The sequence below is a fragment of the Meles meles genome, chromosome 5 (genome assembly GCF_922984935.1).
Source record: "Meles meles chromosome 5, mMelMel3.1 paternal haplotype, whole genome shotgun sequence".
NCBI lineage: Eukaryota > Metazoa > Chordata > Mammalia > Carnivora > Mustelidae > Meles > Meles meles.
In genome coordinates, this window is record NC_060070.1 from 119960728 (window position 1) to 120085253 (window position 124526).

The 124526-nt window shown below is 50.4% G+C and overlaps 3 protein-coding genes across 10 annotated transcripts; all 3 read right to left on the reverse strand.

Annotated features, from left to right (window-relative positions):
• Positions 1-5400: 5400 nt before the first annotated feature.
• On the reverse strand, positions 5401-27382 carry DEF6 (DEF6 guanine nucleotide exchange factor). Its single transcript, XM_046006890.1, has 11 exons — positions 27010-27382; positions 16109-16249; positions 15299-15484; positions 13234-13470; positions 12991-13137; positions 9975-10083; positions 9477-9775; positions 8253-8419; positions 7936-8134; positions 6521-6611; positions 5401-6321 (listed from the first exon to the last, which is right to left on the reverse strand). Exons 1-11 carry the CDS (start codon positions 27103-27105, stop codon positions 6098-6100), a joined length of 1896 nt encoding a protein of 631 aa, XP_045862846.1. The 5' UTR covers positions 27106-27382; the 3' UTR covers positions 5401-6097.
• A 1518-nt stretch (positions 27383-28900) lies between these two features.
• Positions 28901-61737, reverse strand: ZNF76 (zinc finger protein 76). Of its 6 annotated transcripts, XM_046006612.1 has the most exons (15): positions 61457-61736; positions 53642-53728; positions 42914-43082; positions 38738-38818; positions 38549-38626; positions 37223-37422; positions 34246-34362; positions 33848-33923; positions 33180-33305; positions 32898-33077; positions 31926-32159; positions 31668-31831; positions 30797-30961; positions 30176-30289; positions 28901-29761 (listed from the first exon to the last, which is right to left on the reverse strand). In XM_046006612.1, the coding sequence occupies exons 3-15, from the start codon at positions 42984-42986 to the stop codon at positions 29657-29659; spliced, it is 1713 nt and encodes a 570-aa protein (XP_045862568.1). In that variant the 5' UTR covers positions 42987-43082; positions 53642-53728; positions 61457-61736; the 3' UTR covers positions 28901-29656. The 6 variants fall into 6 exon arrangements, with proteins under 6 accessions (XP_045862568.1, XP_045862569.1, XP_045862570.1 ...); XM_046006613.1 differs by lacking the exon at positions 53642-53728 and having other exon boundaries at positions 61571-61736; XM_046006614.1 differs by lacking the exon at positions 53642-53728 and having other exon boundaries at positions 30827-30961.
• A 4583-nt stretch (positions 61738-66320) lies between these two features.
• SCUBE3 (signal peptide, CUB domain and EGF like domain containing 3) lies at positions 66321-103627 on the reverse strand. 3 transcript variants are annotated; one of them, XM_046006728.1, is made up of 23 exons: positions 103522-103627; positions 90279-90401; positions 88989-89114; positions 86439-86573; positions 84887-85012; positions 84593-84709; positions 82590-82637; positions 80121-80237; positions 78332-78454; positions 77748-77864; positions 77132-77257; positions 76724-76840; positions 76500-76604; positions 76096-76212; positions 75627-75785; positions 75171-75386; positions 74623-74784; positions 74250-74417; positions 73564-73725; positions 72946-73080; positions 72325-72477; positions 72122-72201; positions 66321-70464 (listed from the first exon to the last, which is right to left on the reverse strand). In XM_046006728.1, the coding sequence occupies exons 1-23, from the start codon at positions 103604-103606 to the stop codon at positions 70315-70317; spliced, it is 2967 nt and encodes a 988-aa protein (XP_045862684.1). In that variant the 5' UTR covers positions 103607-103627; the 3' UTR covers positions 66321-70314. The 3 variants fall into 3 exon arrangements, with proteins under 3 accessions (XP_045862684.1, XP_045862681.1, XP_045862683.1); XM_046006725.1 differs by having other exon boundaries at positions 72946-73143; XM_046006727.1 differs by lacking the exon at positions 82590-82637 and having other exon boundaries at positions 72946-73143.
• Between the last annotated feature and the right edge of the window lie 20899 nt (positions 103628-124526).

Sequence of the window (124526 nt, forward strand, 5' to 3'; positions counted from 1 at the left end):
CCCTCCCCCTGTGGTCTATCTTCCCGTCACTTCGGATTCACTTCTCCGTGAGTCGTACCTTCCTGAAAGTGGTTGCTTTTCTGTTCCTAGAATTGCTACTCTCCTCTTCTCTCTCCTGTTGAGTTTGTAGGTGTTGAGAATGGTTTGATAAGTATCTAGCTGAATTCCTGGGGCCAGATGAAATTTAGGTCTCCCACTCCACTGCCATCTTGCTTCCTCCCCATTGTGTGTGTGTGTGTGTGTGTGTGTGTGTGTGTGTGTGTGTGTGTGTGTTTAAAGAACGAAAAGGAAACATCTTTCTTATATTGAGCAGAAATTTATATCCTCTAGTGTGCCTATCCAGTAGTGTCAGTCCTCTTCCTTGGAGGTAAACTAAGTCAGATTGTTTTCCATAGACGAGACCTTCTGATGCTGGTCCCATTCCCCTGTATCCTTCCTTCTTCAAGCTACAACATCCCTAGTACCTCATATAAAACGATGATGGCTCCCTTTGCCACAGGACGGCTAGTCTCAGAATGTGCCATTTTGTGTATATCCATCCTCTTCAAGGCTTCTTGGTTTTTCTGCCACCTCACTTCTGAATCACTTTCCTATATTTGGGTAATCTCCCACTGTAGACTCTTCCTCCACTGTGGAAGCTCCATAATGCCAGGCATTTACTTCTGGCCCCCTTTTCAGCTAGGACATCGCCATACAAAAGGCTCCACCAGAAGCCGGGGAAAGGAAAACCTGGGAAGCACACGGAATCCACTTGGGTAAGTGGTAGAGCTGCAGGTCTACCCAATCTCTAGCCGTAAGAAGCAGCAGTTGTAAGTGTAGCATGATATCAGCCATGGAATCAGCGGAATCTATACCCGGATGAAGCAGCTGGGGTGTCTTCATAAGGACTGTTGAGTGCCATCTTTTGAGGTATCCTTCCTGACCAGACAGGCTCTCAACTGTCTTTCGCTCATCCTCCCAATTACTTAAGGAACGCTTCTACATGCTATTAATAAAATCTTTTTTTTTTTTTTTTTTTACTTAAACCAGTCAGTTTCTGTTTCTTGAATCTTCATTTTTTTAAGTTTTTTTTTTGTTTTCTTTTGTTTTATTTGAGAGAGAGTGAGAGTGAAAGAGATCACAGAGGGAGACGGAGAAGCAGACTGAGCAGGGAGCCTAATGCACACTGTCCTGGAGGAGGAAGCTTCTTATGGATCCTGGCCACAATCTGCAACCAGGCTGTTGCCCTCCAACTAACTGCGCTACCTCCCCACTCTTCCTCACACAGAAGCCCTATAGGGATGACTTGGGCCCGCTGTGGCTGTGCTGTCTACGTGGTCTCCAGAGCTTATGAGGAAATCTGAGAGCGTCTGAGATTGGTTATATTCTCCTTTTTCTGGGATGTTGGAAAGGGCAGAGGACTTACTTTCTAATCCTGCAATTAAAGACTGGAAAATAACTTGTCCTGCCCCCCGCCCCGTTCCATCCCTCAAGATTGAGAGCCTTTTGTGCCAGTTCCAATGTGGATGGTATTCAGGCATCAGGCTGACCTGCTTTTCAGTATCTCATACCTCAACCATCAACACCTCCCTGTGGCCAGTCATAGAATATTCAAAAGTCTGGAATGGACTCCATTGACCCTGAAGCTTAAGGGTTGGCTTGCCACTTCAAGTCTAAACTCTACCTAGTTTCCAAGAATGTCTATAACCAGGCCTCATTCTACCTTCCTAGTCCTTTCTACCTTCATGGAAGTAGTCTTCAAATTTTTTTGCCTCTCTATTTCTAAAAGAATATAAAACTATGATGCTCCTTGCACATTTTTAAGGTGACATCTGATATTTTTCACCATTAGTTGAAAAACTTAAAACATAGAGAATGGATGTCATTTCTACTCTTCTGTAAATATTGACATTTTCACATAAAACTGCATTACTACCCTTTTAAATGTATTGAATAAGACCCAGGGGCACCTGGGTGGCTCGGTGGGTTAAAGCCTCTGCCTTCGGCTCGGGTCGTGGTCTCAGGGTCCTGGGATCGAGCCCCGCGTACGGCTCTCTGCTCGGTGGGGAGCCTGCTTCCCTTCCTCTCTCTCTGCCTGCCTCTCTGCCTACTTGTGATCTCTGTCTGTCAAATAAATAAATAAATAAAATCTTAAAAAAAAGAAAGACCCAAATCCCATAGAGATGTGACGCTTGCCATCACCCATCTTAAAAATACATGAAGAAGCTCTTCTTTATCAATAGAAAATATTACATTGTCTCTTTCTCTCCTTCTACTTGCATTTCCATTCCACTTTCCCCTCAAAAATCTGATCAATGTAACATATTTTTTGCTTAAGTGTTTTATTATCATATCGTATATCTCTGCAACCAAAATATGTCTATACATTGAAATTTTTTAAAAAATAGATTTTATTTATTTTAGAGAAAGAGCATGAGTGGGAGGGCAGAGAGAGAGGGAGAAGCAGGCTCCCCACTAAGCAAGGAGCCCAACCCTGGGGGCTCATTCAGTGGGGGGGGGGGCCCTCAATCCCTGGACCCAGAGATCATGATCTGAGCCTAAGGTAGACATTCAACAGACTGAGCTACCCAGGTGACCATTACGAAATTGGTAACACACAATTGATCAAACAACATAAATGCTCTGATTTTTATAAGTATTATGCAGAAACACAAACAATACAAAGGAAATGTATTTTTTAAGGATTTATTTATTTATTTTGAGAGAGAGGGAGCATGAGCAGGGGGGCTGAGGGAGAGAGAATCCCAAGCAGACTCCACCAACTGTGTCACCCAGGTGCCCTGGGAATGTAGTTTTTTTCTTTTCTTTTTTTTTACATTAAAATTTTTAAAAAAAATTTTAATTATTTTTTTCCTTTTATTAACATATATTTTTTGTTTCAGGGGTATTGGTCTGTGAATCATCAGTCTTACACAATTAAGATTTTATTTATTTATTTGATAGAGCATGAGAGCACAAGCAACAGGAACAGCAGAGGGAAGAGAAGCAGGCTCTTCACTGAGCAGGGAGCCCAGTGTGGGGCTTCATCCCAGGACCCTGAGATCATGACCGGAGCCAAAGGCAGACACTTAACCGACTGAGCCACCCAGGCACCCTTAGAAATGTATTTCTTAATGAATGGATGGGCTGCTTTTTTCCCCAGGTAGTTCCTATGTTCATAGTTGAATATAAGTTAGTGCTGGAATGAGACTGCATTCAGCATGAATTCCAGGCCCGTGTTTTCATTTATGCTTCATTTTCATTTCACATCATTAAGTAGATGGGAATTGAGAATTTTGATACAGCAGTGGCATCTAAATCCCAGTTGCTTACCAAAAAAAAAAAAAAAAAAAAAAAACCAAAATCACAAAGATCTATTATGAAAAGATATTGTTAATGATTTTTCAGCTGACAGTGCAATTAAGTCCTTCTAGGTTTTGAAGCAAAGATTTAGAAACCTGACTTGAAAACAAAAAGAATTTGTTGTCCAGCTTTTAAGCCATTCATTTTCTTAGCACCCACAGCCAGCACCAGCATTGCAAATTGCTGCTTTGTTTAGTGTTCCAGGGCATCCCCTCACCCCGCCACAGTCCACCATTGAAAGATAGTGGGTGAAGGAGCGGTGAACCTTGTTACAGAAAGTAGGGAAGGCAACAGTGTGAAAGAGGACAGCAGTTTTGGGTGCCTCAGTGGTGCATTCACTTAAGCGTCCAACTCTTGGTTTCAGCTCAGGTCATGATCTCTGGATCACGGGATTGAGTCCCCCCGCCCCCCGGTCAGGCTCCTGGTTCAGTGCAGAGTCTGCTTGAGATTCTCTCTGTCTCTCTCTCCCAAATAAATAAATCTTTTTAAAAAATTAAAAAAAGAACAGTTGTGGCAAAGAGCACATTTGGAAGTTGAGGATCTACAAATTTTCTTAAAATCTTAAAATCTTACAAGTTTTCTTAAAACTTCTTGTACCCTAGAGATACCCCACTTCCAATTAGAGGAACATGGACCTTCCCACCAGAGGAGGGATTCCCATCCAGAACCCACATTTCTTGTGCTCATAGATATGTTATGCTTCTTTCTACTTAATGTTGTTTCCATGTTTTCCAACTCTTCTTTCTTACACAAATTTTAAGGGCCACTGTGAATCCCAGCTCCTACCAAATGCTTCCTTCCATTTCTTCTGAATTCCTACCACGCTTAGAGTTTGAACCTCACTTCCCATCCACAATATGCACTGTGTTATACTGGTAATTTTGTTTCATGACACTTTAAATACACTGGAATGAAGTTCCTCGCAATAGATCTTGGTGTCCTTGCAAGAGAAATGAACTTCGGTTTTTGTTTTGGGGGGGGGGGTTTGTTTTGTTTTTGTTTTTAAGATTTTACTTATGTATTTGAGAGAGAGAGAGTGAGAGAGAGAGAGAGAGCATGAGAGGAGGAAGGGTCAGAGGAAGAAGCAGATTCTCTGCTGAGCAGGGAGCCCGATGTGGGACTCAGTCCTGGCAATCCAGGATCATGACCTGAGCCAAAGGCAGTCACTCAACCAACTGAGACACCCAAGCACTACTGAGAAAGGAATTTTGATATCAGCTAGCACATAAGCTCCAGGAGGGCAAGGAGTCCTTCTCTTTTGTTCTGTCCCGTGTAAACAGCACCCAGCCCAACACCTGGTATAAGTGCTTAATAAATAATTCACTGAGTAAATGAATGGACTTGAGTTTGAATCTTAGCTCCTTCATCACTTTTAAGCTGCATGACACCCACTCATTCTTTTTAGAATGGAATCATTCAACAAACACCTGTTGCATGCCTGCTAAGAGCCAAGCGTTGTGCTAGGCACTGGGGATGTAAGTTGGAAGATACATCCATGCCATCAAGGAACTCATGTGTCTAGTTATGGAGGCTGTTACCTGAAGTAAGGTGGGAAGGACAGCCAGTGTGCCGGCCCAGAGGAAGGAGAAGGAGGGGAGCCATTAGCAAATCTATAAAGCAGAGGCATAGGAGGCTCTCCTGGGCTAGGGCATCACAAACCTCATGTGCCACGTGTGGGAACATGAACTTGACCTGACTGATTACATATGGGGCAAGATGGAGAAGGAATCAAAGTTGAGCATGCAGGAGGAGGCTATGAAGGCCTTAGTTGTGGCAGCGGCCATGGCCATGGCCATAGAGAGGGAGGGATAACTATGAGAGAGTGAAGGAGGGTCTACCGGATTTCATGATGGGCTGTGTACCACGAGGGGGGTGGGGGGGAAGGAGCACCCTAGATTTCAGATCTCTGTCTTAGGTGACAAAGCCAGTGAGTCAAATAATATAGGAAAAGAAGCAAGTTTGGAAGGCTTTGGGCAAGTTACCTGAATAATACCTGGTATTATTATTCTCATGTTTCTCCACATGGAACATGAGAATAATAATACCTCTCAGGGTTGCCAGGAGAATGAAATATCCAGGGGAAAGGCAGGGCATATAGACTAGATGCTCCATAACCACACCTAGGTGCTACTAATAGTAGTGCTTTCTCGTGGACCAAGCACTTAATCCGCACAACAACCCTATGAGGCAGGTACCGTTAGTATCCATATTTTACCACCATGGGAACTGAAGTGCAATCAGGTGAGCAGACTTGACCAAAGTCACCTAGGTAGTAAGTGGCAGCATGTACGTGACTCACCCCGCCCTCCACTTTATTTTCAGGGACCTACAACTAGACTTGAGGCTGAAAGAGCAGACATGGCGGGAGAGAGGGACGGCAGACCCGATCGAGGGTTCATTCCAAGAGCAGTTTTTATTTGGAAATGCACCTCCACAACCTGGTGGCAGTCTGAGGGCACGTGCCGTTGGCTTGCTGGTTTGCTCTCTTTTCCAGCCCAGGGCACGGGGTCCTGGGTTAAGGCACAAGGTCCAGTTCTCAAAGATCAACATCCCAGACAGCCTCAGCGGTCAGGGGCTTGGGGCTGGTGCCAAAACTGAACTAGGCTCCATTCTGGACTGTGTCATGGTTGGAGGGCCAGAGCTCCTGGCACCAGGACCTTAGCTCCCTCTTCTGCGGGGGCTGGCATCACCCACAGGCCAGCTGTGGCCGGGTTCTGATGGGTATGAGTTTGGGGGGAAGAGGGGATAGCAGAGGCTAATTTTCTGGTGCTGGGTCCAGTTTATCTTCCTGAGGGGTGGAAGCTGAGATGGGCGCCTCGTCCCCACCGTTGAGGGACTTCTGCCGCTCACCGCTGCTGGGCGAGGGGGTCCGGGTGCCCTGGGATCCCCAGCGGGTCAAGCGCTTTAGGGAGGAGTCACGGCGGGCAAGTAGATGCGGCTGGAAGCCTGTGAAGGAGCTACTGGTGGTGGGACGCTTATCTGGCAAAGAAAAGGCAACCGTGAGTAAGGAGAAAGGCAACCTAAAGAGAGAAGTTGAGGGGCCTTGTCTCAGCCCTTGGGAGAGAGGAGAACCTCCTGAACTTCAATCCCGTGGCCTCTCTGGATCTAGAGGTATCCTTTTCTCCCTCCCTTCCCCTGCCCCACTCCAGAGAAAGTTCCAGGCTTTCCCCCTTCTCACCTCCAGGCTCAATTGGATGCATGAGCCGGTTCATCTGAACATTCCAGTGTTTCACGTTGGTGCTGGCCTGCCGCAACTTCCGCTGGGCAGCCTGTGGGGTCAGGGCCAGCGGACAGCCTGTCAGAGACACCATCCTCCACGGGGTGTCTTGACCTTTTCGGGTCTGCAGACCCCTTAGAATCTGACGAAGGCTATTGATCATCTCCCCAGAAAAACTCACATATTTCATAAAGAGTTATATAGATGAACTTCCAATTTCAGGGGTCTTGTGGACTCCCGAAAGGGTCAAAAATTGTCATCATTATAGTTCCATTTGTTAAGCAGCTAAGAGGTGCTAAATATATTTACCATTTTAGTTAATCTCCAGAGCAGATGCTAACAACAAACCAGTGCAAAAGAAGTTAAATGATGGGGCGCCTGGGAGGCTCAGTCAGTTAGGCATCTGCCTTCGGCTTGGACCATGATCCTAGGATCCTGGGAGCCCCGCATCTGGCTCTCTGCTCAGTGGGGAGTCTGCTTCTCCCTCTCCCTCTGCTCCTCCCCCTGCTTGTGCTCTCTCTCCCTCTCTCTCTCTGTTGAGTGAATGAATGAATAAATAAATAAAATATTTTTTTAAAAAAATTTTAAGTGACTTGCCCGGGGACATATGTTGAGCTATAAACCACCACACCACACCACCTCTCCAGGACCAAAAGCAAAACCTCTGCTCCACCGGTCCCCTAACCCTTAGCAGTGGTTGTCAGGTGAGGGAATCACAGAGGAACTTCCCCTTTCTATGTTACGTGTTTCTGTGTCTGGATTTTTTACAATGACCAAGTCAAAATAAAATTATATTTATAGAACATAAACAGTCTGGGGTGCCTGAGTGGCTCAGTTGGTTAAGCGCCTGCCTTCGGCACAGTCATGATCCCAGGGTCCTGGGATGGAGCCTGCATCCGGTTCCCTGCTCAGTGGGGAGTATGTTTCATTCTTTCCCTCTACCCCTGCCCCCAGCTTGTACTCTCTTTCTCTCTCGAATAAATAAAATCTTTAAAAAATAAAAATAAAAAAAGTAATAAAACAACAACAACCAAAAAACCCCTCTTCTATGGAGATGAGAGCCAAAGTACAGGGATAGCAAGGTAGGAGCTTGGAAGAGGATGAGGAAAAAATTTTGACCAGATTGATAATAATGATAAAAATAGCAGCTAGTGTTTCTTCCACACTTGCTACATACTAAATATCACACCCACCAGCTCCTTTAGTCTTCAGACCATGATTATTACAGGCCAGATGAGGGACTGGAAACTCAGAGAGGTTAGGCAATCTGCCTGAGGTCACACAGAGGGGAGACGCAGACTGGCGGTTTGAGGGAAGGCTCCAGGTCCTGTGCGTGAGGGGCTCACCCCGTCGCCCACCACCACCCCAGACCTCACCTCGACGTCCTCGTCAGCCCTCTGCCGGTTCTGCCGCACCTCCTCCAGCTGCTGCTGGGCTTGCTGCAGGGAGCGGCTCTGCAGCGCCATCTCCTGCTGCAGCTCTTGCTTCTCCTGCTGCGCCCGCTCGATGTAGCGCTCCTGCTCCTCCTTCAGCTGCAGCAGCTGCTTCAGTTTCTCCTCCTCCTCCTCTAGCAGTCTGCCGAGGGGGGGCGTGCACTGGGTCGTCTCCAGAGCCAAGGCACCTAGCAGGTGCTCAACAAGGAGGACGCCGGGGAAGTAGGAGAGGGGAACCAGAAGGGGGCCCTCAGTCGTACCTGGTCTGGGCAAGGCGCACGGCCTCCTCGTCCCGCCGAGCTTTCACCTCCAGGTGCAAGGCCTCCTCGAGTCTCTGCTGCATCTCCTCCAGCTCCTGGATCCGCTGCCGCTGCCGGGCAGCCTCCTCCTTCTTCAGTTCCATTTCAGCCTGCATGGAGGCCCGGGCCTGTGCGGGGGCGCGGAGCCATGTCACCGGGGGCACCCCGTGGGGGTAGAGGAGCCTGCAGGTGCGCTGCCCTTTCCCCAGGACTCCTCTAGGCTGGTCCACATAGGTCTCTGTCCCAGTGAGGGTCTGGGGAGTTCCTTCATGTCAGCATTCCTTCCTGATCTGCTCTCTTTCTGGGAGACTTACTAGGTCTGATAACAGATGAACAGATAACAGGTGAACAGATGCTACAAGGGGGGGGGGGTAAAGTCACCCCCTGCCTAGCACCAGCCTTAATAATTATCATTACGTGTTATAATATTAGGTATTATGACTATAATTAGGGCTAGTGCCAGGCAGGGAGAGACTATAATTATAATAATTGTTATAACAACTAAAGGTGTTTCCTAATTTGATCCTCATCATACCTCTAGGAGCACAGTTAGCATCAACATGTCATTGATAAGTGATTGAGCCACAGAGAAGCTAAGTAACTTGCCTGAGATCACAAGGCTCCTAAGTAGGCAGAGCGGCGATCGGATCCAGGTGTCTCTAACTCCAGCTCTAGATCTCTTAAATCCTATATCTGATTGCCTCTACATGTCTAGTCCGCCTCCACATTCGTCCCTCCTTCCTCCCATCCTGCATTCCCCAAACTGGTTTCACTGTACACTTAGATCAAGTCTAGTCCGATCTAGTCTAGCGTTGGTCCAAACTCATTCCCGACTATGGGAGTCTTTAGCAGCATCTCTCTCCAAGCCCTGCCCCCAGCCCAGGTCTCCTCTACCACCTATAGTACTCAGCTCCGGCCCCGCCCCATCTTTCGTCTCAAGCCGTCCCACGGCCAGGTTCCTGTATCTCCATTCCCTCCTCACGCCACCCCTGGCACAGGGCCCGTCCCAGATGCAGGTTTCAAGTGCCGGGCTCTGTCCCAAGTCCCTCATCCCAAGCCCCGCCTCCACGCAACTCCTTCCCGGGCCCGCGGGCTCCGCCTCCGGCCACGCCCCCAGCCCTCGGCTCCGCTGGCCAGATCTCTCCGCACCCCCACCTCCCTGCCCCCGCCGGGAGCCGGCCCCACCTGCTCCGCCTCGCGCAGTTGGCCCTCCAGCGCCTGCTGCAGCTCCCGGTGCTGGCTGCGGCGTCGCTCCTCCTCCTCCTGCAGCAGGCGCTCGGCCTGCCTCTGCGCCTCCTGTAGCAGCTCCAGCTCCTGCAACTTCCGCTCTTTCTCCTCCTGCAGCTGCTGCAGGCGCAGCAGCTCCTCCTCCTTGGCCGCCCGGCGTCGCTCCCGCTGCTCCCGCTGCTCGCGCCTCTTCTGCTTCAGGTCCTTGTGCAACGACGTCTTCCCCTCGGCCTGTAGCCGGATCGCGGTCTGGATGGCTGCGGAGGGACAGAGAAGGGGTCAGCAGGGCGCCAGCCCGGAGCAGCGGGGTCCTCGAGGTGGCCCATCTCCAGAAAGAGGCCTTCGAGGCGGCTCGAGGCAGTCTCCAGCCTTCCGCTGGGCAGTGTCATCACCCCCCTTTTCACAGAGGAGGCGACTGAGGTCCAGCCAGACCCAGACCACCCAGCGAGCACTCACCAGCTGTCCATTCCTGGCGCTGGCGCGTGTCTGAGGCGCTCATCTCGTAAGTGCGGGTGGCTGTCTTCACACAGAACATGCAACGCTTCCCCTCTCGGTCTGGCAGCACCTGGAAGAGGGCAGGTGGGCCCAGACAGGCTGGCTTCACTGGGGTCGGGTGCCGCAGGGGTGCTCCAGCTCCATCCCCTACCCCTTCCTCCTGACCTCCTTCCGGGGGCACTGCTCCCAATCTGCCGGGAGCCTGTTTGGCCTAGCAAAGAGGTTAGTTCTGGGTGTGCTCGCGTCCCCACAAATCTTGTAGCCTCTGCTCTTTGGAGGTAGGGTAGGGAAGTTTTCATCTTGGTGTCTCTCCATGGGGCCTGGCACCTAGTCCATTACTGAGTGTGGGTGCAGATCATTCTTGAACACCTTCCATGACAGGGTCCTCACTACCCAATTCATTCATTTTCACATAGCCCTGCCTGTTGGGTAAGTTCTCCATTCATTCATTCCACAGATATCTTGGAGTGTCTCCTGAGTGATACTCATTGTTCTAGGCATTTAGGATACTGAACTAGGACTAACAGACCAAATCCCTGCCTTCCTTAAGCTTATATTTTACTGGAAAATACAGCTACCACTTTGAGATTCTTCTTTCTTCTTTTTTATTTTTTTAAGATTTTGTTTTTAAGCAGTCTTTACACCCAACATGGGACTTGAAAACTGACCGCCTCGAGATCAAGAGACACATTCCATTGACTGAGCCAGCTGGATGTCCCATTTATTGAACTTCTTGTGCTCTCGAGGCTGAACTAGTGTTTAGATGCATCATTTTATTCACAACGCCAAGACAACCTTGCGAAGCAGGCATTATTAGCTCCACTTTACAGAAAAAGAAACTGAGGCTTTACTAGGTCCAGGAACATGCCCAGTTCACACTGCCTGTTGGTGGTGGAGCTGGGCTTTCTGCCTAAGATCTATGCTCCGCCCTCAGTGACACCTGTTTCCTTACGTGGCAAAAATGGAGAGAACCTAGGATGGCTCTAATAATTTTTTTAAAGATTTTATTTATTTATTAGAGAGAGAGAGAACAAGTGGGGTGAGGGACAGAGGGAGAAGCTGACTGCCCCATAAGCAAGGAGCCTGACGCAGGACTCGATCCCAGGCCCCGGGGATCATGACCTAAGCCAAAGGTAGATGCTTCGCTGACTGGGGCATCCAGGTGCCCTATAAGGATAATTTTTTAAAAATGTAAAATAACACATGTTAACAAGGATATGGACAAAGTGGAACTCTCATACACTGCTGGTGAGAATGTGAGATGGTACAGCTGGTTTGGAAAACAATTTGGCTATTCCTTAAAAAGTTAAACATACAATTACCATATGATCTAGCAATTCTACTCAGTATATACCCAGAGACATGAAAACATATGCTTACCCAGAAACTTCTGCATGGATGGCCAAACCAGCATTATTCACAATGGCCAAAGGATGGGAATGACCCATTGTCCATCAGTCCATGAGTGGATAAACAAAATGTGGTCTACCTATGTGATGGGATATTATTCAGTCATAAAAAGGACTGAAGTCCTGACCCGTGCCACAACATGGATGGACTTTGGAACTTTACGCTGAAGAAAAGCCAGTAACAGAGGGACAAAATATTAGGTGATTCCATTCCATTCTAGGTACCCAGAATAGGCAAATTCGTGGAGACAGAAAGTAGAATAGAGGATACCAGGGACTGGGGAGAAAGAAGGGATGAGTTATTTCTTAATAGGTAGAGAATTTCTCTTTGCGATGATGAAAAAGTTTTAGAAATAGATAGTGGTAAGGGTTACACAACACTTGAACGTACTTAATGCTAAGAATTGTACACTTAAAATGGTTAAAATGGCAAATTTCATGTTAGGGGTGTGTGTGTGTAGGTGTATATATACATTTTTTTAAAAACTACAATTTAAAATAATTGTTTTAGGTCTCCTAAAATAATAACAGACACAGCCAAGGGTGGGGAGGAGGGAGGGGAAGCACTGGAGGAGAGGATGTGGAGAAAGACTAGGGATGAATAGAATTGCCAAAGTGAATGGAATTTGGGTGAAGGAAAAAAACTTTTTAAGGGGATTTTTGGAAAGTTTTGCTGCAGGGGTATTGAGTTGGCTCAGTCGGTTAAGTCTCCAACTCTTGATTTTTGGTTCAGGTCGTGATGTCAGGGTCATAAGATGAAGCCCTGCAGTGGGCTCCTCGCTGAGCATGGAGGCTGCTTAAGATTCTCTTTCAGGGCACGTGGGTGGCTCAGTCAGTTAAGCAGCTGACTCTTGATTTTGGCTCAGGTCATGATCTCCGGTTCCTGGGATTCTCCTTCTCCCTCTGCCCCTCCCCTACCCCATGCCCGCCCCTCTCTCTCTCAATAAGTAAATAAATGTTTTTTTTTTTAAAGGATTCTCTTGGGACACCTGGGTGGCTCAGTGGGTTAAGCCTCTGCCTTAGGCTCAGGTCATGATCTCAGGATCCTGGGATTGAGCCGGGCTCTCTACTCAGTGGGGGATTGGTTGCCCCCTCTCTCTCTGCCCGCCTCTCTGCCTACTTGTGATCTCTCTGTCAAATAGATACTTAAACTAAAAAAAAAAAAAAAAAAAGGATTCTCTCTCCCCTGCCCTCTGCCCCCCCTCCATACCCCTCTGCCACCCACTCTCTTTCTCCCCCCCCCAAAAAAAGTTTGCTGCGTAGCGTGAGACGGTGAGACGTAAGCCATCTCCTCTAAAATCCTTAGCAAAATCCACATTACTAACCAGTGGCTTTAGTATTAGATTTATTGCAGTTTGGGTTTTTGCTTTTTTTTTTTTTTAAGTGCTGGCATGCATGAGAATGGCCTTGAGGCACCCGGGTATATTTGGGTTACGGTCATCTAAGCAGACATTTGCCACTGTCGCTTTTCTCCATCCACTCTCCTCCCGAGCCTCTTGCTTTTATAACACACTGGAGGGTCTCTGGGCCCTGAATTGCGCTCCACCCCCTTCGCTGGTCCCCCTCACCTCCACGCAGCATTGTGCATCCAGCGGGATGGTACCCCTCTTCTCCTTGCACTCTTCACTCCCGAAATAGCAGAGGGAGCTGGGCTGCAGCTGGAACCAGCGTTCTGCCCAGTTCCTCCGCAGGTGCCCTCGCTTCCACAGGTAACCCTGTCATAGCCAGAGCCAAGTCAGAGGCGTCACTGTGCCCCCCCACCCCCTCTTCACCCTGTCTTGGGTCCTCCCCGAGTTCCCACTTGGCCTGACCTGCTTCAGGACATCTTGGATGAGCTCCTGGTAGACTTCGTGGATGGCCATGCTGAGGGTATCCCGCCCCACACCTCGAAGACAGCGCCCTGAGTTGAAGAGCTCTAGGAACTGCCAGACGCTGAGCCCTCCGGTAGTCTGAGCGGCCTGGGCTTCCTGGGCCAGCAGTTCCTCCAGCTCACCCAAGCCCACTTCCAAGCTCATGCTGCTGAGCACCTTCTTCAGCAAATATTCCACCTGGAGGAGGGGGGGAGCCTGGTGACTATAGCAGACAGTTTTGACTATGACAATATCGGGATGGGGGGGCCCTCTCTGGCTCCCAGAGCCTGGGCAGAGGTGACCAGGGACAAGGGGTAGGGAAGCCAGACGACTAAATGTTGGTGGAAATCAGGGTGGAGTGGTGCCCAGGTGGCTCAGTCGTTAAGCGTCTGCCTTCGGCTCAGGTCATGATCCCGGGGTCCTGGGATTGAGCCCTGCATCAGGCTCCCTGCTCAGTGGAAATCCTGCTTCTCCCTCTCCCACTCCCCCTGCTTATGCTCCCTCTCTTGCTGTCTGTCTGTCAAATAAATAAATGAAATCTTTAAAAAAAAAAAAAAAAGAAATCGGGGTGGATTGGAGGGGGGAATCCTGGAGCCCCAACCCCAATTTGGTTATTCCCTTCCCCTCCCAAACTTTCAGTCCCACGTCCCATTCCTTCATGCTTTAAATCAAGGGCAGGGTGAAGGCTGAGGGCTGGGGGCCAGGCAGAGGCAGCAATTCATATAACACGTCAGGGGACACAAAGGCCCTCTCATCCAATACCCTTGCTTGGCCAATAACCAAACTGAGGCCCAGAGGGGGAAGTGACTCGTTCTAAATCATACAGCAAGTTGGCGGCAGCTAGAACTGGAGTCATATCCCATCTGAGTCCTTATTCCAAACCCAAGCCCCAACCCCGAGGATCCTTCCCTTCCAGGAGGGCAAGGGGATTGGGGGTGGGTGTAAGCAGGGCAGGGACAGGAAACCTGCTACAGAGGAACAGGAAGTGGCGGTTGGGGTTCATCCTGCTGCAGTTTGTACATACAACGTGTTGATCACGGCAGTGAGCAGCCGTCTGGCCTACGAGGGGCCCCCTTCCCCTGACAGGCGGGGGTCTGACAAGGGTGCCTAGCCAGGAGCCTGTGCAGATGGACACGTGTCCCCTTCCTGCCCAGCAGCTGCTTGGGACACTCTCTGTAGGACTTTCCCTCTGGAGGTTACTGGTCCAGCTGGGAGTGGGGTGGGTGTACCAGTTCAGTGATTAGGCATCTCCCCTCACCCTTCCAGGAGGTAAGTCTGAGTGAGGTTAGATACGTTAGGACTTCTCGTGAACACAGAGGACCCCTCCCCACCATACCTAGGACCTAAATTCGCCCTGGCTTCTTCACAGCCACCAAAAGGGCAAAAAGTTCAGGAGAAGACTAAATTCATGGGGGAGAGGTGAAGTTGGGGGGGGGGGCAGTGCCCTGGCTTCGTCCATAAGTTGAGGAGGTAGGGGAACACAATCCAGGCCTCTACCCCCAGATGCTCTCTGGAGCCCGGAGCTGGGTATGCCCTGGCTGTCCTCTATATTATAGAAGACAGGGAGGGAAAAATCTAGAACTAGGGCCAGATTTGGTTGCCCATCCAGCCCTGGAGTAATGGGCCAGACATCCCTGGAAATTCTCCCTACCCCTCATCTAGTAACCTTCTCAGATTGCCACAGTGCCTAGAATCCTGCCATTCTATCTTAAATGTTTTCATTTTTAAATGGCCCATAAGGTATCAGGCATTTATACTGTCATGTAAATAGAATCTGCGGGCATTTTCTTCCTTTGAGGGCTAAGAGAGCACTGAAGGAAGTGTAGTTTTGGTTCTCCTGGGCACAATGACTCTGATACAGGCAATTCTACGCATCTGGAGACAGCTGGGGGCAGAGAGGTACCAGCTTGGGGAGACCAAGAAGCAAGGGGATGTGGGAAAGTTACAGAGGCGATTTGGCCTCCTTCAAGGTTTTGCTGAGGCCTGGCTCCAGGGATTCAGTCCCTGGGACTTCCATTGCCCTCACCTCATCAGGAACCATGATCAGAGGGTACTTGTCCTCGGACAGGAAGTTGAAGAGGCACCAGAGGCGGAAGGCATCCTCATTGGAGAGCATGCTGTTCCCGTTGCTGTCCACCCGATAGTTCTTCTTGGCCGTCAGGGTCCAGCAGAGCTCATCAAAGTGTTCCTTAACGAAAGCCCCCTCCTCCACCTGCCACCAGGCCAGCAAGTCAGCCAAAACGGCCAACCCATCCCAGCTCTCCCACCAGACAAGGCTCTAGCTGCTTTCTTGGGGTCTCTTCCCTGCTCCCCACCCTGCCAAGCTGGGGCTCTCTAACTTGAGGAGTCCCTGAACTGCTTATCAGGTAACTAGCTGATTCCTACCACCTGCCCCCTCCACACCCACCCGAGTCCCCTGCTGCTGATAGAGAAACCTGTCCTTCAGCCCAGGGGAGAAAGGAAGGGAGGCCAAGGGTGGTGGGATGGACAACCAGGAAGAACCCGAAAGGAGAGTGACAACTGGGAAGAGCAGGAGGCACAGCCCTGGGGGAAGCCCGGGAGCCCTTTGTAAGCCCTTTGTTATGGCTGGAAACGGCAGGTGAGCCGCAGCAGGCATGGGGTGGAAGGGTGGAGGCTAGGATAGAGGTGAGAGAGACGGAGGAGGGAGTGAAGGGGGGCAGGGAGGGAGCGAGTGGCTGGAATGTGAAGGATGGAGATGGGAGGGCAGGGATGGGCAGTGGGCCGTTTATGGGTGGGAGGAGTTGGGGTGGCAATGTATTGGGGCGCTGGGCAGACTGGGAAGTGGGGAGAGATGCCCCCTCAAGCGAGGCCCCACCTTGTCCAGGATGTACTTGTTGAGGTAAGGCATGTATCCCTGGCTGGACACTGGGCCGTCGTCATCATCCCGGAAGTGCTCCTCCAGAGCCACGGGGTCGTGCGGGATATGAAGGACCGTGTACAGGTTGTGGGACAGCACCTGAGACAGAGTGGCAGTTTGCCTTCCTGTGTCCCAGCCGGAACCGGGCAGAGGGGTGCTGCCACCTCCCGGCTTGTCCCCATTCCCATCCCAGCTAAGTCCTCTGCATGCATTATTCGATTCAATCATAGCTAAAACATAGGCATCTGAATGCGGGGGAATATGATTAACCATACAAAAGAAAGACATCTTGGGGCGCCTGGGTGGCTCAGTGGATTAAGCCGCTGCCTTCGGCTCAGGTCATGATCTCAGGGTCCTGGGATCGAGCCCCGCATCAGGCTCTCTGCTCCGCGGGGACCCTGCTTCCTCCTCTCTCTCTCTGCCTGCCTCTCTGCCTACTTGTGATCTCTCTCTGTCAAATAAATAAATAAAATCTTTAAAAAAAAAAAAAAAAAGAAAGACATCTTGCCATTTGTGACAACATGGGTGGACCCTGAGGGCATTACACTAAGTGAAACAAGTCAGAGAAAAATATATACCATATGATCTCACTTGTATGTGGAATCTAAAAAACAAATTAACCCCTCATCCCCCTACTGTAAGCTCAGAGACAGAAAACAGATTGGTGGTTGCCAGGGGCAGGGGGTAGGGTGGCGGGTATACTGGGTGAAGGGGATCAAAAGATACAACTTTCAGTTATAAAATAAGTCATGAGGAGGTATCCTACAACATGGAGACTGTAGTCTGGCCTATCTGAAAGTTGCTAAGACTAGATTTTTTAAAATTCTCATCCCAAGAAAAAAAATTTTTTTAAAGATTTTATTTATTTATTTGACAGAGACGGAGAAATCACAAGTAGGCAGAGAGGCAGGTAGAGAGAAAGGGGGAAGCAGGCACCCCGCTGAGCAGAGAGCCCGATGCGGGCCTTGATCCCAGGACCCTGAGATCATGACCTGAGCTGAAGGCAGAGGCTTTAACCCACTGAGCCACCCAGGGGCCCCCCAAGAGAAAAGTTTTGTAACTATGTATGGTGATGGATATTAACTGGACATTGCGGTGATCATTTCACAATATTTACAAATACCGTGTCATCAATTTGTACACCTGAAACTAATATAATGTTATATGACAATTATACCTCAATAAAAACAAAACAAAACAAAAAAACTCTAAACCATACACACCTTACTGTGCACCAAGCCCTGAGCTAAGCACGTTATATATGATTCACTTAACCGCCAACACCACCGTTAATATCCCCGCTTTACAGATGACGTAAAAGAGCTGGGATTCAAACCCAAGCAGCCATGTTCTCAGCCACTTCATTGGGTAGGGATGTCTTTCTGCAGACAAGGAGACTGAGGGCCAAGAGATCCAGGGACTCGTCTCAGGATCCACAGTGAGCAAGAGTCTGGATTCAAACCCAGCTCCGCAGATCCCAAAACTCAGGGGCTTCCTAGAATGCTGGGATGTCAACAGGGAGGTAGGTGGCTGTCGCCCCAGGGCAGGAGCCCCGAATTTCCCATCATTCCCATCAAAGCCTCGGGGTTCAGGCTGCAGTGTGTCTGCTCCAGTAAAGGCAAGTGCAGCTCTCCCAGTCACTGTCCTTCAAAGATGGAAGGGCGCTGGGGAGGGCTCAGAGAAGGCTTGTGCAAGATGGTGTGTGACATGAGGAGGAAAAGGCCTGGAAGGGATGGTGGCGGGGATGGCGCGGAGGGGAAACACGAGTTGGATAACAAACCATGAAAGAGATTGAAGTTTGAACAAGATCAGGAAAAAATAAAATTGCCTTGGGGGTAATTCTGTTGTAGTACGGATCACAGAGGGAATGGTTCAAGTACTCATTACTGGGTCACCTGGGTGGCTCAGTCGGTTGAGTGTCTGACTCCTGATTTCTGCTCTGGTCCTGATCATGGGGTCATGAGATCGAGCCCCACATTGGGTTTGTACCAAGCCAGCAGTCTGCTTGGTATTCTCTCTCTCCCTCTTCTTCTGCCCTCTGCTCCCACTCGCACACACACTCTCTCTAAAAAAATAATAAAATAATAAAGTTCAGAGTAGGGGCGTCTGGGTGGCTCAGTGGGTTAAAGCTTCTGCCTTCGGCTCAGGTCATGATCCCAGGGTCCTGGGATCGAGCCCCCCCGCATTGGCATCGGGCTCTCTGCTCTGCAGGGAGCCTGCTTCCTCCTCTCTCTCTGCCTAGTTGTGATTGCTCTCTGTCAAATAAATAAAATAATTTAAAAAAAAAAGTTCAGAGTAAACAGCCGAGCTGAGCTTGAAAGCAGGTGTGCCTAGCTCTGAAGGCTGCCTCACTGTTTCAGTGCTGACCCTGAGCTCTTTCTGCAGGCAGATTGTGAACTCTGGAGACAACCTCTCTGTTCCTATGTCCCACGGCCCCTGTGTCCTCTTCTGCACATGAAAGGCAGTCAATGAATGCTGCGTAGAAGGGCTGTTCCCACCGGCAGCACTTAAGCTTAGAATCAGCTCCTGAGGCAGGAGCTGGTAACATCCCAGAGGTGGCCCTTCTTTATTCTCTGGTGAGAGGCGAGGGGGTACTGGACGACACACAGGACAAAGGATTGAGAATTTCCCCCAGTATTCCGCTGAGCCTCAGGCTCCACTGCAGCAAAGCTGGAAGTTGGAAGTCCCAGCCAGAGGGAGCTTCTCTTTCCCCCTCACTCCCCTCTGGGCAGCCATCTTTGACCCCCACCTCCATCACTACCCTCGCCCCCACGCTCTTCAGATCATCTCCTGCGCCAGGTTTTTTTTGTTTTTTGGGTTTTTAAAATTTTTATTTGTTTGACAGAGAGAGATCACAAGTAGGCCGAGAAGCAGGCATAGAGAGGAGGAAGCAGGCTCCCCGCTGAGCAGAAAGCGGGATGCGATGCAATGCAGGGCTCCATCCCAGGATCCTGGGATCATGACCTGAGCCCAAAGCAGAGGATTTTTTTTTTTTTTTTAAAGATTTTATTTATTTGACAGACAGAAATCACAAGTAGGCAGAGAGGCAGGCACAGAGAGAGGGGGAGGCAGGCTCCCGGCCGAGCAGAGAGCCCGATGCGGGGCTCGATCCCAGGACCCTGGGATCATGACCTGAGCCGAAGGCAGAGGCTTTAACCCACTGAGCCACCCAGGCGCCCCCAAAGCAGAGGATTTAACCCACTGAGCCACCCAGGCACCCGTCCTGTGCCAGGTTTGGTTCTACTTCTCTTGTTCTAAAAGACAGGCAGTTCCTTCCTGATGAACTCTGTCCTTTCCACCCATATTTGGTAATGGAGCCTCGCTTTTTTTTTTTTTGGAGAAGCATCTCTTCCCCATTCACTAATATCTGTGTTAGGGACTCTGCACCCCTGGCCCACCGGGCTGTGGAGGTGGGCACATCGGAGTCATGGTGATTGGCTCAAGTTAGGACACATGACCAATAGTGGGCCAATGAGAATCAGCCCTACGATTTTTTGCTTTTTGCTTCCTCTAGTGGGAAGAGGTATACTCTTCCACCGAATTGTTAAACTGTTGGATAGGAGATAAACACCTTCACCCTCTGCGCCTTGGTTTCATTGTCAGCAAAACAGTGGGAAAATACCTGTTCCGTGTGAGGATAGAGTGAGAGGACATATGGAGACAGCCAGAGTTAAATCTGCACGGAGCAATGTTACATCCCTTCCTGTATAGAAAGTGAGATTTTTTTTTTTTTAACCTAACAAATTGACATAGATCAGAAGACTGATAACATCAGGTACTTAAGAGGTTGTGGAAAAATAGGGCCATTCTAGAATGTCCTACTGTTGAGGTGTGAATTGATAATCTTCCTGGAGGGCAAGAATGTATCAAACTTAAAATTGGGAATGACCCCAGCACTTTTTTTTTTCTTGTTAAGATTTATTTATTTCAGAGAGAGAGAGAGTGTAAGTGTGCATGTGTAAGCTGGGGGAGGGGCAGAAGGAGAGGGGAAGCAGACTCCCCGCTCAGCGGGGAGGGCTTGATCTCTCAACCCAGAGGTCATGACCTGAGCCAAAACAAGAGTTGGTTGTCAAACCTACTGCAACTGCGCCACCCAGACGCCCTGCCCCTCACATTTCTAATCATCTAACCTGGAGATGTTCGAGGGAACAGAGCTACACATACAAGAATCTTCACTGAGGCATTGTTTATAAAACGAGCAATTGGAGACAGCTTGAGGCTCCTTCAGTAGGGACAGCTACGTTGCGTCTCGGACCTATGTGTGGTTGGAAAGATTTTCCATCTGCCACTTGCAAGCTTATGGGCAAGTGGTTTAACTTCTCTAAGACCTTGGTCTCTGTGAAGATAGAAAGTTGGCCTACTCCAAAGGGTTTTTTAGAATGAAGAGCTTAGCACAGCACTGGTGCCTTGCTCATTGTTTAATGAAATTTGTGTGTTGCTTTTATTATGTTTTTATGAACAGACACGGAAAGATAGGCATACTATACTGGCTGGTGAAAAAAGCAGCTATAGAATGAAATGTTTGTAAAATGAATGTGTGCAAAGATTAGGTTGAACCATAGCAAATTTTAATAGCTGTTTTAATAGGCTGAAACAATAAAATGTCAGCAATTTCGTATGGTTCAACCTAATCTCTGTACACATGTTTATGTGTATGTAGGAAAAATCTAGAGGACTCAGCAAACTGTTAACAGCTATCACCCCACCATCCTTCCCCAGGGAGGGGAGGAACTTTCATTATCTGTAACATTACATTTGTCTTTGAATTTTAACTACTATCATGTAGTCTTCTTTAAAATTATATTCTTCTGCACTCTGATTTTTTTTTTCAAACAGGAGCATATATTGTTTTTATGACAAAAACTTTAAAACTATAGAGATAAAAAGCAAAGAGTGCCATTAACCACTGTTATTAATGTACCCTATTATTAAGTTGCTCTATAATAACATTCCTCTGCTATGCCCTTTTTGTGTGAGCATTTCTGGGTGCTCTACATTCCTTAAGGGCAGAAAGGACTCTAAGTTCAGGCCTGATTCCAGAGCTCAGTACCATGTCCCACATATGATAAATGTTTTGACTGACTTCTCAAGTCTAACTTAAATGGTCCAATGGTTTCCTGTTGTTCTCGGAGTAAAATTCCAAGTCCTTCCAGAGGCCTTGGGCCCCCTAGAACCTGGCCCGCCACACCTTCTCTGGCTTCATCCCTTTTGCTCTCTTCTCTGCAGCTACTCTGGCCCTCTTGACATTCCTCAGATGGGCCAGCCACACACTTGCCTCAGGGCCTTTGCCCTCGCTATGCCTTCAGCCTGGAACATTCTTCTCCCAGGTCCAGGCATGGCACACACCCTCTTCTCTTTCCTGTGTTTACTTAGATGTCACCTTCTCAAGGAGGACTTCTCCAGACCACCTTATTTAAATCTATAACCCCATCCCCTGTACCCCCCCATCTCTATCCCCGTTTCCGCTTTATTTACTTCCATGTCATATAACATTTTCCATCACATGATACATTCTTAGTTTGTTTTTCATCTGTATTCTCTAACTAGAATGTCAGCCCCTCAAGGGTGGGGATTTTTGTCCCTTTTATTCACCTCTGTATTCAAGGTTATATCACGGGGTCTGGCATATTATGGATATGCAATGACTATCTGTTGAATGAACTGAAATGCATATGGGAAGAAGTGGGAAAAATACTGGGGCACCTGGGTGGCTCAGTGGGTTAAGGCCTCTGCCTTCGGCTCAGGTCATGATCCCAGGGTCCTGGATCGAGCCCCGAATTGGGCTCTCTGCTCGGCAGGGAGCCTGCTTCTCCCCCTCCCCTCTCTTTGCCTGCCTCTCTGCCTACTTGTGATCTCTGTCTGTCAAATAAATAAATACAATCTTAAAAAAAAAAAAAGAAGTAGGAAAAACACAAAAGTCAGACGGACACAGACTGAATCTCTCTGCGCAAATGAACCTCACTGGGACTCGGTGTTCATAGGTCTAAAAACAGGGTTCAAAGAGATGACATACAAAATCCCTGCCGCCCTAGGATAGAAGGGGCCACACAACCGCAGCTATCTTAGCTGTTGCTTGCCTTGGTTCCCTCGTCCACACTGTCCTCTAAGACCTGCCTTCCTCACCTGTACCTTTTGCCAGTGGCATCTGAGGGGTCCAGGACAGAGGCTCCAATCTCTGTGAGCCGTCAGGTATCAGGACAAGAAGGAATAAAAGCACCAGACACCGGGGCCTCAGGGCCTCTCCCCAGAGAGCTCGGCAGACCTCAGACTGCCAGGCTTCCTGTGCCTGAGAGCGGGTTGGGGCTAGAGGTGGGGAGAGAGCGTGACCGGAGGAGGGTCACGCTGGAAAGGAAATGGCAGGGGTAGAGGCCAGAAAGTGCGGGAGCGCACTGGCTGATTTCAGTCAATCCTCAGCCCTGGAGGCAGGGCCTCTCATTATCCTCCCTTTACCGATCAAGGCACAGAGAGATGAAGTGTCTTTCTGGATGTCTACCTCTAAAGGCCTGCTCTTGATCTCTCCACCACTGTGAGCTCTGGCTGAGCCTCAGAATCACCTGGGGAGCTGGTGAAACCGACATGCACTGTGGCCCCGCCCCTCCCAACTGACTCAGAGTTTCCAGGGGTGGGGTCCAGGTGTTTTGCAGCTTTCACAAGCTGCCCATCCGGGGCCCTCAGCGAGGACTCCCACAGTCTCACGGCCCAGCCAAGCAGCCCCTGACCTCGGAGTAGGCAGCCATTGACCTTTGAGAGGCTTCATTTACGCACTGTTTCCTCTGAAGGCGTGTGGGGAAGTGGTTCTCCTGGAGGGGCTTGTGAGTTCCCTAAAAACTCGAGTGTGGGGATGGGGCAGGTGCCGCACCCATGGTCCTGCGGTTCCCAGCCTTCATTGGTGCACATAGGACGGGTTTGGGAACTCATGCACAGCATCAAGTAATGGCTGCAGAGAGAATGAATGATCTCTCTCTTGCCTATAGTTTTTTTTTTTTTAATGCATCTAGGTACCACGTGATTCTTTTATAATATACAGACCCATTTAAGAGTTGCTGAATGTATTTTTCTCAGCCAGCGCGTTCTAGAACATAACTATTATCCCAAGGGAGGAACACCGGGAATTTTAAAAGGTGGGAATCTCTGGATGAGCTGTGTGCCTCCTGACAGCAAGAAAGGGCTTGAAGGGGGGCGGGGGAGGGGGGACGCCTGGGTGGCTCAGTCGGTGAAGCATCTGCCTTGACTCAGGTCATGATCTTGGGGTCCTGGGATCCACCCCGAGTCGGCTCCCTGCTGAGCAGGGAGTCCGCTTCTTTTTTTCTCTCTGTCTACCCTACCCACTGTTCATGTTCTCTTGCTCTCTCTCAAATAAATAAATAAATAAATAAAAATTTTTTAAAATAAAAGAAAAAGAAAGAGCTAGAAGGGGTTGAGGGTGGGCACCAAAGACAAGACAGGCTGGGAAAAGGGAAAGGAGAGGCTGCATCCAGGGTCGATTTCATTTACTTCATGTACTTTGTTAAAATTTCTTTTAGTAGGCTAACTGGTGATCCCCCGTTCAACCCTCTGCCTTTATAGGTGAGAAACTAGAGGTTCAGAGACAGTGCACACTTGCCTAAGGTCATCAAGCTGGGGAGCATGCCTGTGTGGCTCTGAGTCACACACTCTGCACGTCACTAAATCATCCCCGTCACTCCCTGCCATCCCAGCCTGGAGACCAGTGGCAGGGAGGGGTCAGAACAAAGCTGAAGATCTGGCGCCTGGGAGGCTCAGTCGGTTTAGCATCTGCTTTTGGCTCAGGTCATGATCCCAGGGTCCTGGGATCTAGCCCCCCATTAGGCTCCCTGCTCAGGGGGGAGTCTGCTTCTCTCTCTCCCACTGCCTGCCATTCTGCCTACTTGTGTGATCCCTCCCCGTCTATCAAATAAATAAATAAAATCTTAAGAAAAAAAAATAGTTAAAAAAATAAAATAAAATAAGTGGTTAAGTAAAGATAGTGTGTTTTTGTTTAAAAAAAAAAAAAAAAGGCTGAAGATCCCAGCCAGCAGATTCCTGGACTGGAATTGCTCTTAACTTTCTCGCCACCAAAGTGAGGGTTGTTGTCCCCCTCCAGACACAGAGCCTGAAACTCAGGAGCCTGGAAGACCTGAAAAAGCCAAGTCGGGAAGGCCCCAGTTTACCCTCCCTGCCCATCCCGGCTCCTGCCAGTCAAGGGGAAGGGGCAGGCCTGCTTCCTCCTAAGAGCTCACTAAGCTGGAGACACACTGCTCCATCCACCTACTTAATTCCAGGGCCCTCACCCCAATTCTCAGCTGATTCCCCTCTAGGCCTAGTACCAAGTCTGCTCCCCAGGGAAGAGAGGAAATCCATCATTGCCAAGGCTTTCCTCCTTGCAGCGGTCGGGCAGGACTCTTACTCCCTCCAGAGTTCTTTAGATAAGGAGGTTCTGGGGATCCTGGGAAAACTCAGGCAGTCCTCAACTCCTGGGAAATTCGGTGCTCCGCCTAAATCCTTCCTGTGAAGAAGTGTCATGCCTATTGGTCTAACTGTACTTTTCCCAAAGCATTTGGACAAAGGCCATTGTATCCACAACAAGAATTCAAACAGAGGAAAACCCATCTCCTCTCTCCCCCAAGCTTTTTCTTCTCCAGAGAGGAGCCTGACTCCTCCGGCTACTTCTCAGAGGCCTGGCTGCTCTTCCTCCTCCCTCAACGTGGCTTTGCCCACGACAGCCAGTGACAGCCCAACACATCAGGGAAGTGGTGACTGTCACAGAAAGACACTGCTTGCTGGGCTGGTGCATGTCTCCCTGCCTGGTCCCAATCCAGGGCCCTAAGTCCAGGGACAGTGTTAGTGAGGACAGACTAACCCCAAGGTCTTTCCCCTTCTCCCCCATGTCTTTTCAGGGGTGGGGTTGGTCCCCCCGGTATCTCTGTCATCTGCTTCTTCCTCTGACTTCTGACCACTTCTCTATTGCTCCTTTGTCTTTCCGGCATCCCTGCCCCCAACACTATCACTACTTCCTCCTGTTCCAGTATCTCCCACTATGGTCTCAGGGAAGAGCTGCCTTCCCTATCCTTCTCTCGCATGACATGGGCCCCACTGTGTCTGCCTCACCCACCACCCGGCCCGAGACTCCCACTGCTAGCAGTGGACACATTTTCTGTTGAGTGGGGGAGAAAACTTCTTTGCTCTTCTGTGACCAAAGGCTGCCGGTGGAGGGCTCAGTGTGAGCAGTGATGTGGTGCAGATGGTGTATGTTCAAGTATGTGAGCTCCTAACAGAATCTTCCCTGCAGATACTTAATGTGTGGGGGTGAGGAGTGGGCATCAATCCAGGTGGAGGCCGAGAAAAGAGGGATAAGGCAGGAAGCCTTACTGGCTGAGGGTACCAGGAAAAGGGGTAGCCACTTTCTATGCGAGGGGCAGGCATAGAGAGCCTGGAGCGGATACAGGGGCTACAGGTAGTGGAGACAGAAGGACACAGAAGACAGTACCTTGGAGACAACAAACTATGGAGGTTGGGAACTGTTCCTATCCTGAAGCCCCCACTAGATGACATGATCTGCAATAAAAGGATTTAAGTAAAATGTAAGGAAGAGCCTGCCTATTGAGGAATCCTCCTCAAAGATCAAAGGTAGTAGTGGCCTATCTTTCCTGGGGGAGTCAAGAATCATTTTTTTGAATGCTCATAATTCTAGCTAAAGGACAGATTATGGGACAGGACCAGTTTGGGACATCCAAGTTTACTGTGTTCTAGTTCAGCAAAAGAGGGGGTTGGTATGGGGGTGGGGCAAAACGCCTACCCTGCCCTTTTCATCTCTCCCAGATTTGCAGGCACCTCCTATCTTGGTCATTAAAAATGGAGGCTTCCTTGAGGCTGCAGGCATCCTTGGGGGTGCTCAGAATACACACCAGAAATCTAGGGCCTAGCTTCACGCCAGGCACATAGTCACTTGGTCAACATGTGAACTGAATGAATGATCATCAGTAAGGCAGGTCACTGAGGGCTGAGGCTTACCCTGCTTCTGTCTCCCAGGGTCCCCTGGTTCCAGTGGCCTGGGGCCTTGCTTCTTCCCCACTGACCAGGGTGGAGAAGGCAGCCCTAAGCCAGGACTGGAGAAAGGAAGGAGAGAAACTTGCTGGTCTCCCAGGAATTGTCTAGGACTGAGCACTGAACTGTAGGGCAATCACTGATGGGGCTCTTCCTGGGCTCAGATTCAACCCCTTCCCTGCCTGAGGTCCCAAGGCCAAAGAGAACAGTTTCCCAACCTGGGAGGAGTGGGCAGTGGGCTGGGCAGCTGCAGAGCAGGGCCTCCGTCCTTGCCCCTTCCCAGCGCTGTTACATCTGAGACAGGGCTCAGAGGAGCTGTTCTCTGGCAAAGGCGACCCAGTCAGCCTGGTTTGGAACTGGGAGAGGCTCCTTAAGCCTCTCACTCAGCTCCGGGAGGAAGTGACTGACAAGTACTAGCTAACTGTCTGTCTTCAAAGCCAGGAGGAAGCAGCGGGAGGGAGTAGGGTGCGTGCCCTGCTGCTTCACTCTGGGGAGATGTGTGCTCATCACACGGAGTGTAGGATGTAGCCCGGCCCGTTGGCCTTCAAAAGCTTATGATGTCACCTCCACCCTCCAGAGAGTTGGGGTGGGCAGGTCTAGGGGCAAAGGCTCTGCATGTTACCTCCCTGGGGCCCCAGAGCACCGGCAGCAGCATCCACCCGGTGGCGACGGCCGGTTACCCGGTCCCGGCTCCCCTCCCCAGGCCTGGGCCTCTGCATGGCTGAGTCCCATCTGCACAGCGTCCCCGCCCGGCTCCTGGGCGCCAGGGGCCGAGGCGGCGCTCCCGCCGGCCACCCCAGGCTCGGGAGGCCCCTCACCTTGAGCTGGGACTTGGAGACCTTGCCGCTCTTCTCCACGTCCAGGGCGGTGAAGGCGTACCAGATGGACTTGAGCAGCTCCTTGCGCAGGGCCATGGCTGAGGTGCCCGCCCGGCCCGGGGGCGGCTCTGACACCCAGATCCGGTTTCAGGAAATGCGAACGGCTGCGGAGACCGCAGAGGGGCCATGGCGCGGAGCAAGAGCTCCACCTGCCTGCTCGCGCGGGCTCCCCGTGCTGCCGGGGGCTGCCACTCTCACCGCGCTCCAGGCCCACTCTCTGCGCACCGCCTGGGAGCCCAGCCCGGGAGAGCCCGAGGCCAGCTGCTGTCCAGTGTGGCTCCCGGGACCTGGGGCCCTTTACAAGTCTCCCCACCCCAGAAACTTCTGGGGCTTCCTGAGTTCCCAGAGGCAGCTTGCTGAGAGGATGAAGGAAAAACAAAACAAAAAACAAAACAACAAAAAAACCAAAGCAAGCCTCCCCCACCCCTGACTTTGGGAGGGTGGTGTTAGAGGGTGTCCTGCCTCACTTGCACACTTCCCAGGCAGGAGGCCTTGCTCGAGCTACTAACCTCCTTGAGCAGTTCCCTCAGGGGAGAGCGGGAAGAACACCCACCTCACCCAGTTGTAAGGTCTGGGCATGGGTGTGAGGCAGAGCAGGGATGGGACAAAGCATGCCTTTTAGGGCCGTCTAACATCACTGTGGTGGCGGGGCTCCTCCCAAGCGGAAGAAAACAAAGGCGAGGACACACAGTTGGCAGAGGAACTGGGCCGGGGCACCTCTCCAGGTCAGGCGGGCTTTGGCCCAGAACTTGTTGCCTCCCCATCCTCTGGGCTCTGGCTCTAGAAGGCCTGCCCTCTCTGAGGCCTGTTGGCCCTGAGAATGGGAGCCTGTTTCTGAATCACAGGGCGGTAGGGTAGGGGGGAGGGTGAACCTTGTGCAGGGGGGGAGGGTGAACCTTGTGCAGGGGGTGAGGGCAGCTCCTGGTGTGCCGACGGCAGGAGGCCTGGCACTCAGGGTCCTCCACAGCTGTGCTTCCCTTTCTTCAGATCCACTGTCTGTGAGGGCCGGGACATGCCCACCCAGAACAGTGGTCATGGGTATTAGAAGAGCCTGCTTGGGTACCCGAGACACCCCTCTTCCTAGGGGCATGTCCCAGCCCCCTCTGCTTCCAAGGAGCTGCTGGCATGAGTAAACGGAAGACAGAGTACCTGGGCTTGGGGGAGGGTTCCATTCCCAGGTGGCAGGAAGGGACTGGGCACATCCATCACCTTGGAGACAGGAAAAGATGCCCCTCCAGTTCCTGCAATGCTCCCATGCCAGAGGAGGCAAACCCAAAGAGTTCTTCCCATCATGTCCCCTCCCCCACATCCCTCCCTTCCCACCAGGGCTGGTCAGCCCTCCCACACTTTTCACTAAGGTCCAGTGGTAGCTTTGGGGTTCCACAGCATGGTCCCAGTGGGTATCCCCAGAGCTGGGACTTCAGCACCAGAGCAGCAGTCACCAGAGATCCTCGCTACCTTGGCAAAGGCACCTCCTACCCCCGCTCCATGCTGGGGCTTTGCCCACTTGGAGACACTGACTATGCGTAGAGTGGGGGCTGGGCATGGAAGGGCTTGATCTCACATAAGGTAAGGTAGGAAAAAACACAGTTCCTCTGAGCCAACCATCCCGATGCCTGAGATCCAACCAGAGCCTGGAAACAGTGGTCACCCTGGGCCCGTCCGCCACCCTGGAGCCCACCTGCTCGGGTACGGGCAGGAAGCCACCTTACACCCGCAGTGAGGCCCGGTGGGGTTGGTCCGGGGAACCAGGGCTAGGAGCCTGATTCGACCAGCCCTGGTATCAGGGCCCAAAGTTGAAAGGAGAGAGGCAGGGGCCCAGATGGAAACTTGGAACTTTTATTAAATACTCATTCACCCATCTGCCACCACCAACCAGAGCAGGAAAAAAAATTATCAAAATGGAATTAAAAAAAAAAAACAAACCAAAACAAATTAAACCCAATCCCTAGTATGTACAAGGCCACTCCCTACCTCTCCGTCAGAGAGGAGAGGGGCGGCTGGGGGTGAGTGGGGCTGGGCACCTTTTCTCCAGCCACAGGCCCCTGAGTGGTTCTGTGGTGGCAGGAAATCCTGCTGCCAAGTGGCCAGGCACCTTGGCAGGCTTCCAGGGAGGTGGTTATTGCTGGGAGGAGCGGGCCTGGGTCTGGTCTGCTCCTGCTGGGCCGAGAGCTGGTGGCCCCTTCCCCTGGTGGGCGGTGACCAGTCAGAACAGAGGACCAGTCCCCACAGCAGTCCCAGGCGCCATCTGAGAAGGGGAGTGGACTGAGAGGTTGGAAGGGTATTCTCTGGAGGAAGGAGAGTGGGCACCCGCTGATTCTGAGGAGGGGATGCCCCAGTGCAGCCTGGTGATCAGCTTGTCCTCTTTAGCTCCTGACACCCTCCTCTGATTCCAGCTGTGCAGCCCTCCCCTGGAGCAGGGCCCCCGGCGTCCCCTTCATTTAGGCTGTTTTCCTGCTGCCGTCTCTCCCCGGAGACCTCTGTGGCCACCGTCCAAGTGTCGGCCACAGCCCGGGCCCTTGGAGCAGGGATGCCTGTGCGGCATGGGGCCTCCTCCAACTCGCTGTGGAATCCAGCCCCCTGGGACTCAGCAGCCATTCTCTGACTCTGTGGCCTCCAGGGTCACGGCCCCTTGCTGCATGGCAGCAGTGGCCACGCTGATGGCCTCTTCTAAGGTCTGCTGCTCCTCCAGCTGTGGAGAAAGGGGGAGAGAAGCAAGGAGAGAGTCAGCCACTCCCCACCAGACTCTAGTGCTGGTGAGCATGTGGCCTGCTTTGCTGAATCCCCTCCATCCACCCGGTGCCACATACTGAACACTCAGTGGGGCCCCCGTGAATGGCACGTTCGCTGATAAGAGTCCCAATGGTCCAAGGTCAGAGAAAGGGGCCTGTTCACAGAAGGGGATGACTGGCTGGAGGGGGACCTCAGTAATCATCTACTTGAGCCCACTTATTTTCCTGATGAAGAAAGGGAGGCACAAAGAGACAAAGGGTTTAGACCACCTGGCATTCTTTTTCGGGCCGAATGCCCTTCTCTTCAAGATCTCTGTCTCCTTCCTCTCCCCTCCTTATTCCCTCCTTTCTCAGGCGCTGGGACCTCAACCCACCTGTACAGCAATGTGCGTTCCGTTGGCTGTGGCCAACAGTGCCACCTGTTGGTGATGGAGGGATCCTACACTTGAGTCGTCGGCAACCACAGCCCCAGAGGTAATGATTGTAACCTGAAATGTAAAAGAATGAGATTTTTCCAAGCCACCTATGTTACTCTCCCTCCCCCCAAGCCAAATAAAAATCCTTTCAAGCAAGGTGGCAGGGAACAAGCCAGAAGGGGACCATTACGGGTCAGATTAATTAATTAGCACGGGGCTCAGAGCTTGAGTGAGGTGGCATTTTTTTCTCTGACTGAATTTAGGGATTTGGATTCATAGAAGGTCAGAGCGGCAAAAGACCTAGTGGTAATTTAATCTCATTTGAAAATGGACTGAAGCCCGTGGAAAAGTGACCTGCCTGTGGTGGCAAACTGAGTTAGAGGTAGATCAAGATTTAGACACTGTCTCTTGACCCCCAGTGAAACGCTTTTCCAGAGAACTGATGACGCAGAGGAGCTGTGGGGGGAAATCTTGGTCCCCATAAGAAGGCTGGACGAGGTTGGCCGGCACGTTAATGCCCACCCCACGAAAAGGAAGGACAAGAGAACAAGAAACCCCAAGCAAACCGCCTGGTCATACGGGCTGCGTCTGCGTGCCATCAGCGCTGACCATGGTGACCGTATGTGTGCCAGCTGTGTCTAGGTCATCGTCCTCACTGGGTATGGTGAGGGTGGTGCTGCTGTGCTGGGTCACCATGCTGATAGCACTCCCCAGGGCCTGAAGGTCTTCCGGGGACAGGCTGACCTGGCGACAGGAAGGAAGATGAGCTGGGAGTGCAGTGGTGAGCTGTCTGAGAGCCCCTGGGTACGGGGACCTGCGCTCGCAGACAAGGTTAGCTTCTTGAGAAGCTGGAAGACTCGCTTCATGTCACAGAGCAGGAGGCGGACAGGGACAGGCAAGGAAAATGGGTCTTCATCTGCCAAAAGGAGATACTAGAAGAATTCTGTTGACCACTCCTATTTACCACCACTTTGCCTTGGGGCTCGTTTCTATTCAGTCTGGGGTCTCCACCCCAATTTCATCCTCATGTCAACTCCAAAAGACAGAGGTGTGCTTGTCAGCGAGGGTGCTGACAAGGGTCTAATCATACCGCTGGCTAGAAACCCCAGCCTCCAGACCCCACACCATGCTCTGGTCCCCACATCAACACGCCTCTCGAGAAATGTCTCAGTCCGACGATCAGGACCTGTCAGCCTCCACATAAACAGGGAAGCTACTAATTGCTCTCGAAGTTCCAGAGGCTGAGGTGGAAGCGTGAGGAGAAGGGGCTGGCTGACAAGACTTGGATCCCTGAGCCTCAGCTCTCTGAGCTCCACGAGGCGAAAAAGAGAACCTGGGCAGGGGGGGGCTGTCAGAACTTCGGCAGTCCCCGGAGAGAGAAAGGGGACCAGCCAGAGTGGCTCACCCTTCCCCACCCCCTTCGCCGCACCCCACTCCCAGGGGTCTGTACCTGCTGGGCGCCGTCCTGAGTGATCAGAGCCACCTGGGGGGCCCCGTCCTCCTCAGTCACCATGGCCACCTGGGCTGGCAGGTCATCGCCCTCTTCCTTCACCTCCGAGAGGTAGGCAACGCGGGAGCGTCTGGGCGGTGGGCTCTCCTCGGCGGCGCAGGCGGCTGCGAGAGGAGAGCCCAAGCTGACACCTGCCACCGATGGGCCCCGGGGAGGCCTGGCCCGTCCCCGCTCTCACCTCCTGCCCGGAGCCCTCACCGTCGAGCTGCTGCTGCTCGTACAGGGCCTGCTCACTCTCCTCCGTGGCCTCGAGCTCGCCGTGGGCGCTGCGCTTGTGCATGGCCAGCGTGGAGGTCTGCCGGTAGGTCTTGCCACACGCGCTGCATGTGTATGGCTTGCAGTGCGTGTGTACCACGTGGTGTTTGTACAGGCTCGAGTACTCGGTGAAGCGCTTCCCGCAGCCTGGCACCGTGCACACGTATGGCTTCTCCCCTGGGGACACTGGGCTGTGAGGGGGCGGGAACTGGGGCTGGCAAGGGGAAAGCTAAGGGGCCAGGGTGGGGGCGGGCAGAGCAGGGGAGGAGAGGGATTGAGACCTGGGACTCTCAACAGACACGGCTGGGGGTGACGGCCAGCAGAACAGAGGGGACAGGAGTGTGGACCCGCTGAGCCCAGAGCAAAGGCTGGGGCTCGTGAAGGGACTGGTGGGGGGACGAGGCAGGGCTCGTGAAGGTGGAGGTTGTGAACAGGAGAGGCAAGAGATAGAGAGGGAAGACTGATATAGCAGGGGTGATGGGGGAGGGAGGGGACACGTATGCCAAGAGATGACACAGAAGCCTGGACAAGCAATGTAACACTGGGGAGAGCGAGCATATGCAGGAGTCATATGGACAGTGGAGGAGAGGAGGAGCTAAGGGTGACATTTCAGTTTGCTTTTCCCCCATCACACCTGACCCTGGCCTTTTCCTGGAAGCTCAGTCGGAAGGGGAGAGCTCAGGGTGGGTGCAGGGAGGTGGCAGGGAGCTGGAGAGGGCCAGTGGGACCTGTTGGACGGGACTGGACTGGAAAGGGAAGAACCCACTGAGTCCCCTCTCCCCGCCCATAGGCCAGCCTGTAGCAGCCAGCAGGAGGGCTTGGGGCTTGGAGTCGAGAACACGTCTCAGGCCAGAAGCCCAGAGGTGAGAGGGCCGGGGCCTCAGAAGGGTCGTTCTCGCATGCCAGCTGGCCCACCTGTGTGGATGCGCACGTGGTTCTTGTAGTTGGTGGCGCTGGTGAAGCCGCGGCCACAGTGCGGCTCCGGGCAGGTGTAGGGCCGCTCGCCTGTGTGGGTGCGCACATGTACCTTGCGGATGTTCGATGTGGTGAAGGAGCGGCCGCAGCCCTCGAAGGGGCACCGGAATGGGCGTTCACCTGCGAATATGGGGTGCGTGGGGTGGGCTGGCTCAGGCAGGGGGGCTGCGCTGGAGTCAGGAGCTCCAGGTCCCAGTGCGAACAGGGCAAGGCCCGGCCTACCGGTGTGGGTCCGGACGTGCTTCTGCAGGTCTCCTGAGGTCTTGAAGGCCTTGCTGCACAGCTCCTCTGGGCACTTATATGGCTTTTCACCAGTATGGGTGCGCACATGGCTCTTCAGCCCATATCCTGTCCGTGGGTGGGAGGGAGGGATGAGAAGAATGCTCCAGGGAGCCTCAGCCCCCATGGCCTCATTATCCTAACTCAGAGGCTCTCCACCTTCAGGTGGGCTCTGTGTGGCTCCACAGCTCCTCAAGCACAAGAAGCCTGTGTTGGCCTCTATCCCTACCCAACCCCGGGCAGCTCAGAGGGGCTGGGAAAGCCCACGCTGCTCTCCTCCCCTCTTCCGGGCAACCGATGCCATTCTGGAATGTGCATCTGAGAGCCATGGCTAGAGGTTTCCAAGGGGAAATGAAGTCCAGAGAGACACATGGCCCAAATACTCCACAGCCGATGGAGGAGGCGGGGTCTCTCTATCAAGCCCCGCTGATCCCTTTGCCGGCCTGGATTATGTTGCCCCCAATAACAGGGTTTCTACCAGATGGGCCCTGCAAGTCAGAGCGCTTGGGCAGCAGTTGCTCTAGGAAGGCAGGAAATTCCCAAAGTGAATCTAGAACTTTCCACCCTCAGGTGGAAGCAGTCCACCTTTAGTCTTCTTCCACGTAGGTTACCTGTGGCAAAGGCCTTTCCACAGCTGGGGAAATCACACCTGTATGGACGGTCACCCGTATGAGCTCTTTCGTGCACCTGTGAGGATAAGCAACCATGGGACCATGGGTACTGGGGTATGCAGGGGCTCTTCAGTTGTCTTTAGGGCTCTGAGTATCAATAATGGCCACCTCCTTTATTCTGTCTCTTTAGCTGAGAGGCCACCTTCTCCAGGGCGCCCTCCCTGATTCTCTTCCTTCCTGCACTCTTCATGCCTGTCACCGGCCCCTGGGCTGACATTTCGGTACACTCATCTCTTCCTTTCAGTAGGGCAGGGACCGGTTCTAGTCAAAGCGGGAAGGTATAATTACAGCCTGGTGGGGAAAATTGTAAAGATGAAAGGTGTGCGTGACAGCCTTACCTTTAAGTGATGAGCAGTGGTGTAGAGACGCCCACAGCCTTTGTAGCCACAGCGGAATGCTCTGTCCCCGACCTGCTGTCCTTTGCCGTTATGGGGAACCTGGCTGTCATGCAGGACCTGAGGAAAAAAAATCTTGAGGTTCCTATCTGTATCCTCCTCAATGACGAGAGAGAAGAGGTGAGATATAGGCCCTAGCTGGCAGCTTATGACCCAACATGTGGGGCTAAGCCTACCAGGGGAGAAGGGCAATGGGGGGAGACAGACCGAGACAGACAGGAAACAGGCACCAAGGCACTCTGCAGAGGAAACAGGGCTGACATGTGGAGTCCCCACCCACCTGTCAAGGATAGAGGGAGGACTCAATGTCACAGAGCTGTGACAGCTATGGAAGACAGGCCATCTCCCAGACAGCTAGGTAAGGTGGCCATTCAGGCCACCCCCAAGTTAGGCTTTCAAAAAAAAATATTTTTAAAACATTTGTTTATTGGGGCGCCTGGGTGGCTCAGTGGGTTGAAGCCTCTGCCTTCGGCTCAGGTCATGATCTCAGGGCCCTGGGATCGAGCCCCACATCGGGCTCTCTGCACAGCAGGGAGCCTGCTTCCCCCTCTCTCTCTGCCTGCCTCTCTGCCTACTTGTGATCTCTCTCTCTGTTACATAAAGAAATAAAAAAAAAACTTTAAAAAAACAAACAAACATTTGTTTATTTATGAAGGGGGCGGAGCATGCAAGGAGCATGGCCCGGGAGGGGCAGGGGGAAAGAGAATCTCAAGCAGACTCTGTGCTGAGTGTGGAGCTGGACACGGGGCTCAATCTCAGGACACTGAGATCATGACCTGAGCTGAAACCAAGAGTCAGGCACTCAACCAACTGTGCCACCCAGGTACTCCTCAAGATTTTATTTTTAAAAAAGATTTTATTTATTTATTCATGAGAGACACAGAAAGAGAGGCAGAGGGCGAAGCAGGCTCCTCAAGAAGCACGGAGCCCAATGTGGGACTCAATCCCAGGACCCCGGAATCATGACCTGAGCCGAAGGTAGATGCTTAACCATTTGAGCCACCCAGGTGCTCCTTAAGATTTTATTTTATTTTATTTATTTATTTTTTTAATATTTTATTTATTTGACAGAAATCACAGCTAGGCAGAGAGGCAGGCAGAGAGAGAGGAGGAAGCAGGCTCCCCGCGGAGCAGAGAGCCCGATGTGGGGCTCGATCCCAGGACCCTGGGATCATGACCTGAACCGAAGGCAGAGGCTTCAACCCACTGAGCCACCCAGGCGCCCCAAGATTTTATTTTTTAAGTAATCTCTACACCCAGTATGGGACTTGAACCCACAACCCCAAGAGCAGAAGTCCCACACTCCACTGACTGAGCCAGCCAAGTGCCCCAGCAACCCCCACTCTTGACCACAAGCACCTAGGAGGCGGCAGCTCCAGGCACTGTTATCCTCTGATGTGAAGAGACCCCTCCCTCCCTGTGGGAAGCCCGTGCTCAGCAGGAACATCAAGGGGGCCTGCTGTGGGGATACGCTCGCCTGGGTTCACCAGGGTGAGGTACAAGCAGCAAACTGCAGAAGCACCTGGGACAGGGGCCTGCAGGTCCTCACCAGGAGTTTCAGCTCTAACCACAGCATCCAGCTGACTGGGAGCACCACGTCCTCCCTTGTCATCTCTCTCGGGGACACTGCTGGAGCCACCCACTTCACACCTGCCCCAGGGTTTTAGAGAGCCTTTACTGCTCTTCCGCTTTCCTGAGCAGGGTCCTGTTGGGACTGTTCCTTAGTCTTCATTTCCAGGACACTTTGGCCTGCCCAGGAGCTCCGGAAATGGAACTCTGGAAGGGATGGGAAGTAGGAGACGAATTGGTGAGGCCAAATTCATGGCAAGGTCTGTCAGCTCCAGGTCAGGGGGTCAAGTAGCTGACAAAATTTCACAGACACTTAAACAGCTGGGGAATTGGAGGGGGACAGTGTCACAGGTGGCCGGGCCTGCTTGGCAGGCTAACCCACTCAGGTGTTCAAATTTCATTCCCATGCCTCACTGGTTCTCGGGGAATCAAGAACTTCAGGGTTGCACGTGACCTCTGAGGTCATCCAGTCCTGTGTCATCCTCTCAGAGGCGCGAGCTAAGGCCTGGGAGCAGAATGACTCACTCAAGGTCAGAATAGATAGTAGCAGCTCTCAGGGCTTTTGATTCAAAGCCCAGTTGTCTTTCTAAAAGCAGCAAGTCTCAAAGAGCCCAAAGCAGTCTGCTATCGAGTTTTGTACTTCATGTTGGAAAGACACGAGAGTTTCTCTTCTCCTCTGATACTGCGGCATAGTCTTATTATAAAAACAATTGCCCCCCCCCCCCCAAATCTTCAGGTAACGTTTGTGGTCCGGGGAGCCCTGCTGTTTTCACCCCAGGGAGGGTGCCCCTGGTCTGGCATGCTCACAGATCTCATTGCCCCCAGCCCCCGTGGGCGGGACCACCACTCCGGCAGAGACAGTGCTGATTGGCCCCGGGAGAGCCCAGCTCTTCCTCCCTCACAGCTGAGCTAGCTGAGCTACGGTATGGGCCCCGCGGTCCGTGAATCCCAGCTGCTCTGCCACATCTGCCCCCGCCACTGCCTACTGAGGTTACGTCCCCAAACGACTACACGAGTTGCCAAGAACAAATAAATCCGAGACCAGCTGACCTCGGTGGCCCAGAAAACTAATAAAAGTCGCTGGCTCTAAGTCGCCACCGTACAGCCGTCACGGTCCCTTGCGGCCACCTTCCCTTGGCAGAGAGGGCATACACTAGAGGGAGCGTCAACAGCGGTCGGTGGCCCCAGTCATGCTGTCATGTGCACTGTGGACGGTGGTATGAGAGACACGTCGGGGGAGCCAGTGTGAAGGGGCAAGAAGGGGAGTCATAGGAGAGCTCTTGTCCCCTACAGTGGTGGTGGTCAGGTGGCCAAGAGAGTGGACAGGCCACGTCAGGCTTGGCGAGCTCACCTTGCTGGCATACTGCTCCAGGGCCACCACCGTGTCTGCAGTGAAGCCCTCATCATCCTCCGTGGCCAGGTCCTCCAAGCCCACCTCCGTCTGCACGGCCAGGATGGCGCTGTCTGCTGGCACAGCCACGGGGTGGTGAATGTAGGCAGTGGAGCCGTCTTCCAGCTGGACGGCTTCCAGGGCGCTGGGGTCATAGCCCTCTGCAGGGAACATGGGTTAGTCCCGAGGCCGCACAAGGGCAAGGCATACAGCAGGCACCCTGGCTTGAAGGTAACAAAAAGCACATGTGCCAAGGAAGCCTTCAGCATCTCCTGGTCCCCCCCTTGGTGAATCACTCTGGCTGGCCCTTCTTCGGGGGCTGACTCTCCCAAGGAAAAGGTCTCCTATGCAGCTCTGGGAACTCACAAGGTCCCTGAGGACCCGAGGGACCATCATCATCTTCACCTTCATGACCACAAGAACCTCCTAACTGATGGCCCTCCAATTATCTACAAGCCACACAGCATCCAGAGAGATCTTTGCAGGACACAGAGGAGATCATGTTACCCGATGGTTCTACCACTTCCCACCAGTCTCAGGATAAAGACCAACAACCAAACCCTTATCTTGACATCCTGGGCTCTGCCTCTCTTGTCTTACCTACCTCACTCCCTCCGCCACCCTGGCTCCTAGCATGGAATGAAACATGCCATTCTTCCTCCTCCCATCTCTGAGCCTCACAAGCTGTTCCTTCTGTTCCCTGCTATCCCTCTTCCTCCAACTAAGTCTACCCTTCAGCTCTCAGCCTGAGTGTCACGTTCGCAGAGAAGCCCTCCCTGCGCTGATCTCTGCTTATGATGATCAGTTCTTTGGTGACCGTTCGTCTCACTTCTGTTTCCCCCACTAGCCTCTAGGAGAGCGGGGACAGTGCCCGCCTTTGTCCTCACTTGTACACACCACACCTAGAGGAAGGCCTGGCATGCAGCCGTTGCTCAAGAAACTACTGGTAGAAGGAATTAAACATTATTCCTCAGTACTTAGAGACTTCAATCTTAAATGTTACTAAGTTTTTACTGCTGGCCTTGGATGACATCCTTGGGTCCTGTTTAAAGCCCCAAGACTTTGCAGCTGTGTTACAGACAAAGCCACCATTGAGGCCCAAGCTAGTGAGCCCAGGGGTTCAGTTTCCTGGAGGTGGAAATTGCTGCTCCAAGGGTGGGCTCCAGGGAAGGTAGGTGAGCCTGCTAATCCCAGCGAGCTTGGGCACTGCAGCTCCCATGGCCTGTCCCAACCTCAGCCGATTCTGCCTCCCTTCTGTCCTACCAATCGTGATGACTGTGACCCCACCTTTGGGTGTGCGGTGTATGTAGGCCATGCTGCCATCTTCCAGCTGCACAGGCTGTCCATCCTCGAAGGAGAGAGCTTCTGTAAGGAGAGCAATCCTTGCCTTTCTCTGGAGCTCAATGCCATCCCAGCCCTCCCTTGGTGGGCGCTGCCTGGCCTCCAGGAGGCTGGGGTGTCTTGGGGTGCCCTCACCTTTCTGCACTGTCACTTGGTGAATGTATGCGGTGGTCCCGTCCTCGAGCTGGATCACTTGTCCTTCCAGCAGCTTCTCTCCTGTGAAGGTGGAAACATAGAGAAGCAGTTCAGGCCCTGAGGAGGGTCAAGGGACACCTGCCTGCTTCTCGAAGAGGTCTGTTTGAGGCACACTTTGCATGTCTAAGCATGGGGGACATGCCCTACGTCCCCTGCTCCTTGCCTCCCTAGGCCTGGGCCTCAGATGTACCAGGGGTGAAGATATCCCACCATGAGGAACCCTAGAACCCCCAACAGATTCCCTTCCTCTACTCAAGGAGGAGCGCCTTCATTTATTATTCCATCCATGCCCGGTGACGTGGGGACTTCCAGCCTAACGGTGAGCTGCCGAGAATGATCTAAATAGAGAACAAAAAAGGCCCTGAAACCTGGAAAGACCTCAGTGGGTTGAAATTCGGCACTCTAACTGAACTAACAGAATGAAATACATTCCTTGTCTCCCACTGTGCAGTATGCCTGGAACTAGACGGTCTAATAAGGCAGTATAGCTTGTGGTTAAAAGCAAGTGGTTCTGGAACTGTCCAGGGGTCCTGGGTTTGAGCTTCAGCTCTACCTCTGCCTAGCTGTGTTTTCTACGACAGTTTATGTAACTATTCTGTGCCTCAGTTTCCCCCTCTTGAAAAGAGGATTAAAAACTGTGTTTCGGTCACTGGGTTGCTGTGAGGGTTAAATGGATTAAGGAAGGTAAAACAATGCCAGGAGCGTGGGTGGTCAGCCCTCAGTAAGCCTTTTTTTTTTTTTAAAGATTTATTTATTTGATAGAGGGCAAGTGGCAGGGGAGGGGCAGAAAGGGGAGAGAGAGAACTTTAGCAGACTTCCATGCTGAGCGTGGAGCCCATCGTGGGGCTCGATCCTGCGACCCTGAGATCACGACCTGAGTCCGCTCAGGTCCGAAAGTCGGATGCCCAACCGACTGCGTCCCCCAGGAGCCCCAAGCCTTAGCTTTTATCATCAGAAACCGAATCTCCTTCTAGAAGAAACAGAAAATAAAGCAAGGGGAGCCAATGTGGATGGAACTGCCGTGCTATGGTGTGTTCTCTAGGCCTGTTCCACTGCCACCGTGGGGAACATCTCCTTCGCTCATCTGATGTTTTCATTTCATTCTTCTAATTAAAAGATGACTCACCTAAGACAACGAGCAGTATAAAACGTAACAAGACTCCAGAGTTCCAGAGATATTACTCTTCCTTTACCTCAGATCTTTACTGGGAAGCACTTTTTTTTTTCTTTTTAAAGATTTCATTCATTTTTAGAGAAGGTGGGGGTTAAGGGGGAAGCTTACTGGGAAGCACTTACAAGAGCAACAGGCTCTTTGGTTTAGAATTAGGATTAGACAGGGACGCCTGGGTGGCTGAGTCAGTTAATTGTCTGCCTTCCACTCAGGTTATGATCCCAGGGTCCTGGGATCGAGTCCCACATCGGGCCCCTTATTCAGCAGGGAGCCTGCTTCTCCCTCGGCCTGCTGTTCCCCCTGCTTGTGCGCGTTCTCTCTCTGACAAATAATAGAGGATTAGACAGGCCTCTCCTGATATCCAGTGAGTTTCCCAGGGGATGAGGGGGAAAGAAGCAAGAAAGGTAAGAAGGGAGAGGGAAGAGTTCGTGACACGTGGTTTGCTTACTCCATTCTTCCCAAGTTTCAGGTTTAGCAATCTGAGCTCTGATGATGTGGGGAAAAGACCAGGCAGCTGCTTCTGGCCTAACTCTGCTATCTCTCCCTCAGAAAAATCCCCAAACTTGCCTCCACACTGTCTTCTTGGGTCAGTAACCCACAGTTTTACAACTCAGCCAAAGACTGGTGAGGCAGAGACAAAGGTAAGGAGGAGGAGAAAGGCAGTTAGCCGAGGGAGTGGGAGCCCCTCACCTCCGCCCATCAGCGAGCCATGGGCTTCCCTGCATTTGACGCCTTCTCTGTCACGGCCAGGGCACTGCACTCGGGGTTCTGAGAGCAGGACCAGAGTTTCTGCTGGCACAGCCACTGCTGCTTCAAGGCACGAGACCAAAGGTTAAGAAGAGTTACTTGAGACAAGATTTCAACCTCGAATCCCCTCTCACAGCAGAGACGACAGTGCGAAGGGCCAGGCAGGAAGGACAGCTGGCTGACCCGACCTTCATGTCCCTTGATGGAGAGGCGGCTGTGTGTTCCCGTTGGCCCCAGTGCATTTGGGTTCACATGGCCACTCTCCCACTCTCAAAAATGTTGGGCTTGAATAACACACTTTATGCTCACCCTGATGACCAACAAATCTCATAAACTTTTAGAGCTGCCTAAGCTGGCCCCAAAGAGAGAGGGCTGCTGATGAGGACCGTGCCCTGGTCACGAGCTTCAGAGGAGCTCACTGAGGGGGAGAGATGCCGTCTAGGACAGTGTGGTCCTGGTTCCTGAAGGCCGGCACCCCCTCAGGAGTGTGAATTCGATTGTGAGTCTGTGTGCACACACGCTGTGGTGCCACGAAGCAGCCAGAGAACAGAGAGGAGAGAGAGAGAAACAGGATGGGGGGTGGGGGTGTGGGGATGCAAGGAGACCCACACATGAAAGGGAAAGACCTAGGAAAACAGGGTGGCTTTCTCAGGCCAAGTGTGGCCACTTGACCATTAATTCACACACAGTCATTTCCATGCTTCCTAAGTTCTTCTGTCTCATCCTGCTGCGCCTGCCACAGAGGGGCAAGACCCGTGATAGGGAGTCTGCAAAGAGTTTCAAGCTTCCAAAGTGTTCTAGAGAAGTGCCACTCTCAAGTGGACGGACGAAGCCAACCAGGCCCACACATCATGGACAGCTCTTGACAAAAAACCTTTCCAGAAGGCAACCCTCCCCACCCCAACACTGTCCTAGGGAAAGAGCTTACTGATGAGATTAAGGGAACTCTCGGACGTCATCAGGAAGCAGACAATTTAAAATAAAATCAACAGACAATTTCTCTTGGGAACTGACATACACTTGCACAATGTGTTGAAACGAAGGCGGGCAATGTTGCAATGACAGCGCATTCAGGAGGACGGTGGTGCTCAGAGTCCGGAAGAGGCAAAATAAAGCGCAGGAGCGAGGCGATGTTGGCCTTGGCCCAGTGCTGTCCGAGGAGGACAGGCAGGCCATCTGGCATGCCTGAGAATGCTGGTGAGAAAGGAGGCTGTCAGAGCAGTGAGCGTCCCGGCCCCGAAGGCCCTGTCCTTCAGTGACACTCAGTTCTGACTTTACAACACACCTTGATTTTAAGTTTCAGAGAGAATGGAATTTCATGTGATTCCAAATTTCAGATAAACAGCCAATTCTTTTTCAGTACTTAGTGTTATTATTTTATTACGTTTGTTTATTTTTTTTTTTAAGATTTCACTTATTTATTTGAGAGAGAAAGAGAGAGAGCACACAAGCAGGGGCAGAGGGAAAGGTAGAAGCAAACTCCTCACTGAGCAGGAAGCCCAACATGGGGTTTGATCCCAGAAACCCTGGATCACAACCTGAACCTAAGGCAGACACTTAACCAACTGAGTCACCCAGGTGCCCCATTATTTTACTAGTTTTAGTGCTTAATCCCATGTTTATACATATCTATCCCATGCAGTATTTGGGATATACTTGTACTACAAAATTATTCATTGTCTATCTGCAATGCAGTTTTTGTTTTTTTTTTTCCAATTCAAATTTAAGTGTATACCCTTGTATTTTTATTCTGTGAACCTTACTAGGACCTAAGGCATGAGATCTATGCTTGGGTGTCCCCCTCTGTACATGGCTTAACTTACTTTTGAAAGTTTCTAGAGAGCACCCAGAAACTGGACAGGGAATTTATTTGAAAAGCAGGAAGTCATATAACCAACACGGTGTTCATTCATTTCCAGAAATATTTATGAACTACTTACTGCACATAAGAAATTCTGCCTTTCAGAGGTCTTGGTTCCTCCAGCTGGGCTAGTCAGATTTTCTAGGCTGGCCTGCCTCAATGGCATTTTCTTTTAAAAGGGTTTCCTTTTTGTCAATGACCTCATGAAATTCTCCTGCTGAGTAAGTTGTGGCATGCAAGCAGGAGGGCACAGTGGTGGTGAGACTCTGAGAATGGGACATTCCTCTCCAGAGGCTGGGGGACAGGATGAGATTCTGGGGTACCTGGAAATACTCACCTTTGACAGCTTGCTGGACATAGGCTGTCGTCCCATCACTGAGGGTCACCGTTTGCAGCCCCAAGCTCTCCATGGCAAGCTGCTACTCGTGCACTCAGACATGAAGTTGGCTTCTGGCCAGCCCCAAGAGCCACAGCTGAGGTCAGAGATTTCCTTCTGGGTCACAAGTCTGAGAAAATGGACAGTGTCACATTAGGAGCTGCACAGCTTCCTCCTGCTACAAGGATACATAAAGAAAGAGTGAATGAGGCCAGCTAAGAAGAAAGGGAGATCAATTCTTCGAAGTGTAGAACTATGTTTGCTTTTGTGAAGCAGGTTCAAGATAGAAATATTAAAGAATTTCTCAAAGTTGAGCATACAACAGAAGCACGCCAGCCAAACTGGTTGTAAAGTAAGATTCATTGATCAAAACCCATTTCTAAACTCACTCTCCTGGGGCACCTGGGTGGCTCAGTCCGTTAAGCACCTGCCTTCGGCTCAGGTCATAATCTCAAGGTATTGGGATCAAGCCCCACGACAGGCTCCCTGCTCAGTGGGGAGTCTGCTTCTCACTCTCCCTCTCCCCCTCCCCCTGCTCCTGCTTGCTCTCTCTGTTTCTCTCAAATAAATAAAATCTTTAAACTAACTCTCCTTAGGAGGAAGCCCCATTAAAGGCAGGCTGCCAGTCCCAGTGCTGCTGGTTCTGGGGAGCACAGATCACATCTCTACACATTCCAACAGCTCAGCTCAATCTAACCACTGGCCTTGTTGACCATCGTCAGTGAACATCCCACAGGCATCACAAACAGAACGAGTCCCAACAGACTCACGATGTGCTCCCTGGAACTGTTCCTCTTCCAGTATCCCCTATCCCTGGGCTGGCATTTCCAGCCACCCAGAATCGGTGGGGTTATCCTTGATTCCTCCTTTTCCCTCAAAAGTCTAGATACACCACTACCCAACACCATACACAAAAATTAACACAAAAGGGATTAAACATTTGAATGTAAGACTTGAAACTATAGAACTTCTAGGAAAAAAACATAGATGGTAAGCTCCCTGACATGGTCTTGGCCATAATTTTTTGGATTTGACACCGAAAGCAAAGGAAACAAAAGCAAAAATAAGCAAGTGGGACTACATCAAACTAAAAAAGTTCCTGCACGGTGAAGGAAACCACCAACAAAATGAAAAGGCAACCTACAGAAAGGGAGAAAATCACATATCTGATAAGGGGTTAATATCCAGGAGATATGAACAGCTCATACAACTTAATAGCAAAAACCCCAAACAATTCAATTAAAAACCCGGCAGAGGATCTGAATTGATATTTTCCAAAGAAGACATCCAAATGGCCAACAGGTACATGAAAATATGCTCGACATCCCTAATCATGAGAGAAATGCAAATCAAAGCCACAATGAGATACCACCTGTTAGAATGCCTATTATCAAAAAGACACAAAATATGGGGCGCCTGGGTGGCTCAGTGGATTAAGCCGCTGCCTTCGGCTCGGGTCATGATCTCAGGGTCCTGTTATCGAGCCCCGCATCGGGCTCTCTGCTCTGCAGGGAGCCTGCTTCCTCCTCTCTCTCTGCCTGCCTCTCTGCCTACTTGTGTTCTCTCTCTCTGTCAAATAAATAAATAAAATCTTAAAAAAAAAGACACAAAATAGCAAGTTTTGGGGAGGAAGTGGAGAAAAGGGAACCCTTGTGCACTGTTGGCGGGAATGGAAATTGGTGTAAATTGGAAAACGGTATGGAGGTTCCTCAAAAACTTAAAAATAAAACTACCATTTGATCCAGCAGTTCCACTTCTGGGTATCTGCCCAAAGAAAATAAAAACATTGACTCAAAAAAACACACACACATTCAGCATTATTTATAATAGCCAAGGCCTGGAAACAACTCCAGGGTCCACGGATGGATGAATGGATAAAGAAACTGTAGAGCATATATACAACAGGATACTATTTAGTCACACAAAAAAGGGGAATCTTGCCATCTGCGACAACATGGGTGGACCTAGATGGTATTATGCATGAAATAAGTCAAAGACAAATACCATGTGATCTCACTCATGGAATATTAAAAAAAAAACAAAAAACACCCAAACTCATAGGTACAGAGAACAGATTGGTGGTTGCCAGAGGCAGGGGTTAGGGACAGGCGAAATGGATCAAGAGAGTCAAAAGGTACAAACTTCCAATTACAAAATATAAGTCGTGCAGATGTAAGGTATAGCATGATAGCATGGGGACCATAGTTAATAATACTGAATTACATATCTGACTGCTGCTAGAATAAATCTTGAAAATTCCCAACTCAAGAAAACAATCTGTAATTACATAGGGCGATGGATATTAACCAAACTAACTGTGGTGATCATTTCGGAATACACGCAAATATTAAGTCATTATGTTACATATCTAAAACTTACATATAATGTTGTACATCGATTATACCTCAATTAAAAACAATTTTAAAAAGCTTAAGAAGTCTATGTACTTCCTTCAGATGAGTATTCCCTCTCACATCTCAACTACTCTGAGAGTCTCCTAATGTATGTCCCTCAAATAAACCCTTGCCTGTTTCCTAGGCATTTTGTAATAGTGTCAGAGTGACTAAAAAAAAAAAAAAAAAGCACAGGGGCACCTGAGTGGCTCAGTGAATTAAGCATCTGCCTTCAGCTCAGGTTGTGATCTCGGGGTCCTGGGATTGAGCCCCATGCCAGGTTCCCTGGTCAGCAGGGAATCTGCTTCTCCCTCTCCTTACCCCCTCCCCCACTCATGCTCTAATAAATACAATCTTTGGGGGGGGGGGAAGTACAAACCTAAATCCACTACTTCCGTGATCAGGACTCCTCGGCACTACCTCTTCCTAGCACTCACACTCCTACAGTCATCTCCTCCAGTATTCATCACTGCCTCTTTCACATCTGTTGCCCATACAGGACTTTGGGCTCCAGCCTGGTTTCTGGTTCACTGTGGGCGCTCTGCAAACCCTTGTGCAGTGACTCACCGGGTCCTTGTGTGCAAGGAGGGGGCTGCTGGGGCATCCTCCTGGCAGGACTTCCTTTGCCTTGGCATTCACCCTACTTGGGCCAGAGCCCACAGTTGTGAAGCCTTGTTCAAGGTTTAGCACTTAAGATTCCCACTGCCACCCGACCACAGAATTCCCCTGGACTTGGGATCTGGACTGTCTACTTGGTACTCACTATCTGCGGACTGATCTTCTCAGTCAGTGCTGCCCAGACTGTTTTCATGTCGGGGCAGCCAGAGAGAAGGATGTTTGTATGTGGCAGATGCTGCTGCTTGAAGCCAGGAGCAACCAGCTGGGGCTCTGGCAGTCCCAAGGGCTGAACTGGTCAGTATCTTTACATAACTATAGCCCACTTTTGACACACTGGTTGGGATGTTCTACTTTAGACTTAGCATCCCCGCTAGAATTATTCATTCATTCTGCCCACAAACATTTACTGAATGGCTACGCTACTACAACAGTGCTGTAAAGGAACAGTGTACTGGGTGTTTTATACATAGTAACTCATTTAATCCTCACAATGATCCAGTAATTAAATACCGTGATTATCCTCATTTTATATTTGAGGGAACTGAAGCCTGAGACACTAAGTAACTTGGCTCAAGGTTGCACAGCTAGTAAGTGCAAGAGGATGATTTTGAATCCAGGCCATCTGCCTCCAGAGTATGTTCTTAAATACTTTTTATTATTATTATTATTATTATTATTATTATTGTGTGGCCTGGTACATTTTTAGCTAAAGCCACCTGAAAACACTATTTTGGTGTGCAAGCTTATGCATTTTTCTGACAAGAAGGGAGTTTAAAGATTGCATGAGCGTCTTACAGGGATTAAAGGTAAAGGACCACTGCTCTAGATGGGAATTCTGGCAAGTGACCCATCTTATCCTGTCTACTAGGATCCTGGCAGTGACCCCAACCTTGCTGAGAGCCCTGATAACCACAAGTTCTGGTCCTCGTCTCTCTTGGTCTGCTCCATGACCCTCAACTTTCAGAGTCTTAAGCAGGGAGAGAAATTCTTTTGGTAACATGTTTCTGTTAACAGCATTGTCAGAGTAAGGACACAAACGAGACCCAGGTCTGAAAACAAAGCCAGCTATAGGTTGAAACGGGATTACAAAATGGCCTCAAATCTTTACAGCTGGCTCCTGTAGCAACGGCTGGTTTAATTGAGCACATCTGTACTCTACTGGGACTTTCTGAGGAAAATCCGTGGCACGCTTACCAACATGGGTTCTGGAGTCAGACAGCCTGGCTCTATCCCAGGCTCTACCTCTCTGAAGCTGTGTACCCTTGGGCAAGTCACTGAACCTCTCTGAGCTTCAGATGCCACTTGTTTAAAAAAAAAAAATGGGGCTACTAACAGCACCTTCTCCACAGGTTGCTGAAAGGGTTAAATAAGGTCACATATGTCAGCGTTTAGCAGTGCTGGCACATAAGAAGTGCCCTAGAAAAACTGGCTCTGAGGAGGAGGGATGCAAGAGGTACGGAAAGGGAAGTGCTTTCCAAGTGACAGGCTTTCTAAAAAGTAGCTAAAGAGTGGCAAGGCCATAGACTAGAAGTCTGCAGAAAAGGCTTCTAATCTCAATTCTATCTCCTGCAACCGCCTTCTGAGCCGTAAGGTGAAGTGCTGCCCTGGAAGTCCCTAAAATCCTTCCACTGCTTGTGCTAATTATATTTACCACACAGACAGCCCTGAAGAGCGCCAGCCACTGCTCAAAGTGCTTTACCTACATTAACTCTTTTAATCTTAGAAATAGCCCTATGAAGAAATTAGATCCATTATTCCCACTTTACGGATGAGGTGACTGAAGCTTAGAGGCAGAGTCATTTATTCCAAGGTCCCACAGCCAGGGAAGGGCGGAAGCCAGGATTCCAAGCCAGGTTGGCTGGCCCGGGCCCGTCCCTCTCAATACACAGTGCATTTCTTCCTTCTGCCAATCCAGGCTGACACAAAACACTTGACTACTGATTGTTTAACTTTGCTGTCATCCACCGTAACTGAAACCCAGTCCTCCTGGACCTGACCACAATGGAAAGAAGGAAGAGCTGGAAGCCACATTTCCCAAAATAAGGCTTCTTACACTCAAAGAAAACAAATCTCCACTCCCTTTCCATGTCCTCATGTCCAGGCTAAATGTTCCATTTTCCTCCCTAAGCCCATAATATAAGCCTTTATAAGTGGTCCACTGTGGCTCTCCAGCCCTTCCTGATCTCTGGTGCTGCCTTCCACCAGACAATGACCACGGGTGGGGAGAAGGTGCTCCGCGGCTGCTAGGCGTGTACACGTGTCTGATGGCCATGTTTCTCCCTTTCCTTTGTGGAACAATGCTTTCCTCGGAATCCTTCTGTGCTGCTACTAAACTAGCAACAGTGATACTGGCAGAGCCAAAGAGAGGCCTGTCATTGCCTCAGGACAGCTGTGACTGTGCATTTCCTGCCCCGACTTGACATTTCAGATTCATAAGTCCGGTGGCCTTCTGAGCAAGGACAGAGAGGGAGCAGGGGCAGCTGCTCTGTTTCTCCTTGTAGGGCAAAAGATTTGTCAGCTCCCCAGTGACCTAAGCTGGGTATAAGGGAGAGACAGACTGGGGATGGTGGGGGGGATGGGAGAGAAGAGCCACGACAATGGGTAGGGATGAATAGGGAGTACTCTGGACTCTTCCAGAACTTGCAGCCAGCTTCTCTGTTCGTTGCATTTTAAAATGAACTTAACCTATTGTTGGCTCTGATGCAGGGAAGAGCCCTATGGCTTCATAATACATATATGTCTCCTAATGTAAAAACGTAAATTATCATTTATCGGGGGGAGAGAGAACATTTAGAAAAGCTTTTTGGATACTCTGGATCTTTAGGTCTTTCTATGAAACAAGATGTGCTTCAATTGTCTCCTCAAAGCAGAAAGGTAAGGGTCACAAAAGACAGAAAAGTAGATGGCAGCCATAGAGGAGTGTTTCTTCACTTTGGCACGGTTCAGATCTCATCCGACCCACACCAGAGCTGGGCTGCCTTGCCTGCAGGCACCTGTTCATTCTTCCATCATTTTCTGCTAGTCTGAACTCCTCAGACATCTGGAATAAGGCTTTCTGTGTCCTGCTTCAGCCAGCCCAGAGGATAATGTATTCAGAAGCAAAAAGAAAAGAGAAAAGAAAAGAAAGGGAGGGAGAGAGAAAGGAATGAAGGAAGAAAGGAAGGAATAAAAAGAAAAATAAATCAAAACATTTGCTTGGAAAGAGAAGAATGTTCAGCTTTGGTTGCGGGGGGCGCGGGGAGACAAGGAAGACTTAATTTTTACTCAGAAAACTTGTCATTTGGAAATAAACAAAATTGCTCAGAGAGGACAAAACGACATTAGGTTGGGAGAGACAGAGGCTGAGCAAGTCAAGTGGCAAACAAATTGAGAGCCAGATTTGGAAGAGCTGTAGTAAAATGATTCAGTATTTGTTATTATAGAAAAAGACTTCAATGCACACACAAACCCCTACTGAAACAGGCTTGGTTCTGTGGGTTTCCAAACAGTAAAGAGAAAACAGGAAATTAGTAACAGAAACTTGCATTAACATAAGGCACGTTTAAAACATCAGCTAAACATCTCTTTGCAAAAAACGCACACTGATTTTAAAAGCCCAGATCACTTTTTAGTATGATTCCTATTGGCTACTACAATTTTTTAGACTTGAATTAGTCACAGAAAAGAGAGTAAGTAGGCAAAGTGGATTATTTTTAGTTCCATAAGGGCAATGAAAATGTAGACCCTTTTACTGAAGAACAGAATTCATTTAAACTAAAATAGGTAACTTAAAAACCTAATTTTTAACCCTAAGTCTAGGGTGAGTTTTAACACCTTAGTTTATAAACCACCAAACATAGAATCATGGCTGAGTTTCAAACCCACCTTTAGTCCATGGAAAGAAAAATCTAGAATAAAGTCTTTTTGGAAAGGTGAACCTAAGGGTGTGCTCGACTGCAATATAAAAATTAATACAGAGACTATCAAGTTACATCTGACTTGTTTCTGGGGTCACTGCTGGCTTGGGAAGGGCTATTTTCTTTTTAAAGATGTTATTATTTCTTTGACAGAGAGAGGGAGAGTGCACAAACAGGCGGAGTGGCACGCAGAGGGAGAGGGAGAAGCAGGCTCCCTGCTGAGCAGAAATCCCAGGACCCAAGACAGACACTGAACTGACTGAGCCACCCAGGCACCCATGCAAGGGCTACTTGAAAAGGAAACATGCCATCAGCCATCAGGAGGGACTGGATCATCATACTCGTTTAGAAGCATCACATTACTTAAAAACATCACCTCGGGACTAAAAGGTTAAATTTATTCCATCAATTCATCAAAATGGAACAATATCCAAATCTCAGCTAGGAAGAAGAGATAGTTTTTGCTTTTGAAGCAAATGAAAATCAAGTCAAAAGAAGAGTTAGGTTTAAAAAAAGTCAGTATTGGGCGCCTGGGTGGCTCAGTGGGTTAAGCCGCTGCCTTCGGCTCAGGTCATGATCTCAGGGTCCTGGGATCGAGTCCCACATCGGGCTCTCTGCTCTGCGGGGAGCCTGCTTCCCTCTCTCTCTCTCTGCCTGCCTCTCTGCCTACTTGTGATCTCCTGTCTCTCTCTGTCAAATAAATAAATAAATTAAAAAAAAAAAATCTTTTAAAAAAAAAAATAAATAAATAAAAAAAGTCAGTATTAAGGGAAAATATTAAAGAAAATGTAAGACATGATATTAAAAACATGCAACTTAAATGTACACTTAAAAATGGTTAAGACGGTCAATTTTATGTTACATACATTTTGCCACAATAAAAAAAATTGGGTGGAAAAAAACCACACACAGACACATAAAAACTTCCAAGAACAGTATCAAAGTCCCACTGGAATAAGATTAGAGTATGAAGGGGCACCTGGGTGGCTCAGTGGGTTAAGCTACTGCCTTTGGCTCAGGTCATGATCTCAGGATCCTGGGATCGAGCCCAGCATGCATCGGGCTCTCTGCTCAGCAGGAAGCCTGCCTCCCCCCGCTCTCTGCCTGCCTCTCTGTCTACTTGTGATCTCCCTGTCAAATAAATAAATAAAATCTAAAAAAAAAAAAAAAAAGAGAGTATGAATTCATACTGGGAAAAATACTATTAGTAAATAAATAATACAAAAAAGGTGTACTCTCCTTAATATTTAAAGTACAAGAAAGAATAATTATGGTGGTATTATACTTATCCCACTACCATAAATCAAAGGAAAAGTATTAGCATCCAACAGACAATGAGATACCACCACACACCTATCATAATAGCCCAGATCCAAAACAGTGGTAACACTAAATGCTGGCAAGGATGTGGAGGAACAGGAACTTTCATTCATTACTGGTGGGGATGCAAAATGGTACTGCGGAAGGCAGTTTGGCAGGTCCCTACAAAATCAAACAGTCTTACCAAACAATCCAGCGTTCCTACTTTTAAATGGGTTGAAAACTTACGCCCACAGAAAACCTGCACATGGATGTCTATAGCAGTTTATTCATCATTGCCAAAAGCTAGAAGCAACAGAGATGTTCTTGAATAAAAAAACTGGGGTACACCCACACAATGTAATATTTTCCGGTGATAAAAAAGAAATGAGCTATTAAGTCACGAAAAGACAAAGAGGAAACTTACATGCATTTTGCTAAGTGGAAGAAGGCCATCTGAAAAGGCTACACACAATATGGTTCCAACTATATGACTTTGGGAAAAGGCAAAACTAGAGAGATACGAATAGTATCAGTGGTTGCCATGGGGTGTGGGGGGTGGGAGAGGAAGGATATGCAGATGGCGTGCAGGGCATTTTTACGTCAGTGGAGCGGTTCTGTAGTGGTGGACACACACCTGACATCATGTATTTGTCAAAACCCATAGAATAGACGGCACAAAGAGTGAACCATAATGTAAACTATGAACTTTGATTACTAATAATGCATCAATATTAGTTCATCAATTGTAGCAAATATACCACACCAATGGAAGATGTTATTGATAGGGAAAACCGGGAACTGGGGCATAAAGGAGGATAAATAAGAACTCTCTGAATATTTTTTTCTTTTCCTTTTTTAAAAAAAGATTTTATTTATTTATTTATCAGTCAGAGAGAGAAAGAAAGAGTGCACAAACAGGGGGAACAGCAGGCAGAGGGAGAAGCAGGGTCTCCGCTGAGCAAGGAGTCTGATGTGGGACTTCATCCCAGGACCCTGGGATCATGACCTGAGCTGAAGGCAGATGCCTAACTGACTGAGCCACCCTGGCGCCTCTCTCTCTCTTTTTTTTAAAAGATTTTACTTGAGAAAAAAATGAGCCAGAGCATGAGCTGGGGGAGGGGCAGAGAGAGAGGAAGAGGGAGAAGCAAACTGTCCACTGAGCAGGGAGCCCAAAGCAGAGTTTGATCCCAGGATCCCGACCAAAGGCAGACATTTAACCTGTGCCACCCAGGCGCTCCAGGAACTCTCTGCATTTTCTACTCAATTTTTCTATAAGCCTACAAATGCTCTAAGAAATAAAGTCTGTTAATTAAAAAAAAAAATCCAACCATCAATGTTAGTGAAGCCAGGAGGCAGGCACGAATGGGCATTGCAGACGGCACTAGAGACGGCTCCAGGCTCTCCAGAGGACAGACATGAATGCTTAACCCCACCGGGGAAGGGTCAGGATCTGAGATCTAAGAACCTTGTCTTCTTAATTCATTCTACAAAAAGAATACACAGAAAACAGAGCTACTTGCACAGGGTACTTGTTTAAGCCTTTCGGACAAGAACCATGAAGCCCATCTGGATGAATGGAGGAAAGTGAACAAACAAACATTAAATGAAACAAGACATAAGGTTCAACACTCATCCAGTTTCAAACTGCAGACTCCTTAACTCCAAGTGAGGTTAAGAGCGAGAGAGTCCAAAAAGAGAAGAGCAGGTGCGCTAAAAGGAAGAGGTATAACCTTTAAAAAAGATAAAGTCGCTGAAATGAAAAGAAACCAGCATGGAGCTGAGAGGTACTTCTCCAGTGGACACTAAATGCATTTGCCTGGTTATCAGCTCCTCCCTCTCGGGGTCTCCCTTTATTCCCTCCGCAGCCCTCCCATAACTAGCTGCATCTCGTCCCTGCCAAGTCCTGCAGAAAAAGACATCTATTTCTCCTTTAATTCACGCTAGACTAAGGGCTGAGGTAGGGAACTCCTTCCTCTAGGATTTTCCTATCTTCTAACCACCGGAGGTCTGGCAGTTATCTTTTCACACGTGGTATTCATCAAACTGGGCTGTGTTTGGCTTTGCATGTCTTGTGGAATAAAATGTCAAAGTGGAACATCATTCAGCATGCTATGCCGATCTGTAGGTGATCTGTATATATTTTTTAAGATTTTATTTATTTATTTGACAGAAAGCGAGAGAGCATAAGCAGGAGAGCAGCAGAGGGAGAGGGAGAAAAAGAAGCAGGCTTCCCACTGAGCAGGGAGCCCAATGCAGGGCTCGATCCGAGGACCATGGGATCATGACCTGAGCCAAGGCAGATGCTTAACCGACTGAGCCACACAGGCACCCTGGTGATCTGTTTCTTTTTAACTCAGAGCAATGTCTATGAGACTGTGGGGGAAACACACAGAGTCTTCCACTGCTGGGGGAGTATAGAGTGGTATGAGCTCTCATGAGGGCAATTTAGCAGTATGGATCAAAAGCATAAATGTACCTACCATCTGATGCAGCAATTTCATGTCTAGTCTGCAGGAAGACATACATATGTGGAAAATGGCACGGGTCTAAGGTGAGTCATGGAACCCCTGTACGTAGTAATAGCAAAAACATTAAAAGCAGCATAAGGGTCTGTCGGTATGGAACTTCTATACAATGCAAACATAGGTAAATGAGGAAGGTCCTCACATATTGACATGCAAAGATCTCTAAAACATATTACAGAAAAAAATGGGAAGGTATAAAACAGTGCCTTCTGTAAGAAGTCTGTGGCAAGACGGTGGAGAAATGACTGTCTAGGGTTGCCCGCAGCAGGGTAACTGAGTGATGGGGGAATAGCAATGCAAGGCTGACTTTTCACAGAACTTGGGCCTCGGGAATGTATTATCTATGTTAAAGAAACAAATACAAATACATGAAAAAAAGAGGAAATTCTGAGAGCATGCCTTGCACTTCTTTTGTTGGCTATAACAATGTCTGATTCTCCATTGATGAGGCATGGCTACTCCAATGCTGACAGCATGGATTTGAGGTTATAGGTTTGTAGCAAGACCACATCTGAAAACTGAGCTTGACAATTTGTGGACAATATGGAAAGGTGATCAAGCTGAGCAGGAGGCAACAGCAAACCTGCTGGGACCTGAGAACTTGCTGGCTCTAGGTCACAAGGGTGGAGGGGGAGGTCGGGCTGAGTGATGGCCAAGCAGAGGCTGCCATTCTCCCTCCCTGTTTCTGCGGCTTCAGACAGGACTTCCTAGGTTGAGAGGATGATATTCTCAGACAGAGAGAACTCTGATCTCAGGGACACCCTCCACATCTAAGCCTTAGGTCAGTTCTACAATCTCACGGAGTCCCCATTTCCTTGGTTCTTATAGTAACTGCATGGGTGTCATGCTTCACCAACTATCCCACGGCAGCGGGGACATCGATAAATGCAGTGAGAAACGGTACAAAGCTAGCAGGTTGTATCTGGGCTTCTCAGAGATGAACCATTTATTGAGGGCAAGCTTGGGGTGACCAGAAGTGCTCAGACTTCCAGCTGGGGCCAGTCTACTGTGCTGTGAGCTTTGAATATCACATCCAACAAACCAGATCTTTTTGATTCTGAGCTCTAAGTGAGGAGCCACAAGAGGCTGTGTGCTTCGTACCAGCAAAACAGGGATAACAGCAAAGGATCCGTGAGACCCTCACATCTACACCCATTTCTCGACCTTGACTGGGAGCTGCCAGGGCAAGAGGCAGCTGAGGTTTTGTCAGTAGCTTAAGGCCGCTGGTTAAAGACAACTTAAAGACAACGGCTTTAGCTGAACTTGGATTTCACCTCAGTGGTTTTGTTTCACTGACCAGGACAAAATTTCCCCATTCCATTAAATGTAAGATGATGATTACATATCTACTCTAAACAAATTCTGTGGGTGACCTGTCAACAAAGATGGGCTGTATCCTGCACTCTTGTTGAGATGGTCAGAGACCCTCCTTACAATATAAACACTGAGATCTAAATGACACAAGGATAAAGATGGCACAGCGACTGTTTCCAGATGCAGTGAGGGAGTCACTCTGAAACAGTATGTGACTTAAATACTGTATTTAATTATTAAGTATTAAGCATTAATACTTAAATACAGTATTTAAGTATTATGAGTCCTTAAATCGGATTCTGCTGGGGGAAAAAATAACACACTCCTTCCTACATTCTGTTAAACTGCTTACAACTTACATTGTGGGAGAACATGCGTTTTGGCATAATCAGCACCTAACAAAGAATGTGTCCCTAGACGCTAAATGAATAATACCATTAGATCACATAGCTAACTGAGCTCTTTAGCTCAAATCTAAATCCTCAATCAGCTCTCCTTAACTGTGATGAGCTCTAATGGCAACTCCTGAGGCCAGATTTGAAACCATCTACTACAGAATGAGGAGCTCCCGAAGATCCTAGCAGGGGAGTAAATGCTGAAAGAACAAAGGAGGGAAGAAACGGAGTCCCACCACCCTGGCTCTTCCCCAATCCCAGCGAGGAGGACCACGTTTCCTCACTTAGGATAGCATCTTGCCTCATCTCTGACATCCACGTTCACTTTTCTCCCAGACCCCGATCAAGCACAGGCTTTCCCTCGCCAATGTCACACCAGACCACTAGACTCTGGCCTGTTTCCTTGGCATTCAGCAGCAAAGCTGCACCGAGAAGCTAGCCTGTGGTGTTCCACGAGGGCTGGATGCATCTCTGTCTGTACCCTCTGTGTCCACTCACTGCGTGTTACTTCAGTGAAGGTAGGAATCTTAACGCCAACACTGCTACCCCGTGGAGGGCTCAGCAATTTGCAAAATGCTCTCAGATATACAGATACGTTATCTAGTTGACTCTGAGCACTAATCCATTGCCTCTCACAATGGGTGTGGGCTGAGAAAAGGACTGTTTCCAGTCCAACGCAGTCCTTTTGCAGATGAAGATCTGGAGGCCAGAGCTGTGGGACGGAGTTCCAAAGGATCACCCAGCTGGCTGGCGGCACAGCCGGGCCTCTCATCTGAACTGCCAGTGTTCTGCCACTGTACTGCCCTGTCTCTTGCGCAGGAATAGCGTTCTTTCAGCTCAGGAGAGCAGAAATGTACGCATGTCTCATAGACTTGTCTATCCCACCGCTTATGCAACATCTCTGTGTCCCCAAACAGCTGAAACTTGACACATTTGCAAGTGAACTCCTTATCCATCCCTTCTCACACCCTACCCCCTCCTCTAGGCCCCTTCTTTCAGTAAATGGTAACTCCATCCTTCAGTCGCTCAGGCCAAAAATGAAGGAACCAGTCTCGACTTCTCTATTTTTCACATGCCATATCCAACCCATCAGCAGATCCTGCTGGCTCCTCTTTCAAAATAGAACCAGAATTCAACCACTTCTCACTCTTCCACTGCTTTAACTTTGGGTCCAAGCCATCAGCAACCCTTGCCTGGACTCTTACCATAGCCTCCTAAGCAGCTTCCCTCCTCCGACTCTTGCCTTCTACAAGGTTATTCTCACCAAAGCAGCCAGAATGATCCTAAATGTCAGATCACGTCACTTACCTATTTAGAGCCCTCCAATGGCTCCTCTCATGCTGCACAATAAATTCCTGACATGACCTGCCACCAACCCACTCCCACCCCTGCATCTCTTGCTCTGTTTCCCCTGTCTTACTCTACTGCAGCCAGACTGGCTGGCATCTTCGTGTTCCTCAAATATAGAATATATGAGGCAGACTCCTCCTCTGGGGCCTTTGCACTTGCTGTTCCCTCTAACTGGAATATATTTCCCCCAGATATATGCTTGACTCACCACTTAACTTCTTACAGGTTTTCTACTCCAGTGTTACCTGTTCAATGAGAACTTCCTTAACCAGCCTATTTAAAATTTAACACCCTGACTCCTGGTACTCTCTCCCTTCTCTGCTTAATTTTCCCAACATAGATTTTACTTGTTTATTTGTTTAGTGTATGTCTCACCCCCATGGTGAGCTCCTTAAGTCCTGGAACTTTGTCTTATTCACTGCTCTATCTCCGGGTACTAGTAGATAGCCAACAAACATTTGTGGAAGGAATGAATGAAAGAGGGAAACGAATGAACACTCACCTCTTTAAGATCTCCCAGTAATCTGAAGGCCTTAGGCCAGAAGGAGAAGACCCTAGCTGAGCTCTGGTCTCTCCTTCACCTCCCACCCTCCATACGGCCATACCTTCTCAGGTTCTGGGCAATGGGTGCTTGCTGCCAGCATGTTCCAATTTCTGGGTCACTGGAACAAAATTCTGCTGGGTGCTAATTTTTGTATTTAGCATCCTGCTATCTCACCAACACAAGAGGTCAGGGATAGGTTAGACTAAATATACTACTTAACCTAGATAATAGTACTGACTCAGTAACATTTGTGTTGAGGTGTTTTCCAAGGAACATTGCTAAGTTTGCACTTGTTCATCTACATTTTTTTTTTATACTTCTATTATGGATTTCAAACACATGCAAAACTAGAAAGAATAGTGTAATGCGTCCCATGAACCCATTATCCAACTTCGACAACTGCCAACATTTTGCCAATCTGATTTCCCCTAGTCCCTGCTTGTCTTTGCAACCCCCAGTAAATATCTCACCTGGCTATTTTCTTGAGAACTGGTCTGTATATAACAGACCCTGGTCTTACCATTGTGTCCTAGCAACTAGGGCAACCAATCCCTCTAGTCTTACCAGATATACAGTGAAAATGAGCACTCACGCCCATTCCCCCAGCTGACCAATGACTGAAAAAGGAAGTGTCTAAATTCCAGACTGTTTAAATCAAGGGACTTGCCCATTACTCCTCTGCAGTGTTCTGGGGATAGGGGGTTGTTGTGGCTACAAGAAGGACACAGATGCAAACTGTTTCTGTTTGTACCCGATGCAGAATTTCTGAGTGAGTTCATTAAACTCAGTCAGTATTTATGTCTGCCTCATAATATAAGGGACCAGATTAAGATGCCAGAAGATAAAGAAACCCCAGCCTCTCCTCTCAAGGAGATCGCTGTGGGGCTGGGGAATGAGTGGGAAGTACACAAATAACTAAAATCCATGGCAGAATATGCTCTGTGCCCTAAGACAGATTAAGCAAGCCCAAGGCAAAATCTTCTTTCAATAATCAATTTGTAACTACCAGGGCTTACCTATTCCTTACTCTGAGGTCTGTCCTCTGCTATTATTTATTGCTATACAGCCAACAAGAACATTACTGGACACCTGGGAATTTGGTGACCCACAGAAGACTTTGGGATGCAGATCTTTAATCTCACATTCTGCTATTCACCATCCAGTGTACCGGTGGGAGGGAATGGAAAGTCCTCCCAGAGTCTGGAAAACAATGGGGCTAATTCAATGCTGGCAGAAGCTAACACCCAAAGCATTCGACCCTGAGGGCATATACACCAAGCAGCTTCAGAAATGAAAAGGATCCTGGGAGTGTGTCAAGGAGACCAGGCTAGATCAATTGGGAAGGATTTCTAAGATCTCTCTCCTTGCTACCTAAAGGATGGTGATCTTGGTGATCTATCGTCAGAAGTTCCCAGAGGAGAGTGTAGTTCCTTGGACAAACCACAGAGGCCAATGAGGTTTGGCCCAACAGTGCTGTGTATAAAGATAGGAGAACTGAGTGGCAGGGTCATTCACTGGAGGCCTGTAGTTATGTGCACAGAAGAGTGGGAAAAAGGACAGAGTTGGGATGAGAGGGGCATTTATTTGTATCATAATCGATGTTACCAAAATTGGTGAGGTGAGGATGGCCAGGAGAAAAGTAAGAGGAAGGGCTGGAAAAGCCACTATGAGAAGGGGCAGAGATGCAGGGAGAGGAAAAAGGGGGAAGATAATTCTGGTTTGAAAAGGTGCTCACTGATGACAAGGAGGAGGATGCCACAAGATCTGGGAATATGGGAGGCAGGATCCTTTAGGATACTATGCAGAACATGAAGAGGACGGATCTTAGAATGGGAGGGAGTACAGGTATGAAAGATGGGTTCACATTGGGATGGAAGGGGCTCATTTCATTGAAGCTGGGGGAAGGAAGTCACTAGATAAAGGCCTAATTAGATGAAGGTTCTAGGTAACAGAACTTGGCTGAGGATGGTAGAAGGGAGGCAGCTAGATCACTGAGAAGAGACTGAAAATAGGAAATCATACGAGGAAAGACTACTGGGCCAGAGGGTTTAGAGTATCTGAACTCCTGGCAGGGAAGGGACTTAGCAGGATAAGTGGGTTTGGGATAAAGTGCCAGTGAGGTAGCAGCACCCTTAGGGTAAGTGAGATCATGGAGTGAAGGCTGTGAGAGGATATGTGGACAAAAAATGAAGAGAGGTATTAAGGTGCGGGGATCTAAGGGCACGGGGGTGAAAAGTCATGAACATTGGGTTAAGGAATTCACTAAGCCATGGGGCAAAGGGTAACAGAAACCCTGGGCATCATGGAATGAGCTGATGTTGTGCTTAGGAATCATTAGAAAATAAGGAACAAGGGGCTCAGGGTGACCTGGAAAACTCTGCAGGTTTAGGGCAAGAGGTAGTGGAGCAAGTGGGTTTTAAAGACTGTGGGCTCAAATACTCAATCTGCTACGTATCTGTTTCAGGTTCTTTATTTATTTGAAGCCAAACCAAACCTACAGAAATGCGAAATGGTGGCAGATATAGTAATAACCATCTCTTGGAGTTGTCGAAAGGTAAATTTAATTTATACATATAAAGCATGGCACATAGTAAGTGCTCAGCCAATCATAATTAAAGAGGGACGAGATAAACCATCAGAGGAGGCCGCAGCAAAGATAAGAGGATGGGTATTCCAAGATCTCAGGGGTAGAAAAGTAATGTAACGCGTGGGCCCGGTCTTGTCTGTTGAATCCCTCGTACCCAGGACAGAGTAAGACCCACAGATGCTCCTCAGTTTGTATTTAAGGGTTCCCATGGCCCAGGCATGGTGCCAAATGCACCATCTCAGGCAAGATTATTACCCTCCCTTAGCAGAGGTGGAGGCTGAGGGTTCAGACAGGCCTAAATGGTATGCCTGCGGTGACACAGCTGAAGAGCCACAGTGAGACCAGAACCAGGTCCCTGATCACATCAATGCCCCTGGCTGAAGCGCTCTGCTATCCTGTTAACTGATAGGGCCTGGTCAAGGGAAAAAGGTACAGGCTATTAAGAGTGTAGGGGGTCATGGGAGTGAGGGAATATGGTTCATGAAGCAAGTGAACCCTGAGGTGAGGTAACTAGAGTAAACTTCTAGCGAGGGTATAAAAATGATTGTAAACAACAAATATTATCTTGACTGAGAACTGCAGAATTTCACAGTTGGAAGGAAACTCTGAGATCGCTTAACCCAGCCTTATCACACACAGCACAGATGACAAGCTGAGGCCCAGTGAGGAAGGGACCTGTCCCAGGTTTCCAAAGCACCATGGTGGCAGAGCTGGGACTTGAGTCTGGAATCACACACTCAATCCAGAACTCTCTGATGCCTCCAACTACTGCTGCTACTTCATATTCATCCTATATCTTCCTGGGCACCAGTGAGGTGCTAGGGGACTTCTAAATCATGTGCTGATTGACACTTAGGGGCTGAGGATGCGGAGAGGGATGTCGGAAAGGGATGTCGGTGAGGGTGATTTTAGGATGAAGGAGGGAGCATGGAATGAGGATCATGAGGTTACAGGGCAAAGAAGGGATTATTAGATACTGAGGGTTATGTAGATGACTCGGTGGTAAACTATTGGAGTAGGGCTTAAAGAGTTACCAGGAAAGGTTTGAAGGGAGTCGCCAAGTTTGTGGGCGAACACAGGATAGAACAGGGGGAGTCACCAGACCAATGGGGTCATTGAGAAGGTTGGGGGGTCACCTAGGAGGGGAGTGGGGGTCTCGGGTCTTGAGTCACTGGACTAGAGCTGAGGGAGTCACTGGGTCGGTGGGTCCCTGGGCAGAGCTGGGGAAATTCCTGGGTTGGCAGAGTCAATGAATAAGAATTGAAGATTACCTGTAGAGGTTTCAGGGTCAGTGGGTGGGGTGTAGGGTCACAGGTGGAGGCGGGCGTGGGGTTTGGGAGCCGGGGTGGGGTTTAGAAGTCATGGGGGAGGAGTCCCGGGGAGGAAAGAAGGGGCAGGGATGTGGGCCGGGGGTCGGGGCCCGGGGGTGGGGGAGGGGTCAGGTCGCGGTCTAGCCGCCCGGACGCTGGGCTACGGCCGGAGGAGGGTGGGCACGCCGGGCTCGGGACCTTCCCGGGGCCCTGCGCCCGCCCGGCCTCCCACCTGGGCACGGTGGACCCACTCTTCCCGCAGCCACCAACCTGACAGCCCCCGAGGGCGACTCCGCCGACAGACCGCCATGCACCGGGCCCCGCCACCAGCGCCGGCCCCGCAACCCGCCTGCGCCATAGCCCGCCCGCCCGCGCGCAGCTTGCCTCGCGCGATATCCAGGTTCCAGGGCCGCCGCACTTTCCTCTCCTCGCAGCGCGCCTCTACTGGGCCCCGGAACCCGTATAGAAAATACAGGGCACGCTCCACCCCGCACCCCCCGTCGCCGCGGCAGCAGTCCTATTTATCCAGGTTCCCGGGCCCCTGGAGCCCAGGCGGCCGGGCCCTGAACCGTGCCCCTCGGAGCCCCGCCCTGCCCCGCCCCCCCCCCTCCCGGCCTGCTGACGTACGGCCCAAGAAGGCCGGGCGCCCAGGGAGGGCGTGATGACGTCACGACGCCCCGGTCAGGGCCTGGGCGCGGTTGGTGAGCCGGGTCGTAACTATAGCAATGGGGAGCTGCCACCTGTCCCCCCGAGGAATTCGGTCCACCTGAGGCCTGAGGCGGCGGCGGCCGGGAGGAGCCCGAGGCTCCGAGGGCTCCGCGCTGTCCTGTCGGCTGCCTGCGGGCGAGAAGTGCTCCTCAGGAACCGGGAAGGACAGGAGAGTTAGGTTGTGAGGGAAGACGTTCCCGCGGGTTCCACTGTCCGCTCTGGGACTGCGGACCTTCTCCCTGGGGTTCAGAGCCCGGGGCTTCCTCCTGCTCCTAACCGCCCGGGAGAGCTTTACTGTGCGCAGCACCCCCACCCCCGGCACTGCCTACGATCTTCGAGCCATCCCTCTGAAGGAAGCAATTGCAGGTATTACTAGCTCCTTCTCGAAAGGGACGGCACTAAGGAGCCGTGAGGAACTTGCCTCTCTAGGGAGGGCGCCCTGACGGCCCTCGTGGGCTCTCACTCTCATTCCCCCATCAGCCCATCAGCAGCCTTAAAACCAGCTACTCCCCACTGTAGGCTTGCCTGGGTGAAAAAGACCAAGCCCTTTTGCCTTTTCCCCCTTCCCAGGAGGGAGGAGCTATGATTGGGGAATTTGCAGAAATCCAAGGGAATGAGCTTTTGGTAAAAAGTTAAAAATAACTGAGAGGAGTTAGATAAGAAACTGGCAACGGTTGCTTCTTAGGAGAGGAATTGGGTGCCTGGAGGAATGAGGTGAGAAACTTTTCCCTCTCTGTCCTTTTCGACTTTTTTTTTTTTTTTTTGTATCCTCCCTCCCCTCACCCCCCAAATTTTAATTAAAAAAAAAAAAAGAATTTTCAAAGGAAGTATTCTGATAAAATAGAAACATTTGCAAAGTACACGGTTTGGGGCCTATGGTAGCTAACAGTGCCATTGAGGGCACTGACAGCCTCCTACCTACCCTGTCAGGAGAGCTTAACCAGAAAGCTCGATTTTCAAGTTGAGGCATCCCCTCTTGCCTATCTTATTTGTTTTAACACAACCTTTCCAGAGGTGGGAGTGGGGTCAGAGTTCTCTTCAGGTTCTCTGCTTCAGTGGGTAGTGAGTGACAACTGATGGCCCATGCTTATGGTTAATAAGTGAGCCTTTCTCTACCTCCTGGTATAGAAATAAACAGCCTGGCCACTGTGGTGCCCCTTCTGTTCCTTTCTGGTGGAAGGTGACGAGTTATTTCACATGCCTGTGGAGAGAATAAACAGCGTGTCCTGTAGCATAAATTCCTGGTTAGAAATAGAGCATGGAATAGGGGTGTCTGGGTGGCTCAGTGGGTTAAAGCCTCTGCCTTCAGCTCAGGTCGTGATCCCAGGGTTCTGGGATCGAGCCCCACATCGGGCTCTCTGCTCGGCAGGGAGCCTGCTTCTTTCTCTCTCTGTCTGCCTCTCTGCCTACCTGTGATCTCTGTCTGTCAAATAAATAAAATCTTAAAAAAAAAAGAAAGAAAGAAATAGAGCATGGAATAGAACTCGAGTTGTCCTAATTTGTCTCCCCACCACCTTTTTCCATAATAAAAAATACATTTGTCCTTTCTCACCTTCCATGCAGATCCTAATCTGATTGGCTAATCACTTCTCCTACTACACAAGGAACAAAAACTCTGGGAAATCAGTGTGTGACTTTGAAGTAATAAGGTTTTGATGGTGTGTAATTTCAGGTACTCAGAACTGGTGAAGAGCATATTTTGGAGGACTGAGGGTCATTTCTAGCAGCTTGTGTTCTGCCTTTGAGCCCCACCTTGACAATATACCATCATATAGGCCAGTGGTCTTTTTTTTTTTTAAAAAAATTTATTTATTTATTTATTTACTTACTTACTTACTTACTTTAGAGAGATAGAGCGCACAAGTGAAAGGAGGGGCAGAGGGAGGGGGACAAGCCAACTCCCCACTGAGCAGGGAGCTCGATGTGGCGCTCTATCCCAGGATCCTGGGATCATAATCTGATCTGAATGAAGGCAGACGCTAAATCACTAGTTAATAAGTGAGAAGTAGGATAGAAGTCATGTTAACCCCTTGGCAGATATGGATATATGCTTGTGTTGAATTCTGATGTTTGGCTTTGGGAGACAAATAAGAATCACGTTTAAAAATCAGAAATGGGGGCGCCTGGGTGGCTCAGTGGGTTAAAGCCTCTGCCTTCAGCTCAGGTCATGATCCCAGTGTCCTGGGATCGAGCCCCACATCAGGCTCTCTGCTCAGCGCGAAGCCTGTTTCCTCCTCTCTCTCTCTGCCTGCTTGTGATCTCTATCTGTCAAATAAATAAATAAAATCTTTTTAAAAAATAAATAAATAAATAAAAATCAGAAATGACTCCCAATTAATTTTTTTAGGTTTCATGACAAGCTTTTTCTTACATATTTAATAAAAAAGAAAAGTATAGGGGCGCCTGGGTGGCTCAATGGGTTAAGCCTCTGCCTCCGGCTCAGGTCATGATCTCAAGGTCCTGGGATCGAGTTCCGCATCGGGCTCTCTGCTCTGCAGAGAGCCTGCTTCCCCCCCCCCCCGCCTGCCTCTCTGTCTACTTGTGATTTCTTTCTCTGTGTGTCAAATAAATAAAATCTTAAAAAAAAAAAGAAAAGTATACTTGTTAGGAAATAATGGATTGAACCACTAACAAGAAAATAGTAAACATTTTATAAGATGAAATAAGAGGACTGATTGTAATAGGAATATTTTTGTATGAATGGAAAAAAACAACCCCTGCCTCCTACTTCCCAGGTTTTTATATCCTGGATCATGGATGAAGATTCAGTGTAGGGGAGGAATGTAACTTTCTTTTGTAAATTAGGACAAGGACTATTCTGAAAGGGGAGGTAGAATGGAGTGTGGGTAAGTATGGTGGCTAGTTCCCAAACGAATTCGTTTGGGGGAAGATTTCTTTTTTTTTTTGGGGGGGGGGGGAAGATTTCTAATAGAAGTTGAGGATCTGGAAACTTATTTCCTTAAAATGCTCCTCAGATTGATTTCCTTGCTTACTACCTCTTGGAAGGTCTACACATACCCTTGGGAAGAATTCCTTATAAAGTCTTCATGTGCCCTGTTTTAAAGACTGTTTGATATAAGCAGACTCAGCTGTACTGGCCCTGATTATACATTAATCAGGGACAGCATCAGAGATGTCCTGGGAAGAAGGCAGAAGACTTGGTGTTTTGGAATAAAAGAGGGTTAAGAGATAAGTCAGAGAGAATGGCCCCAAGGTGGTGTAGTCATTATAGTCCTATATCAGTTCTTGGCTTTGCAGTTCTAGAAACGTGATTTTGTCCATTCACAGAAGTATTCATGTTTTGTCACACTAAATCAAACTTACAGAAAGTTAATATATAAAATGGAATGCCAGTGAGTGAATTTATACTCATAGTCACCAGGTAGACTGGATTTTCTCTCCTGTTGGCAAATGTATGTGGAATGATCAGTTGTAATCATAATCTTACCTAAGGAGTATGGGTCTTGGGTATGGCTATTGTTATCAAGCTGTGATAGCCTGATGCATGATGCAGGGCATATAACAGAAGCTCAGTAACTGAGAAATGAATGCACCTATCCTTTATAGATGCTAACAGGGAAGTTTAGGATTCTAGTACGTCAACCCGACTTATTTTTTGATCAGGTAGATTTTGCCTTGTTTCTCTTAAATTGCTATATCATATGGCTATTAAAGCTGATAAAATTTCATGTCAGAGAATTACATAATTGAAACAAATTTTATCTATCTCTGAGCCTAGGAATTGGGACTGTTCATTTGTAACAGACTGGAGATTGCGTTCCTGTGCCCTGTGGTAGTCATGGTCGTAGTGGCTAAATGATGTTTCAGAATTCTTTTGGGTGGCCAAGAGTGTATTGCACAAAAAGAACAACCTTGGGTGACTCTCAGCATTGGTATTTTCCTAGAGTTGGGACATTTTAATTAGGGAGTCTGTGACCTGGCTAGATTTGTGAACTGTTCTCTAGTGAGGAAAAATGATACCCTAAACTCCCCTTACTCCCTAGATCCCCCTTAGGGGATAATTCTTGATACTGCCTTTAAAAATAGAGAGACAGGGACACCTGGGTGCTCAGTCGGTTGAGCCACTGCCTTCTGCTCGGGTCATGATCCCAGAGTCCTGGGATCTTGCTTCTCTCTCTGCCTCTGCCTGCCACTCTCCCTGCTTGTGTGCTCGCTCTCGTGCTCTCTCTCTCTCTCTCTGACAAATAAATAAATCATTAGGAATAAGATGGATAAATGAAAAAATTCTGTAAGTCCTATCTGGAAGCCAGAAGACACTTTGTTTCCTCAAAGTTTTTCCCAGCTCTAGAATAAACTATTGAGACAGAGGAACAGATGCCAGGCCAGAGAGTTTCATTTAGTATTTTAATAATAATAATTAAAAAAGACAATACAAAATCCAAACATTTCTTTTTACAGGTTCAGATAGTTTTTTTTTTCCCCAAGTGCAAAATACTCTATGAACTGCATCATTTACTGTTTATTGTTGATTGTGTAGGAGACACTTACTATATTGGCAGCAGTGGAAGGCAGATATAAATACAACATTTTGAGATTCTTTTTCTGCATTAAAAAAAAAGCCTCCCACATGGTAATGATTATTCTCTGAAACTTCAGTTAACTCACACAGAAGAATAGATTTTTCAGTTTCTCCAAACTGCTACAATGTGTTGTCTAGATAAGCTGAGAACAGAACTGGAGGTTCTATTCTCTCAAATCATTTATTTTCTTAAAGGGTTCCTAGTCTAAATAATGGCCCAAGGACAAGGGGTGCTATCTTTGAGACAGGTCCGATTTAAAGATAGCCTTGTGTTGTTTGCTTCCACTTTTGTGCTTTAGAAAGAAGCTAAGCAGGTTAACATTATGTTCTGCTTATGGTCATTCATGTTTTTTCTCCCTCCCCCTAGTCTGAGCCTGTTACATTGAGATTAAGCAGCAAATAACAGAAGTTTGAATGCTCTATAATGTTTTCTGACATTTTGAGATATGACCTACCAATCCACTACAGAGTCCCCTCAAACATGCCTATGGAGAACACTTCTCAGATACAAAAAATTTCCTTAGGGCTGGAGACCAGAGCTGTATTACTGACCTTGGATCAACACATCTGAGCCTCCATTACCTCAAAATAACCCAGTCCTCAGGAAGTCAGAGCAGTCACAGCTCAGTGTCTGCCTTTGGGGATTTATAGACCTGGGGTAGAGCAGCTCAAGTCCAGGCTCTGGTCAGTTCTCCTGACTGAGCGGTCCCTCAGGTGTAGGGAATGGACCTGGCCTAATAATACAGAAAGAGGGAGGCAGAGAAGTAAAAAGGGATTGCCATGTTGCTGAGGGTTTAAGTGCCTTTCTGATGTGCATCATTTGGCGCTCACAGTCTTTACAGAAATGGCTTCCCATTCCCAGACTCAGATCAGGGCAGTTTTTGTACCAAAATAAATGAAGCCCACAGTACTGTGGCCCTGTGAACACCCCCATCCTGCAGAGAGGCTTCGGGACTGGTTCATGAAGTGTTTCCATTTACTCCGTCTATTTACTTCCTAACACTGGTAAAAACCTTTTTTTCTGTCTGGCCTGTAAAGGCCTAGAGAGTCCCTGAGTATTGACTCCTCATTCAGTCCACTTAACCCCTGGTTGGATGTCCCAGGACTGGCTTCCTCCATAGGTTCAGCAGTAGCTTGTCTGGATTGTTAACCCCCAGCTTGGATGACCTAAACTAAACTTGGTGGACATTAGCAGTTCTTTACCTGCTCACCAAGATCTGTCTTGACATCAGTTAAGAAGCCTAGTGGTCTATACTTTCCATACTATGGAAATCATTTGCAGTTTCCAGAAACCATGGAATAAGTTATTGGAGGAAATATGTTTATGGGGTGATGGGAAAGGAGAAGAGCAAGGAGAAGCCAGACCCTGAAGGCATAAATTGGGAAGTACTCTGCTTAGCTTTCTAAGAGAGATGCAATGGTAGGGAGAGAATCAGAAAGTTGATGGAGAATTAGTATGATCAGAGTGGACTAAAGCAGTTTTCAGGCATTTCCTGGGAAGTGTGGCTACTTCTATTAAATGACCATTTTCTTATGGAAGCAGCCATTTTGTATCTTTATAGCAGGGCTCTCTTTGACTCAGATAAACAAAGCCAGATACTCTACTGCTAAGGGCTGGGGTATTGGCTAAAGGCAGTGGGGGAGTAAGCTTTGACTTTGGCTGCCTACTGCCTAAGGCTAATGATTAGAGAGTGAGGAGATGGCGCAAGCTTCTTTATTTAGTGTCAGCTCTCCTGGGGGAGCAGTAACCTGGGATAGTCACTTAGAAATGAAACCTAGAAGTTAATTGGTAGCCTTTGATTGAATAAAACTACAGCTTTGGGGGAAGTAAAAGGAGCAAATGGAAAATACATTTATAGGCAGTAGTGTAATGAGGGTAGAATGTGTGCAGGATGTGGTCTTGGGCATGGACTTGATTCTTTCTTTTGAAAAGCAGTAGTGGAGGAAGCTAAGCTTGAAGTCAACTCCCAGAGGGGATGGCAAACAGGTAGGGGTAGGCAGAGTGGCCAAGGTCAGGCAAACTTCATGCTTTGATAACGGTCTTATTCTTGGTTCCTTTAGCCTTGTTTGTGACCTCAGGCCCCTGAGTCAGCTCATCCCCAGGGGTTTGTCCTTATCCTCTTCCATGTATGCACCAGGGGAAAACAGGATGAAGGCAGGGAAAAGATGGAGGGAAAAAGCTTTCCCTATTTGGGTGTGGAGAATCACTGGCCAATTCCATCGGCCTCTACAATCTTGAGGTCCATGTTGAATCCATAGAGAGGCATAGGGAGGGCAGGATTGGTTTAGCAAACACAGGTCCCTCTCCTTCCTGCTCCATCAAGTCCCCAGAATTACTCTCCTACACATCAGGTGCCTCTGAACTAAGGTTTGGGTTCCCCCAGCTGAAGTCTCCAGAAGTCTGGATGGCCACTGGTGGGGGAGCAGAGACAGATCAGATGCTCCAGCACTCAAGGTTCATGAGATCCAAAACCTTTTTCCTTCCACTTCAAACATACACTCTTTTCTCTTGGGCAGCTATAAATAGGTTTGTTCTAACAGAGGAGAAAACCAAAAACAAAAAAACAAAACCCCTCCCTCTAGACAACATAGGAAGACTCAAAATGATTGCACTTAGTAGATGTGGACAGGGTGGGCAGAAGGCTCGCCAAGTGTGCACACATTCCTCTTGCTGCCCACAGCCTGGGGCCAGAGGTAGGTGGCTCTGGGTTGGCTGCAGAGCAGGGTCCTCTTTGGTGGAGCCCACAAGCCATCTGGGGCTACAAGGGAAAGACAACAAGGCCCAGGCTGGCTTCTGGTCAGCAGCCATGTTTCTTTAAGGACAACACTTAGCAAGGGGAGTAGGGCTCCCCCAGGGAGCGCTCAGGTAGGGGTGAGGAGATGGCTGGGCCAGGACGACAAGTAAGAAAAGGGATTGGTGTTTGAGGCTGGCTTCCAATTGTTCTGGAGTCTAGTCCTTTAGATGATAGGTTTTCTTTCTTTCTTTTTTTTCCTTTTCTTTCTTTTTTTTCTTTCTTTTCTTCTTATTCTTCTTTTTTTTTTTTTTTTTTTTTTTTTTTTGGTGATGCTTTAAAACCTGGTTTCTGTCCTGCAGAGCTATAGTCTTTCTGTTGGGGAGTGACAGCAGCACATTCAACATAGTAATGCCTACTGCTTTTCCTCATTCAGCTGGTGTCCACTAGCCCAGTGGTATGGGCCTTTTGTAAGCCCTCATGAATTGGACCCCAAGCAGACATGTGGGGGAAGAAGGAAAGAAGCTGTATAGACAAGAAAGCCAGCTGTGTGGACAGTCTAGGGCTCGAACCACGTACCCCAGAGGACCAGTGCTGGCATTAGGCCTGTAAGTCAGAGACTTCTTTGGCAGATCCCTGGGTTGTTAAAATCACCCTGGGGGGCACAGCCAGGGGATATTTTGGCTCCTGACTAGCAAGGCACAACCCTATAAGAAGGGCAGAAACCCTTCTTCTCCCTGCTCCATTCCCCACTAGACCCACTTCCTTCATGGGCCTCTAGCACCCCTCCAGGCTGATGAGGCCATAGATGTGAGCTGGTGAAATGGTCAGTGTGGCTGGGAAGGGGAAGGGGAAGGGGACACTGTTCTTTCACCCCTCAGGGGCAATAGAGCCAGCACTTAATGGCTTTTCCAGGGAGCATGTAGGAAAAGGGACCACAGTAAAGAGAGAGAGGGAGAAAGACAGGCAGAGAGAGACAGGAAAGGAAGCCGGAGAGACAGAAAGGAAGAGTGCTTGGTCTATAGTGATTTTTTTTTTCCTCCAAAAAGAAAGAGAGGAGAGAGTTCCTCATCTGGGGTTGGGGGCTGCCGGCTCTGAGGGCTAAGGAGTCTGGGGGCTTTAAAACCTGGGTCTTGGGCTTAGGGGCACTATTTGTAGGGCCTCAGGAAACTGGAAACTTTGGAGCGGAGTAGCTTGATGAAGGATTTTGGCAGCATCTCCTTGTGCTTCTCTGTGTACTTGAAGTAGTTCTGGGGGTGGGCCAGCACCTCAAAGAAGGCCTTGATGAGCTTCTTATCCTGCAGAGGATGGCAGGCGGCAATGTCAGCCTCAGCATTGGGGGTGGAAAAGAGGGACACCAGCCTCAACTCAGAAGTAGCCCGTCTTGATGGTGAATAGACATGCCCAGAGGTGAATTGGGGATTTCCATCCCCACCATCTGTTCTTCTTTTAGAATCCTACAGCTCCATCCTTCCATTGCTCACAGCCCAGTCCTTGGAGTCATCCTTGACTCCTCTCTCCCGCCCACAACCACAGCAAATCCTGCTGATTCTACCTTCGAAATATATCTGGGGTCTGACCATTTCCCACAGCCCCCACAGCTACCACCCTGTCCGGGCCACCACCATCTCTCACTTGGACAACTTGCAGTCGCCTCCAACCCTGCTTCCCTGCTCCCTGCGTCCGCCTATCCTCGTCCCTCTACAGACTTTTCTCCCCCACTGCAGCCAGAGTGACTTTTTCAGTTTTTAATTAGATCATGTCCTTTTCCCATTCAAAACACTTCTCTGGTTTCTTTTTTCACTCAGTAAAGCCTAGTCTCTTGCATGGCCCACAGGCTGAACGTGATCTGTACCCTGTTCTCTGTCCTCCAGTCCCCCCAGACTTTCTTACTCTGCTGAGTTCCCCTGGCCTTCTCAGGGTTCTCAAATATGCCACACCACCCCATGCTTCTTGGCTTGAAATGCTCCTTTCCTGGTCTTCTAATGGGTAGCCCTTTAGTTCACTCAGGTCTCTTCTCAGAGGCCTTTCCTAACCATTCTGTCTGAAACAGCAACATGGTGTGTGGCGAGCCTACTAGGTGCCAGGTGCACAAAGACTCAGGTCTTCTGGCTTCTGGGCTAGTATGCATCCTATGGCATCAGCAGATTTTGAAAATAAGAGGCAGGGCCTCCAGCCCCTGATCCCCACTACTTTATGCATTGGAGTTCCACAACACATCTGAAATAAGGGTTCAGATGTTTTAAAACATGTTCAGAAAGCACTGCTGAAATGATTTTCTTTGTAGCCTGCAAGTTCTAGGAGATTTTTGTCATTGTGTCTCTTATTTTGACAATAATGCAAAAATGACTTTAGTAATCATAAAGATAAAATTTGTCCTTGCATTGATACTTTATGAAGGATAATACTGTGGCTAGGACTGTAGCTTGCCAAGTAAGGCTTTCTCAAACTGGGATCCACAGACCCAGGGGAGTCTAGTTCATTCTTCAATGTAGGTAACATTTCTTTTCCTTTAAAACAGGTTTTGCTGAATTAACTCTGAGGGACTCTGTGCTAGATCTGTGCTAGATCTGCTCCTTTTCTGTGGAAACTGAGGAGGGAGGCAGGGAAGGGAGGGACCTAATGTAGAAGCATCTTTTTATACCTCACTTCCTCCCTATTTTTTGGTACAACCGGTCGGGGACATTTCATCTCCTCTTCCTTTCCTCTTGCCCTGCAGTGTGAGACAGTGTGAGGGACCCTGCAGTCAGATGGGCTTGGACGCACTGGGCAAGTTCTGTAACCCTGTGCCTCAGTTTTCTTACGGGTAAAGTGGGAATGATGAAAGTACCTATTTCACAGAGCTCTTATGTGTATCAGGTGAGAATACTCCTGTAAGCCCTCAGCCCACTGCCTGCACATTGCTATATGCTCATTAAAGGCTGGCTGTTCTTATTTCTGTGCACATTCACTTGCCTTTAAAATCTCCTGGTGGTTTTCAGACGCATAGAGCCGGCCGTCTCGAACAATGTCTTCTACAAGCTGCTCGTAGTCCTCTGCGAAATCAGCCACGGGGAATAGTTTACAGGTAGAAACTCTTCCTGCTCCCCTGCTCCCTCCTAAGACTCATGAGCCTCGCCTTTCTCACCCACCTCCCTGGCATTCCTGCCCTTGCTCACCATCATAGGTAACATAGGGGATCTGGAAGCCACGAGCACTGTTGGCCTCGCTCGTCTTAAAGTTGATCCAGAGCTTCCTGGAGCGGGCTGTGAAGGCAATGGGCCGCTCGTAGGTCTGGCAGGTCTCATAGGTGGTAATGGAGGATGGTGAGGCTGGGAAGGCAAGCAGCAGGTCAGGAGAACAGCAGGGCAGGCTACCCAAGCCCTCGTGCAGGAGGGTGGTGGGGGCAAGGAGTCATGCTGACAGAGGCTCTCCCCCGTGCATGCACCTTCCCCATCCCAACACACACAGATCCTCTCCCACTGCCCTCTGCTTGTTCCACAGCTCCTCTTTGATGTCCAGGCACTCACAGAGTGTAAAAAAGATTGACATTTAAATGAATGGAACAGCAAAAATGCTAGACCAGGAAAGTGACACGCGTAACACTATTGGAGTTCTAATCCCAATGCTGGCTTTCTTACCTCTGCTCTCCCCCAAACATAGAGCGCTCCTTTGTTAGCCTCTCCTCCCAAGGCCTCCCTTCTCACTGCCCCAGTTCTTCCTGTCCCCATCTTCTCTCTCTCTCTCCCTCCCAACCAGATTGAACTGCCCTTCCCTGGCCCAGCTCTGCAGCCACCCACAGTTCTTTCTCATGACGAGGACGTCCCCACACTCATCCTCAGATGGCAGGAAGATCTCGGGTACCACGATAAGGATCTTGCGCTTGGGTGGGGGGTTGATGTTCCAGATGCACTCCACGCCAGCTGGGTAGTTGCCTGGGTAGTTGGGGGACTCGATATAGCCAGTGAACTCACCCAGCTCCCCACCACACTGGCGATCTGTATCCAAACCCAGGTGCAAGAAAGAGAAGGGAAGTCAGTGGGGAAATGGGTTAGGGATGTTGAAGCGTTTTGAAGTGAAAATCAGACGTGTAGGCAGTTGCCTTCCTGGTTCATCGACTCTTCTCCAGGTTCTGGGTCCACCTTCCTTTCCTCGCTTCGCTTTTAGAACTTTCTCATCTCACTTCACCTCTCTGTCTCCCCATTACCTGTGTCCAGGGAGAGGGTGCCACAGGGCCCAGCCCAGCAACTGGTATTGGGATGGAGTGGGTTGGGAGAGATGGAGCGTGGGACTTTCCTGCCCACCCACTCCCTAGCCTTTCTCCCTGTGGGTTTACTTATCCCACTCCCACCCTCTTCCCATGGCCATCGTTCCCAGGCCTCTCTACCCCTTTTTCCATCGTCTGGCCTGCCACGTACTCTTGCACTGGGCCACACTGGTGGAGCCGTCAAAGTCAGTGCTTGTGTTTCCTGGACAGCGGGTGCAGAAGTTCTGACGGAAGTCGGGCTGATAGGAGCCCATGGCACAGCGGATACAGCGATGGATGCTGGTGTTGTAGTAGTGACCGGGGGAGCATTGGACTGCAGGCACGGGGGAAAGACAGGAGTTTAGATGGCAGGCAAGTGGGAATTCAGGGACATGGGATGAGCAGGACGCATTCATTGTGGAGAAGCAGGAGACTGAAGACACCAAAGTCCCTTCCAGGGACTTTGTCATGCCAGAATTTTCTAGTCATGCCAGAATTTAAGCCTAGGGAAGAACGGACTTGACGGACTGGTCAGCTACTGTACCAGCCCTTTTCTTTCAGGCACTGGACATCGTGCCAAACGCACAGAAACTCATTTGTGGTATTGGGGGGAATGTGCTACCAGTTCCCAAAGCAGAGGAGTAAAAGGGACTGTTATTTATTCCCTAATTCCTAGACCTGGGACCAGTGAGGGTCAGGACGCGTCCTCTGAGCAGGATGGTATGGCTGGTCGGGTAGCTGGGCCCTTCCCAGGCTGGGGAAGAGGTGGGGCCACACACTTAGGTTGACTCTGAGGACTTGGAGAGTTTTTTGGAAGCAGCTCAAGTTGGGGAGTGTCCAAGTGACTAGCCCATTCACCTTTGGTGTCACAGTCTTGGAAGGAGATGGCCCCCTCATGCTTGGTGGTGAGGCCCCCACCACATGGGAAGCACAGGGTCCGTCCTGCTTCAGGTTGGTAGGTGCCGCGTGGACATGGCTGGCAGGGCTTGAACCCGTCTACGGAGTACTGGCCAGGCAAGCACTGACCTGCAATGAATCAAGGGCCCAGCTCTGATGGGGATGGTCCTGGTCATCCCCACAGGATTACCCAGTCTCAGGGGACAGAGGCACACAAACAGGACACTGACGAGGAGAGTGGTCTGGAGCCTGGGCCTGCCCTTAGGAGATCCCATGCCCGTGGGCGTCCCAGTGCCCACCCTACCCCGCTCTGTATTGTTTGTTCCCCTGGCACCTGCACACGTGGTGGCGTTGGTGGCTCCGAGAGGCCCGTGGGCATCACTCCCAGGGCAAAGGTCGCAGGAGAGCTGCCCTTCTCTCTCCTGGAAGGTGCCCGCTGGGCATGGCACACACTGCTCCGTCTGGCCGTGGTAATACGTTCCCTGCGGGCAGCTGACTGAGGGAGAGTCGGCCGCGCTAGCCACCCACCCCCCCTATTTCCCGCCACCCAGGCCTGGGATTCCCCCTCCTGCCCCACCCCCCCCCTCCCCCCCACCCACCCCCATTCGAGGAGCATGGCTCTTTGTCTGGGAAGAGACAGAATCCTGCTTGGGAAGATCAGGGACCAAAGCCACGTACAGGAGGGTTGGTGACCCCTCTAGACCTGATATCCCCCTAGATTTCAGGCTGGGACCAGGGAGAGGAGGATGATAGGTGGGAGGGTTTTGGCTGCCTCACAATCTGAGGTACAACTGAGGCCTTAAAGTGTCCTGCTCTGAGGCAGGCCCAAGTTGGGCCTTTCCCACTCCCTTTGTTCCCATTTTCCCCAGCAAGTTCCCTTACCACACTTAGCCCCAGTGCGGTGCTGCCCAGGCCTACAGGCCTCCACCAGCTCTGCTCGCTCCCCAGCTCCTGGGCCCGGCTTATGCGCCAGTTCATAATCAAGGCCTGCCAGGCGCAGCAAGAAGCGGTCCTGGTTGATGGACTTCCTGAGCATCTTCAGGGACCCTTTCAGCCGCCGTTCCATTCGCTGTCGGAGGCAGGAGAGTCCACAGGCAGCTGGTGGTAGATGATGGTGTGGGTCAGGGAAGGCAGAGAAAATGGCTGTGAGCAGGAGGGCAGGGAGCAAAGCTAGGAGCTAGGAGGGGCATGGTAAGAAACTGGCTCCTGGGCTTGGTGTTAGGCGGGGTCTGCCCTTGGTATAGGCACTGCCCCTTCCTTTCGCTGCTGAGACCCATGGTTTCCCCACCTCTGACCCCTGGCTTTCCACCCTCCTCCCAGCAGTGCCCCCAGTCCCACCTGTGGTTTCTTCGGCTCTGACCTCTGCCTCCAGTTCCAGGGTGAGCCGAGTGACTTCCTTGCCTGGAGGGGTCCGGGCCCGCCGGCCCTTGCCCTTCCGAGAGGAGTCACACTTGAGGTGGATGAAGGTGACCTGGCAGTCAGAGCAGGGGGCACCACCTGGGGAAGAGGACTTGTCAACCCCAGGGGCAGAAAAAGGACTCGCTCCCAGGTCTCACTGCTCCACCCCAACCCAGACAGACCTCACCAGAACTCTGCAACTATTAGTTTGCTTCTAATGTAGAATACCAATTATTTGAATGGAGATGTCCCAGGACTTCCTTGGGCCTATGCCTACAAAGCCTCTTCTCCTGCTCTGTCCAGAGTTCAGGACGCCAGTCGGTTTTTGATCTCGCTAAGCAGAGGAGCAGAGGGGTGGGAAGGATGTGGTGGCCAGACAACCCGTTGGGGTGGGAGCCCCAGTTCAGACCTTGCCCCGGGATCCTGCTGGCCTCCTCCATTTTGCCTTTGTTTCGCAGATGCAGACGGCACTTGGCGTCCTTGATCTTGAAGGAGGCCCGCTGTTTAACCGACAGCACTGCAGCCTCTAGAGGGATGGTAGAAGCTCAGCACAGCCTGGGCACCCCGTGGGGGTGGGAACTGCTGTGGAGGGTATCGAGAAGCTGGGCAATAAGCCAGGGGCTTGGCTGGAGAAGGATTATGAAAGCGGGGGAATCAGATGTTAGGGGCAGAGGGAGCGAGGCAGAAGGGCTGAAGAATGACAGAGCAAGGGAGGGGACCCAAGAAAAAGTAAGACCAGGAGGATTAATGAAGAGAAACGGGTTACTAAGTAAGAGAGTAAGGTGGGAACAAGGCCTCTGGGCTGGTGCTCACCATGGCAGTGGTTGGAGTTTGTGCTGTTCCCGGTGGGGCCAGCTCGGGCTGGAGTGGCCCTCGGGCTGGGGGTGCCACAGCTCACCGTGAAGCCATTCTCAGACTCTGAGAGAAGGGGGCTGTCACAACTCTGACCTGCCCCCACCCCCAACACCTACTGGTTGGAGTAGCGCAAGGGAAGCAGAAGAGCTCCCTGCTCTCTCCTCCCTGCCAGCCTCATGTACCTGGCAAAAACCGGGCCCGGGAGGGGCAGGTCAGGGCACAGGTGTCCTTCTTGCCAGACCGGTTGCAGCTGAGCATGGCTTTCGAGGCACCAGGACTGCTTTGACATTTTACCGGCTCTAGGAAGGGGAGAGAGACCTGAGGAGGAGAGGCCCTTCCTCTCCCACCCTCCTCCACAATTTGCTAATTTGGAGGAAGAGAGTTAGCTACCTGCAGAACTGTGACTGTAAACAGAGACCGATGAGTGGATTCTTTACCAGAAACTTCATGTCTCTAACTCAAATGACTACATTCTCCTCCCTTACGGCCTCACAGCTTCTTCAGCGTGGAAGGACCCCACCTCCAAGACCCCAATTTCCAACCTCGCCAGAGTGCAGTGCCAGCTCTGGCCAGCAGAGGGTGTTGCCCACCTGTGCAATCTTTGCCGTTCCAGTGCAGCCGGCCCTGGCCGCTGGGACAGGTACACTGGTAGCTGCCAGGAGTGTTGATGCAGCCGAAGCGGCAACCTCCGCGGTTGACACTGCACTCATCCACATCTGGGGGAAGGAGTAGGAAGACACCAACAATGGCAGGGCGGGGCAGGAGCCACAGAGCGGGCAGTGAGTGAGGACCTCTGCTTAGAGTTCCAGGCACTCTGAGATGTCTACTGTCTTGAGAAAAGCTCTAGCCCGGGACCTCGCTCCCTTATCTCTGCCCCCAAAGAATGACTGACTGGGAAGGGGCCCAGCTGACAAGCTTTTTAAAGCCTTCCACTCCTTCATACCACTGGACCTGGAATTTGGAAGTTGAGGATGGGAGTCAAGAAGCAGCGACCGGTGGGAGATAGAAATTATGGAGGCAGAATGCTGTTCCTTGATCTTGTCTCCTAGTTGTGTCTTAATTTCTCCCAGGTCACACAGTGGACACAGACATGGCACATGCCCCTGGGGACTGCGAGAGCCACAAACCAACTCAGGAACTTGTTTAGCAGAAGGGTATGGAGGTGAGAGGGGCCCGGTGGCAGAGGGTCTGAATTTGCTGGCTTACCCCCACAGTGGGTGACGCCATACAGCAGGTAGCCATGATGGCAGAGGCACTGGAAACTTCCCGGTGTGTTGATGCATACGTGGTCACAGGTTCGATCAAAAGAACACTCGTCTATATCTGGAAAAACAGGGATGCAAGCCACTGAATCTGTCTTGGGGCACTTGACCCTGGGACCCTTTGGTCAGGTGAAGGACCCACTTGAGGGGCTTGGCCCTCCCTCATGGCCCAGCCCTAGGGTCAGCGATTTAGCAGTGCCTACCCATCCCCTGTCCCCCCTCCGCTCGGAGTCAGGAACTGTGAGATCTGGTGCCCATGGATCAGGGCCACCATACGTGGTTAGGCAGGTCATATCTTGCCAAGGATTTGAATTAGGGAGAAATCTATCCCCCCTCCTTGCCAAGAGCAAGGCAGAGCTGGTCTGTCAAGAGGAAGGGGTACATTTGCTAATTTCGGCATGACACTGCTCACGGGTAGCCTCCACAGTGTCCACCGACTTTCTCAGACTCTGGCGCTCTGGCCTCCTTGAAGCTCTCCTACCCCTAGAACCTCTCCCAAGGCTTTCCCCCTGGCCCACGTCTGCTCACCCTGGCAGTTCCTCTCATTGATGAGAAGCTTATAGCCCTTCTTGCAGCTGCATTCAAAGCTGCCCACTGTGTTGCGGCAAATGTGGTCACAGCCCCCATTGTTCAAGCGGCACTCGTCTATGTCTGGGGAAGCAGGACAAAGTAGAGAGAACGAAAGGTGATACCAAAGCCTGGGGACAACAAATAAGGAGATGACCTCCCTCCCTCCCTCCCTCACAGAGACAGAGAAAATCAAGCAGAGCCCTGGGCCTGCCATTCTGACTCCTCTCTCACTCTCTAGTCTCTGTTTCTTCCCTGTTCATGGGATCTGTGGTCATCAGGAACACCTTTCCTGAGACTGAACCCTGTTAGAAAGGGGCAGATGGGAAGCAGAGTCAGGCCCTCAGGGAATTGCCTGGAGTAGGAAGTAGGTAGGCATTTGAATCAGGGGGCTAGTTTCTGCCCTTCATTCTGCCATGATGGCCCTTCTCCAAAAGGCTGGTGGATAAGGTTTATCCCTTGCTGTCCCCTACCCCTCCTAGCCTGAGAGCCCTAGGTGATGGTGTGGGGGGTGGCACAGAGAGGTGGAGATTCAAAGGGGCAGCCCCTCAGAGAGGAGGAGCTAGGAGAGAGTCAGGACCGGGACCTCCAGGAGAGCCAGTGAGGCTGGGTAGCTGCTGGGGGAGGGGGAGGGGCCCGGCAGGGGGCTGGATTGGGAGAGGTCTGGAGAGGCTCAGGCCTGAGGCAGCTTTCAGCACTAGGAAGGGAAGGGGGGGCCTGTGAGCAGCTTCCTTCCTGAGGTCAAGTTCCCCAAGCTGGTGGCAGACAGGACCCAGGCTACTCACCCCTACTTGGGGGAGGGGGCAGAGAGGGCAGTCTTCCACTTTACTCTCAGCATACCTGTCAACAGTCCTTCCCAGCAGGAAACCTCTCAACTCTGGCTCTCTGACCTGCTGCCCCAGCCCTCCCTGTCTCCCCATCCTCTCTGCCAGCTGCTGGGCCAAAAGACACAAAGAAGGAGGCCAGTCCTCTTTCCAGTCCTCCTTGTGACCAGGGGACACAGGCCTGATGAATCATTATTTTCAGTAGGGCTACCCTCCCTTTTTCCTCCCCCACTCCACCGTTCTCCCAGAACAGGCTTGATAAAAGGAAGGAGAACAGGATGGGCAATGTGGGAAATTATACCATAGTAGTAGTTAACACAAGACACCATTTGTCAGGTACTGTTCTAAGTACTTTATATATAATTTATATTTAACTGATCTAATCCTTGCGACAAGCGCCATTATCGTAGTGGAACTGAGGCACAGACACTAAGTAACTTGCCCAGGATTGCAGAACTGGAGTCTGAACCCAGGTAGCCAGGCTCCAGCATCAGCACTCCCAACCGCCACCCTCTTCTCCCTCCGACCAGTGTAGCCTTTCCACTTGGAAAGGTCTGGGGAATGTGGGTTAAGAAGGTTATGGAACACATCTGTGACCTTGTACACACACAGTCAGGGCTCAAATATCCTTCTGGACCCAGGGACAAATGAGAATGGCATGTTCATTAAGCAAGAGGGTTAGGGACCCATAGGGGGATAGGAATGAGAGTAAGGAAAACAATGTTGGGTTGGGGCAGGGAGCACTGCTGGCCAGACTTTTGTGCCCCTTGAGCTGAGGTGGGAAAGGCAGACAAGAGACAAGCCTTAGCCATACCCTCAGTTCTTTATAATCAGGACAGCCTTGAGGAGCTCGGGTAATAGGTACTGTATCTCTGATCCCAACCTCAGCCCCTCGCCCCTCGCTCCTGTCCTCTGAGAGCCCTTACCTTTGCAGGTCTTCCTGTCCGGCTGCAGCATGAAGCCCACAGGGCAGCTGCAGTGGACGCCTGTGGCTGCATCGTGGCACTTACTGTCACAGCCCCCGTTGTTGACAGCACAGGTCTCTGTTTAGGAGGGAGGTGGGGGGGTGGTAATCCGGTTACTGGCTTGGAGGAGTCCCAAACTCCAGGGCAGTAGAGAGCACAGAGGCGCGAGGGAAGGCCTCAGCTGCCTCCCTGTGCTTTGGAAGGAGCAGTCAGTGGAGGCTCCCAGCCCCCTTCCTCCCACGGCTCCCAGCCCCCATCCCCTCACAAGTGCAGCCAAGCAGTCCGCTTCCCTGCCCCCTACTTGATTGAAACAAGGTGGACAGCAGTGAGGCAGGTACAAGCCAGAGCTGTCAGGCAGGAATGTGCTGGGGGGTGGAGGAGGTGGAGCGGGGAGGGTGCAGGGAGCGACGGGAGCTAAGGAAGGGTGGTTCTCGGCTGCCAGGGAACACGAAGGGACAGATAGGGCTCTCCTCCTTTTTTCCACCCACCATCTCTCTGGTGTCAGGGTGGGGTAGTCTTGGGAAGAGTGAGCCTGGGGATCCCTAAGACAGCTGAGGGATGGCCACCAATTCATCCTTCTCTTCCTCCTTGCTCAGCTGTCTTAAAAAAAGACCCCAGTTCCAGGCCTGACGGCTCATCCTCAGAGGAGAGGCACATAACTTGGTCATTTCCCAGCCCCTTCCCAGCTACCTCCAACTCCTCCCAAGCCCTCCTTTTAGTTCCAGATGGAGATAACTGGCTGTTCCGTTTTTGTTTTCCTTTCTAATGAGGAGAGACTGCCTAGGGGGAAGAGGGGGACAAAAGGAGAAGAATCCAGAGGACAAGGCAGGGTATAAGAAGGTAGATGAGAGCCAGAGAACCTCAAAGCTAAGTCTCTTTTATTGCCCCCTCCTGAATGGTAAGTTCTCTCTTTGCTGTGGAGGTCATAATAGGGGGAGTATGGACGGGTCACTCTCCCTATTTCCTGAATTCAGAGCAGGACATAAACAAGTTTAAACTGCAGCTCAGGAGAGTCAGGTAAGCTCAGGGGAAAACCATCAGTTCAAATAGCACAAGGCCCCAACCCAGGGACTCTGGAGGAGGCGCGGGCTATCCTCTGAGGAGGCCCTTGATCTCTCCCTTTGGAGAGACAAAATCCCAAGCTCTCTCCTAGGGAAGAAAAGAAAGTGGTTCTCTGAGTCAAGGGAACTGAATGAGAAAAGCAGCAGAGAATACTATCATCTTCTTGAATCTTTCAATCCTAAAACCCAGGCCTTGTCACCAAGGAGATCACCAATGCAAGGGTTCTAGAAGAAGCGCAACTCTGCCAGTTGGTCCCCAGTCATGCCCTGTTTGCTCAAATGCCCAGGTTGGGAGTAGCCACAGTGGGATCTCCTGTGTGCCATTCCCACCCTGGTCTCCTGTGGTTCTCCAAGACCATGGGAGGAACCTAGGAGGGAAACTTGAATTCAGTCTCCAAGCCTAGTTATTCCCCCAAGAGTGCTCTTAGCATAAGAAGAGGTCCCCCAAGCCCTAGAGCAGGGAGAGAGGAACAGAGATCCTGTGCCAAGACTAGGTGGGTTCGGAGGGACCCAGGGTTGGGAGCTGCGGAGCTGACACGATGTCCATCCAGGTCAGACCAGGGAGCCGGGCATAACTACCCTCCCCCACAGGGCAGTGTTCACCAGGCCAGGGTTGGGACGGCTCTTCAGGTGGCAGTATTAAACCACAGTTTAATCTGTACTTGCTCTGTGCCAGGCACTTAGACGCTCTGCACACACGGTCTTAGTTTTCTCAGCAACCCAAAGGGAGAACTCTGTCTCCCTGTCTACAGAAGAGTTAACTGAGGATCAGAAAAGAAAGTAGCTTCTTGGAGGTCGTATAGTTAGAAAGTGGCAGAGGCAGGATTCGAACTCGGGTCAGTCTGAATTCAGATGTCATGCTGGTACCCGTTATGGTGGGACAGAATGGTGAGTGGCACTGGGACTGTGAGCTGGTGTGGGTAAGAACCCAAGGACACGGCCCCAAGGAGGGGATGGCCTCGAACTCTATCCCACCCCTGTCTCAGCCACCTAATGGGCACAACGGGTGAGCTGGAGCTGCTGGGTCTTTTGCTGTGTGGAAGGCAGAGAGAGGGAAGGGGTAGATGGTTGGAAAGGGGTGAGATGTTAGAAGGTGGGAGAGGGAGAAGGTGGCAGGAGGAAGCAGGAGAGGAGAGGGACAGGAACAAAGAAAGACAAAACCAACATGAAGGCTCCTGGGCCAGCTCTTGGGGACTCAGGTGTCCTGTCACCCCATGGGCCCAGTACCCAGGCTGCAGGGGAGCCCTGCTGGTAGGCTGGAGTCCAGTCAGGCTGGGCCCAGTGGGCATGCGGTTAGTGGGAGCCCCAGCGGGTTAGCCCTTCCCCTAGCAAGCCAGTGAGAGCAAGCGGAGAGAGCAGACATATTTACCATTAGAAACGGCCTGAGGGGGGATGTGCTGCTCTAGCCGCCTTTCCCCTGTTTGACATTGTAAAAAAGCTGTTTAGATGCTGGGCAACAGCCACTGGGGCCCACTGGGCCCCTGCCCCCTCCCCACCCTCCTCCACCCCTGTAGCCCCAAACCACTAGCCCCAAGTGATGAGCCCGGGGGCTCCTACACTTAGCTTCCCAGCCTTGTCCTGCCCGGTATCCTCAAAGAAGCCAGATTCCCACCAGGTGACTGAGGGAAAACAGAGTCCCGGAGAAGGGCATCTTGGGCCCAGTACCACACAGCATGCCAAAGGCAGAGCTGGGATGCAGTCTCAAATCTTATAAGCTGCCAAATCCCAAAGGGTGCCCACCCTTTTTGCTAAACTATACTGCCCTCTCCGTCTCCCCACTAAATGTGGACATCCTGGCGGTCCCGAACAATGAAGTTTCCTCTACCAGGGCTGGGGAGAAAAATGAGATTAGGGCAAGGCAAACTAAGGTCTGTTGGAGAGGAGGGAGAGGAACGCAGGAAGAATATAACCGTGAAGTCTAGAGCTGCCTCATTTGCTCTCTTCTGCCTCGCTTGGCCATGGTCCAGAAGGCAGAATGGGTCTTGCATTAGAGAAGAGCTCAAGCTTACTAGGGGTATTTTCAAAAGCAGCCATGCCCAGGACTATCTGAACAGAAGGCAACCAGAGAGGGACCTGGCCCCACATTCATGGGTCCAAGCTCTGTCCTGATACATGCAGGTTTTCTTTGGGGACCGCATGCAGTTTTTTGGGGGGGGACTCTGGGGATGTGTGAGTGTGTCGAGGGGATGGTGGGAGGTTTAGGAAGCAGAAGATTCAACCTAGGAGGAAAAAAAAAAAAAATGAAAGGAGCTGGAACAAACCAGCTAGGAGAAGGCGACATGAAGATTTAAAAATGTCCCAGGGTCTTTGAAGGGTTAGTTCAGAGGGAAACATGGAGTGGGAGAGAGTTTAATTAAAGACATTTAGAGCCCTTTGTGCGAGTCTGGAGCAGGTGCTTAGAGGACACCTTTAAGAGCATCATTTGCTCCCCTGTTCTTGTCTGGGGGTTAGGACAGTGCTGTCTGCAGAGACGGGTGGGGTCTCTGGAGAAAGATGGGGAGAGTCTAGTTCTTAAGCTGAACGTCACATCTCTGACAAATGCACATCGCATGAGCGACTGTGTCCACGCTTCCTCATCCTCCGCATGTTGTAGCCCTTGAAATGACTGGCGTCTGTAAATACCCGTGCCCACAGAACACGCTCACTCCTGCCTGGGTCCAGACATAGCCCTTCCCCGGGGCCCAAACCCTTCCCTTCCATTTCCCCCTTCTCCAGGGGGACACCTTGTCCCATCGTCTTTCTCAGCAGTCTGTGAGCACATAGTAATTGGCCTTCACAAAAGTCCTAAAGACAGAAGGGGTGAGGAATTAAACTTTAGGGATCAAGGAATTAAACCCATCTATGATACCTGAACGTATGTGAGGTGAGGCCTAGGAATTCAGGAAAAGGGATCCAGGTCTTAAGAAGGCCCCAACCAGGGCAAGAAGGATGGAAGGCTGGAGCTGGCGGGGCAGTGAAGGGCTGCAGCCGGGGCGGGGGGGGGGGGGGAGGAGGGGGTGAGGGCTGGAGGAGGGGAACGGGCAGGGGTACACAGGACAGAGAGGAAGAAGAAGCCTGGAGTCAGGAAACCCCATTTGTCAGATCAGGGCTGGTTGTTTCATTGCCACTTTGGCAACACTTTATACTGGGTAAAGAAGATGGCCGGGGCCCTGGGAATGGGGCAGGAGAGCTCGCAGGCCGAGGAGGAGAAGAGGGTGAGCTCTCAGAGTTGTCTGCAAGCTCTCAGAGATGTCCCTCACTAGACCTGGCCTTGTTGTCTGGCTCTTCAGTCCACTCACCAGTCATTCTGCGCCCAGCACCGAAGCCCCAGGTGCTCCCCCCTTCCCTGGTGCCCCCATCCCCGGTGGAGTCCCGTTCAGGGGCCTCACGCACCGATGCAAGTCTTCCCGTCCGTATGGAGCACAAACTTGACGTGGCAGCCGCACCGGGGACCCTGCTCTGTGTCATCGCACGTGTGCTGGCAGCCACCATTGCCATAGTTGCATGTCACTGTGCAGAGAGGGCGGGAGGCCTGTCAGCTTGCTGTGCCTTGGGCAGCCCAGAGACTGGCCCTCTGCTCTAGTTGCCGCTCCCACGTTCCCTCTTCCTCCCGCGTCTTGCTGCCCAGTCCCCATGCACTTCCTCTCTGTCGCTCCTTCTCCCCCACCGCCATCCCAGTTATCTCACGTTTACAGTCCCGTTGGTTCTTGGTGAGCTCGAAGCCAGGGCGGCATTCACAGGCAATACCCCCTTTGGGTGTCTCCCGGCAAATGTGAGCACAGCCGTGGTTCTTATTCATGCAATTCATTCCTTCTAAAAGGGAAGAGGAGGGAGGTGAGTGTTCTGTAACCCTGGATGCCTGGAGGAGGAGGAAGGAAGGGGACAGTGGGGCCTAGGAGAGTGAGGGAATCCACTTTAAGCTGCAACAGAGGCAGGAGAGGGACTCCCCCTTGCCAGCCCCCATCCTGCCCAGAGCTGGGTGCTAATGAGTGGGGCACAGAGCCATTCTGAATGATGTATAGGTATAGATACCCAACCCCCCAAAACCCTGCATGAGCACCCTCTCCTTCAGACAACCAAAAAGCAGTGTCTTATAGTTACCCAGCACTGTGTTAGGTACTGGTGGATTTAGGAAGGACCTAGGGGTACCTGGGTGGCTCAGTGGGTTAAGCCTCTGCCTTTGGCTCAGGTCATGATCTCAGGGTCCTGGGATCGAGTCCCACATCAGGCTCTCTGCTCAGCAGGGAGCCTGCTTCCCCCCTCTCTCCCTCTGCCTGCCTCTCTGCCTACTTGTGATCTCTGTCTGTCAAATCAATAAAATCTTTAAAAAAAAGGAAGGACCCAGAAAAAAAGCAAAACAAATAAAACAACCCACAACTCTTGAGGCGCCTGGCTGGCTCTTGGTGGAGCGTGCAACTCTTGATCTCAGGGCTGTAAGTCTGAGCCCCATGTCGGGTGTGGAGATTACTTAAAATCTTTAAAACAAACAAACATGATCTCTTTCCTCAAAGAGTGTACAGTCAAACCAGGAAGAAGATAATAATGTGGGTGGGAAGTAATTGGTACTGATAATAACCATAAGATTTTTTTAAAATAAACTCTGCACCCTCCATGGGGCTCCAGCTCACAATCTGGGACCAAGAGTCACGTGTTCCACCAACTGAGCCAGCTGAGTGCCCCTCATTACTAGAAGATTTTACTCAACAAATACGTATTAAGCTCCCCACTACAGGCAGAGCAGTATATTAGGTTCTGGAGAGCAGAAGACAAATTAGACATCGTCCCTGCCCTCAGGGATGGCACAGTCTTGGGGTGGGGGTGGGAGGCAGAGTCACAGAAACAGACAGTACCCCCCTCTTCCTGCCTCACGCTCCCTATCCCATCCAACGAATAAGGCACGGGTGAGACCCTCAGATAACAGCAGCTTAGAGCCCAGCCACCCACAATTAGGCAATGTCATGCCTAACTGACCCGCTTTGAGTCGGGATACAGAGGACACCCCATAGTACCCTCAACCCCACACTGATCCCAACCCCAAACAAATTCCCCCAGATTTTGCTCCAACCCGGTATCCATGTCCATGGAGCCTCAGGATGTGACTGAGTTGAGGGATGAGAAAGGAAGGAGCCAGTGGACTTGAGAACAGAGGCTGAGTCCTAGAGGGTATTGAGGGAAAACCCCCGCTGATGGAGAGAAGCCTGGGAGCACAGGGCTGGGCCGTCCCGGGTCACGGGCTGACCTTCTGGCCGCTGGATGCAGGTGTGCTGGTTGTCGCTGAGGAAGAAGCCCTCCCGGCAGTGGCACTCATAGCTGCCCATCATGTTGACGCAGCTCTGCTGACAGCCACCGTTGCCCTCGGCGCACTCGTCCACATCTGTGTAGGATGGGTGGTTGGTGAGGCCGTGGGGTGGAGGCCAGGCTCCAGAGTGTGCCGCAAGACTTCAGAAGACCCTCCCCACCCCACGCAGCCCCAGCCTTAGGCCAGAAAGTTCTTGCTCACGCATCAGCTAATGTTCCACTGCTCTCGAAGAGGCCCTCCAAGGGCAGAGCGGGGGAGCTAAGCCAGTGGAGAGGGGAGAGTTGAACCTGTCTCTCCCGCGTGAGGATTTGCCTCCCTTTCCCTCACTTGTTGGAATTGGGTGTGAGCACAGACGAAATCCGGAAAGGAGCCAGGGCAAGAGGAACAGGGATGGCGGTAAGGATGGGGATTGGTCAGGGAGAGGAGCTGGGGCCTGGCGGCAGCCAGGGAACGAGAGAACTTGGAACTGGCTCCAAGCGCAGGGAGAGCTGTGGCCATGGCGCTAGGTCTGGGGGCCAACCTGGGTAAAGGCAGCAAGCCTCAACTCCTTGCAGGGCAGGGACCATTTCTGTGGACAGGCCACGGCCCCGTCCTTCCTCCCCTCCCCCCAAGCCTGGGCTTGCTGCCATAGTCCCTAGCCTTTCTCCTATTTTGGTTTAACAAAACAGTCTGGTGGCTTGGCGGGGAGGGGTGGGAGGAGAGCTGCCAGGCCACACCCTAATTACCACCCCAAATCACCACCCCCAAGTGCCAGAGCCAAGCTCATTCTGGGGCTCCCACTTCAATGCCTTGATTCCACCTCTGTGCTACCTACTGCCCTCCCCAGTCCCTAGCCCTTCTTGGGTTTTCTTGGCCCAGCAGGCATCCAGGAGATTGGTCTCCAAACAGAGGAGCTGGAATTTGAGCTCCTGAGGCCCTATTCTGCCCCTCTCTTCCCATCCTCCCTGCTGAGCCCTGAAACCCTGTCCTTTCCCCCTTCTGGCCAAGGGCAGAAGGGTACAGGTCCAGCAGGCTCCTGCCTGAGAGAGGGACCTGGCGTAAAGTCAAGGAGGTATACTTTCCTTTGCCTTATTCCTGTCCCTTCCCCCTCTATCACTACAGCCCTGACTTCTCCCCATTCTTGTCTTCCCACTGTCCCAACCTATGGTCCATCCTTCTGTTTGCTCCCTTCTATGCAAACTTGTGATTTTGCTGCTCTTTAGCCAAGTTCCTTCCTCTAGCTCTCAGTGGAGAAACTGAGGCCCAGGGCATGGATGACTTAGGGTTCCCCTACAAGCCAGAGGTTGAGTTGAGACTTTGAACCCCAAGGGTAGGGTTAGGTAGAACTTTGCTCCCCCTTGCTCTTTCCATACCTACTCATTCTCTTAACTTCTGGTTAGTTCTCCCCAAAACACAGGGAAACAAGACTTGGTGAGAATCAGGGGCTTAGAAAGGTGAAAGGCAACCAAAGAACTTCTCGTCCGGTGGGAAACTCATCACTTCTTTTTCTGAGGGAGTCCCTAAAGAGGCCCTCCTGGGTGACTGGGCAGAAAAGAAGTGAGATCCTTCCCTCGTAGAAGAGATGGCCAGGGCTGGGCGGATGGGCCCAGCAGGGCTCAGGCTGTAGAGGCCCGGGTTGGGAATAGAAACCTAAAAGCCTGGCCCAAAAATGGGACATGACTGGGTCTAGAGGCAGCTCTGTAGGCTGTCCTAGACTAATGGAGCCTCAGATAATTCATCAGTTTGGTCAGGTGGGGAAGAAGCCTAGCCACTTTTCTGGGCATCATTCCTCCTCTCTTCCTTTCCTGGTCTTCTAGTCTTCTAGTCTCCTACTTTTTTTTGACACCAGGAAGAATTTGGAAAAGAACCCCTGGCTTCACGTTTCAAACCCTTTTCTGCTATGGGCTTCAGTGTTGCTACTTGCGGAAGAATCTGACATGGTCCCAGTAATTTTCCAAAGTGATAACAGACCAAAGTTGAGGGGAGTTCCTTAGAGATTCTCCTATCTCTGACCCAGCTCCTGGGTCAAGGATCAGGTCCGATGGAGTAAGGAGAAGTAAGGGGAGGAGGGCCTGGAGATTACAGGATGAGCTGGAAGAAAACCAGTCTTTAAGGGTCAGACTGAGGCTCCTCAGCACCCATGGGGGCATCGTTGTCATCATCAAACATTCCTCTCGTTTACTGAAGTGTGGAGCCAAATCACCTTCCCGCCATGCTCTGCTCCCTACATCATCTCCCTACATCTTCCGGCCCTTGCCCTGTCATCTTCCGGCTTGCCCTGGGAGCACTTTCTAGCAGCATCTCCTCTGATGTTTTTCATCCAGCCCCAGGATTATTTCATCCTCAGCACCTGGTCTCAAAGGGGAGGCTGTCTTTGTTTTCAATTTTTCAAGAATGCGGCTTTTTGATCACCTTCCTCTGCTTGCCTGGGCAGTGGGAAATGCCAGAAACGGCTCCTTCCCCACAAGACAGGCCCTCTGCCCACACCTCCTCTCCCTCCCCTTGGCTCACCCAGACAGTTGTGTCCGTCATGTGCCAGGTGGAATCCGTCATAGCAGGTGCATCGGTAATTGCCAGGGATGTTGACACAGTCGTGCACACAACCGGCATTGTCTTCTCGTTCACACTCATCCACATCTGTGGGCAAAGAGGATCTGAGGCAGCTGGCCCACCAGCATGCCCCCCACTGTCCACCCCTGGGCTCAGCCCATGGTGGTTTGAATATATGTATGTATGTGTATATATTGTCTCTGTGTATGTGTGGTTTCATACTTACTTTCATAGCATACAAACCATTTTGCATTTTGCTGTTTTCGTCTCAACTTAAGTCATAGGGACACCTGGGTAGCTCAGCTGGTTAAGTGTCATGATCTTGATTTGGCTCAGGTCATGATCTCAGGGTTGTGAGTTCGAGCCCTGCATCAGGCTCCACGCTGTGTGTGCAGCCTGCTTAGGATTCTCTCTCTCCCCCTCCCTCTGCTTCTCCCCATCCCCTCTCTATCAATCAATCAATCAATCAATCAATCAATCAATCTAAATAAACTTAAGTCATAAACATTTTCAAATGTCTCCACCCAGTCTTTCTAATCACCATGGTACGTGGTTGCAGAATATTTCATTGTGTTGTTATATCATAATTTATTCATCCTTCTGCTATTGTCAGATTTCTTCCATTTATTTTACTATCATAAATAATGCAAAAAGAACATCTTCTCCAGTATATTATTTTGTTTCTTTGAATTTCCCTTGAATAAGTCCCTGAGAATAAAATTTCTGGGTCAAAGGGTATAATTAACCTTTTAAGATTCCTGCTAGGTATGACAAAATCACTTTTCAATTTATAATGTCACGAAGAATTAATGAGTGTATGTCTGCTGCAGTCTTACCAGCACTGAAGGTCATATATTGAAAATAATATCCGAAAGCGTGCTTTAATTTGCATGGCTTTAATTATGAGAGGGGAAGAATGTGTTTGTTTATGGTATGAATTCCCCCTGGGGTAAACTGTCTGTTCTCATCCTATGTGGGAACGGTAGAAGGGTCTAGAGATGGAGGTTCCAATGTCAGGGTACCTCAGGCCTCAGTCCCTGATTCTGACTCCCCACCCAGCCAAGCTGGGAGGCTGTGAACTCTTCCCACCAGAGCCTCAGCTAGCCTACGGTGTCCTCTCTGGGGTAACAACAGCCACCCCTCCCAACCCCCTTCCTGGAGCCCGCAGGGACTGCAGGCCTTACAGTCATGCGCAGTATGGCCAAGGGCAGTGGCACTGACCTCCCCTCCTGGGTGCCCTCCCAGCCTCACCTTTGCAGTGTTTACCATCCCCTGTGTAGCCAGACTTGCAGATGCACTTGTACGACCGTGGGGTGTTCTGGCAGATGGCATCGATGTGGCAGTTGTCAGTCCCCTCCACGCATTCGTCCACATCTGGCAGGGGCAGAGGGGACACGTGGGACCCTCTGTCAGTGCATCCCAAGGGCTGTCTTGAAGGTGGTTCCCCAAGGGCAAAAGCCCCTCTCCTCTAAAATACGGATCGTGACCCCTCCCCCTCCAAGAGCAGGCTTCACACCCTTCGGATTTCAGAGCCGGTCAACTCTGTAATTTCAGGAATTCAAAAAGCATCCCCACTCTCCTCAGAAATACTTAATCCATAATGACAGCTAAAATTCCGTCATTTGAAATACTCCTCTTTGATTTAAAAACAAACAAAACCCCTTGGACTGGGTAGCACACTTACCTTGATTAGAAATATTCAACTTAGTGTGAATTAGTTTACCTCTCTTGGAAGCAGACTTAGGGGGCGGGGGAGAGGCAGGGGGACAGTGGCCTCTGGGAAAGTGGCAGGGTCCCGCGGCCCTCGGTAATGGAAGGAAGAAAGGGAGAAGACGGGGCACCCGAGAAATCTTCTTCAGCCTCACAGTTCTGCTTGAGACCAGGCCTGCTCCCACTTGCCCACCACGGCGCCAAGAATCTTTAGAGGAAAGAAGTTGCATCCTGGAAGACTTCCCTCAGCCCTTGTGCTGTCAACAGCAGAGGAACCAGGACTGGGCAGGGGCTGGTACCTGCAACCTGAAGCCTAATCAGTGGGGCTCTTGTGACTCTCTGGCTGACTCTGGCTTGTCCAGCCCGCCGCCCTCAACTCTCCCATCTAACCCAAGGTACTTCGCTCGCTCCTGGCTCACTCGGACACACGGAGCTCCTCACAGAGTTCTGCTGAAGGAAGAGGCCAAAAAAGAGGATGGTTCTGAAAGGACAGAGCCAAGAAAACCATTTATCCTCTTTGGGCAAAAGAATCCAACTTTGGGGGACACATTACGGTGCGGACAAAAGAGAGCTAAAAAATGGCAACAGTTTGCATTTAACTGAGAACGTTTTACAGGGTGTGTTTGCAAAAGGTACTGTGCTGAAGACTGTTGACTCGGCCCAGCCAGAAGGAGAGACAAGGAACATGAGGTAAGGTATGGTTGAGCACCACAGACACAGTAGACCTAAGGTGAGGGGTTCCTCAACCCTGGCTACATGTCGTCAGAGTTAATGCCCCTAGGAGATGCCCAGCACCATCCCCAGAGGTCCTGGTCAGCGAGCCCACAGTATTTTTTAAACGCTCCCCAGGTGAACAGGCAGCCGGGCTGGAGAATCTCTGTGAAAAGGAAGATGAGAGGAGGAAGGCACTACTTCTAACTGTGAACTGGGGAACCCAAGCATAGAGGTAGCCACCTGCAAATAAAGAAATGGGACTTGCAGGCAAGACAGCGGACTGTAACCTTGCCTGGCTTTAGTTCAAATGCCGGTTCTCAGGCCGCAATCACCAAACTATGGGATCCAAATCCTTAAGGTACTTGATATATTTTAACAGAATGTGAATGAATGAGTGGGCCAGGAATCCTTCCAATTTATAGATACCGGGGAGTCCTAGCTTGAAACAGTTAGTTGTCCTCAGATTTTAGGTTTCAAGGAATGCTTCAGGGGCAGGACTGAGGCTTCCTGGGGCAAAGAAGAGAACTGAAATTTGGAAAAGTGCCCCCAAATATCCTGCCTCCAGTCTTCTGAGCTTCCATTCAGCTCTGCACTCTGCCTTCCAACTCTTTGACTCCTTTGCAGTCATCCGCCACGGCCCGTGATTCCAACTGCTGTAACTCACACTTACTCTCAGACTCCCTCGGGTTCTGCAGTCACGGTGTCTGCCTGCTGTGGCCCACCCTGGGAACTCATCCCCAGATGAAAGCACAGAGAAGAGGGGCATGAAGACTAGTTCATAAGAGAGGGCAAGAAGGACAGTAGATAGTGAGAGGCTGTGGAGTATCAGTCGGTGCAACCGATGGAGAAAATACGTGGGAAGAAGAAATACACTCTCATAAAAAGATCCTAAGCTCTGAAACGAGTAAGTGCCAGATTCAAATCCAGCTCTATCTTTCTAGGCAGGCTTTTCTGAGTCTCTTATTTCTTCCTCTTTAAAATGGGGATAACGCCGGGGCGCCTGGGTGGCTCGGTGGACTAAGCCGCTGCCTTCGGCTCGGGTCATGGTTTCAGGGTCCTGGGATCGAGCCCCGCATCGGGCTCTCTGCTCCGCGGGGAGCCTGCTTCCTCCTCTCTCTCTGCCTGCCTCTCTGTCTACTTGTGATCTCTCTCTCTCTGTCAAATAAATAAATAAAATCTTTAAAAAAAAAATAAAATAAAATAAAATGGGGATAATACCTTCTCGTGAGAGTGAGCAGTTGATGAGATAATCTGTGTAACATTTTATATATATATAAAATATTGCTTAATAATACACACACACACACACACACATATACACACATATATAAAGTGAAAAATCTGGGAGATAGGTTCCTGATGTCCAGAAGCTCGTTCAGACAACAGATGCTCTAGGACTGTGCTCTCTATAGTGGTAGCCATGAAGCACCAATGGCTGTTTTAAATTTAAATTAGTTTGAAATTCAGTTGCTCAGTTGCACTAGGCCAAGTGCTCAATGGCCAACACCAATGGACAGCACTTCCAACATCACAGGAAGTTCTACTGGAGTGCTGTTCTCGGAGCTAAGAAGAGATACTCCTAGGCTGGCGTGGACCAAAAAACCCCTGAGCAGCAGGATTCAGGTTGGGTTTTGGAGACTGGATCAGGATTTGACCATGAGGAGAGGAAAGAGGAAATTTCAAGTGTGGTTAAACACGTGAAGAAAGACAAGGTACCCAGAGACCCAAGTCCACATTCTCTGTCCCCACATTTAAACACGCCCTTGTGAGTCTTCCAGGTAGCCTGGGACACTGGACAATCCCTAATGTGACTAATGATCATTCTGTCCATCCTCCTTTGAGCCTTCTTCTGTCTCTTACCATCCCTTGCCTAGCAGTCAGCAGGGCAATTTGGAAACCCATCAGGAAGCCCTTCTTCTGGGACATCTCAGAAGGACCTGCCTGTCTCTGAATCATTGGGTGCTTCGCTGGAGTCTGCAGCGGGCTATCTTGGCTCTCCGTTCTTTGCTTTGCCTCCAGTTCTGTGCTTACTAGGACCAGAGTGCCCCTGAGGCTGGTGGCAGCAAGCCCAGGCTTCCCAGCAGATCCTGTAGCCCCTTCCAGCAGCTGGGCTCTTCCCACCATCCCATCCACTCCCTCATCGCCCTGCTCCCGCTGCTTATCCCTCTCCAGCCAAGAGTTTCTGCCCTGAAAGACTATCTCTTACCTCCTCCCTCTACAATGTCTAAGCATTCTCCCCCTGTGCAAGCATTCACATTCATCGTCTTCGCATTTGAAATGCAGTTATCTCATCTCTAGCCACACTGTTCCCGGCTTCCCAAATCTGGCTCAAAATTGTCTGCCCCAAAGCTCTTCCTGCTAAACACCATTCCTAGAGATTCCTGATCCCAGGGGACTCCGCCTGCCTCCGCTCACTTGCCGCCATTGCTGAGTGCCTCTGCTGATGCTGTCAAGCCCTCTTGTGTGGCATTTTCTGCTTCCCTCACTTGGCTGGTCACTCACTGAGGACGGGACCTGTCAGTCATTCGAATGGAATCTTTTGAACCAGTTGATGCCCATAGCAGAGCTCTGAGGGGCGCCTGCGTGGTTCAGTGGGTTGGGTGTCCGGCTTTTGGTTTCGGCTTGAGTCGTGATCTCAGGGTTGTGAGATCGAGCCCTGGGTCTGCTTGAGATTCTCTCTCTCGCTCTTTCTGTGTATCCCCCGTCCCACCAAAACAAAGTGGGGCTCTGAAATAGGGACCCCCATTATACCCAGTGTCTCCTCCTCCTGCCAGTTCATTCTTTCAGAGCTCCCTTCCGCCACATCTGCCCACCCACGATTTATCCGTGCAGGGATCACTTCAATACCCATAGGCATGGTCTCTCCACAGCTCTCAGTAAGCAAGTATTTACCACTGGCCTGACAAACAAGTTGACGCTAGTTGGGCATGAATTGGTCTAGACCCGTGGTTCTCAACCCTGGCTGCACACTGGGATTCCCTGGGAGTCTTTTTTTAAAAAAGTGGCTGTCTAGGCGCTCTCCTACACCAGCTGCATCGGGATCTCCAGGGTGTGGCAGGGCTGGGCAGCTGTCTGCCTTCCTTGCCCCTCTCAGGTAAAGTGAAGAGACCATTTGCAGGAGCCAGGCAGACACTGGGGACAGCAAGAGGACAAGAGTGTTTGCGGGGCGCCTGGGTGGCTCAGTGGGTTAAAGCCTCTGCCTTCGGCTCAGGTCATGATCTCAGGGTCCTGGGATCGAGTCCCGCATCGGGCTCTCTGCTGGGCAGGGAGCCTGCTTCCTCCTTTCTCTCTGCCTACTTGTGATCTCTGTCTGTCAAATAAATAAATAAAATCTTAAAAAAAAAAAAAGAGTGTTTGAGAAAAGGGATTCTGGGGTGCTACCGTGCTAGTGTAAATATAATGGCACCTCCTCCCGGGGCTGCCGGGGCTGCCGTGCGCATCAGATGGGTTAATACTTGCCAAGTCCTTCGCACAGCAGTGCAGGCATATAGCAAGTGCTCAGAAAGGTTGGCTATTTTTAGTCCTTCTCTCCCACTTTCTCCCCAGTATCGTTTCTGAACCCCTCTCTGCTCCTCCTCCCTCGTACCAGAGCGCCATCTTTGTGGGGACAGCGTGATGGCACAGGAAGTGTTAGGGGGAGCCCAGCCCTGCCACACCCTGGAGATCCCGATGCAGCTAGTGTAGGAGATAGTGCCTAGATAGCCACTTCTTAAAAAAAGACTCCCGGGGCGCCTGGGTGGCTCAGTGCATTAAGCCGCTGCCTTCGGCTCAGGTCATGATCTCAGGGTCCTGGGATCGAGCCCCGCATCGGGCTCTCTGCTCAGCAGGGAGTCTGCTTCCTCCTCTCTCTCTGCCTGCCTCTTTGCCTACTTGTGATCTCTCTCTGTCAAATAAATAAATAAAATCTTTAAAAAAAAAAAAGGCTCCCAGGGGAATCCCTGAAGGTACCTTCTCCAGCACCTGCTCTACCCATGCTGGGAACTGCCCAAAGAGGAGGGCAAAGTGGGTGAGGGCCCAGTTGGGAACCAAAAAGCCACCCTCCACGATCCCCTGGGAGGGCTCTCCGTTTGTGCCTTTGTGCCCACCTCAGTATGGGGCTGGATCAAAAGCTGAAGTCGGGGAGAGTGGCGGCTGCAGAGATACCCCAGATGAGTCAAGACCTCCTGCCTCTCTTGGCATGAGTGCCCGGGTCTGCAGCTCCAGTAGCTTTCCCAGCGCCAGCTGACGTTTCTGCTGGGTTTGCTTCCGCACCTAGCAGAGGGCTCCATATTCCCTGCTCAATGTAGGGAGGGAGCCTGGGATGTGGGGGTGGCGTTGAGAGGGTGAGAGGGCAGACCGGACCAGAAAGGGTGGATTGTTTGACCAGTCCTAAGATTCCCTTCCGAGGATGGGGAAGTACACCCCAAAGGGAAGCAGGAGGACCCCGAAGGAAACACTTCCATCTGCTTCAAAATTTTGCAAGGAATAACAGCAAATGGAAAGGAGCAGAAAGCAGGCTGCAGATAAGCAGACACCCCCAGGGAGAGTCCACACCTCCCCTCCCCTTACACTACCACAGTAGTTCTCTGACCACTCACGGCAGATTTGAGGGACCTAGTGAGAAGGTCCAAAGCAGCCTGCCTCGTGTCCTAATGGGCCTGCACGACTGTGACATCCTTCCTGCCCCAGCCAGGTTAGCCCTGGGTGATTGGGCTGAGTGCAGGCTCTCTGATCGCCTGACCAATCACTGTCTCGTGATGCCTCTTATATGCTGCCTGGTACCATTATTTAACTTCTAGTTCACGGGCAGTTCTCCCTCCAAAAACCTCCCTGAGGCCATGGCAGCTGAAAGCCGATCATATATATGCATTCAGCCATTCAGCAGAGTTACTAAGCCTTTGCAACATGCCAAACACTGTGCTAGGGGCCGGGCATCCAGCAGTGAACAAGACAGACCCATATCCTGAAGGCATTTAGTCAATATTTGTAAAACATTTACTCAGATGGGTGGATGGATGGATGGATAGATGGATGGGCTGGTGGGTGAGTAGATGAGGTCCACATTTATGTCATCTTCCCCATTCTATGTTACCGCAAGGAAAAAGCTTTTTATTTTCCTGTGATACCACAGCTGTTCTGGGTGGAAGGCAATCCTAGGAAATTTAGTCTTAAATTAAGGGTAGGGGGATAGGAAACTCAGGGAAAGTAAGAGACCCACTTAAGTGCATCTGTTTGGTGATGCAGAGGCCAGAAGAGACTGGAACCAGTGAATCCAGGGTAGGATTCATAGGGAATCCTATAGGACCCACAGGCTCTCAGTTTCTTCAGATATTATCTGGAGCTGCTCAGGCACCTCTTTGGAGCATCCTTGTCCAACAGGTGTTCCCAGCCTCAGTGCTAAGTAGCACTTGACAGTGGGGCAGCAAGGGTCCTCTTGTGACCAGCACACCATTGCTGCTCCTGGTCAGTTCTCATATCCTTTCCTCTGCGTTGCTTCCCACATGTAATTAACACCCAAAATAGAACCAGCCCGGACTTCAGCCATGACACCCTGACCTGTATATGTGAGTGTGTACTCTCTCTCTAGATCAAAAGGGCAACTAGGGGAACTGGCTGGGGCCTGGCTTCAGAAGCCAGAAGCTCACGCTTCTCAGGCTATGTTCCTGACTTGGAACCGGGCTGAGACTCTGTGACCTCAGCTGTAGCCTGGGCCCGTCTTCAGCCTGGACAGAGGATAGGCAGGGGTAAGGGAGGCCTGGAGTCTAGGAAACCACACAGATGACCTCAAGGAGAGGGGACAGAGCACCTTCTTCTTTTTGAAAATAGGATTCTTCTTATATAGCTGAGCCTGCTTGACGGAAGGGCCAGGAAAACCAGTTGGTGCTCAGTGCCCGGTGGGGAACAGGGCTGAACCTGAGAGCTTTGTCATCCAGCAAGAGGCCTTGATGAGTTTCTCTAAGTCCTACCACCTTAACCCTAAACCAGCTCCTTGCTCATCTGAAGGTATCCCGAATGGACAAGAATTTTCTCCTTTTCAGTGTGGATGAAACCACCCTGAATCAGGGGCCTTTAGAGGATGAGTAAGTAGGGGATCCTTAGGTAAGAAGGACAGAACAGAACACTGGAGAGAGAGGGGTGGAGAGACAGGCAGTGGGCCAAGGCAGGTTCCAGCGTCGTGATTATCTGTCTTATCTCTACACAGATGGAGAAAATGACAGCACGAACAGTGATGGTGTCAGATGGTGCATAATGACGTGTGGGGATTTCAGCCCAACTATCTCACATGGGCCTTTCACTACCTAGATGGGGAACCAGCCCAGAGAGGGCAAGCACGAACAGCTTGTGCACAGCCAGACCCGCGTCTTCTGACTCCCAGTCCAGTGCTTGCTCTCCTTACACTATCGCCTGGAAACACCCAGGGGAGGGGAATCCCAGCCTTGGTCGTTGTCGTGTCTCCCCCCACCCCAACTCAGCACAGAGTTCGGGCACGAAGCAAGCATCTGAGACATAATCATGGAAAGACCTGGAACTGACACTTGGCTGTCCCCGGTTGGAGAGCCCCAGCAGGCTCTGAGGCTTCAAGCATGGGGGTAGCTGGAAGGAGGGCAGGGCTGAGTGGCGGGCAGGGAAGAAGGCCAGTGCGCCATGGTGGGCGCAGACAGAGCTGCAGCAAGGACGGGGTGGGCAGGTGTCTCCAACTCGGATTCACTATGCCGGGCCAAGCAGCTGGTTAGAAACAAAAACAAACACCGGGATACAGGTTCCTGCTGTTAACAGCTTCAAACCGCCAGAGGAAAACTCCAAATAAATATAATTAGAAACTTGTAAAAACGTCCTCTCTGTAAACTTGCTCCCCAGGGTCTATCCTTTAAGCTCCTCCTTTCTTCCAGCACCCCCCCCCCCACCCCCACCCAGCCCAGTCCCTGCATACCCTGACTCTCCACCCTCACCCAGGGATTCCTTAGATCTCTTTCCTTATTCTGGATCTTCCCTCCAGCCCAGGCCTCTCCTCAGCTTGGTGCCATCAGGGACCAGATGTGGACAGCCTCTGGCCTGGGGCCCCGAAATCCAAACCCCACAGCTCTCTAGGGCTATGGGTACAGCCACAGAGAAACCATAGGTAAGAGTGAGGACCACAGTGCCCTATTTAGGGGTCATCTCTTCACCCCAAGGCCAAACCCAATAGCAACTACAAAACAGTACCTCGGTCTGAAATGTTTCAGCTGGAGGAAAATACAGAGGGCTAGGCTTGGAGCTGAGAATACACCATATAGGACCAGGGACTGGGGCCTCGGGGTCCTGCCCAGATAGGATTCAGTTCCTAGAACACAACCATCGCAGCTCCCCTACCCAAAGCTGCCGGATGCACACACCTTCACACACACGTGCACGCACAGAAACACACACTTGTTTTCTAGATGCTCTTTCCAGGGGGAAAGAGTCTACCTAAGGACACAGAACAGTCAGGTACTTGGGGCCCCAGGAAACTGGGGTGGGGTAAGCAAGGAGGAGTAGCCAAGTGACAGACTCGGGCAGGGAGCAGTAGCGGAGGGCCCAGGCAGAGGGCCTGAGCGTCAGGCAGGAAGGCCCCAGAAGTCTAGGGGCAGGACCAAGAATTGCTCAAGTGTTTTCTGCCTTCCAGCAGGAAGGATTTCAATGAGATGTGCAGAATCTCAGAGCTGAAGGGGACTCTCCTGACACTCTAGTCCATTTACAAGTGAGGGAGGGCATTTCAACGATTTCCTCAAGGGCCCCAGTCCTCGGGCTCTGCATCTACCAACCCACCGGCACCAAACGCCCCACCCCACGCCGTTTGGAGCTGGCAATACTCGGGCATGGGAGGACAGGCCGGTGACAGAGGGGCCAGTGGGGGGAGGGGAGGGTCTGTGTCCCCTTCTAGCCCGGGTGCCTAGCTCCTCTACCCCTTGGGCATCCCTGAGTTAGCTGCTGTATCGTTTTTCCCCCCGCCAGGCGCAGCCGTCCCTCTGTTTCCAGACTGCTGTCTTCTAACTGAGACTGAAGAACTTGTCCCCGGGTCTGGGCCTCTTGCGGGCACTGCCCGTCTCAGAAGCAGCCCTGCAGTTTCCAGCCCTGACAGGGACTCTTTCTTAGAAGTGGTCATGTGCTAGAGGTACGGGACGTCAAGGGAGGCCCACACCCTGACACGAGGGGTCCAGAGCCAGGGGCAGGGCCGGGGGTAAGTTCAGGCAGCGAGCCCCTCTGCCTCCATCTCTGCAAGAGGGTCTGAAACCATCCGTTCCCTTCCCCCACCCTCAATCCACGGCACCGGACCAAGCCATTCCACTTCTTGACTTCTCCAACGAAAACAAAACGCACATCGCCCTGCTTCCTTTTTCCTCTCACCGGAGCACGGCGCATGCACGCACACACACACACGGGTGGATACACACACCGAATTATGCACATGCACGCTCACACACCCCAGTGAATGCACACCTCACATTCCCAAACTCACACCCAGGGCCAGCTCCTTTTACAACAGGTCCCGGCCGCTCACATCTCAAACCGGTTCTCATGCTCTCAGATTCCTGAAGGTTTCAGAAAGCAATCTCATTTAGGGGTGGCTGATAATTTTCTTCTTTCTCGGCCTGCGGTAATTCTGCCCTCGGTGTCTTCTGTTCCCCTCTCTCTCCTTCCGCTCTGAGGAGGCTCAAGGAGATGAGGGGTAAGAAGTGGAGAAGTGCTCCCCTGGCCCCAGGCTCCCCCCACCCCCCGGGGGGGGGGGGGGGGACATGTCACTGAGAGAAGAGAGGTCAAAGGGATTCCTGAGGAATTTCTAAGCAGTCCACCCCCGCTTCTCCACCCTTCTGGAAAAATGGAGGTGTGTGGGGGGGGGAGACAGGCTTAGAAGCAACTGACTGAAGATCAGGCTCCAAGAGTGGGGACTCTCGCTCTCTCTCCTCAGTGTGGCCTGGATGGGGCACAGGCAATAGCCGGCTGCCCACGGGGCCACCCTCACCCGCTGACACGGTTATGGTTTTCATTTCATATTTTGGAGGGAGGGGCTAGGAGGAACAGTCCCCTCACTGTAAGAGCTGGCCACAGGAGCCCAGGGAAGCGGGGAGGAGAGGAAATAGCCACATTAAAGAGGAAGAGAGGGGTGGGGGAAAGAAAGAGAGACACACACATACACCCAGACAGAGACCCGGAGAGACGCGTGGAGACAGAGAGACACTGTTTGCCGCCAGATGAACGCTCTCAGTCCCGGGGATGGTGTTACTTGGAAACTCTAAATACATGACTTTATCAACATTTTATCCCTAATGAGAAGAAAAAACAACCAGGTAAACTAAACGGCCAGGCTGGCTCTCCCTGAGCCTGCCCTGGGGACAAGTTTCCCCCTGGGGAGGCCAGGAGACCTTTTCATTCAGCTGTAACCTGAGCCCTAAGCAAGGATTAGATCTTTTTAACCACTGCTGCACACACCCCCCTCCCCAAAAAAAGCAAAGCAAATTAATGCTTTTAAGTTAACAATTATCTTGGTTATCCAGTCTGTCTACTTTAAAATACACAGACAGGCACTTGAAAAACACTCAAAACCATGTACCTTCATGCTCACTCACTCCTGGTCACACGAGCTTACCCACCCTTTCATCCACACACGGTTCTCAAAGACATGAAAATGTTCATATCCAGGCTTAACAACCAAGTCACGAGAGACACAGGCACCCAGCTCTACCTCCTGTGGGTGATGGCGGTGAATTTCTCTCTTTCTCTCTCTCTCTCTCTCCCTCTTTCACATACGCACACTCACACACACGCATGCACACACACACACTCTATCCAGAGATATAATAATGGCACAAGACAGTTGTCCAGAGTCTTTGTAATTTAAAGAGACCCACTAGGGCTTCAACTAAAACACATGGCATTGAAGGGACACCTGCTGGCGTGATACCCAGGAGATCTGTCTGGGAGTGAGCCATGTCCACAGCACTCCATCTAGGGGTGAGGCTGCCCTGCCTAGTCAGTACTTGTCTTTCCTGCAGCAGTGGCCTGCAGATTTGGGTCCAGAGACCCTCTACCCCAACGGACCTGTCGTTAGGCCACCTCTGGCAGACCGGACTGACACAGTTCCTGAACAGCAGCGTCAGAGGTAGCTGAAATGACGGGCTTCGATTCTATGCCCGGCTAGACTTGGGGATCAGAAGGAAGATGCACTGTTAACTGCAGCCTGAATATAAGCAGGAAATAAATCTAGGAGGATGTAAGTTCCTTGAGGGCAGGGGCATCCACTCTGGCTGCATCCCCTGCCCCCAGCAGCACCCAGCGGGGTGTCTTGATGAAAAAGGGAGTCCCAGAGCAGCTGGGAGGGGGTTTTGAGTCCTTCTATCCCCAAAGGATGAGCTGATCTCCCCATGGCACCTGTCCCTTCTAGAAGTCTCCATGAGCCCTGGGAACCCCCCTGAATATACTGTTTGCTCCCTCTTTTGCCCCCAGCCCCCCAGTCTCACTAGGCCACTACAGACACAGGCTCCAACTTGAAAGAGGCCCTTATCTTGTCTCTAGATTACTGAATGAAATCTGTTCCTTCCTTCAGACTAAACTCCCTAGCTAATTCCATGTTATGAGTAAGTCAGCACACACTACAAAAGCCAGCTTTGTTTATGAAAACACAAGCAAATCCACAGTGGGAGAGGGGCTGCTCCCAGGCCGGGGGTGGGAGTGGGCTGTCTGGAACCAGAACTGGAGAGGAGGCAGTTGGGGTTTGGAAGGGGGTGAGGTCTGGTATGTGACAGCTGTGGATCTCTGGTCCTTGGGCTCTCTTAAAGGACAGGTTGGAGGAAGGAGGTAGTTGAAGAGGCAGCGTTTGGGAGAAGGGACTGGCGTGGATAGGGCACCGTCCTTTCATCAGAGTGGGAGCCCATGCAGTACACAAGAGCGCCTTAAGAGCCAAGGGCTCAGGCTCCAGGACACAGTGACCTGCTGCCAGAGACTCAGGCTTCCCCAACTCCCAAGTTCAACTTTCCCTTCTGGCTCAGCCACTTCCACACCCCATCTTGGCTTCAGGAGCCCTTGGGACAATAGGCAGAATCATATCCTCCTCAGCCAAGCCTTGCCAGGAGGAATTTTCTTTTTGTCCATATAAATCTCTTCCTGGGTGAGGACATGATGGGGGAAGGGTGCAGCAAGAGGTCAAGGGGGAGGGGAGGCTGTCCCCAAGAGAACTGTAGCCCACCAGCCTGGTTTCTGCCAGCAAATCCTTGGGACTGGCCAGGCAATGAGCCTGGGGTCAGGGATGGGGGCTGGAGGGCCTCCCTGTCTCTCTCTCTCTCTTTAATTCCTAGAGGGATCTGTCAGAGCTCCCCGGCCTGGAATTTTACTTTGTTATTTTAATGCAATTCTGACCTGGATTTAAATGGAATTGGAAACCCGAGGCCTTAATAAATAAATATTATGATAAGAAATGAAAGCCATGCAAGACGAAAGAGATTTCCCCCCAAAGAGGCAGAAAGCGACATTCTTGCTGGGAACCAGTCAGAAATTTTCTCCTCTTCTTCAGCCCCCTACCATCCAGTGAGAGACGAGCTGGGCTTTCCAGAAAAGATCCTATTTTTCTTTAACATTTTTCTACTGATAAGACAACAACTGGGAAATTTTGTCTGACTTTGCATGAGGGTTGGGGGTGAGGGGAAGAAATACATGGCGTGGCTGAAAAGTTTCATTCTCTCCGTCTCTCCAGGCCACGGCTTAAGTTTCTGGCAGTGTCTGAGAGAAGGGAAGATTCTCTCCGGTACTTTTGGAGGACAAGAAATCTTTCGAAGATGCTGGGGCGGCAGTGAAGTCGGGCAGAATTCTGAGGTGCGTGGCGACTTCTGCACAGGGCCCCCCAAACTTCTCACTCCTCTGTGTCGCTGCTGGCTCGTCCAGCCTTTCGCCCGGGACGCAGCGCCCAGAGGTCAGCTCCCCGGCCGGAGAGCGGGTGCACGGTGCTGGGCTCTGACAGCGGCACGCTTTGCCCAGCACCTGCCCTGCCCCTCGGAAATCGGGCCCCCGCCCTCGGGCCCCGCGGGCCCCGCAGCCCCCGCAGCTCCCGCAGTCCCGCCGCCGCGCGCCCCTCCTTCCTTACCTTGCGCGGCTTTGCTGTGCTGGGCGGCGCGGGCGTGGACCAGCAGGACGAGCAGGCAGAGCCCGGGCACGCGCCCCGAGCCCATGGCTGGAGCCACCCGCGGCCGGGCGGCCGGGGCCGGTCTGGCAGCCCCCGGAGGGCGGAAGCCGGCGGGGCCCCCGCGCGCCGGAGGGGGGAGGGGAGGGGGCTCCGGGCCGGGGCCGGGCGGAGGGCTGCGGGCGCGGGGCGCGGACCGCGGCGCCCTCGGCGGAAGGCTCCCGATGCTGCCGGCTTCTCCCAGCCCGACGCCGGGGAAAGCGAGGCGGAGAGCGCGACGAGGCTGGGGGCGCCCGGCGCCAATGACGGAGGGGACCCACCGCCCTCTCCGAGCTGGGCTCTGCTAGCGGCGGCGGCGGCGGGGTTGCTCCGTATAATCCCACCCAATTCCCAGCTTCGCCCGGGGAGAGCTGCCGCGGGAGAGCGCGCAGAGCCGGAGCGAGGGACCTGAGAAAGGGGAGGGGAAACGCAGCGCCAGAAACACGCCCTTTCTGCCTCTCTTTCTTCCTCTCTCGCTCCTTCTCCGTCTCTCGGGCTCCGTCTCTTTTTCTTCGCCTTTCTCCTCCTCCTGCTCTTTCTCCTCCTCTCCTCGCTCCTTTTCGTTTTCTTCCTCCTCCCCCTCCTCCTCCACCACCTCCTTTTTCGTGCCCTTTTTTCTTTCAAATGGGGCCTCGGCGCGGCGGCCGCTCCCCCTGCGCGCCCGGGCGCGGCGGCCCCCTCCCCAGGCTGCCGGGCCGCTGCCTGCAGGAATTTACAATCCGGCGCTGGGGGAGCGGGCCCGGTCTCCATGGAGACGGCTTCCCCGGGAGCAGGGAGGTCAGGCGCAGACCTCGCACAATCAATGGATCAATGCAAGCCCCGCTCGGCTCCAGACCAAACAGCACCGGGCTCCGGCTCGTTCTCTCTCCCTGCGGAAAGAGTGGGGGAGCTAGGGTGCGTCCCGGCGCTCGCACGAGATGAGGGCCGTGCGACGCAGGTTTGCACGCACACCTCCACGAGGAGACAAAGAGAGCTCCGGGTGTCGGGGAGGCTGGGGTGGACGGGATCGCACGGGCACCCCGGCACGCCCGCCCGACGCAGCCCGACACGCGGGACACAGCCACATGGGACCTCGAAAAACCAAGAGGGACTCCGACTTCGGGCCGAGGGCCGCCCTGCCAAGTCTTACCTCCAGCGCACCCCCTACCCCGCCACTCTCGGGTCTCCGTGCTCCTTCCTAGCTCTGAGTAAACTTTAATTGAGGACCAAGAGAAAGTAGCCTTCCCCAGCTGAAACTCGGGGTTCCAGGGCGACTCCTTTGCAGTTCTGGCCTTGGAGGTGGTCCACTGAGTCACCCTGCTCATATAGAGGTGGGCTCACATATAAAACGCTCTCATACCCTCAGCACAGGGGCAAGAGCTAACCCAGGAATGTGCCCATGCGTGTAAACACAGACACAAACATCTGCACATCACGCTTCTCCAAACCTGCCCTCACAGCCTCAGGATGCGGTCCCAGCCAGTCCATTCTGAGCTCTTCATATCTCCAACTGAGGGCAGTGGAGGAAAGATAAATGATATTTGCAAAAAATAAGGGCAAAAGATATAAAAGAGCCCATGGACACTGCCTCCTGGGTGAATTTACAGCTCAGCATTTTCTCTCCTTTTATCCTAGAGGAAAGAGCCCTTGAAAAGGTGGTGAGGGCTTTCTTGGAGTCTGGGGCTCAGTCAGTCAAGTTCCAGGCAGTTACTTAAGCTTCAGAGCCTATTTTTTTCAGGGAAGAAGCAAGCGGGACCCAGACTAACCTCATAAAGCCCTCAGTTTACCCGGGAGGAAGGGAAATGACCAGAATCACCTTGAAAGTAACTCTGGTCTTAGATAACCTTGACACTGGGAGCCCACATCAGCTAGGTGACAGGTGTGACATGTCAGAGGTCTCCTGAGCAAGAATTGAGACCTTCCTTCCTTTGGGTTTGAGTAGAAGAGTAGGAGGATGGAAATAGTTTCAAGCATTTGGGGTTTTGTCCTGGTTCTGTCCTCGGAGGAAGGTTGCCTTTGGGTAAGTCACATCTCAATGAGCCTCAGTGTTATCTAGAAAACAAGAGGGTGGATTAGCTCCTTGGTGGAAAGGAGACAAGAGACAGTGCCCTTAGGTTAGGAAGCCTGGGGAAGGAGGTCTTGAGAACCCTTGGTTGTCATGAGAGATGATGGTAGGGACAGAAGCACACAGATCACACGAATGGTGTGGAGGCCACAAAAGGTTGGGTCAAGTGATCTCCCAGGTCCCTTCCAGCTCTGTCACTCTAGGACTCCCTCCCTCCTTCATTCCATTGGCAAACCCCTCCCCTTAAAGCTGCTTTGCCTGCTGTCACCAATTATGTACAGGGCTGGGGGACAAGTACAAACTTGCCATCCTTTCTGTCCCAAACAAGAGAGTGGTTAGAAGAAGAAGGAGAAGAAGAAGAAGAAGAAAGAGGAGGAGAAGGAGAAGACGAAGAAGAAGGAGGAGGAGAAGAGGAGTTATTAGACATTGTCAGATGGTGCTTGATCTTCAATGGGGACACAGGTAGAGAGCTGAAGACCCCCACCCCCAAGGCAGGGAAAGAAGATTGCACAGTGCGTTGCTTTGTCTCTGCTTTGCTTTGACACTTCTCTGGGTCCCTGGAGAAGAGGGCTCCAGCTTACCCTCTAAACTGCAGGGTAGGTGGGCATGAAGGATTCTGTAGGGACAGATTAATAGATCACCTCAAACCTCGTCTCTAGTTTAGTGTGATTTCCTGGTCCCCTGAGTGTGGCCATTGCCCTGCCTTAGCTGCCAAGTCTCTGGGAGACTCCGTGTCTTTTACTCTAGTTTCCTTTTTCCCCCTCATTCTGCCAACTTTTTCTCTATCGCTCTAGGACCGGGGAAGCTTCCTCCGCATCTGGGCAGAAGAGGCAGTTCCCCGCCCTTCTCCCCGCCATCCAGTCTGGTCCCAGCCCACCTGAGCCCTGCCGAGGATTCTGTGGGAGCAGAAGCAAGGCTTCTATCTGGGCGCTGTTAACTGGGGGGCTGGTCCCACGGCCCTCTGCCCTGTCCACTTCCGCAGGGGCTCATAACTGGGTAGTGATGTTGGAAAATGACAAGGAAGGAATCATGAGTTGCAGTTGCAGGTGGTATTACAAAAGAAGCAGCCTACGCTTGCCGTAGCATAGCCTCGCCGGCAGGAGCAAAATATTACTGGGTTCTCTGGGCCTCCCACACTCTCTCGGGCCACGGTGTGCCTTCTGCCTTCATTTTCCTTTTCCGTTGCTTCCAACATTCATTTCCTTCTAATTTCCCCTGCGGAAGTCCCAGGAGAAAACTGGGCTGGGGACCCAGCCTGATGCTGCTTAGGGATACCTCTGCCAGGGCCTACCACACTCAGAGACTTCGCCATCCCTGCCAAGTCTCCTTCCATGAGACTTGGCTTTTTCTCGGCTCCTCAGCTTCCCCATCTATAAAATGGGTCCATCTGGGCTCCTGGGGGATGCAGTCCGTTAAGCGGCTGCCTTCAGCTCAGGTCATGATCCCAGGGTCTGGAATTGAGCCCCGCATCGGGCTGCCTGCTCAGTGGACAGACCGCTTCTCCCTCTCCCTCTCCCTGCAGAGCCTGCCTCTCTGCCTACTTGTGCTCTCTATTCTCTGTCAAATAAATAAATAAAATCTTAAAAAAAATAATAACAAATTTAAAAATTTTAAAAATTAAATTAGATTTAAAAGGCAAATCTCAGCTCTGTTATCTTTCTAGCTGTGTGACTTCAGGTAAGTTATTCAATCTCAGTGAGCTTGGTTGTCTCATCCCAAAAAGGGAGTAAAAACATCCACCTTGAATGTTATGGCATTAATTGAATGAAATGATGAATGGAAACCCCCCTGGCACACAGTAGGCATTCAGTAGGCAGTGGCTACTGCTATTCTTCTGACTGCTTCTCAGAAGGAACAAAGGCCAGAGTGTTTGATAATAAAGGTATAGTAGTGCCTGGGAACAAGCAGTCTTGTCCTGGGCCAGACTTTGATGCTGCTGGGTGTAAGAACAGCTAACTGGGTTCAATTCTCGCCACCCCCAATAGGTTCTGTCTGTCACATGTTCTTTTTTTTTTTTTAAGATTTTATTTATTTATTTGAGAGAGAGAACACAAGTCGGGGGTGCGGTAGAGAAAAGGGCGAAGCAGACTCCTGACTGAGCAGGGAGCCCCACGTGGAGCTCGATCCCAGGACCCCAGGATCATGACCTGAGCCCAAGCCACTCAGGTACCTCTGTCACACGTTCTTACTGAGAAGTTTCCAGAAATGCCATGCATTGAACACACTGCACTCATCAGCATCACTTTCAAGTTGGAGAGTAGAAAGAAACTCCCCTACCAGGTAGGGTAGCGCCAGAATCCCTCCTTCCCTGCCACCTCACACCTCCTACCAGCATGAAGAAGACCCAGGCACTCGGACAGATTAGCGCGCATAGCTACCCTTCACTGAAAACTGTCTGTGTGGGCCAGGCACTGTAACAGGCAATCCACGGGAAGCCTATAAAGCAAGAACTATTATGCCCATTTTGTGGATGGGAAAACTGAGGCTCAAGTAGGTCAAACTGCCCAGATGACCGACTAAGAAGGAGCAAAGCCAGGACTTGGGCCCAGACTTGACTCTGAAGCTTGTGCACCTCCTCCATTCTGTATGCTGCCTCCTCCAAATCCACAGAGACCTAACACATTCTGGCCACTGTTACAGTTTAATCATTTGGGGCAGGCTGAGGGTCACAGACCAGCCCCTTCACATATAAGAGGGAATAGAGCAGTCATCTTGCTCTGGAGGATCATGTAAGAGTACAGCTTCAAAAGGCTTTAGCCTTTGGGGCTCCTGGGTGGTGCAGTCAGTTAAGCAGGGTTTGATCTCAGGGTCATAAGATCAAGCCCCGGATCCAGCTCTTTGCTCAGTGCTGAATCTGCTTAAGACTCTCTCTCTCTCCCTCTTGAGTAAATAAAGAAATCTTTTTAAAAAATTTTTATTTTATTTTTTTAAAAAGCTTTTATTTATTTAATTGACAGAGAGAGAGCGGGAGAGAAAACACAAGCAGGGGGAGTGGGGGAAGGAGAAGCAGCCTTCCCGCCAAGCAGGAGCCCGATGCGGAGCTTGATCCCAGGACTCTGGGATCATGACCTGAGCCGAAGGCAGATGCTCAACAACAGTCACCCACGCGCCCCAAGAAATCTTTTTTAAAAGGGAGGCTTTAGGCATCATATTTGGTGAGAGGTGACATGACTTGCCCAAGGTCACACAAATTTAAGAGGCAAAGCTAGAAGCAGAATACATGTCTCCCCTGACTGCCGACGGTTAGGTCAGCGCTCCTAAGCCTGTACCCTCCGAGCTGCCAGTCCTACCTCTTCCAGTTCTCGCTCTTCCTCTTCCTGATGACTTGATCACTCATGAAACCTCCTATCAAGTGGAATAAGGTACTTATCGCCTACCTTCTCCCCCAGTACACACTGTCCCAGGCCCTCTAGAGCCTGCAGAAGATATAAAAAATGTGATTTCTGACTCAAAGAGATATATCAGCATTAGTGTGTAGGGTTCCAGACCCCTGGACATCACCAGGAAAATCCCCCCAATGCTGGAATCTCACCAGGAAGGCAAGATCTGTATATGCAAAACATACTATGTATATGCAAATGCAACATCAAGCAATCTGCGGCAATGAGCCATGCAAAGCCACCACACAGAAGTTGATCATCCAAGAATTCATGAATGAGGAGGGATTTGAGGTGAATCTTGATGAACTTAGAAAGAAATCGATGGACAAGATAGAAATAGAAACAAAAATCAGTGACTGACAGAGAAAAAAGAGAAAGCTCAGAACAACCACCAAAGAAATGGAAGAAGGGGGATGGGGGTGGATCATACCAGGTCAGCAGACACATTGACCCTGGTCGGTCCTTGTGTCCCACCTGTCGGGGATGGCTCAGGAGCCATTTGGCCATATAGGCAGAGGATTGGAAGTAATGCTCTCCGAAGTGTCTTCCAGCCCTGGGATTCTAGGACTAACTTGCTCCAAGGCTTTTAGTCTTGCCTTTATAAGAGCGGTCTACCGGCAGCCCTACCAAGACTTGGGTGAAGAGGGGGGACAGCCTGGTCCAAGCTGCCCACACCTATTCCAGTCTCTTCTGGCCACTTGGGTGGCCTCCTCGGCCTCTCATCCCAGTGTCCTCCCAGCCCTTCCTCCCTGCCCACCCCCACACCTGAGTCACTTTGCCACCTGCTTCCTTCCCACCTGTTCCCTAGCTGCTTCCATTGAGGAAACAAAAATACCCAGCCTGCCAACTGGCATCGACATCAATGTGTGGTTCCAGACCCCTCCACATCACAAGGCACGTCTCCAAACGGTCCCAAGTCTGTGCCCTGTCCCCTTCTACACAGCTGCTCTTCCAAACTTTGGTTTCTCCTCTGCCATCTAGCCCCCTGACTTCTCCCAGCAGTACCCTCAACTCCTGTTTCATGGAAAAGCCAGAAGCCATCTGGCATGAACACCGCACACCCCCCCCCCCCCCCCACCGCCCGCCCTACTGCTCGGACAAGGGTCCCTCGTTTTGGCCAGGGCCAATCCTGCATACATGTGCAAGGATCCCATCTTGTCTTGGCCCTGCAGGGAGCTGGAGCTGTCCATTACTCCCTCCCTCTCCTGAGTCCCTCACCTCAGCTCCTTCTCCTACAAACACAGCACAACTTGCAGCATCCTACAAACTTCCCCAGATCCTGCTGCCTCTGTCCTTCTGGGCTCCTGGATGTCTAGGAGGAGCGCACTGGTTCTCCATCTCCACTTTGCCACTTCCCGTAACCCCTCACCCTAGTGCAGTCTGGCCTGGGGCCCCTCTGACACACATCTGCTGGGGCTCCAGTGACTTCCACATCTCCACATCTGGGGCTCTGTGCCAGTCCTTATCTAGCCTGACCTCCCTGCGTCATCAGAAGCCTTTGAACATTTTTCTTCCCCTTCTTGGAGCCCTTTCTTTTCCCAGATCCCCTGCTGGCTCTTCTCCCTCCACTGGCCTCTTAAGTGTTTCTAGCTTGGATTTTCTCAATTCTCACATTACATGGCCTCCCTAGGGACTCTCACCCAGGGACGGCAAGGGTGGTGAGAAGAGTGTTGGCTTTGTGGTCAGACAGTTCTAAGTTCAAAGCCCAGCCCATCAGTGGGTAAGTTTGGCCAAGTTTCTTCACATCTCTGAGCTTCAACTTCCTCACCCAGTCACTGAGAAGGACACAATTCTGACCTTGCAGCCTATTGGAGATTTACTGCTGATAAGTCTCATGAAAGTCCCAGCACAAAGTGGTGGGCAATTTGCTCCATACTGCAGGGCCCTATGGCTCCAGCTGCCACCAGTGTGCTGAGACTCCCAGATCTACATCCCTAACACCCACTTTTCTTCTGGCTTTTATGCTATGTCTCCAGGGGCACCTGGGTGGCTCAGTAGTTAAACGCCTGCCTTCGGCTCAGGTCATGATCCCAGATTCCCCGGATCAAGCCTGCTCTGCAGGATGCCTGCTTCTCCCTCTCCCATTCCCCCTGCTTGTGTTCTCTTGCTTGCTGTCTCTCTCTGTCAAATAAATATGCCATGTGTCCAATGTTCATATCTCAATCTCTAGCTCCTTTCTCTCTTTTCTGTCTAGTTCTATATTTCTGCTTACTTACAGCTCATTGCAATGGCATTTCAAGACCTTAAGCTGAACTGACACCCCATCAAATTCATAATTCCTCTCAACACTCTCCCCTGAACTGTCCTCTTCCTGTGATCTCCACCTTGGGGTTAATGGCCCCATAACCTACTCAGCAGCCCCAGCTGAATTTCTCCAGGACTGGAAGGCCTCTTTTTTTCTCCCCATCTAATAGACCACCATATCCTGTGAAACCTCCCTCAAATCCATCCCTCCTGTCAACCCCCATGGCCCCTGCCTTCTTTCAGACACTCACTGTGTCTCCTGGGTACCACTGCCTGACAAGGGTAAGTTCCAGACCGCTAGTATGGCCTACGGGGCCCTCTGTGCCAGTCCTGGACCCTTCTCTCCAATGACATCTTATGTTTGTCTTCTGATCTCGCCATCACTGTACCCAGACCACACCATGCCTGGCATACGCTATGTTCTTGCCAGTTGGAAAGCCACAGCTGCCCTTCAAGATCCAGCTTAAGTGTGCGTTGCTGCAGGCCTGGAGCTCAGTGGTCCTTGCGATGGCCCTAGCCATGCTGAACTATAATGGCTGTGGTCTTCCCAACCTTCGAGACCCAAACTGGTCATCACTATTTCCCCAGCCCTGAGCACATAGTGGTGCTCAGTGACTGTTTGTTGAATGAACGAAAGAATGAGGGAATAGTGAGCTCATGGAATCCCAAGGAGATTCAAGGGGATCCCAAGGAACACCTCTTGACCTGTCTCTCTGCCTCCCACCAGCCTGAGAATTCTCCGGGTTCCTGAAAGGACTGGTGGCTCCAGAGGCTTAAATGGAGGGGCAGGGTGGAGACTTCAAGCTAAAGAAAAGCCACCGAGATGCAGGGGGCCTAGGAGGTGATTCTGGCCAGAGACCCTTAGATTCTGGAAGACAAAGCAGCAGAACCGGAACCTTGCAAGCCAGAGCTCAGGACCTCCCCAAAGGCCAGGGGCCAGGGTGGATGGGGCCAGGTCCATAGGCAGCTTCTTTTGGGGGGAAGCAGGCTCAGGAGGCAGAATCCCCATCCTCTTTCAACGACTCTATCCACCAATGGTTACAATTCCATCATAAGAGGATCATTCCTTTGAGCTCTACCTTGTGTTCCTTGGGTCCTAAATACAAATATCACTGCAAGACAGAGTAACGAGATTAAGCCTTTGCCGGTTAAATCTTTAGTTACTGGTTGAAACCTTAACAAATGTGTGGCAGAGGACAGGCTATAGGGATACTCCTACCCGAGCTCCCAACTTTGCTGACAGCCAGCTTAGCTTTGCTCCTCCGGACCTGTTTCCCTGTGGCTCTCCTCCCTCAAATACCCACTGGGTTCCCTCCCCAGAGGAAAAGTTGGAGAGACAGAGGGGGACCCCTACCCCTCCACCTAACTGTGTAATTCCTCTGGTACCTTGGATCAAAGAAAGGATGAGTGGAGGTCCTGGGGCAAAGTTCAAGGTATTCATAAACCAATTCATAAAGTGAATGGCTATTTTTAAAACTCAGTTCTCCAGTAGCTTCTATTGTATTTTCTGAGAAGGGCTCCCATAGGACTGAGAATCCTGTTAGCAGAAGCTGAAAACTTGCAAGGAAGGAGTCAGAATGTTTGCCCGCTGTGTGCTTATGCTGAGTGTCAATATCCGTACAGAAGTTTGCCTCCCTTGTCTGGCAAGAGACTCTCCCTTCATGCCACCTCTCTTCCTCTGTCTTAGGTGGAGAGCTGGCCCAGGCATCATGCCAAGCTGAGTTGGGCAAAGCGAAGGGGCATCACAGCCAGGCTGTTATTCCTCGGTGTCTCACTCTGGTCCCGCAAATTTATCAGTCTGCAGGAGGCCGCAGAGCGCTGGTGGAGAGCAAGCCTTGGCCCAGACTCAGGAATGCTCCTCCTCTTGATCAGCCTAAAGCTCCCCAGGAGCGAGGAGTGAGAGAGGTACTCATTCTAGGCCTCCTCTGCTTCATCCGCCCTTCCACACCCTGGTCCATTCCCATCAGGATTGATTGAAAAATTGGGTTGCTCCTCCGCAGCCGACCCAAGCTGTAATGCCACTCTTGGCCAGTAGGTGCCGCCATCTAACATACCATCCTTCAGCCCTCGGCAAACGCCTGAAATCCGACCCTGGGGAGCCTACTCAAGGAACTGGGTTCAGTGCCTCAAACAAATTTGCAAACGGTGAAGTCAAGATGTGGAATTAATTGTATGTGCGCTTCTTACAACCGTTGGTTCCATTTTTAATGAGTTTGACATTCTTTCTGCACTTACTAGGTGCCGGGAACTTAAAGGATATGGGAACTCAAAGATGACATAATTTCTGCTTTCAAGTTCATAATTAGGTAGGAGAGAGAAATTTGCATCTAAATAATTAGAATATAAGGCAGAACATGGTAAATGCCCAAACACAAAGGTGCCAACATGAAATTCTAATGAGGACACAAAAGATAGATTAATTCCAGCTGGAAGCCTGGGGACACCCCAGAGGGGAGGGTTTAAAGATGACCTCAAAGAATACATAGAATTCCCATATGTGGAGTTGCATGAAGAGGGCAAGGACTTTCCAGGTGGTAGAAATGAGGTGAGCAAGGGTTTGGAGAGGGGGAAGGTCTCCAGGGAATTAATAATGTAGCTCAACTCAGAGACGAATATCAGAGGGGACAAGTACTAAGATCTGAAAGTTGGGCCAGACAATGAAGAGCCATTTTCCACGTGATGTTAAGGGGTCGTGGATGGGTCTGGAATCCCTGATGGATGACTTTAAAGCAAGGCAGCAGTGTGACTGGCTCACATCCTGAACCGGTTTTATATACTCTGGCCTTGATGTACTCTGCAGGATTTCTTCAATGTTTAGAGAGTTTATTTCATCACAGATGCAGAAAGAGAAGGGGAAGGCAGACATAAAAAGGAAGAGGGGGGAAAGAATGGGCAGAAGGAAAAGAAAGATAGAGAAGGAGAAAGAGAAGCAAGCCATGGGAGGGAAGGCCACGCAGACCCTGCCGTGGGAGGAAGCTGTGCTCACGGAGCTGTTCGGGCTTTTCCAGGCCAGTGGCCTCTGGCTCCAGGCCCCAGCCGACCACAGAGGACAATGTGAGGCGGGTTTGTTTGGTGATGTGTTTTCTGCTGGCCCTGTTTGTTTGTTTTCCGTTTCTCTGGCAGTGTACACGTCTGGGATAGAGAAGAAGGAGGAGGTCAGGGACGTGGCCGGCATTGACAATGGCCCCGGGGCCAGGCTCTGGGCTGGCAGGATCCTGTCGTGGGGGCCAGACTTTTGCTGGCCCCAGGGAAGGGCCTCTCTCTGTGGGTGCCCAGAGCCAGGTGGCCTGCCTAGCTTGGAGATGGTTTGCCCCAAGCTTTTTGTCCCTGTCTTTTTCCACCCTGGCAGGAAAGAATGAGTCCTTGAGGCCTGGGCTTCTTGCCTGTGTAGCCAGGATGTCGTGCTGGGCTGGGGAGCCTGTGGGGGTAGCAAGAACAGCCGCTTCCAGCTCGGCGCTGGGCGCCTCAGGGGTGCCCATGAGAGCCAGCCTGCTCCCAAACGCTGATGATGATGAGTCTGGCTCTCTCTCGCCCATCCCACAGCCCTTGGAAGCCAACATAACGAGCACCATTAAAGTTAATGAAACGCAATGAGTCCTCCATTTGCTCAGTTACAGCTCTTAACGAGATTGCTCCCTCTTGCTGAGGAGACTGATTTGAGCTGCCAGGGCTTGGCCTTTGTACCCCTAATTTTTATTGGCCCATTAACGAGATCAGATGCTCTGGGCTGACCAGCAGTATCTGGTACTGTGGCCCCAACAAGCCCCCATTGGGTCAAGTCTCAGGTGGTGTTTCGATTCCAGATTAGCCTAGAAACAGCCCTTGTTGCCTTTGCCCTCTCCTTTGCTTCCCCACTTCCAAACCCAGCTTTATATGTAGGCACAGCAGCGATACGGGGAGACTTGAGAAGGTAGGAGATGCTTTCCCTTCCCCTTTGGCTTGTGTCTCAGCCCACTGAGGGAGCAGCTCCCCTAGTAAGAACTCCAGTTCCTTTGACTTAAGGGCTTTATTCCCCATTCAGATGGAAATACAGAACCTTGTTAGTCGTTGAGATGTTAGTGTAAATTATTTTCCAAGGTCATGGATAGACTTCAAGGGGATCTGAGGATCTCCTAAATTGTAAATAACTTGTCTCCAGTGTTCATTTTCCCAGAGAGGGGACTTCTACAGCTCTCTTCAAAGTTGCCATGACACAAGCAGCACCCCTCTCCAAATAAATAAATAAATAAATATAAAACCCAAAGCCCATAGAAGTGGAAGAAGAACAGTTTATAACTGGGGCACAGAAGGCAAACTCTCCTATCCTCCATTCGGCCAACCCCACCCCTGAGGAGGCACCTGTCCCCTCCTCCTTGGGAGACATTTCCTCTGGACCTCCCATTGTCACCACAGCTCAATCGAGTCTGTCCTAAATCTTTTTTTTTTTTTAAAGATTTTTTATTTTATTTATTTGACAGTGAGAGAGAGAGAGAGATCACAAGTAGGCAGAGAGGCAGGCAGAGAGAGAGGAGGAAGCAGGCTCCCTGTGGAGCAGAGAGCCCGATGCGGGGCTCGATCCCAGGACCCTGAGATCATGACCTGAGCCGAAGGCAGCAGCTTATTCCACTGAGCCACCCAGGCGCCCCCTGTCCTAAATCTTAAAACCAACCTCAGATTGGGGGACTGGGGCAAGAGGAGAGCCCTTTCACTCTGTGTTGATTTACGTGGCTGGGCTGTGATGACAGACTTGCCTGCTGGTGTAAACACCCATAAACTCTCTGGAAAGTGCCAGGCATCACGTGCCATCCGGGGCCCCGTGCAGGCCTGGCATTCAAGAGGTCAAAGAGGAGGAGAGTACTGAGCTGGCAGGAACTGTCATGACAAGATCTTGGCTCGTGACCATGGAGGAAGAGGGCACCTTTTGAGCCAGTCCCTGTGATCCCTTGGCCTCCCCTGCACAGTGATACCAGAAGGGCCCCTCCCCCGCTCTGCCCGTCTGATCGTGCTTGTGGCTTATGGATGGCAGTTGTCACCCGGACGCCTGGTTAAATGCAGAGGGGCTCCTTGGGCAGATTGGTGGCGCCTGAGAGCCTGTTCTTTGCCTGGCAGCCAGAGTCCTCTTCAAGCAGGGCTGCACAAACACAGCTCTGGGTATTTGTGGGGGGCTGTCGCTCGCACCGCGGGGTGCTCAGCGAAATCCCGGGCCATTACTCACCAGATGCCAGCATCACACCTTGCCAAGTTGTGACAACCAAATACCATCTCCAGATGTTGTCAGATGTCCTTTCTGAGCAGGGGACAACATTGGGCCTCCTCCATCCCGGCCCTATTGAGAATCTCTGTCATAAAGTATAAATCAAATCATGTCACTCCTTGATGAAAATTTTGCAGTATCTTCCCATGAATCTAAATGTGAAATTCAGGGGTTTGGCATGGCCTTCAAGGCACTTGTAGGCTAGCCTTGCCTCCCTCTCCAGCCTTACCCAAGCACCTCTACAATCGCCTGCCATCATCCACTGGTCATATAAAGCTTCTTGACATACCCAGACAAGGCAAGCTCTTTCTTGGACAGAGTGGAAGATGGGGAGACCTCACAGATTTGGGATACGTTCATACACACTTAGGACAACTCATAAATATTTGACTTACTGAATTGTTTAGTTTTTCCTGTCTCCCCTGTAAGAATGTAAACTCCGTGAGAGCAAGAACCTTGTCTGACTATTCACTGTTGAATCCCCATCATCTTCCCTAGTGCCTGCCTCCACAGAGTAAGTCCTGAGTAATTATCAGTGGACTGAATGAATAAGGGTGGCAGGGGTTTAGAGAGGGAGAAGGATTCTTCTGGAAGGTCAAGGGAAAGGTTTCTTAGGCACGTTGAGGCTTGAAGCTTAGGTTGGAAGGGTGAAGAGTGGGAAGGGCAAAATGTGTTTTGGGACAGGGCTGAGGGGACGGCAGAGGCAAAGACCCAGAGAGAGCACAGTGGCCCACATATACTGCCACCAACCCAAGAGACATGCCAGCAGTAGGAACTCTTCATGGGGCAGAAGGACAAATATTGTGTGAATGTGGGTTTTTTTTTTTTTTTAAGATTTTATTTATTGGGCACCTGGGTGGCTCAGTGGGTTAAGCCTCTGCCTTCAGCTCAGGTCATGATCCCAGGGTCCTGGGATCGAGCCCCGCTTTGGGCTCTCTGCTCTGCAGGGAGTCTGCTTCCCTCTCACTCTCTCTGCCTCTCTGCCTACTTGTGATCGCTGTCAAATAAATAAATAAAATCTTTAAAAAAAAGATTTCATTTATTTATTTGACAGACAGATCACAAGTAGGCAGAGAGGCAGAGAGAGAGGAGGAAGCAGACTCCCTGCAAAGCAGAGAGCCCAAAGGGACCCAGGACCCTGGGATCATGACCTGAGTCGAAGGCGCCCCATGTGAATGTGGTTCTTGGTCTGAGGTGATTCAGGGGTGAAATGCTTGAGTCCCTTGTTGAGGAAGTGGGGAGAGATCTTAGCCCGGATGGAGCCTTGTGAATCGGGGGTCAGACAAGAGAGAGGTTTGCTGGCAGATCCTGGAGTCCCGACTTGGCTGATCCCCTGAGAAGTAATGATTATTCCTCTCATGGGATCTCCTGTTGGTGACTCTGACTATTCTGATCCTCTTGGACCCCTGGATCCCACTATGTGACTGTAAGAAAAGTCAAAGAAAAGTCAAATCACGGACCAGACAAGTGAGCCTCGACCAGTGCAGAGAGCCCTGGGACCCAAACGGAAGAGGCCTGGGGCCTGCTTCCATCTTCCCTCCCTCTCTTGATGTGTGGCCTTGCTCAAGGCATTGGACTGCCATGGACCTCCGTGTCCTTCTTTTGGAAAACAAAGTTAACAATACCTGCCCCGTTCAGAGGAGAAATGAGGTCATGTTTGTGCAGCATTGTGAGCTCACTGGAGACAATGAATGTATTCTTCTTAACAGTAACAATAATAATCATTACTGCAAATCTAACCAGTAAATATATCTCCTCAAACCTGGAGTTGGGCCCCTCAGTAGGATAGCAATTAAAGTTTAAAAAAAAAAAATCTCTAGATGGGGGAATTTTCTGGCCCCAGTTTGATCTTTGGGGTTTGCAGAGTTGATATCGCTGTGGGAGGGAGAGAGGCCCGCAGCGATCATTCATTTCTCTTGCATTCAATTGTGCTCATTGTATCTCTCTTGTCCTTGAGTTATCCCCAGTGCGTTTTGCAACTTCTCGCCCTCCCGCGGTCCAAGGAGAAAGCGGCGCCCTAGACTCTCCATCTCCACACCACCCAGTATGCCAGTCACTTACGGAAGTGGTGATTTGGCTGATTTGGCGGTGAGCGGTCCTGGCATTTAGGCATCGGCCACAAACTAGCCTGCAAAGTAGGTGGTCTATCTTGAGTATTTGAGTCTCTTTGCTACCCATCCCACTAAGTAGGCCAGTGATTCCGAAACCAGGCTGTGCATTCAAAGCCCCCAGGAGTGGGGTCCATGGAGTCCCCAGTGACTCTAACGCCACTGTTTGAATTTGGGAATCACCAGGTTTAATGAACTGTTAGTTATGAAACGTGTCTACATGGAGCAGAACGATGCTTGCACAAAAGTGTTGTTGAAGTTTGGGCCAAGCTGGTAGAAGGCCCTCTCTCCAGCCCCAAAGACCAAATGACAGAAAAACTCTAGGAAAAAAATAAATAAAAAACTATATAGTGTGAGAAAAGAGAGAACCATCAGTGTATAAGAAATGTTGGAGCCCAGGGGTGTCTGGGTGGCACGGTTGGTTAGGTGTCCGAGTCTTGGTTTCAGCTCAGGTCGTGATCTCAGGGTCATGGGATTGAGCCCAGAGTCAGTCTCTGCGCTCAGTGTGAAGCCTGCTTGGGATTCTCTTTCTCCTTCTCCTTCTGCCCCTCCCACTCATGCTCTCGCTCTCTCTTTCAAATAAATAAACTTTAAAAAAAGGCAAAGAAAAGAAGTGTTGGATCCCCAAAAGAGAAAGAACAAATAGCATCAAAGTTCCAAAAGAAATCAAACTGGAGGGAACCACAGCTCAGACATATGAAGAAAAAGACTGCGGTGGAGGGAAGAATGGTTTGAGGGCTCCAAGCCTGAGACAGCAGACTCAGAATAACCAGAGGAGGTCCCAGGAATGTTCCCTGCTGCCTCATGACCAGTTGGCAGTTGTGGATTTGCCCCAAGATGCTGGGGTTGGAGAGGCAGAGCAATGCTCCAAGTAGCTTCTGACACTCTGAGACAGAAATAGGGAGGCATCATCTGGGAGAAAAGCTGTCAGAGGCCACTGTCTCCCACTTACCCCCAATAAAACAGTGACAGGCTGCAGTGAACACAAAGCTGGCAAGTAGATGTCCTCAAACACAATGATGAGGAGAACATCAAGAATCACAAAAGAGTTAAGGAAAAATAGAAATATGGTTTGGAGAAACACTAAGCCAGTACGGTCCAATAGAACTTTCTGGGGACGATGGCCATGTTCTGCAGCTGAGCTGTCCAACATGTAGCTGCACACCACTTGTGCTTCTTGAGTCGTTCAGATGAGGCTCTTGCAACTAAGGAACTGAATTTTTAATTGTATTTTGTTTTAATAACTTAAAATTTGTTTTAAAAGATGTTGGTTTTAAGTAATCTCTACGCCTGATATGGGACTCAAACTCCCGATCTTGAGATCAAAAATTGCACTCTCCATGGACTGAGCCAGCCAGGTGCCCCTAATAATTTAAATTTAAATAGCAAGCAGCTACTGTATTGGATAGCCTAGCTCTAAACTTAACATATAGAAGAGGAAACACCCAAAGAAATCGAGATAATAGAATAAATAACAACACAAGTCAGTTTAGTTGAAGAAAGATTATTATCCTCAAGAGATACCAAGTAATAATAAATCTATCTTAAAAATCAACCAGTAGGGGTGTCTGGGTGGCTCAGTGGCTAAGTGTCTGCCTTCAGCTCAGGTCATCATCTCAGGGTCTCGGGATCAAGCCCCGCATCCAGCTCTCAGCTCAGCTGAGAGTCTACTTCTCCCTCTCCCTCTCCTTTTCTCTCTTGCTTTCACTCTCTCTCAAATAAATAACTAAAAACTTTTAAAAAATAATAAAATAAAAATCAACCAGTAGGGACATCTGGTTGGCTCAGTTGGAGGAGCCTGCAACCCTTTATCTTGGGGTTGTATGTTCGAGCACCATATTGGATATAGAGATTACTTAAAAATAAAATCTTTAAAAAAATCAACCAATGGTCTTAGAAATTTAAAAATTGAAAATCAGATTTTGAAACTCAGTAAATGGTCCGAGTTGAATTTAATGGTTTAGTTATTAGGGGAAGCTGAGCTGAAGAAGTCTCCTAAAACACAGTGAAAAGGAAAAAAAGATGGAAAGTCTGAGAGAAAAAGGTAAGAGACATCTGTCTAATAAGCATTACAAAAAGATAGAACTCCAGAGAATAGATGAGAGAAAATAATTAAAGAACTAATAAAAGAAAAGTTCCCAGTTGTTGAAGAAAGAAATTAATCGTTAGAATGTTCCCAGGAAAAGACGACCCACACTGAGACTTATTACAGTGAAATTTCAGAACAACAATGATGAAGAAAAAAAGGCCTAGAAACTTCCAGAGAGAAAAAGCAGGTCACCAATAAAGTAATATTAAACTGGCATCAGGCTGGTTGTTAAAAGACAATGGAACACTATCTGCAAAGTTCCAAAGGGAAATGAAGTATTCATGTAGGAAGGGGATAATTAAGACATTTTTTTCTTTTACAAGAAGAAAGTTTGCCACCCTCAGATAACTTGAAAGAATTCCTAGAGGAGGTGCTTCGGTTTAAAAAAATAGTGAATTCAAGAAAGAGGAAGACGTGGGATGATGAAACTACGGTGAACAAAGAAACTAGTAAAACTTTTAGTGAACTCTGACTAACTATTGAGGCATAATGTAAGCATTTTAAAAACAACAATATGGGGGTGGCTGGTTGACTCAGTTGGTGGAGCATTCAACTCTTGATCTCGGGGTCGTGAGTTCAAGCACCATGTTGGGTGTATAGCTTACTTAACAAATAAATAAGTGAAAATAAAAACAACAATATGGAACTGTAATCTACTCAGATGATCTCAACTTGGACGGTGACAAATGGAGGAGAAGGCACTTAAGCGTGCTAAAGGAGACAGAGTTCCTGATTAGCTGTAGACATTGATAGGGAAGCATAAGTTAAAGAATATATGGGTTTAAGTGTAAGAGTAACCAACAAGAGATGGAGAATTGGAAAATCATCTTCCAAATACTTAGAGTGAATTAAAAGGCAGGGGGTGGGGTGGGGGAGAAAAGCTAATCTAAAAAAAAAAGCCATAAAAAACAAAAAATAAATAAGAAGCAAACTAAACAGGAAGCGTAAAATAAAATGACAGGTTAAGTCTAAAAAAAATCATGGAGATAATACATGAAAAAAGAGAAAAATTCCTCTATGAAAGGCAAAAAGCCTGCTCTATGCTGTTCACACAGACTATTTGATACCAAATGAAAAGAACATTTTGAATATGAACAGATGGGGGAAATATACCAAGGCAAAAAGCACTAAAAGAAACAAAGGAGATATACAGATAGAAGTCATAATCTTACAAAAAATATGTAATTCCTAAGATTCTTAATCTAGTTTCAAAATACATAAAGTAAACACTGACAGAAACCAAGGAAAAATGAACAAATCTCTGGCCATGGATAAGGCTCAGAAATCTCCAAAAGATAGACAAAAGTCATCCTGAGAATAATGGAGAATTTGAGTGACCCAATGAACAAGTTTTAACCGATGCACATTATACCCTCCAAACTGAGAACACGTTTTGTTCCAAATACATTTGAAGTATTCACACCCCAAAAAAACCTCAACAAATTCCCAAGACCCCCATAAACACAGCATATCACACCAACCATTTTCTCTGTCCACAATTCGTGAAAAGAAGTGATTACCATTAAAATGGTGGGCTCGGGTGGGACTCCTTATCTGTTGTACTTGGAGACTTGAACTCTTTCAAAGATAGCTCCTTGGAACTGGAAGCCTGGTTTCCCTCTGCTGCAGTCTACTCCGGTGTATGCAAATGGAGGTAAGCCTCAGACATGAGTGTCACCTGTCAAGGTATCCCAAAGTGGGGAGAACGTCAGTGTGAACCTTTGCTCCTGAGAGGAAAGTCTAAACAACCCAGTATTCGAAGCCCTCCGGAACTGGACCCAGCCTGCCTGTGCTCTCTCACCTCTCACTCCTCTGCAACCAGCAAGAGCCACAGACTCTCGGCACACTCACCACCTAATGGGTGCTCCTTGGTCCCCGACACTTGTCCTGTTAATTAACTGGCCCATCTGTACAAATCTCACCTCCTCCAACCGATGGTGCCCACCAGCGAACTATGGCTGGAGGGCCGTACCCGGCCCTGGCCCTGGCCCTGGTTTGTAAATAACATGTTTTTTTTTTCTTCGTTCATCTGGAGCCTTTCATTTGGACTCACTCCACCTGAGTGAAAGAAGCAGTGAGAGTCTACGTCGTTATCTGTGTTGTCTTTAAAATGAGGACATAGGAGCAAAGGAACATAAAAGTGTTTGTCCAGCATAGGGCTCTGATGAAGTTGGAATTACCTGTCTGGTGATCTAATTCCTGTTTTTTTCTCTTTTTTAAAGATTTTATTTATTTTTAGAGAATGGAAGAGGGGCAGAGGGAGAGAGAGAGAGTTTTGAGCCAACTCCATGCTGAGCACAGAGCCCAGTTTGGGGCTCGACCCCATAGCCCCAAGACCATGACCCAAGCTGAAACCGAGAGTCAGACACCCAACTGACTGAGCCACCTGGGTGCCCCTCCATTTGTTTTTTTCTTTCTCTTGGACATCTCCTTTATGTAACAGAAGTTTATAATGTGTTTCCCACGAGTCCAGCGTTCTTGTAGATGTTTTATAAATTTTCACTCAGTTGACTCTCAAGACAATCCGCTTGAGAGGACTTGGGAATCAGGTGCTGGTATTGTCATCCCCATTGTAGAGGTGAGGAAACTGAGGCACAAAGGGGTGATAGGACTTGTGTGAGGGCACATTCCCAGTATGTGGCAGAAGTGATTTGGCTGTAGAATCTATACTTATCCACTGTCCTGGGCGGCCTTTCACCTTTAAATGTGACTTGCCTTTTTCCTCTGGGTTAAAAACACATCGAAGAAATCCTAATCTCCCCACGTTGTGATCAGTAGAGCTTCTACTCAATTAAACACATTGAACTGGTCACCAAGGAGGGGACAAGTAAAGAACGTGAGCTCCAAGGGGTGGGGGGTTACATGGTCGATGGCATTTCTATCACCTAGAACAGTGTCTGATACGTGGAAGGTGCTCCCTCAAAATATTTTGAATGGGTAAGCACTCAGATGAATTGACACTTGAACGGAAATATATAAATTAGATATGTGTGTAAATCAAGTTTTACTGGAACCTAGCTGTGCCCATTCACTTATATAATGTTGATGGCTGCTTCCGCCAGAGCCATATAGCCCACAAAGATGAAAATATTTTCAGACAAGTTTGCTGAACTCTGGGGTATTAGAGACGTTTTCTTCCTCTTGCTGTCATCTCGGAGCCAGGGCTAGAGAGGAACCCCATCACTGCTTGTTGCACAGGTCAAGAATGTCCTGGGCAGGGGATACCTGGGTGGCTCAGTTGGTTGAGCATCTGACTTTGGATTCCAGCTCCGGTCGTGATCTCAGTGTCGTGAGATGGAGGCCCGTGTCAGACTCTGTGCTGGGCGTGGAGCCTGCTTCGAATTCTCTGTCTCCCTCCCTCTCTGCCCCTCCCCCACTCGCTTACTGCCCTCCCCCCAAAAAAAGAACAAGCCTGTGCAGGAAATAGCAAGGATGCTGTCGTGCCTCAAGAATGCCCTTGAGGGGGAAGAGGAGGCCACGTTACAGAATGGATGTCATCTTTGCAGCAGTGGTTAGAAGACAGGCTTTGGAGCCCAGACTGACTCAGGTTTGACTCCCAGATCCACTGTTGACCAAACTGTATGACTTCAGGCAGCCTCCATACTCTGTTTGAACCTCAGCTTGCTTCTCTGTAAAACTGTGGGTGATAAAATCTAGACTAGTTCAAGATTCAAGTGAGACAATGTGCAGAAACCATCTGTGATCTAGGGGCCCCGATCAGTGATTGTTCTTTTTTCTTGTGGACACTGAATCTGTTTCAAGGTTGGTCTCTAATTACGGCTGGCCAGTTTCAAACAAGATTTTGTGCCTAGGTACCCCTTCTTAGAGAAGC

Excerpts from the sequence above, each read along its gene's own strand:
- ZNF76 (XM_046006613.1), bottom strand. The coding sequence starts at position 42,986 with ATGGAGAGCTTGGGGCTGCAAACGGTGACCCTCAGTGATGGGACGACA. Across the intron at positions 33,924-34,245 it reads CCACTGCTCATCACTTAAAG|GTGCACGAAAGAGCTCATAC; the intron begins GTAAGGCTGTCA and ends TTATCCTCACAG. Across the intron at positions 31,832-31,925 it reads CGAGCAGCAGCAGCTCGACG|CCGCCTGCGCCGCCGAGGAG; the intron begins GTGAGGGCTCCG and ends CTCCTCTCGCAG.
- SCUBE3 (XM_046006725.1), bottom strand. The coding sequence starts at position 103,606 with ATGGGCTCGGGGCGCGTGCCCGGGCTCTGCCTGCTCGTCCTGCTGGTC. Across the intron at positions 76,213-76,499 it reads AAACTCCAACCACTGCCATG|AGGCTGCAGTGCTGTCGGTT; the intron begins GTGAGCACCAGC and ends CCATCCCTCTAG. Across the intron at positions 75,786-76,095 it reads CAGCAGGATCCCGGGGCAAG|GTGGTGCCCCCTGCTCTGAC; the intron begins GTCTGAACTGGG and ends CCTCTTCCCCAG.
- DEF6 (XM_046006890.1), bottom strand. The coding sequence starts at position 27,105 with ATGGCCCTGCGCAAGGAGCTGCTCAAGTCCATCTGGTACGCCTTCACC. Across the intron at positions 13,471-15,298 it reads TGATCATGGTTCCTGATGAG|GTGGAATATTTGCTGAAGAA; the intron begins GTGAGGGCAATG and ends CCCCTCCTCCAG. Across the intron at positions 9,776-9,974 it reads GCGCCAGGAATGGACAGCTG|CCATCCAGACCGCGATCCGG; the intron begins GTGAGTGCTCGC and ends GTCCCTCCGCAG.